The sequence below is a fragment of the Dipteris shenzhenensis genome, chromosome 20 (genome assembly GCF_047967505.1).
Source record: "Dipteris shenzhenensis isolate YYH24624 ecotype China chromosome 20, Dip_SZ_1.0, whole genome shotgun sequence".
Lineage (NCBI taxonomy): Eukaryota > Viridiplantae > Streptophyta > Polypodiopsida > Gleicheniales > Dipteridaceae > Dipteris > Dipteris shenzhenensis.
Window position 1 is genome coordinate 14,830,544 of NC_141615.1, and position 144,179 is coordinate 14,974,722.

The 144,179-nt window shown below is 40.8% G+C and overlaps 3 protein-coding genes across 3 annotated transcripts; 2 read left to right on the plus strand and 1 right to left on the minus strand.

The window, feature by feature from the left end:
• Positions 1 to 6,052: 6,052 nt before the first annotated feature.
• On the minus strand, positions 6,053 to 7,184 carry LOC147889331 (NADPH:quinone oxidoreductase-like). The gene is made up of 3 exons (XM_087391950.1): positions 7,083 to 7,184; positions 6,781 to 6,972; positions 6,053 to 6,672 (listed from the first exon to the last, which is right to left on the minus strand). The coding sequence occupies exons 1-3, from the start codon at positions 7,159 to 7,161 to the stop codon at positions 6,371 to 6,373; spliced, it is 573 nt and encodes a 190-aa protein (XP_087248076.1). The 5' UTR covers positions 7,162 to 7,184; the 3' UTR covers positions 6,053 to 6,370.
• Positions 7,185 to 48,557: 41,373 nt separating this feature from the next.
• Positions 48,558 to 119,425, plus strand: LOC147889332 (NADPH:quinone oxidoreductase-like). Its single transcript, XM_087391948.1, has 4 exons — positions 48,558 to 48,691; positions 48,802 to 48,993; positions 49,104 to 49,816; positions 119,341 to 119,425. Exons 1-3 carry the CDS (start codon positions 48,613 to 48,615, stop codon positions 49,646 to 49,648), a joined length of 816 nt encoding a protein of 271 aa, XP_087248074.1. The 5' UTR covers positions 48,558 to 48,612; the 3' UTR covers positions 49,649 to 49,816; positions 119,341 to 119,425.
• LOC147889333 (NADPH:quinone oxidoreductase-like) lies at positions 112,283 to 113,273 on the plus strand. Its single transcript, XM_087391933.1, has 3 exons — positions 112,283 to 112,417; positions 112,528 to 112,719; positions 112,830 to 113,273. The coding sequence occupies exons 1-3, from the start codon at positions 112,339 to 112,341 to the stop codon at positions 113,132 to 113,134; spliced, it is 576 nt and encodes a 191-aa protein (XP_087248059.1). The 5' UTR covers positions 112,283 to 112,338; the 3' UTR covers positions 113,135 to 113,273.
• Positions 119,426 to 144,179: the final 24,754 nt, after the last annotated feature.

Sequence of the window (144,179 nt, forward strand, 5' to 3'; positions counted from 1 at the left end):
TGCACTGCATGAAGGAGACCGAGGCATGCACTTTCCATATCTTCGTCACATATGACCAATTCTTGCTGTGCACCATGCTTTTGAAGTTGCAAGGAAAAACATAAACCAAAAAAATTAATTTGCATATGCAAAAGAAACATACCGCAATAAATATTATGTCGAAACCAACAAATATGATTTAAAAAGCACTTTCAAGAATGCAATATATTAATTGTCATTCATTCACATACCATTTTCAAAAAATAAGATTATTTTCATTCATCAATAATTAGATTTCATTCACATAAGATTATATCCTTACTGGATAATGATATTTCATTTTTTAACATTCTTTTAAAAGAATATAAAATATTCTTTCAAAAAAAAGTGCAAGAATGAGTAAATGCAAATATTATTTCATTCATTCACATTATTTTGAAAGAATATAAAGTATTCTTCAAAGAAAGTGTAAGAATGAGTAATGAAAAATGAGAGACATGGATTCATATTCTATTGAAAGAATATACTCAAATTGTGAATCTTTCATTGATATTCTATTGAAAGAATATGAAATATTCATTCAAAAGAAAGTATAAGAATGAGATAGGTGTTCTAATAAACTAAGACACAAAGCAACAAATTACTCCTATAAAACTCTAAAATCATAGACACAAAAAAAACTCTTTGTATTATTTCACATTCTATTGGAAGAATATTAAATATTATTTCAAAAGAAAGTGTGAGAACGAGACTCTAGTGTTTTAAAAAACTAAGACACAAAGCAACAAATTTACTCTAACAACATAGACAAACACAAATTAAAATCACATTTCTCACAAGAGATCTAAGGAAGTCAACAAAGAGAACCTAGAACTCCCACAAACAAATTCCATAGACACAAAAAAAGACCAAAAGCACATTTCTCACAGGAGATCTAAGGTACTCACAAAGAGAACCTAGAACTCCCACAAACAAATTTTATAGACACAAACAAAGATCAAAACCACATTTCTCACAAGAGATCTAAGGAAGCCAACAAAGAGAACCTAGAACTCCCATAAAAAAATTCCATCTTAGTTCAAACCTTCTAGATGGCTTTTGCAATCTCAGAGGGTCTTCCTTGTTTCTTTTTCTCGTTTGATCTCTTATGCTCAGCTAGGGAACCAAGCATGAGATAAGATAAACTGGCAAATTGTGAGCTTAAGTAAAGGGAAAGAGTCTCATAATCGCCCTAATAGTCGTACGAATAAGTTATTTGTACGAATAAGTTATTCATATGAATATTAATGAATGACATGTCGATTTATGAAAAACCGTGATGTGTCAGCATTTTTTTGCACGATTTTTTCCTTCCTTTGAATCATTCGTCTGGATTTCCCGCATTCTTCTACTTAGATCTCTTATAGTATACAAACCATCCATGAAGCACCACCATACAAAGCTTGAAACGGCCACCATCAACAAGCCATTATCCCCACCAATCCATAGATAGATCTAGCTAGTTGATGAGCACAACTAGCTGATGAATTCTCTAAGAGTTGCCTCCCAAAAACTACCAAGAGCTACGAGCTCCTAAGCTCAAGGAGGCATTCCTGGAAACATGGAGTGGAGGAGATGAGATGCTATCCTAGCTTATCCTAGAAGAATCACGTCTAACTTTGCATGCAATAGTGCCAAGTGGCACAATACACGTGATAATTGAACCTTAGGAGGTGATGCTCCCCCACAAGGTTTATTACACACTAACATTGCTAACACCCCCCCATAAACCAAGTGGGGGGTGAATATCACTATTATCAAACAAAGACTTCTATCAAGCCAAAATTGCAAATCAAAATTGAACCATGGCGCTGTGTGCTAAAAATCATATCACTGTCGGGATATCCATCATCCTCCAAGTCTATGACACCATCTTCATTCATGAACCCAGCCAAGTATTCAGTGTCTTTGTCTTCGATGATGCACACCTTGGAACTGTGTCTTCGATTATGCAGGCCTTGGAACTGCCCTATGTTTATCATCATAGGCCTTCTTGTAGCAGTGCTTTTCTTCATGGCCTTCTTTGCCATAGTAGTTGCAAATGCCTATTGTCTTCTTACCATTTGATTTCTTCCTCTCTTTTGTAGTTGATGCTTGCTCAGTGTTATTCATTTTCTGCATCTTTGATCGTCTCTCCTCACTCAACAAGATCGACACCACTTCTTGAAATGACAAATCATAAAAAATAAGTCATAGGATGGTTACCAACTCCGTATACCTGGAAGGAAGACTAGCAAGCAATAAGGCCTTTGCATAGTCATCATCCACCTGAACTGAAAGAGCTTGCAATAGCTGCTCGATGTTAAGCGCATCATGTTTTAGGTGTGTTGCCAGTGACTCTCCATCACCCATCTGTATGCCAAACAGTTCTTGTTTTAGCATGATTTTACAATTCTTGACTGTAGATCCAAAGACAGGGTCCAGTTCTGATGAGCTGTCTTCTATTGTGACATCGAAAATACTCTAAACCAAGGGCTCTCCCCCCATTAGTTGAGGAGCCTTCTCGTTTTCGGCATCCCATGCTTGCATCTTCTCATGACCTTGATTGTTGGCTGGCTTCTTTTGAGAGCCAGATACAACTCCACATAGGCCTTTTTCCATGAAAAAGAGTCGTACAAATAACCTCCAGGAGGGGAAGTTCCGACCGTTGAACTTAACTACTGAAGTATCGAGAAGTCCTCTAGTAGCCTTTGTAGATGTTTCCATTGCTTACTGTGATATCGGTTCCCCACACAAGCTTGCAAGTATATCTAGAGCAAAGACTCTCCTCCTACATGCATTTTGAGGTCAGCTGAGAGCATTAGGAACCCTAATGATTCCAAATTGTGGTGATCTCCTTCATACCTTTCTCTACAAGCCGAGTCCTCAAGGCATGAGCTCTCCACCTCCTCTTGACTAGACATCTCCTCTCTCAAACAAAACTCACAGACTCTCATAAACGTTGCTCTTAGACCAAATGTTGAAAACCTTAGGGTCGAAAGGTGATAATCAGGGAAATTGTATGAAAGATGGAGACCTTTATTCAATCACACATGACAACAATTCTCAACTTAGAGACGAGGGATGTTTTTATCGAAGCTATGCTTATATATTAATATAAAATCTTGGCAAAATTTTATCGAGCTAGTTTTTTAAGTTTCACAATATTTGTAGAACATATTACCATTTCGTATATTTTCTTTTGAATTTTAAAGAAAAAGATGTAAATTCTGGTGAAACCATGAATTTTTGCTCATAAAAGTTTCAAACCTTGGCGAATTTTCAAACTTTTATTTTTATCAAGGCATACAAACTTTTGACACCAATATAAAAGTTTCACTTCTTAACAGAACCAATAGGAAAAAATCATCCATGTTAGAGATCTAGACATCTCCATGCATCCCTATATGGCTTGTTGTGGAGCACTGCAACACATGCAGTGGACGAACTAGGAGAACCCATGAGCTCACGGCACCGATCAACACTAGCTAAGGCAATGTCTTATAGAAGACGAGTGTGAAGCACTGCCATACAAAGCTTAAAATGGTCGCCAGTAACAAGCCATTACCCTTGCCAATCCATAGATAGATCTAGCTAGTTGATGAGAATGACTAGCTAATGAATTATTCAAGAGTTGCCTTCAGGCAACTGCCGAGGACTGTGAGCTCCTAACTTCATGGAGGCATTCCTAGAAAATGGAATGGCGTAGATGAGATGCCGCCCTAGAAGAACCACATCTAAATTTGCATGCAATAGTTCCAAGTGGCACAATACACATGATAATTGAACCTTAGGAGGGTGATGCTCCCCCCCCAACAATGTTTACTACATGCTAATATTGCTAACAATAGGTGTGTTTATATATATTCATGTCTCTTCAAGACTCGTCTATCTAGCTATGAGATGCATGAATGGATAAAGGTATCACTGTATAGATGAAGAGTTGTGCAGTTGCAATTTCCAAGTATTCTATTTTATGTGTCCATATTGTCTCCTTATATGCTTCTAAAGTATTCAGCTAAGTTCATGATGAGTATTAAAGTTTGTATTGATAAATCTAAAAGTTAAAGTCTAAATACTTGATCAAAAGGTGCTTTCTCTGAGTTTTTCTTGATATTTCCTCAAGTCTTATAAAGGGTCTTAATACCGTTCAACACAAAGAGTTAAAAAATCCTCCAGCATTTAATAAGAGAAGAAAGAGGAGAGAAAATCAACTCAAGGATGGGGATAGGAGATGTGTGAAAAGAGAGGAGAGAAGAGAGGTAAAAGAAAGGGAGGCTCCCAATACTTAAAAAGAGGGAGTGGATCCCCTTCAACGCTAAACATGAAACCCTTAACTTCTTGGCTACATAATAAAGGGCCAATTAATAACCATTTAACCACTACTAATATGTCCTCCATTGACCACTAATATTCATTGAAATTCAACATTAAATCCTTTTGTGATATTATTGATTCACATGGTTGAACACATAATATTTCACTATGGTGCTTACCCAATATAATTGAAACTCCACAATTTCTAGAAGGTGACTTCATGAAACGTTATTAATGCTTAACTTGTGATGGAAAGATAGTAATCCAGTATGATGCTTACTGAATACAGTCATGGATTTCAAAATTTTCATATGTTTATACCCTTGCTGACATGATTTCACATAAGCATGAACACTTCAAACCATGGTCTTCAACTATGATATTTAACGAGTACAATTGTTCCAAAATTTACACACGTTTGCCCTTATCAATTTGACTTCACAAAGTTATTAATGCTTCAAACCATGGGGACTATGTACATATTAAGTATCTTAGCCAAAAGAAGGTCAAGTGTCAACCGTTAAGACTGAGGCAAAATAATGTGGACATCTCTAAACAATCCTTAACTTTGAATGAGGATATAAATTTTCAACATTAAATGAGCAAGATAAAAAGGAACCAAATATAGGGGGGGCATATGTAAAAAGGCTTAATGCAATCTAGACCAAATATATAGACATTATGGAATAACTCTAGGCGACATTTTCTAACATTGTACAAGTACAATTTGTTCGTCATTCACAATTCTTGGTCTTCATGGTTCCAATCGTTCAATGACACTCTTCTCTACACTTCAAATTCTTTGCACAAAGCACAATATGAGACAAGTTCAACATTTGGCCCTTCTCAACTTATGAGAACAATGCGTGTCAAATTTATGGTTCTATAAAGGAATGAGCTCTTTTTGCCCAATCATTGCTTCTTCTACTCAAGGATTTTCAAATGGATGGAGATTTCAAAATTTAGTTCCCCATAAGAGTTGTAACTATCACATCCTATTTTTACTTCTTTGTGAGGACTTATAACATGGAAGGTTAATTTTTTGAAAAAAAAACATGGAAGGTTAATTGTACTCCCCACGAGCCTTGATGGTCGGAAAAGGCTAAAAATCCACCTTCCACCACACAAAAACTTGCTTGGAACTACACCACCGTCCATCTTTCTTGTGGAAAAGGTATCCTCACTCATCAAGACCCTTTTTTTTGGCTTGCCCCTTGTGGGTTAAGATTCTCCTTTTGCAAAGGGAAAATTGGGGTTTCTTGTATTAAGTAATTTGAAAAATTTTGGCATTCTTCCACTCGTGCATGTGGGCGATTATTCTATGTGAAATTAACGGTTTTAGATGGCTTCAACATGCACCGCGATGGAAGGCCACCAAATTCTGTATTGCTTGGTTGTGTTTAGAGGCATTCTAATTAACATTGAAGTAACTCAACTTGTTCTTTAAAAAGGTAAAGCCTTTTTGAATTGGAAGTTGGTTAGAACTAAAAAATGACCTTGATTACAAAAAGGGGGATTTTAAATCCCAAAAAGCTGTGCATAGCAGAAACTACAACCTTGAGTACTTCTGCTAAAGAAATTCTGGCGAAATCTCCCTGCTTGCGTTCACAGGCCAAATCTACATACTTAGCAAAATTTTGAACATATCTCTGATTCAGTGCTTGCCTTCACAGGCCAAATCTACATACTTATCAAAATTATGAACATATCTCTGACTGAATGAGGAGTAGGACGACTCCTGAATACTCTGTTATTCTCACGGCCAAAACAGCAGAAGAACTGCCCCCTACCTACTGGCCATATCACGACCCCCATCCAAACGTTCAACTAATTCTTCAGACATTTTGCAATCGAGGAATTCTATTAAGTGTTTCGAGCAGCAGCAGCAGAAGAGAAGAAGAAGAAGAGAAGAAGAAGAGGACGAGGAGCATGAGAATGGAGCTGGGTATAGGAGCTCAAGTTCAGTGCTTACAGGCAACAACATTAAACGAAGGAAGCAGAGAGGAGGAGGAAGAATGGATATGGCGATGTCGATCGGACCTCGCCACTGTGGAACTTAATGGCTGCGTAGTCTGAGCGTCATTGCACGTAAGGTTGCCAGAAGATCCCTCACACGGCCCCGCAGCGTTGCGTCCACCAGATTGCCGTCCGAGTCGAACTTCGGAGGACCTTCGAAGATCTTGACGAAGACCTCTGGTTTGTTGATGAAATGCAAATCGATAAACACGCCGATGTCGCGCAAGTGCGTCTGGCCTCTCGCGCCTCCGAAGCCTCCGCCCGCGCTTATAATCGCCGCCGGTTTACCCGCCCAGGCGTTGGGTGGACGCGAAGCCCAGTCGATCGCGTTTTTGAGAATACCTGCGCGACAACAAGCCACAAGCACGGATGATCCACAGAAAACATATCCTAACACCATATCCAGCATCGGCAGACGAGATCCAGAGGGTATGAATCATGTGAGGATACCTGTGACGGAGTAATTGTACTCGGGCGATGCGAATAGGACGGCATCGGCTTCGAGCACCTTGCGACGGAAATCCGTGACGGAAGCGGGGACTCTGTTTTCGACTTCGAGATCCGTGTTCATGAAAGGGAGGTGGCCAATTTCGAGGAGTTCAATCTGCAGATCCGGGAACTCAAGGTGGGCGATATCAATGGCTACGGGGCAACAACAAAACCAACAGTAAAAACGAGCAAAAGGATTAGCGATGGAGCAAGGATAGCAAATGGGCTGATCTCGAAGACGATGGAGGGAGGGATCGAATTACCTGCTCGTAGGAGGCCAGTGTTGGTGGAGGATTTTCGGATGGAGCCGGAGATGGCGATGAATCGGAGGGGAGAGGCCATGGATAGATGCAACGCAACAACCACTATGATAACTGTTTTTTTATAGAGCTGCAACAAGAGCCCATGTATCACAAACCTTCCCAGGAGCGAGGCTTTTAAAGAGGACACGAGTCATGCTGACGAGGTTGCTTACACTATCACAAGAAGACCCTTCCATATAAATCAAACTCCATATAAATCAAACTCCATATATGTCTTGTCTTTTTCCGAGAAGAAAGGTGAACTGTATCAAACTCTCTCTATATATGTTTGTTTTGCCTTTCCCAATCAAACTCCATAAATGTGCTTGTTTTTTTCAAGAAGAAAGGTGAATTGTGCGTGCTACATTGACTCTTGGTATAGCCATGGAATTTTAGAAGCGAATTTAATAGGTTTGGGACAACTTGTAGTCACTAGTAGCTACCAAAAATTAACTTTTAGCAGCTAATGGCTAGGGAACACGTTTCGAACAACTTTCGTGCTTTCCTCCCAAGAGAGTTTTGCCTCAAAAAGTTAAAGACAACGGAGCTTCAGGTGAGTGTCTTTTGGAGAGCTACGAGAAGAGCCATACAAGAGTTATGGGATACAAATAATATTCAAATGGGGGAACAGGACAATGTTGTCACGCAAGACGATGATGTCACGTTGATGCGGTGCTTACACAACTCTATTTCCTGAGTCAAACTCCCTACATGTCTTGACTTCCATTGACTTTTAGTAGGCCACAACTTTCCTTTCACAAAAATTGTGTTAAATATCTTATGTCTTAGAGCCTACTTGCTCTTTATGAGAAACTTTCCGACTAGTAAGTTACTCCCAGGGCTGAAGCTTAGCCCTTGCTTTTACTAAATTGTGGTTTTTACTAGGTGGGCAAGAGGTAATGCACTATCCACTTGCTTTGCTTCATGATTTACAATGGGAAATTGGATGCCATTTCAATAGCTTTCACTAGCATTCAACTTGGACTACCAACACCAGTAGTGACATGCTCATGTTGGGGAGACATAATGGGGCTGCTCCAATCAAAACCCACATTTATTGAGTAAAGAGACATAAAGCTTAGCATTCAACCAAGACTATCAAGGCCAATTTGATAGGCAATGGCAATCATCCTATTGATGCAAATAATAACATTGTTAGATGGAGGTCAATTCAATTCCAAGTGGACGATCTTGCACCAAATGCACCACCAAGTAGTTTGTGCCCAATTTTCAGCATGCTTCTTGATGCTTTCATTGGATTTACATGACACCATTAAACCATCATTTTCATTGGTATGTCTTGTAAGATATTTATCTGATTGTTGTTTTTTTCCCATATATAATTTTGAATTTTCAAAATTATACATGTATATAAGCTAGGTGGGAAATGGTACATATACATTACGGTCTTTTCCTATCACCTCTTGGCTGATTGGTGAACCTTGTACTTGGATGCAACAAGTGCTACTACTTGGGTGGAAGATGCCCTCCTTGCCCACCAATGGTTACTTGGTGTGCAGGACCTACTTGATGCTTATGTGTAGAGTTAGACATCGAGAACAATTCCTAGGTTCGTAATATTGCATGGGTGAAAGTCATATGAATATAGGCGATGAGCGAACATAAGGGAAATACGAGACATTGTAACTAAGTTTATGGACAAACCCATTACCAAATCCAATACTTGTATCACCAAAATGTGTCAGCCTATTACAAAACGCTTTTAAAGCTACAATCGACTCATATAGAGCCTCGCATCAACTTGAGGCACTACACACACTCTTGAACACTAAAGCTCCACTTAAAATTGGACTAAAAGTCTCAGGGGGGGTCACTTGTCATATGTAACCCTATCACGTGAGTTCAACATATGGGTTTTTATTAATTCAATTACTTACAGATTTATATATGCATAAGGAAGTAATTTAATACCCAAAGGTTAATATATAGAAGGGCATTTTATATTAAAAATTATCTACAAGCTTGCAACATGTGACATCGATATTTGCGTAGAGTGGCTTATGTCATGGGACATTTTGAAATGCTAGTACTGGCATTTTCCTTTTGAAATGAGTAAGCGCTCCTCTTGCATTTTCTTGAATTCTAGAGAATTCTAAAAATCTTTTCTCTCTTTATTGCTCTTTTTGGCCTTTGCATTAGGATGAGATTAGGATACTATGCTTTCTTGAATTCTAGAGAATTCTAAAAACCTTTTCTCTCTTTATTGCTCTTTTTGGCCTTTGCATTAGGATGAGATTATGATGCTATAATTTTCTCTCTTTATTGCTCTTTTTTGACCTTTTCATTAGGATGAGATTAGAATGCTTGAATTTTTTTTTTGAAGTTTTTAAATCTTGTCACTCTCTTTTTTTTTCTTTCTATCCACAGAGGGATTGCATTGAATCAATGGTGGAGTATTTTTGAAGTTGATGCCTCTTATACTTGATTTTCTTTAGTTCTACTCAGTCTATTTAGCACTACCTTTGTAAAGATCCTTCTGGCTCTCAAACAATTGATCTATTATTTAAAAAAGGATAGATAGTGGAGAGCCACTCCTATAATTAAATCCATTGGATAAAACCTGTGAGAGTAAAGAAGTAAGGTATTTACTTTTAGATAGCCCTATTCAAAAGGATTCTCCCACTTGGGAAAATATAGTATCCATATAGCAACAAGGGATCAAAAGCAAAATTGTCATTGAGTAAGAATCCCATTATGCTTGAGGGTTTTTCATGCACTTGTGCCTAGAGTTGTAGATTAGCAAGTACCATGAGCATCACTACCAGTGATAGTTTGAACTAGAATAAGGTAAACATGATGAATTCAAAGTAAATGAAAGAATAAAACTATTTCTAGCTTAGGAGAACATAAGCCCTTGTGTTTGCTACATTGAGAGCTAAAGAAGGCTCTTATGTATGGTCTCTGTATGGTATCTTCAAAGATTAAAGAAGACCCTTTCTAGCTTCTTTAGACCATATCTTTTCTTGAGGTATTATATACGCTATACAATGCCTAGAAATGTCATCTTGTTGTTTGTAGCACATGCTACACAATGCCTAAAAATGCCTAGAAATGGCATCTTGTTGTTTGCGGCATCTAGTGGTGGATTAGTTATTAGAAGGACAATGCTAAAATCTCCCCAAGTTGTCATGGATGTGGTTGTACCTAGGTGTTAGCATGGCATTGGAGCATAGATCCTAAATGTAGTTATATTATAGCCATACATGCAGTGATGCAATAAGCTATGTACATAGATAATTTATATTATTGTCATGTATTAGATGTTGATTTTATGATGAAGGGATGTAGAAGACTGGAAGATGTGGCTACTTGATTGTTTTCTTTGTTGCAATCTATTATGAGTTGCATTCTTCTTGGGCAACTTATTTTCCATTACTTTTGGTCTAAACAATTGTGAAGAATTCTACATCTTCTTGACATAGGTGGAGTGTATAAGAGTGTGGTATGACATGAAGGCTGCATTTTTTGGTGGCTAATATCTTTGCAAGAGCGACTCATGGTATAACTTATAGAACGTATAGATGACTACAATTCATAACATGGCATGAAGAGAAATCTTGTTTCCAGATTTCAAAGTTCTAGAAATCTATTTAATGGGCCTAATTGTAGTTTTGCACTATTTTGCATAGTGTATCTCAGACATAATAAGCACCGTTTTGTGAGCGTTTTGTTGAGAATTTGTAACTCTTGTAATCTAGATGATATGAGAGTGATTCAAGCACCTATATTTTTCATTTTCTAAGTAGAAAATTCACATGCATAAAACCAATCCACATTAAATTTCATAAATTGGCATTAAGGTATTGGCACTTCTGCTTAATAGAAGCTAACATAAGCTATTCCGATTAGTTACACAATGTATAGTAATAATGAAACCTAGCATAATTTAACAAGAAGTAGCTAACCTAATGTACACAGGGTTGAAGGGGGCACAAGGAAACCCGTTGAGCCACCTCCCTTTCACCATAGCTAGGAATCTTGGTGGATAGCAGGGCAACCACATGGCTAAGCGAGTTAAAGCAATGGATGAGCAGAGGTCAGTGTAGGGCAAAGAGAAAATGCTCGCGAGAAGGGCTACTATTTCCATGAGGCAGGGGGAGGCACAAGGTGTTGCTAGCAGAACTAGGAGAGAGTGGGGCAAAAGAGGCCAAGGGGCATCCACCATGGTTATATGCCTATGAAAGGGAAAAATAATTCTCACAAATATTTAGTGTGCGTGGAAACTATGGAAAATATGCATTGGTGCACTATACTTTTGGCCATCAATCTACTATTGCCTTGTCAAGATTTTTAATTCTTGACATTGATTCCACCCATTATAAGCTATGGATCTTATGGGGTGGAATCTATATTTGCTAAATGCGTACATCTCCATCCTCTTCCCCATATTGTCTCTACACCAATGACAATGCAACTCTTGTGTTCAGAATCTATTTGGCATCATCGATCACGAAAATTCATTTCTTTGGCTATGCCCTAGCATCCATTGCTCTACAAGAGACCTTTGTCTCACCCTGCCCTACTCCTCCCTTTCCCCCTCTTTTGCAGTGTGCCTCATCCCCGCTGGCATAGAGCAATGAGAGAGAACTTGATCTGCTCTTGGCTAGAGAGGTAGCCACTGTTGTAAGGCTCATTGTTGGCTCAGTTGGAGCCTTGGTGCCTCCCTGATGGGCATCACAGCTTTGTCCACTAACTCAAATCATTAGTCATGCCTTCTAATAGAACACCATTGTGACACATATAATTAAGCATACTAACCAAAACATCCTAAATGACATGACAAAATCCCTTATAAAATTCAACCATGAGGCCATCTTGTTTTAGAACGTTCTCACAAGTCCTCTCCCATTCACTATCAACCATAGGGGAAGAATTGTCGGGGATGCAATCGCAAAATCAATCCACCCATGATGTCTAGGTTGTGCAATATTGTGAGAATATTCTTGAAATATGGAATAAAATGATATATGAATAACACGGTTACAAGCTCTCTACAAGCTATGAAGGTGATAGCTCATGCAATCTTATCTTAATCTTGCTAAATCTTGCTGCCAAAATTTAATGCCCCTTCTCTGCCCCTTTAATGGGCCGCTGCTTTTAAAATCCCCTCCTAATCCTCTTCCATCTTCCTCGCCATCTCCTTCTTCCCCATCCTCCACGATCCCCTCTTGCTAAATCAACACTCTCTCCACTTCTTCCTCTTCGAACGCTGATGTGGATCTATTAAAGGCTTCCCCTTCCCTGGATTCCTTGAGCAAGCAATGCTTTACATCGCTTGATTCAGGCTTCTCCTCAATTCGAGCTTCTCCTTGATTAGAGCACAGCAAAAGGAGCCTTTCCACCTCTGCCATAGCCAGCAGATCTCGAGCTCTCAGTCCAATCTATAGCAATTGGCCTCTGTGGGGATGAAGGAAGCTGAGCACTGAGTAGGTTCTCGATTTTCAGGTGGGAGATCACAGTACCTTCCTCTCCGCTTTTTCTATCCGACTATGGATGAAAGAGGGACTTCTAACCAAGAACCTGAACAGACAAAAAGGAGCTATGGTGAATTTTGGTACCAATACTTGGCGAGGGATTTCGTTGTTTCTTCTACTCTTGATCACATCCCCATTCCCTATAGTTGCGGATCGTGATGCAGTTCTTTCCTAGGCCGTCCTCAAGCTCACGGATTCCACCTTTGATGCTGCTATTTTTTTTCTTGTAGATAGGCAGGTCCTTCTTGGCGCCCATAATGTTGATCTCCTCAACATGGGCGTGACGGGCTTCTAGCTTCTCTCTGATTCAGGCGTGATGGTGGTGGAAGGGTGCTAGATGGATACGATCTCATTCCTCCTTATTCCATTTTGAAACCCCCTAGGATGAGCTAGGTGAGGCACTGCTACGCGCAGCTCCAATAAAGGTTTTCCGTCGTTGGCCTATTCTAATTCTTCTGATAACTCTGACTTTGATGCTTGTCTCATAAGACCAAAGCATCTGCGCTAGGCATACCATAGACAAAAAAGAGACAACATGAAAGAACATGAGAGCATAGTTGTAGAAATATTTCTTGCCGAACACACTGGGAAGGACTTCCTGTGGCCGCACTTCTTTGCTTCTACCGATAATCAAAAATTGTATACAAATTTCTACTGCTGCAAAGCTAGTCCTGATGCTTGTACATTGGCATCGTCTTCTTCTCCCTCATCTTCTTCAAGTTTTGGTTGATTAGCACAGCTCTAAAAGCGATGCTTCTACCTTGTGACTGCTAACTCCTTGTAACTACCTTGTAGCCCCCATCGGCAGCCAAGAAGTGGAAGAGCTTCAAGATAAAAGCTGCAAAAGGCGTGCTACCCTACATATGAAGCAAGGGGATTTCTAGGATATCGTCAGGCTAGGAGTGAGTACATAGTAATCATAGGTTGGGTTTATATGCAAGAGTGGCCAAATTGTGTCAACACTGAGTAGCAGGAGAACCAAGATGAATCACAATTCAGCTAGGAGAGGATTTACTGTTTATTGTGTTTTGCTATTCAGCCTCCTCTTTTGTTGTAGGGTGGGTTCATGCAGGCTCCACATTGCTCTAGGCTATTCAAAGCTCATGAGATCGTTGTTGAGTTCCATGCGGGGCCTGGCCTTTTGGTGTTCAAATTTTTGCCTCTGACTCGGGACAGAATGACACTCTTGAGAGTTGCAAGCATTGAACCACCCATCAAATGAAGACCTCATATATGAAGAAGCTGAGGAGCAGGAAGCTGCATTGGCCCTGGAAGTGCTCCAGCGACCTCCTGAACCCCATTCACCTCGAGCACCAGCTCTGTTGACCGTGCAACAATGATATGGTTTCTTGCTCCCCTTCAAATTCCATCCACCTCGAGCACCACCTCTGTTGACCATGCAACAATGATATGGTTTCTTGCTCCCCTTCTTGTCGATGGAGAACAATACCTCTTTCTCCATGACATAGAGGTTATGTTTGGTCTCGGGGAGGATGAACCTCTTCGTGTCCTATGTGGATACAAGGTGGACATGACTATGCAAGAACCTGGGTTTTGAAAGCAGATGATTCAATAGAAGAGGTTCTTGCTTTAACACTGGCCTAAATCAAAGATGCAGATACATCAATCTACTACGACCTACCTGATGTTCCAGAAGAAGCCTCCACATCTCACTCGAGATAGCAGGAGGCCTATGGATCCATCCTCATTGACAAAGAGGAAGGGATTGAGCATGATGACTCCATAGTGGTAAGAAACTATGAGCTTTGAATTTCTTCTCTCTTGGTATACTTTTGCTTTAATGGAATTCTAATGTAATGTTGGACTATTGCAGGAGGCATTTGAGGTCAACCTATTCTCATCTCGGCAACGCCTTGTTCGTAGTATCTTCGGCTGAGATCACTCACTGGCACATTACCTTGGCCAAGAAAAAGGGCGCTTTGTGGTTATCCACAAAAAGATTTCTCCACATGGCACTGATGACCTCCTGAAGTGCAAGTCCTTGTCATGAGTGATTGGTCATGCTGACATCAATCACAATGCTGACAAGGTCATTTTGGTGAACTGCATGGCTGCCCTCAATGCCTTTGGAACCAATTTTCAAGGTATGGCATTGATAGCAGCAGCCATGTCCTTGGCCAGCAACGACAATAGCGTTGACTCTCTATCGACTAGGTTTAGAGCTCGGAGTGTATTTGGGAATTCAAAGCCCAATGTTCTTAGTGTTTTAGAGAAGAGACAAAGGCTCTGAAGCCTTATTGTATAGAAATTATATTTTCTATGAATACATATATACTTTTTATACAGTGCCCCATTTTGTGTTCTTTTACAAAATTTATTTTATACTGTCATTCTATTTTGTGACTTTAATTGTTGTTGGCATTAATATTTTCATTTACTATTCTATTCAAAAGCATGCTATCAAATAAATATTTGTGCTATAATGGTCATTTCTGAGCAATCCAGTAAGAATCTCACCATGGCAAAAGGCAAATGTGTTCAGCATTGCGTGGGGAGCCCAGAAAAGAAAAAACACAGGGAGCATGATGCCGAACACATTTGCCTTTTGCGCCACAGTGAAAAAGTTACATCATTTGACCACTCAAATTTACACTGAACTTGCATAAACAGATGGAAAGCATCATGTAACATGTATAATAACATGGGAATAGTAATAGAACATAAAAATATATTTTATTCATTGGCCTCAAAGGGCAGAGATTTACAAAATGATTCAAGTTACACCAAATGAACCTAAACAACATCTAGGGCCTAAGGGAGGGATCGGAGTGATGGATGCGCAAGATCCTTGTCCATCACTGTTACTCTTTTGGCATGGATAGCACATAAGTTTGCGTCTTCAAAAAGACCTACTGTCATCTACTCCGTTGCCTCCTGAAGTGCTCCCATAGTGCCTGAAGTGAAATGCACACCATCCTTGTAATGCTGTCCTACTTCCCATAGAACACGCTGGAAGCGTGCATAGGGAATGAGATTGTCCACAGTGGTTTGGAACTTGCGAATCTCTTGAAGGGCCTTCACGCCTGATTTTTTGCACCTCTTAATCTTTGGGGGACCCTGCACTGGCCTCTGGACATGGCTTCATTGCCGCTTAACTGCTTTGAACTTCTTTTGCCTCTCCTCCCATGCAACCACCTCTTCAGGCTCCTCTTCCTGTGTCTGGTGGGTCCTTTGAGGTGGCTTGTCATGCCTAGGGGTTTGCTTTGTCCTTGGTCTCTTTTCCTTTTCATGAGGCTGTGAGATAGCAGGCTGAGGCTTTTGCTCAGCTTGTACTAGAGGCTCCTCATATTTGTAATTCCTCTTGTTGTGGCCCCTGTAATCTCTCTATCTCCTCTCTTTGCCTTTCTTGCTCCCCTTGTTGCTCTAGATGCTCCATGCCAGGACCCCACGGAGGAGGGAGGGGCACTTGATCAAGATTGACTGGACTATTTTGCCCCTCTTGGGAGACCTCTCTACTTCTATGGTTAGTTGTGTGGAAGGACTGAGAGGACCACTGATCGTGCTTGGATCCTTCCTCGTGCTAGGATTCCTCATGGTGCTGAGATCCCTGGGATCCTCCATGAGAGTCGAATGGTGGGGACTCGCGTTGCTTGGACTCTTGATGATGAGAACCGCCTTCAGATCCCTCTTGATCATTGCCCTCTTGGCCACTGGGGCTTACAGTTTGTTTGGAGGCCATGGAGTTGTGAGGATGACAACGGGTAGCATTTAAACGGCGTCCAGTGGGTCTAGTAGTTTGTTTAACTCATGCCATAGAAATGAGGGATTTTAGGGTTTTGAATTGCTTTATATAGTCTTTTTTAAAGCACTTTAGGGTTTTTCTTTTAAATTAGGGTTTTTTTGGTGCACCCCCTCCCCCCAGTCTTTTGTCGTCGCCAGTTCAGTAATACTTAATCTTCACTACCCTCCCTCCCAACCCACTCACCCCTCTGCCCTGCCATGTCGCACATGCAATTCGGCAATTCCCAAACAAATTTGTGAATTTTGGAATCTATAATTGACTCAAAATATGGTAACTTTATTCATCAAACATTTTATATTTGGGGCTCTCTTAGGACCCAACGCCTCCCTTGTCTGACTTTACATTGCAACCAAAGCGTAACCCCTTGGCTCCCTATTGAGGACTTCCAAGCAGCACATCTCCTTGTCTTCTTGACATGTTGAACTGCTTTTGTGAGACTTGAGACCTCTACGTTATCGCGCTTGAGAGTCCTGGCCTCGAGACATCTATAAAACTAATAGAATATGTCGTGTAGTGCATTGCATTGCACAATACCACCCCCATGCCTTGTATTCTTGAAGTATGCTGCCTTTGCTCTGTAGTGTGATTTCTCCATTCCTTGAGTATTCCAAATGGACAGAGGGGTCCATTGCTCCACAAACCATGGTACATGTGCGTAAAGAATATGCTATAAACAAAAACATTGTATTAGAAACATAAACTGACTCAAGTTCAAAGCACAAAATTTCAACCTAAGGAGGATTACGATGTAGTGTGTAATATGTGGCTCCCCCCATGCTTCTACCATCAATGATATGAATTCTCCCAATGCTGTCCTAAATCTCTCATAATAAAGCTCATTTGTGTGACCTTGTCTAAGCGAGGTCTAAGCAACTTTATAAATGCATCAAGCTTTGTCCACAATTTTGCTCTCAAAGTAGCAATTCACAGATGTGAAGTTTGATTTGTAGTGCACTCACACAAAGCTTTCCAGTACTCCCAGCCTAGGGTGCTTTAAGCCAATGTATGTTTTTCTTTATTAGCATTATGGTTGGACAAGAACCTCCTTGCCTTTCCTCCACCCATGGACACTTTAGGAGGAAGATTTTGTGTCTTTCTTAATTGTTTCTTGTCCTGCTTAAGCTTCACATTGCCTCCGTGAAGTCCCATTAGTGAGAGTAGTTCTTCAGCTTTTGAAATGCATTGTGCAGATACTTGCTATGGCCTCAAATTCCAAGCATAAACTAGATGGAGATAGAGTAACTTATCAAGTATACGCAGTTCAGCATGCAAAGTACACATCTGTACCCACTCCAATGGAATTGGTAGAATGGTGTCCCACTTAGGATCCTTTTTGTGATGATTAGGGGTTGCACTTTGGTTGCAAGAAAGGATGCCATTTTCCCACTGTAGGCTTCCCTTTTGCATCTTCTAAGAATGGGTGCAATACAAGCATGTCCATTTTGCATCTGCACCTGTATCACAACCATACAAGCATTTGAGGGTCTTCAAATCGCCAGCTAGATGCCATTCAACTTGAAACATTTCATGCCCATCCACTATTAATGTTTGCCTTGCCTCTTGTCTTCGAATAATCGACAGGATGCAAGTTCTCTCCAAAACCCACTTCAATGTCTCGTGGCACTCCTTTGGGGTTTCAAAGGCTGCAAGCCACCATATGTCCTTCTCACTAAGAAACCCTGCTCAACTTCCTCATCCCCTTGAGCAAAACGCAAGGCATCATTCATAATACAAATGCTCACCCTCTCTAGCTTGTGCATATGAATTGAATTTGCAACATAGCACTGTTGTAGGCATAGCAACACATTTGGCCCATCTACCGGTAGGTGCATAGGATGATCCCAACGACATCCTACCTCATCAAGGAGTACGTAAATAGTTTTCATTACGTAAATAGATTATAAGTCATATTGAATAGAATATTATTTTTATTACCCAAATAGAATATTAATTTCCATGTGTTTTTTTTGTGCATGCGCTAGCCACAGCGCACAGGTTCTGGAACCATTGTTTGTATGCAGATAGCGATTTTGAGAGCTGAGATGAGGGCACTGTAGGATGCTAGGGCACCCCTCACTTGGTTGCGAGTCTAGATTCAGTCATTGATGCTCTGGGTCGATTGGACACACTTGAGGATGTTGTGGATACCTTTCAGACACAGGCTGAGGTAGAGATCACTGGTCATGGCTTGGATTGGAGAGCCATTCGAGAGTTGTTTGAGCATGAGTCACCTCACAGGCAGGCCTTAGAGGATATGTTTTGGGATGGTCACACTGAGGCGATGCGACCACGACCAGGGCTGCCCTTTCATATTTAACGTTGTAGGCACCCCGTCATAGTAGCACACATTTATCTGAGATATCTCGCTGCGAATGGTGGCCGATTGCCTCACAATCGTCAGATAGCCAGGTCATTTGCCATGCGCACATCTCCATTGCATGTCCCGCCACATGGTGGCACGATCAGTGTGCCTTGTATGCTTTGCTAACATTGATGTGGCCACATACAGAGGACTAGGCATGGATGATCTGTATCAGGCTAATCATCGTCAGGCCATTGATCCATTTGCCTGCGTAGACTTGACAGAGCACTAAAGGGAGGAGGCACAGAGAGTTTGCTGCAACAGGAGGGTGCTGATACGTCAATGGTTGCAGCGTTCCACGAGCTTCTCATATGGTGATTTCATGCCAAGTGACGAGGCACAAGCAGAGGAGGCACACCGTATTGAGTGAGAGGCAGAGCTTCAGATATCATTGCAGTAGTGGGTGGAGCAGCAGCTTTGGCGGGGCTGAGACCAGCATCTTCTACATGTAGAGACGATTACTCGCGCTGGATTTGAGGCACGAGTATTCGCAGATGCATGACTTTGGGAACTAAGACGCGCATACATAGAGGAGGTGAGGGAGGCAGAGATGGCAACGGTGGCTCGTGCAGCATGCCCTCCTCTTCATCAGGATGAGGCTAGCCCATCTCATGTAGGAGATGAGGCTCGCCCATCTGATCCGGCTTTGCTTGAGGGCACACAACAGACGGTTGGGCAGCAGGTCATACAAGAGCCACGTCAGAGGATGACTAGAGAATCATATGTGGAGTTATCAGATTCTGATTCAAGATGATTGTTTAGGCTTCACACATATCTTGTTTAGGGATGCATTTCTGCATGATGATGATGATGATGTACACATTCATTTTGGTACTTTCATGATATTGTTCTTACTTTTATGATGTATGAGCATTTTCGTACTTTCATGATGTTCTTCTTACTTTGTTTATCTCAGTTTATAGTTTGTTCAAATCTAACATAAAAATTTAAAATTAGGAGTATGATTTTGAATTTCCAATATCTCAATTCACACATCTAATACATAAGGTATTTTAAAAATAATGCCATGTGAAGTAATTGTAAATATTAAGCATTGAAAAAGTGTTCAAGTATAAGGTCTCTCTCTCTCTCTCTCTCTCTCTCTCTCTCTCTCTCTCTCTCTCTTGCTATGAACTTTATCATTTTGAATATCATATTGAATTTTGTATATATTAATGCTTGCAATTATTACGCTAAACCTAAGAGTCGTGCGAAGTTTCATCCCCACGTGTATATTTAAAATTAGGAGTATCATTTTGAATTTCAAATATCTCAATTCACACATCTAATACATAAGGTATTTTAAAAATAATGCCGTGTGTCGCAATTATAAACATTAAGCATTGAAAAGGTGTTCAAGTATAAGGTCTCTCTCTCTCTCTCTCTCTCTCTCTCTCTTTCTAGAGCTCTCTTGTGCTATGAACTTTATCATTTTGAATATCATGTTGAATTTTGTATATATCAATGCTTGCCATTTTTCATATGTAGTCACTAGTAGGGATTATACCTTCCACGTGGCACATACGAAATCAGTTGGAGACCAAATTATACGCGGATGTATGCATTATACCTTCCACGTGGTGCATACCAAATCAGTTGGAGACCAAATCTTGCATGGATGTACGTCTAAGGTAGCCTAAGAGCCGTGCAAAGTTTAATCCCCAACAGATAAGTCCACATGCATATTTGGTTAGTACGTGCACCATTTTTCATAGGTAATCACTAGTAGGGAGTGCTTGCAAAAATGTATGCATTATACCTTCCACGTGGCACATACCAAATTAGTTGGAGACCAAATCTTGCGTGGATGTACGTCTAGGGAAGCCTAAGAGCCGTGCGAAGTTTCATCCCCAATAGGGTTTAGGGTTTTTTAGGGTTTAGGGTTTAGGGTTTTTTAGGGTTTAGGGTTTAGTCATGCTAGTAGGGATTGTAAAAATGTATGCATTATACCTTCCACATGGCGCATACCAAATCAGTTGGAGACCAAATCTTGTGTGGATATACGTCTAGGGTAGCCTAAGAGCCGTGCAAAGTTTAATCCCCAACAGATAAGTCCACACATGTATTTCATTAGTATGTGCGCCATTTTTCATACGTAGTCATGCTAGTAGGGTTTGTAAAAATGTATGCATTATACCTTCCACATGGTGCATACCAAATCAGTTGGAGACGAAATCTTGCGTGGATGTATATCTAGGGTAGCCTAAGAGCCGTGCAAAGTTTAATCCCCAACAGATAAGTCCACATGCCTATTTGGTTAGTACATGCACCATTTTTCATACGTAGTCGTGCTAGTAGGGATTGTAAAAATGTACGCATAATACCTTCCACGTGGCGCATACCAAATAAGTTGAAGACCAAATCTTGTGTGGATGTATGTCTAGGGTAGCCTAAGAGATATGCAAAGTTTTATCCCAAATAGATAAGTCCACATGTGTATTTGGTTAGTACATGCGCCATTTTTCATACGTAGTCGTGCTAGTAGGGATTGTAAAAATGTATGCATTATACCTTCCACGTGGCGCATACCAAATCAGTTGGAGATCAAATCTTGCATGGATGTATGTCTAGGGTAGCCTAAGAGCCGTGCGAAGTTTCATCCCCAATAGATAAGTCCACATGCCTATTTGGTTAGTACGTGCACCATTTTTCATACGTAGTCGTGCTAGTAGGGATTGTAAAAATGTACACATTATACCTTCCATGTGGCGCATAGCAAATCAGTTGGAGACCAAATCTTGCATGGATGTATGTCTAGGGTAGCCTAAGAGTCGTGCAAAGTTTAATCCCCAATAGATAAGTCCACATGCCTATTTGGTTAGTACGTTTGCCATTTTTCATACGTAGTCATGCTAGTAGGGATTGTAAAAATGTACGCATTATACCTTCCACGTGGCACATACCAAGTCAGTTGGAGACCAAATCTTGCATGGATGTATGTCTAGGTAGCCTAAGAGGTGTGCAAAGTTTCATCCCCAACAGATTAGTCCACACGCATATTTCGTTAGTACGTGCACCATTTTTCATATGTAGTCGTGCTAGTAGGGATTGTAAAAATGTACGCATTATACCTTCCATGTGGCGCATACCAAATTAGTTGAGGACCAAATCTTGCGTGAATGTATGTCTAGGGTAGCTTAAGAGCCGTGCAAAGTTTAATCCCCAACAGATAAGTCCACATGCGTATTTGGTTAGTACATGCGCCATTTTTCATACGTAGTCGTGCTAGTAGGGATTATAAAAATGTACGCATTATACCTTCCACTTGGCGCATACCAAATCAGTTGGAGACCAAATCTTGCATGGATGTATGTCTAGGGTGGCCTAAGGGCCGTGCGAAGTTTCATCCCCAATAGATAAGTCCATACGCGTATTTCATTAGTACATGTGCCATTTTTCATATGTAGTCGTGCTAGTAGGGATTGTAAAAATGTATGCATTATACCTTCCACATGGCACATACCAAATCAATTGGAGACCAAATCTTATGTGGATGTACATCTAGGGTAGCCTAAGAGCCGTGCAAAGCTTAATCCCCAACAGATAAGTCCACATGCATATTTGGTTAGTATGTGCGCCATTTTTCATACGTAGTCATGCTAGTAGGGATTTTAAAAATGTACGCATTATACCTTCCACGTGGCACATACCAAATCAGTTGGAGAACAAATCTTGCATGGATGTATGTCTAGGGTAGCCTAAGAGCCATGCAAAGTTTCATCCCCAACAGATAAGTCCACATGCGTATTTGGTTAGTATGTGCGCCATTTTTCATACGTAGTCATGCTAGTAGGGACCAACAGATATGTCCACACACGTATTTCGTTAGTACATGCGTGAATTTTCTTAGTCACGTTTTTCAAATGTCCTAAAGCACAAAATACAATTACAACATTACTACTAATAAACAATTTTTTGTTTTACAAAAACAACAAATCCCATTGAGAAGACAACGGACATCATGTATAAAATAGAATCTAATACAATGATGTATATGAACATGTATACAACCATCATAGTGAAATACAAAATATGAGTCCATGAAATTTACAATGATATGGTCACACAGTGAGCCTATACATATCAAATACAAAAATATGTAATCAACTAGTGATACCCAATAAAAATCAATCTGATCAACTGATGATCCCAAAAAATATGATATGTAATGTGCTTCTCCTTAGGATCGGCTCTCATGCCAATAGTTGCAAGTATGCTCTCGTGATCCACAGCTACAAGGCACCATCATGGAGTGGACGTCGCCTTGCGAGTGCGAACACGACTCAAAGTAATCTTGATCGCAACAACAAAATGAGAATACATGTATGCCTCCTGATCCGCCATGTACTCCTGGAACTCAATATAGCGACCACGCCTCTGTATCTGCTAAAAATAGTGGCCACCTACGATCATGCTATGAACATTGAAGTGCATCCCATGCCCATCCACTGTATCCTCATTCAGCACACTCTTCACCATAGAGCATTGCAACAAGTAATAATCCACACCCTCCTCATTGCCCTCCGAAGCAATAACCACGAAGATATCACCAATACGCAATGTAAGCTGGTCATAATCTCTAGAGGAACTGAATCCTGCATCTTGATCAGCATGTACCTCCTCCCAAGGCTGGAAGGGAGAAAGCACTCATTGTGCCCATGGATCGGCCCATGGTATCATGGAGCACCCTCCCTAATCATCATGAATGCATGCAGAGCAAAAACATGCAAACTGTCGAGAAAAGATCGCGGGGTGAGACTCACCTATGCTCTTGATGGAATGGAAATCAAGAGTGCCAGACACTGAATGACAATCAAAAGGCCTAGACCGATCAAGACTCCCAATGTCCACGCACCAAAAATACCGGCTCACCACCCTATCGTCATGCGACTAAAACGAGGAGATAGCACTAGTGGATAAGTGCTGGTTGCACCACCGCACCACACCATGTGCATCCTTGAAGCGATCGGCACTGTGACGCAATTGGTATCAACGCAAAGCACGCTTCACGCGAGCACTTGCATCATCGTTCTCTCCCTTACCGTGCTGGAATCCATCGAAGCCGTATGCTTGCTTGAGAAGCACTTTCCCTTGAGCATTATGACAACTCAAGTCCACTTGCTTGTGCACATAGTTGATGAGGTGGCTATTACAGGTACCGTTCATAGTCGGTGGATGTTTTTTCTCGAGCGGTTTATGAAAACTTTGAAGGGATTTGTAAGACAAAGAGCAAGACCAGAAGCAAGCATGGCAGAGCGATGGCTTGTGCAAGAGTCATTAGTATACATCACAGAGTTTCTTGCATTCACGGATCCCAATATGCCGCAAGCTTGGCATAACAAGGATAATGATCGCATCATTTGCAAGGTTCCCCAAGGAAAAGGGATTGAAAGAAAGATGAGTGAAGAGCAAATGAAGAAATTCAATAAGTTTTGTATCCTCAATAGCAAGGAGATGCAGAAGTGGATTGAGAGATATGAAGCGGCCAAAGCAGAAAGAATAAATGCAAGGATGAGATTCAAAGTAATGTATAGGCAATCACAACCATATCCACAGGATCTGGCTCTTCTCCCCACTCACATGTCACTTGATTGGCTACAACTGGCTCTACACAAAGCCAAACACAATGGAGAGATAATAAACGAACGTGAGAGCAAGAGTTATCATCTGGATGTATGATGCATGTAAGTTTAAGATTACCTCTTGACATAATTAAGTAATTATTTGTGGCAATATACGCTATAAAATAGATGCATCTTCATTGTTTTAATGATGCTCTTTTACAGTACAAAAAGTATAGTGCATTATGGTCATATGGATGACATTTTCATGTGGAACGCATCAATTAAAAGAGTCATGTATGATTGTGGAGTCATGGCTAACTGCACACAAGATAGCCAAGCAAATGCTTCGGATACCAATCTTCTCTCCTCACAGTTGGATTATTGTGGAACCATATGCGAAATCTATACATGAAGTTGATTTCAGACGATTTAGTATTTTCATTTTTTGATGTAAATTGGTTTAGAACTATTTACAATGGTCCCCATGCGATAGTGCTCAAGAAAAGATAGTAGCAGTTTCTTTGCAATGGACTCCACCAAACATTGGACCGATGAAAGTGACACTTTTGTTCTTCCCGAGCATTGTGAGCAGGTGCATACTAATGATTTAATTAATCGAAGCTTTTGTTTTTAAAGATCCATTGATACATGAACTTAAGCATAATTTCATATATATAATTGATGACATTTGGCACCCATCTTCAATATAGGTGGTTTTTCATCCGGATCATTTTGATCCAAGATGGTGGTACGTGATCCAAGTTGCACCACGAAGTAAGCAAATTTTTGAAGATAGAGATGTGGATATGGAGATGCCACTACCAATGCCGGATCCAATTGATGCACATGAATCTAGCGAAGAAGATGATCACCATATGAGCTAAGAGGAAGATGCACATAATGACATCGCACGAGAGGAAGATGGAGATCATGATATTGAGGAAGAAGACAACGATCATCAAGAATCACCACACTTTATTGAAGAAGATGATCAAGTACTTTTAGGTGAACGTACGATTCTAGAGTATGATACTGATATAGGAGATCAACTGATTGGTATAGAGTTAGAAATAGACTTGTTTGGCACGTTAGACTTAGCTCAAGATGAAACCGCTCTTCATTGATTTTGTTTATCTCAAACTTGGACATGAATATATGAGCTTCAAAGGCTTGATGTACATGCTCTCATACTTTTATTCTCTCAAAAGGTCAAACATGTATGAAAATTTAAAAAAAATTGCCATTGGAGAAAACTAACTTTTAGAGTCAATATGAGAAAAAAAGCTCTCTATAAGACGTCGCTATAAAAAAGTATCTCAGTGTTGCTATATAGCGACACTTACAATTCTGATAAATGTCGCTATATAGCGACTTTAGAAATCATCGCTATATAGCGACATTTGCCTAAAGTCACTATATAGTGACGCTTCATAAGACGCACTTCCAATATCGATGATTAGCGCCCCACACATGCTAAACATCGGTGCTTAAACGTCGCAATAGGATCCATGTGTAGTAGTGTAATCTCCAAGCCCTCAGTGGATTCTTGCACTTTGACTCTTTGGGGGTTGTTCTATCACCTTCTTGGCACCCTTGTGCTTCAACCTTCATTGGATTGGAGGCCATTGGTCATCTATCTAGAGGCTTTAGAATTTGGAGGCAGAGATGAGAGTTATGGAGGCGAGCACATAAATGTTTCTAAGAGCTTGAATATTGAGCCCAAAATTTTTGGACGTTTCTTCCTAGGGGGTCACCAAGAAATGTGTAAGATAGCATGTGCGATCGATAGAAGTGGTTTTATATATATATATACATACATAGGGGACATTTTAATTCAAACACTGAAAGTTTTCATACATAAGGAATACTTTAATCATCTCAAAATTTACAAAAGGAGTGTATATAGTCATTAAAATCTGTAGCTAGGGGGGTTTTTTAATACCCCTTAATCGCATGTGCTATATGGACTTTTTACATAGTGGCCCCCCTAGGGGTTTCTTATATAGTGGGGTATTTATGACTTCTCTCCACATCTTCTCATTGGCTCTGCCAACTAGCCACACCCATCATTTCTATCATTAGATCCTCCCTTGTCATTGATTCATAGCCATTTCATGTTGTATGATTTTGGAAATGGACTTGTGTGCAAAATGGAGCCCCCATCCGATAAGTACTTATTTGAATAACACACCTATGGCCGTGTTTTTATATGGTTGTGCATGTCGACACTAAGGCAAAAACAATGTTTTATGCTTGATCGACAATGCATAGCATATCAAATGGGCACAATACTTTTCACACACCTTCAACTAGGTGGAATTAACTTACATGCAAAGTGGCACGCCCATCGCATAAGTGCTTGATCGGATAACACACCTAGCAGCGTGTTTTTTTTACGGATGTGCATGACACTAGAGCAAAAATAGTATTTAATGCTCGATCGACCATGCAAAGCATATCCGATGGGCATAATACTTTTCTTACACCTCAACCTAGGTGGTATTGAAATGTTCTCAAAGAGGCACACCCATCCGATAAGTACTTGGTCAGATAACATACCTAAGGGCGTGTTTTTTTGCAGATGTGCATAGCACTAGGGAAAAAATGGTGTATAATGCGTGATTGACCATGCAAATCATATCTGATGGTGACAATACTTTGTACACACCTCAACATAGTTGAAACGGACATGCGTGCAAAGTGGAGCCTCCATCTGATAAGTACTTGTTTGAATAACACACCTAGGACTGTGTTTTTTCATGGTTGTGCATGGCACTAAGGCAAAAACGGTGTTTCATGCTTGATCGACAATGCAAAGCATATCCAATGGGCACAATACTTTGCACACACCTTTGACTAGGTGTAATTGACTTACATGTAGCACACACCTTTGACTAGGTGTAATTGACTTACATGCAAAGTGGCACGCCCATTCCATAAGTGCTTGATCGGATAACATACCTAGCAGCGTGTTTTTTTACGGATCTCCATGACACTAGAGCAAAAATAGTATTTAATGCTCGATCGACCATGTAAAGGATATCTGATGGGCACAACACTTTTCGTACACGTTAACCTGGGTGGTATTGAAATGTTCTCAATGAGGCACACCCATCCGATAAGTACTTGGTCAGATAACACACCTAATGGCGTGTTTTTTTGCGGAAGTCCATATCACTAGGGAAAAAATGGTGTGTAATGCGTGATCGACCATGCAAAGCATATACGATGGTGACAATACTTTGCACGCACCTCAAGGTAGTTGAAACGGACTTGCGTGGAAAGTGGAGCCCCCATCCGATAAGTACTTATTTGAATAACACACCTACGGCCGTGTTTTTATATGGTTGTGCATGACACAAAGGCAAAAACGGTGTTTTATGCTTGATCGACAATGCAAAGCATATACAATGGGCACAATACTTTGCACACACCTTCAACTAGGTGGAATTGACTTACATGCAAAGTGGCATTCCCATCGCATAAGTACTTGATCGGATAACACACCTAGCAGTGTGTTTTTTTACGGATGTGCATGACACTAAGGGAAAAATGGTATTTAATGCTCGATCGACCATGCAAAGCATATCCGATGGGCACAATACTTTTCCTACACCTTAACCTAGGTGGTATTGAAATGTTCTCAAAGAGGCACACCCATCCGATAAGTACTTGGTCAGATAACATACCTAAGGCTATGTTTTTTTGCGGATGTGCATATCACTACGGAAAAAACATTGTATAATGCGTAATCGACCATACAGAGCATATTCGATGGTGACAATACTTTGCACGCATCTCAACCTAGTTGAAACGGACTTGCGTGCAAAGTGGAGCCCCCATCCGATAAGTACTTGTTTGATTAACACACTTAGGACCGTGTTTTTTCATGGTTGTGCATGAAACTAAGGCAAAAACGGTATTTTATGCTTGATCGACAATGCAAAGCATATCCGATGGGCACAATACTTTGCACACAACTTCAACTAGGTGGAATTGACTTACATGCAAAGTGGCACTCCCATCCCATAAGTGCTTGATCGGATAACATACCTAGCAGCGTGTTTTTTTACGAATGTGCATGACACTAGAGCAAAAATAGTATTTATTGCTCGATCGATCATGCAAAGGATATCCGATGGGCACAACACTTTTCGTATGCCTCAACCTAGGTGGTATTGAAATGTTCTCAAAGAGGCACACCCATCCGATAATTACTTGGTCAGATAACACACCTAAGGGCGTGTTTTTTTGCGGATGTGCATATCGCTAGAGAAAAAATGGTGTATAAGGCGTGATCGACCATGCAAAGCATATCCAATGGTGACAATACTTTGCACGCACCTCAACGTAGTTGAAACAGACTTGCGTGCAAAGTGGAGCCCCCATCCGATAAGTACTTGTTTGAATAACACATTTAGGACCGTGTTTTTTCATGGTTGTGCATGACACCAAGGCAAAAACGGTGTTTTATGCTTGATCCACAATGCAAAGCATATCCGATGGGCACAATACTTTACACACACCTTTAACCAGGTGGAATTGACTTACATGCAAAGTGGCATTTCCATGATATAAGTACTTGATCGGATAACACACCTAGCAGCGTGTTTTTTTAACGGATGTGCATGACACTAGAGCAAAAATAGTATTTAATGCTCGATCGACCATGCAAAGCATATCCAATGGGAACAATACTTTTCCTACGCCTTAACCTAGGTGGTATTGAAATTTTGTCAAAGAGGCACACCCATCCGATAAGTAGTACTTGGTTAGATAACATACCTAAGGGTGTGTTTGTTTGCAGAATCTGTGCATATCACTACGGGAAGAACGTTGTATAATGCGTAATCGACCATGCAGAGCATATCCGATGGTGACAATACTTTGCATGCATCTCAACCTAGTTGAAACGGACTTGCGTGAAAAGGGGAGCCCCCATCCAATAAGTACTTGTTTGATTAACACACTTAGGACCGTGTTTTTTCATGGTTGTGCATGACACTAAGGAAAAAACAGTGTTTTATGCTTGATCGACAATGCAAAGCATATCTGATGGGCACAATACTTTGCACACACCTTCAACTAGGTGGAATTGACTTACATGCAAAGTGGCACACCCATCCCATAAGTGCTTGATTGGATAACATAGTTAGTAGGCTCGTGTTTTTTTACAAATGTGCATGACACTAGAGCAAAAATAGTATTTAATGCTATATTGACCATGCAAAGGATAACTTGGCATGTCCATCTGATGAGTACTTGATCGGATAACTTCTCCCACCAATAATTTAAGTACTAATTAAAAATTATAATAAATGAGTAGATTATTAAAAAGAGACTAATATTTATGTAATTGTTGCTACTGCATCTTGCTTGCGAAGGACTCTCACAAAGGAGATGGCTATAGATTTTGTTCCAAGGATGGATGTGATTTTATGTAGCAAAAGAGAAGTAGTTGCATTTGCTACAATCCATGATAGTGATCCCAATTCAGTTTGCCACTTTCGAAGACTTGGCAAAGATAAGGTGGCAGTTACTGTATCAAAGATTCTTAGCGCACATGTTGAGCTAAAGTATAAATGTGGAGATATGGAAACACTTGGAGATGTTATGCCCTACAATACATCCAACAAATCATTTATAGCATGGGACAAAGATGAGACTTATGCAACAGACATTATCAAGAATACAAAGTGCACCACCTTGGATTTTACTATAGGGGACATTTTACAAATGAGATCATTTGCAAATTAGATTGTAGCAGAAGGTGAAGTATTGGGATATGAACAAGTGGAGCAATGGTCATTTGCACACATGAGGATTCTAAAAGTCACTGATGATGGTATGGTTGATAACATAACATCCTTATGTGATCCCTACTATGAGGTAGGCAAGAATATGAGATGGAGCATGCAATTTTTAAACATGAGAAAGAGGCACGTGGTTTTCAATGATAAAGACAAGGTATACTACAATATCGTGTGCCCATGTGCTAGGCTCTATCACTTCAAATGTGGATGATTTCAATATACTCAATTATAGAAGTGACATCTTATCTGGAGTGGGTGAGTTCATTGGTTCCGAGAAACAAAATGATTTTAGAAGCGAAGCCTTATCTGGGGTGGATGAATTCTTGCACAGTGAGAAGGGCAAAGGTTTCAATAGCGATGTCTTGTCAAGTGTGGATGAGTTCATGCATATTAACAAACCTGGTGTCAATCAAGCTTGTGGATTTGTGAAAGCCATGCAAGATGTCCCAATGAGTGATGTTCTCTCAGGAGTGGAAGAGTTTCAAGGTTCTCAATACTCTCGTAGAATATTGAATTCATTGAATGGTCCTAAGAGTATGTTAAAAATGAGGATGAGATCAACAGAGGATTATTCAATATTTAACTTTGATTGTGATATGGACAAGGTTACAATGACCAATCATGGATGCTTGGTTAAAAACAAATGTGAGGAGAAGAAGTGCATAAATACAGATAACAACGTGCACGAGGAACGAAAACGGTCATACATATGCATGAAGAGAAAGCGAATCCAGGTAGATCCATAAAAGCAACCAAAGAGGAAGAGAGTAATGAAGGAGGAAAACATGTTAAATGCATTGGGATATCTATGTTGCAAGCGAAGAGGTATGCGCTTCATTGATCTTGTAGACATTAGGGAATGTAGAGGACACGTGTGGCAAAGAAGAGGAAGCGAAAGAAATGAATACCTTCTCACAAGTCTCTCTTGCTTTCTTCAGAATGGCAATAAAAGGTTAAGTTCAAGACAAAAGGTAAAACCTCTCGTAAATGGAAAAAGGATTTGCAATAAGGCATACCGCAATATTACTGGATTATCCCATGGTACATATTGGGATTTAGTCAGCAAGGCAAAGGGCGGCAACAAATTTAGCATTCACGGTAATAGAGGAAGGTCCAAATCAAGAATCTCAACTGTCAGGGCAGCAGCAATTTTGCAAGACTTCATACATGAAAATGCTTTACCTCAACCCCATATATCTACCAAACTCCCTAACGGTGACGCGATCACTGAAATGCACCTTCCAATGGGCTTGACAAAGCTCGAAGTATTTTACTCTATTGCAGAAAAGCAAAGGCAAAGAGGGGATGCCGTAGCTTCTTCTCATACTTTGTATACTCTTTGGAAGAACTTCTTTGGATATGTTAAAATCCCAAGGAGGCAAAAAATGTCAAAGTGCAATGTCTGTGATGATTTAAAGCGAGCGATTGAGAGTGCAACATGTCCAAATCAAAAGGAATTATACAAAAAAAACCGAAAATCTCATCATGACCTTATTCAACATTCTAGACAAAAATATGCATTTTGGAAGGAGCAAGCTATTTCGCATCTCGATGACTACATGTGCCTTATTGTAGATGGCATGGATCGGAATACAACAACATTGCCTCGTTTTGTTGCCACTCCATCTAAATTACAAGGAAAGCACTTTCTAAAGACACATCTATGTGGAGTGTTAGTGCATGGAATTAAGTTCTTTGCAGATATATGGATTGATTCCTTGCATCTACATGATAGCAATCAAGTTGTAACATCTATTATGAAGGCAATTCGCAATGTACATGCAGAAAAAGGTCGCCTACCACCGACTTTGAGAATACAAGCTGATAATTGTTGGCGAGAAAATAAGAATGTACTCATGTTTGCATTCTGCTCCATGCTAGTTGCTCATCGAATCTTCAATGAGGTCAAATGTGGATTTTTGTATGTTGGGCATACACATGAGGATATCGATCAGGTTTTTAGCACAGTCTCAAGGGAGCTTAAATGCAAGGATGTGGAGACAATAGATGACTTGGTAAGAAGATGTGGCAGGCAAGTTGGTGGTCGTAAGGAAAGTACAGTATGTGAGAGGCTCGAAAGAATGTATGATTGGAAGAGCTTCATTCTACCTTTCATACAAACGGGTGGTGATGCATTGACAGGTCATACCAATCCACACTACTTTCGTTTTTTTTTAAAAGATGAAAAACCCGTAATGCAATGGCAACAGTATTCTCATGATACAAAATGGGAACCTAAAGAACCTTACAGTCTCTTAACTTCAATTCCCAGCAAGGAAAGGTATCCAACATGGGCTCCTATACAAGCAATGAGAGGTCTAACTGTGAAATAGAAGGATTAAAAGCATTTATTACATACAAAGAGGAAATGCTCCGGAGATATCCTGATTCGAAGCCTACTTGGAGAGAACACACTACCACTGTAATTAACAAGACATGAAATTTAATAAAGGACCTTGAGAGAATGCGAGGCTCAAAGGATGTCAAGGAAGAATGCAATATGTTTTGGCCAAATGTTCATAACGATTTGCGCCCAGCTCCAGTCTTTGAAAATGAATTTGTATCATTACTCCCATGTCCATATTGTGGACCGAAGAAGAGAGAGTTTATGCCACAAGTAGATATAGAGGTCGATTCTTTTGTTGTGGTTCGGCCATCGGATGATGAATATGAGAATGTGAAGTTTTGGGTTGCAAAAGTAGTTGATGTGCAAAGAGATGACCAAGGGAGAGCTACAACATTTACAGTGGTATGGTATGAGCCAAAGGGCAGGAAGGAGAATATGGATAACAACACATTGTGTACTAATTGTATAATGAAGGAGTGGGTCCCAAATGATTAAAGCGGTCTCTTAAGTTTCGACAGAGACAATCATAGTGTCTTGGCATTCAAGGGCAAAGAAATCAAAGAAGCGCATGGGATATGAGGTAGAAGGAAAAATAAAAATACCACAGCGAACTATTTTGCATATACACGAATTTTTAAGGATGCTCACCATGGAGGAAGTAGAAGGAGATAGTGCAAATGAAGAATGTCCATGAATGCTTGGCAAGATAACTTGCGGGAGTTAATGTAGATGGCACCTGTATTTTGCACTAGATGTCACCCAAGGGTCAAGGCTTGGCAAGACAATAGGGAGTTAATGCAGATGGCACCTGGCAAGGGACTATCGCATTGAGCAATAAGACAATGGGGAGTCAATGCACCCAAGGGGCAAGGCATGCAGATGGCACCTGGCAAGGGACTGTCGTGACATTGAGCAATAAGACAATGGGGAGTCAAATTATGGAGATGGCACGAATTGAGGCTCTTTCAGAGCAACAATTTAAATTGTAAACATATGTTCAATCTATATCATTTTGGATATAAAGACTCTAGTTGAGAGCAACGTCTCTCAATGTAATCATATAATAATAGCTATAATTGCTATTATACCTCTTTGGTTCAATACAAAACTTGGGTCTTATGGCATCATGTCTTTTCTCTATTTATTAAAAGTTTTAAAAAATTTGTGTATATTGCGAGTGACAATGTTATTTTCATTAAATATTTAAGTCTCCTTTCATGGATTTATAAATTTATCACGTCAAGGGAAAACGTCAAGGAAAAATATTAAAAATAATTAAATTAACAAATAACTTAGATATAGCTAGAATTTCTAATATAGGATTATTTCAAATTCTTGTATGTTGGTGCAAAAGTATAGATTGAAAAAACAATATTTTTATGTGAATATGATAGTGCCACAAAGTGGGGAAGAATATTTTCAGAAAGTAAAATTTTGATTTGGGAAGGATATTTTCACAAAGTAAAGTTTTCATTTGGGAAGGATTTTTGGGCTTCGTCCAAAAACAACACAAAAAGTCCAAAATTAATGAAATAGGTGTTGTACATGGTATGCAGTAAAAGTGGAGAGATGGACAAGGAAAGGCGAAAATTCTTGTGATAGAGTGGAGGGAGAGGGGGGGGGGAGTGAATAGCATAAATAGGCGAGCTAGAGCCAAAAAACAGAGATTTGAAGCTAGGAAAGAATACGAATTGGCAGTAGCTCCAAGGATCCCTCTTGATGCTCAAGAGCTTGCTGTTGGAAAGCATGCAACCTTTAGTAGGTCTCATGCATTACCACTCTACTGCCAGCTCGATGCTCTCGAGCCTAGTCAAAATGGGAGATGACTTCTTCTCTCCAAATCAGGCAATCTACAACAGGGAGTGTCTCAAGCAGATTATGAGTTTCCTCGATTCTATCCGATGACCTGGCATAGTCTCCTACTTTGCAGTTTGATTCCGAAAGGACGTTGAACCTTGAATAATGCAGCAGGGGGACATGCGAGGTTGAGCAGCCTCTACAAGGCAAGCTCGTCCAGATAGAAGCTTGCAGCTACAATATGCGGGTCAGGATCACCAAACACAAGGGGCACATGAGTCATCTGAACCGGGAAATTCTATAGCCAAATCTTGCACAAGCAAGGAGAAGCAGAGGCGTGAACTTCTGCACCTGCAGCCTTGGAAGCAACCGGTATTCGTAAACCCAAAGACTCTCGGCAATCCTAGAGTACGAGGCTGAAAGCTTCTATGTAAATTCCCAAATTTTGCTCTCCTATGGGCAACAGAGATGTAGCATTGGCCTCACTATTGTAGTCGACAACCTCACCTCTGATTGTGGCACACGTAGTTACACCGCTCTGCCCGAGACTAAATCCAACCTTGTTCGCCATAGCAGCTCTCTTGCTGTAGGGCTCCTCTCTCAATTGTTTATTGAGGCTCATGTTGAAAATAGTGAGAGGCCTAATCCCTCCTTCTTGTATCCACAGATGTAGCCTCCCTCCAATTGTCAAGTCATGCGACAATGCGAAAGCTATGCAGATTCAAATAATGACATATCAGATGGCAATCACAACGCATCGCCTAGATGAACGAGCTTTCATACGGTGCATGAATATACATCCACAGTGTTATAAATTGAAAATAGCAGAGTTGATTTTTTTGGCGAAAAAGGATTCATGACTAGACAAACTATCTCAAAATGATGTGGACGAGAATTTGATTCCCAGGATAGACAAGTTCTCCCAAACTACATTGCAAGGCTCAGGAGCAGGCATCACAGTTCAGCAGTTGGCATACTTGCTATGCTTCATTTGTGTAGCACTGGTTGCAGCAAAGCGACTGTTGAAGAAGATGAGAGCTGATCCCTGCTGTGCGTTTGCCCACATGAGTCTCTCCTAAAAAAACTAGCTTCAATCGCTTCACATCGCCAAATTCTCGTATTTGCACACTCCTGTCTCTCATACTATATGAATTTGACTGGGCATCCCACCGAAATGACACTGATTTCACGCAACGCAAGAGAAACCTCTTTCGTTGGTTGCTAGGAATCTCTTGCCTTTGTGCCACTCTGGTGCTTGTGGAGGATTCCTAACGCCAAAATAACGGGGGGAAACACAACAGATTGTGACTGAGACTAAATAAATTTATGATTCTTCCATGCCTTTCCACCTCCTCTATGCCAATTTGGTGTTTGTAAAGGAAAGATTTCTCCCGAAAACAAAGAGATCTCTCTCCAAACGAAAGAGATTCCTCGCTCCACCTGATGATCATTGACACATGCTTCGCTTCAAGCTACACTTGATAATGTCTAATTGAAGGTTGCATTAGGCTGCGTCGTGCATTCTCCCACTGCTTCGCATATTTATGTAGTGCCAACATTGGGCCCTAAAAAACGTCAAAATCTAGGAGACAGGTTTAGTTAGAGAGTCTTTACTTCCTTTCCTTTAATTAAAAAAAAAAAAAAGCCTGCCTTTGCTTCCTTTCCTTGATTGGTAATGTATCTCATAGCTTATGGACTCTTGTAGAATATGAATGTCTTTGATAATTTTAAGAGAGAGAAAGAGAAAGAGAGAGAGAAAACTTTTCGCTTGCTACAAATCTTGGCATGGTAAACAATGTAGAGCATTGTTGCTTTTTAAGAAATATTAACTATTTACTTGAAATCCCAAAAAGAAAAGATTATAGATGCATGATTTCAAAGATAAGGTTTTAACACTTACTGTCAACTTTGTGCCTTGGAGTATTTTCGTAAGGTTTTGCTCGTCATGTACCAATATATAAATGTTTTCTCTAAAATGTCGTTTTACATTCTAAGACTACAGGTAGCAATTCATTTATGAAATCTCGTTATTACAAGCTAGACTAATAATTTATTGTTCAATGATACTATATTTTGACATTGTTTCTATTTCGAATGTATTGCAGATACATATGCTTGGTTCGTATAAGAACTTGGACGACGCTCGACTTGGAATACAAATGCGCTCATTGAGATTTAGGTAATATATTAGTCTCTTACATAGTCGCGATACTCAATCTCGGCTAATATTCTCGGCGATTCTAATCTCAGCGCACAGGGAAGGGCCCATTCCCTCGGATTATAACTCTTTGGGGAAGGAAGCGCGCCGCCTCCCCGCCCACACTAAGTGTGGTTATATAAATTATATATACATATATATAAAAATATGTTTTCCATTTGATGCTTTTTTTTTTTGCTTTTGCATATTCTAATTTCTTCTTTTTCAGTTTCTGTGTCGAGGTGTTCGCAAGAAGGGAACGCTCAAGCATACATGTCACTTTGGCAGACCTACTATTGTCAGCGTAGTTTAGAGTCAGGTATTTCTCTTTTTTCGATTTCCAAAAAAAAAAAGGATACTTTACAACGGAGGAAATCTTTAATAGTTCTGCAAATTTCATAAAGAACAAACTCGCTACTTCAAGTTTGTTCTTGATTAATGTTGGATTTTGATTGTTTATTGAATACGTAAATTAATTGTATACTTGCTTTTTTACAATAGATGCACGACACCTACATTTAGAATAATGGCAACAGATAGGATTATCGTTAATTTATAATCAACATATTATAGATTGCTCTCTTTCACCTTAGCTGGCCTACCGCACCCTAGTTTTTTTAATGACGGTGCATCCAAGGTTAGCTAGAGAGGGGTTGAACTCACGCACACTCACACCCACCAATCCCAAGGCCCACCAAAAAAAAAAAAAAAAAAATATATATATATATAAAATAAATTCACACCCAAGGAGATGTTGGTGATGGAATAGAGAGAGGTATGAAAGAAAGGGATGAAAGGGCTGAGAGAGAGACATAAAGGAGGGGGAGTGTGATGTGAGAAGTGTGCAAAATGCAAAAAATGAATGCAAAAAATGGCGATGGACTTGTACCTTCTTCTTCGCCTGCTTCTGCTTCGGCCGTCGACTCCACTTCTTGCGTCAACTCGAGCTCAGAATTCTTCAAACTCTCGCTCATCGACCGACAACGTCATCCTGCATCGCCGCAATGCCTGCAGGTAACATCAGCAGCAACACTGGCCCTGTCTCTGCTTGTTTGATCATTCCTTTTCCAGAGAAATCTTTGCTTGTTTCATCACGCAGCATGCGCCTTGTAATTTGTAGAGTTGGACGATTTTAAGTTCGCATGTCGACACTGTACATGTATCGTTTTCCCCCCCTTCTTTGCCGAGAGGATCCGTGTACTGCTTGGATATACTGCCGTTTCTAGCTGCGCTATGAGTAACGAAAGCAAGCAGCTTCTCCTTTACCTCGATTTGATGAGTAGAATTTTGAACATCATCGGTTGATTTCCGCCTACTGAAGTATGGTCACGCTTGGAGAATGGGACAACAAATGCCCTGCGTTTTTCTTGAAAACATGTTCATCAGCTTTTCGACAACAGTCGACTGCTTCCGTTGAACGACCTAGACATTACTTGTTAATCTTCGACTTTCGCTACCGACGATTCGATTGTGGGACAGCAACGAGGTTTGCTCGCTTTCCAAGAATTTACTCCATCTTCTTCAGTGGCAATAATATAGGGCGCCCGATCCTAAGAGTAAGTTTCAACTTAAGTACTTTTCAAGTCTATTTTCTACTCCGGCTTCATTAGACAATTGATCGTTAAGCATAAGCGTTGTTTGACGATTGTAATGGACATTTGCCCTCCATTGCGACACAATCTTCACCGTTAGATCGTCAAATAGTTCTATTAGCTGTTCCAGCTCTGTGCGATTTAAAGCATCTTTCGAATCCCTTTTGTCCTCTCAAAAGTGCATAACCTGCTTTAAACATCAAAGCCGTAATCTTGGATGCTAATGGAAATTTATACGCTTGCAATGTTCTGAAAACCCCTTGTTCCAGGGTCTTGGCATTTCATCGGTACGTCCAAGTTACGAACCAATTGACCGCAGTTATACGACTTGATCCATGTTTTGACATCTCCAAACAACCGTTGCATCTCATTATCTAGTGAAGGTCTGACGAACTGTTTCAGAATTAGAACTCTAAGATTGAGGATGGACTGTCTTTAATTCTATTCAGCATAAGCGTCAGATTTTCCATTCCTTTACTGTAATTGACAGAATTATGTTTTGCAGTGATCGGTCATGATTGTCAAAAGCAATTAAGTCCAGTACAAAACTTGACAATGTAAGTCTCATCATGTTTAAATCGTTAATATCATTGTCATCTGCCATATTGTCACACCAGACTAACTGTTACATTAAACATGCTCTTTGTTTACCATGCCTGCTTGTTATTATTATGGCTCAGGGGACTCTGCTTGTTATTATTATGGCTCAGGGAGTCCGCTGGACTAAAGTCTTCCAACCCCTGAAATCTCTATAGTGTCTTTGGCTGTTTTCTATGAATTACAATTACATATACTCAAACGTTAAGCCGAATGGAACCCTACCATAAAATGTATTGTGGACACAAATCTCAAACATATATGCATAAACTAAAACGTCTCCGTGACTAATTGGCTCATTATGTAAGTCATTATAGGATTTATACTAATTACTTCACCAAAGTGAACAACCATCTTTCTTAAGGAAGCAGTCTTTTAGGTTAGTGCTATGCACATATGATCACAAATTATATTGAGATGAATCCTCATTCCCTCAAGATCAACATCATGAAGTAGGCCATGATTCTAGGAAATCAAAGAAGGATTGATCATTACATTTCATCACACCCATTTAATCGGAGTGTCCTTCCTCTGCGTCAAACCAAGATCTTGTCGGTGCTTCTCGAAAAGTTCTTTGCCAAGTGATTTGGTAATGATGTTTACAACATTCTCTTTGCTGTCACAATGTTGTAGTGTGATGTCACTAAGTAACACTCTTTCTCTAATGAAGTGTGTGTGTGTGTATGTACATACACACACATACATACATATACATACATACATACGTACGTACATACATACATATACATACATAAATATACATACATACATACATACATACATACATACATATATATATATATATAACCAAGTAACACTCTTTCTCTAATGAAGTGTGTGTGTGTGTGTACATACACACATACATACATATACATACGCACGTACGTACATACATACATACATACATACATACATACATATATATATATATATATACCCAATAGCTTTATCTGGTGAACCTTAATGAACACCTTCATTCCTAGCACTGTGTTGTGTCCCTTCCACATTGGTATTTGCAACATCCAATGAATGATGGTATTTGTAGTGTACCTTGGGGGGTCGCTACCACTAAGTCTGCAAGTCTAGAGCATGCATCTGACAAAAGATATTTAGAAATATAGCATGCTCACAAATTTTACATTTATAGATCATGATGATTGGGCTTAGAAGTATATTTTATTGTACTTGAAAGGCTTGCTTTCAGATGACTACCATGAAGGGCTTTCCCACCCCACCCCCACATGGCCAACTGCGAGGGGCCAATAGCCTATGGCCTACATTGTTCACCATCCTTGGGGCTAGCTCTAGGTAGCTAAATGCCCACATCGTCTGAGGTGCCACTGTGTGTTCTAGGTAGCTCTTAGAGGGGGTATGGGTGATAGATGGGAAAACTATACATTGTCATATTTTTAAGGGGTGTTTGAAATTCCTATTGGTTGATCTCAACCTTGGGGGTTAGTATTTAATGACTATTGGGCACTCTAATTTAATTGCTTTGCAGGTTCTTGGATTTATTCTCTCCTAGTTCCATCCCCTTTGACTTCTTAGTCAACTTTCCCCGTGCACTCTTTTCAACTCTTTTGAGTCCCTCAACAATCTTCCTTCATAGCTTTCTTGTTTCCCTTCTGTTGGTTATTGTTCTTCAATTGCATCTCCCACCCACCTTATTTAGCATCTTTTGTGCATTTCATTTGGGTAGGCCTCATGAATTATGTATATCATTCACATTTTTTTCCGTTTAGTTGATCATTTTATATTGAGATTTAAGTTCTACAAAGTGTTTGTATTGACATCTATATTCGGTAGAGCTTGTTTGATCCATTCCCATAGATGCACCTAAGCTGCTCATCATCATTTTCTTCCTATTGTTGCTCCTACGGAAGATTCCATGGCTATGGAGTTTGTTCTATTGGTTTGATCAATGGTCATCCTATTTATAAGAATATACAATTTTTGCATTTGACTTCCATGGTGCAATTCTTTTGTCATCCTTCTCTCCTCATCAAGCCATAGAATTTTGCTCTTTATCATGAAGTTCTTTGTCAAATTTTGTAGTCAACAGTGAACACACACAAGCATTGGAGAATTTAGCAGTAAGAAAAGAGAGGGAGAGTGGGGGAAGAAGGTGATGGTGCCTCCTTACTCCTCTGAGGCTTCTCTAAATCTATTCAAGCTCCCTCAAGCTTGTCCTGCTATCACAAATTTGCATGCTACAAAGCAACACCTCACCTCCTTAATGAGATGTTTGTATAAAGGATCTTCTGTAAAATGGTGCCAAACCACAAGCGCTTTTCCTACTACAAAGGTACTGTGATAGTTGCACCCTTGATGTTGCAAATGGCTCCCTCATACTCTTTTCTGATCCTACTACTACTACAAATGTAGCTCACCCTCTTTTGTTGGGTGTCAAATGTAGCCCATCCTCTCCATATGCCTCAGTCCAAAGCTCTCTCTACATGCTTGCCATAGGCCCAATGCCTTGGTTCTCTAATACCAAATCAAGGCATGATGAGAGCTGCACAATACACAAGCAATGGGAGAGTCTATTAGTGAAGAGCAGTATCTTCACTATTAGCAGAGTTATAAAACTAAACCAATACAAACCAATACAACTAGATAAGAGGTTGGCTGGTTAGAAGGGTTATGCCAGTCATAAGTGTCCAAAGCATATTTGCTATACATATCTTCACAACTCAAGCATATGAACAAAGTAAGAGAACATTGTCATGGACACAATCATGGAAGCAACCAAGGTGGTCATGCACATTAATAGTCCCATGAAAACAATGGTAAAACCATGGGGATTAAAAATAGTGAAGGCACAAACATAACCATTGAATGCATGAAATAAATATTTGGTAATGAGCAATAGGGGGCTAAAAAAAAAAATAAACGATAGTCAAATGGGGAGGAAGGCACATATGTCACCATTGAATGCATGAAGTAAATATTTGGTAATGAGCAAACCCATGGTATGTTGGTAGTGGAGTAATCAGTGCATATGAAAACTCACAAAACAAAGGTCTAAATAATTATGACTTATACGATTGTCAACACATCAAATCTAATCCCAAAATTAAATCCAACCACATCAACCATCCAATGTTAAGAAGAATCACCAATTAAGAGCAAGGTAAAGTGCTACAGTTGTGGTAAGCTAGAACATCTTGTTAAACAATTCCATAGCAAGCCTAAAAGAGGGCAAGGCCATAAGGGCAATAAATCATACTAGGCATATGCAATAGATCTAGAATCTGATTTAAACAAACATGGGATATCACAGGGCCATGGGTAAATTTCCCACACCACCACCATACTGAGACATAAAGCACACCACCATACCGAGTCTCATAAAGCACCAAGTCTCAAACTATGCACAATAATGCTTGCACTAAGTGAGTATGGTAGCGACAGCTAATCCCAACGTGTGATGTAGGTAGGAATGATTCAAGATATTTACACTAGATAAAGGCTCTGGAGCCAAATGTTCATCTAAAAGGTAACTATTCACTATTAATCAAGGCAAGTGATAGATCAACTCCATATGTATATGATGCCTCAAAAGCATACCTATGTCCAATTCTTTCCTCATCTATTCTCTTATTTCTTAATACCACACCCCTCATGGCAACTAGTAGTTATATTAGTTTATATTGGCATAAGTAGCTCGTACCTCTCAAAAGGGTCCATATATGATGGTGAATTTCAATTGAAAAAGGGGGGGACTCTTGAATCATTATAATCAAAGTAGTAGATGGCATGTGTGGTAGGGCACGAGATATAGTAATGCTAGATGCAATAAATACAACCCTTCATCATTGTTTATATGAATGGATTAGGGGTACAAGGCTAGATGTCAATTCTCTACATCCATTATGGGGAGAGAGTGTCATGGGTGGCTAGATGGTTGGGTCCCAAATATCGTATTAGCACCATTTAAGGCACCGCGCTTCTAGGTTAGGCAATAGGTTGACTTACACACTACGGGATAAGATAGGCACAATGACATCATCAATTGGCTATCATGGGGGTGGTGGCTCATGGTGACTAATGCAATTCAATGCACATTGATTCTTGATTAGTCATAGGATGTGCCTTCTGTGTCTTCCTAGGGTATGAGACCCATGAAAAAGGTTGTAAGATGTCCGATTTGTTGTGGCATTTCACACTTTTAGTGGCACATGCAAATGCTACCATGCCACCACACCATTGCAAGCTCTCATCAATCCATGTGGCCCTATGAACCTTGAGATCAGTCCAAGAGACGAGGTCTAAGAGATTGATGGTGCACGCATGATTTCTCCTATGGTATACATAATTGGGAGATCTTAAAAGGACCCATATAATGGTGAATTTTTTGGCATAGAAAATGGGGATCTAACATAGATGATTTGGGGGGGCTTGAATAGTAATTGAATCTAGGTTAATGCATGATTACTTGGCTAGCACTAGAGCGATTTATGAAACTCTAAAGTCCTATGAAGCCATGTGACACATTCTAAGTTGTTAGATGAACTTGCCTATTATTAGCTACTTACAATATACTTAGAGTTGGCCAAGCATTCTAGTTAGGTGTAGCCATTTATTGGAAATTCAAGGAATATCTTGCATATGGGTAACTTGCTTGATTCGTGACATATGCGTTTCTCAATGGAATTTGACAAACTTGGCTTCTAAACTAATTGACACATTTTGAATATATATATATATATATATGTACATGTGTACGTACATATGCACATATATATATATATTACCACTATGGAATACACTAAGAAACCAAGGCCAAAACATGAATTGAATGATTTTGGTTAGGCTCTTCACTATGTGCATTCCAAAATGCTTATGCACATGTATGTTGCTAAAGAAGTTAAAGTGTCACATACACAATGAAGCACAAACACGAGATTACTCATTTTGCTTAATGTATTCCACACGATGTACAATAGGAAAGTGGAAGAAATCGTGTGGAATACATTAAGCAAAATGAGTAATCTCGTGTTTGTGCTTCATTGTGTATGTGACACTTTAACTTCTTTAGCAACATACATGTGCACAAGCATTTTGGAATGCACATAGTGAAGAGCCTAACCAAAATCATTCAATTCATGTTTTGGCCTTGGTTTCTCTTAGTGTATTCCATAGTGGTAATCTTGATGTGGCTTCTAAAATTTTCTTTCTTAGGACAATGTTCTCCATCCTTCCTACTCTTTGTATTGGCTTTCCTTGGCACCTAATTCCTAAGCTCTTCTCTTTTTACCCCAGCTTTGCATGACTCTGAAAAGACATTTTTCTTTTGCCTTTTGCATCATAAATGAAATTAAAAACTAGAGGGAATTCTATTGCATTATTTTAATAATATCTAATTTTATAAAAAATGACTTAGCATCCATAGAGATGTACACATTATCATCTATACCATTTCAAGGTTGAAAAAGTATGTACAAAGGTAGATGCAATGATAAAATTGCTTGGCCAGGTTCAAATCGATGAGATGTATTATGAAAGGTTCAGGATGGCTATGAAAGAGTTTATGCAATTAATGGTGGTGAAAGCATGGGGGGAGTCGCACATTACACATTACATGGCAATCTTGTTACCATTGTAATATTTAGCACTTGCTTTATTAAATTTTTTTGTTACTGAAATGATGCTCGTAATGTTGCAGCATATTCTCTATGCACACAGACCATGGGGTGTACAGAATTGGGGCCCTTTGTCCATTTGGAAGACACGAGGCATGGAGAAGTCACATTGTAGAGCCAAGTAAGCCTACTTCCAGAACTCAAGGCATGGTGGTGGTGTCACTCCTAGTAAGCCTACTTCCAGAACTCAAGGCATGGTGGTGGTGTCACTCCTAGCAATGCATTTCATGAGATGTTCGACTGGTCTTTTAGATGTTTACTAGGGAGGACTTTGAAGTCTGAAAAGGCAAAGGCATAAGAACTTGCAAAAGCAGTTCAAATTCTATCAAAGAATAGAAGGCATAGTGCTTGGAAAGCATCCATAGGGAGTCGCACGCGTTGGTTGCAAGCTAGAGTCAGAGATCAAATCTCTTGGCTTCCCTTTTTTGCTCCCTTGTTGCTAATTTCACTGTTGTTTCTAGTTTTGAATTTCTTAGGTTTTCCATCCTCTTCCTTCGCTTGGATTTCTTCATCAGCAAACATGACAAAATTTTGTAAGTTTTTTCATCCACGCTCGCCACCCAATCTTTTTAATGTTCCTTGGCTTGGAGTTCTTCATCATCTTCATGACAAACTCTCGCAAAATTTCTCATCCAGCAATGCCACCCACTATTCTCTTCTCTAATGATGCCTTTGAATATAAATGAGCTCTTCCATCCTCTTCTACTACACTGTACATTGATTTTTTGCTCATTTGGTTGCTTGCTAGACAATTTACTTAAAAGACAATACTTACACTTTACTTAAAAGCAAGTGTCAAGGTATTATAGATGTATGCATGGGATCAAAATGAATCAATGGTGCATGGGAAGTTAAGATAGATGGGTGCATGGAAGGAAGACAAAGCAAGAAGTACATTGAGTGCATCAATGCTTGCTTGTATTGCATCTTGTAGATGATTAAGCAATGAAAGAAATACTCTTATTCTTTGAATTTGATCTAAGCTTACTGAACATGTATGCAATGTGCACTTGCTAATAAATTCACATTCATTGTTGTGGTTTTTCCTTCTCTATGACAAACATGCAATCTTCAAAGGATATTGTAACTATGAAAAATACATCTTACAATAAACAACCCCTCTATTAGGCCACCTAACAATAGGCATATTTCCTTTTCCAATCCCAAAATGTGGGTGACTTGAATCATCATGTTTGAATGAAACAAAGCATTGGGAACAAATCATAGCCAAAAACTTGGATGATTTGTTATGGGGAGTTTCTGCACTAGTGGATGTGTTAAGGAAAATGATAGACTAGAGTCCGTAAGAATGGCAAAAAGTCTCCCGTGTTAATGAAAGAGAAACATGGGAGGTCGAAGTAATATGGAGATACTAAATACTTCTCATGACTTCTATAAGGGATGTAAGCCCAAATAAGTACCAACATGCCAAATGTAGCCACGCCAACAAACAATAGTTTATTAATTTAGTCGGATATATGTGTCCCTGCAAACAAATAATTTCTCATTGTTACTGTTCCATTGTACTCTATACCCTAGGAAGATCAAGTTTATGACATATTATTTTCATTTGTGGAAAGGAATCTACTTGCATTCCAATGAATTCATCGATTTGGCATTGATCCAAATCCCAAGAGATGATATATGGGTACATCAAGAAGACATCTTGGTGCTAGATATGCCAAATTTGAGTGGACAAAGCTAGAGATCATGGTTGTAACAAATCACATAGATTTGTTACAACCATATCATGAATTATATCTTTGTGGTGTGGTTTCCACCAAATTTACTATTGGGTACAAGAGAGAGTGATGATGGATGAGTAGTAATTAGCTTACTTAAATTTATAGAGATGATTCTTAACTACTGTAGAACTCCCAATGGAGTTGTTGTGATGAGATGACCCTTGAGGAGATGAGGAAAAGGTACTAGAAACTAGATGAAGTAGGGCCTTGGCATTTTACATATGACTAGCTACCAAATGGGTATGGGTAGAGGCCTTTTGCTACCAAATGGATAAAGATAGAGATATTTTACTACAATTGAATTTGATTATAGTATTTACTTCATGATTAAAACATGTGGCTTTAACCATCAAAATATAAGATTCATTTCTTAATGATGACAAATGTAGAGTTGAAGTGCAAAATATATTCATTAGGGGAGAAATGGGGTCTCAAAGGGCCTCATAGGGAATTGATTAAGAAATGGATTAGTCCTAATGAAAGGGCCATGTTAGGGCCCAAAAAGTCCTAACCCCCCCTCACGGGGGATTCACTAGTAGTAATAAGGAGACATCATCTGCTTGCAATACATATATGAAAATTCCCCTTATCTACCCCCTATTTACGAGACCTTACCTTATAAAATGTACCTTCCTTCCCTTATATAACCCCCCTCCCTTACACTCACGTGGTACCATACGATAAACCCTAGTGGACCCCTTGGGCCCCCCCTCACCTAGATGGGTTAAGCCCACAAGTGACCCCACCTCTTACACAACTCTTACTCCTAGGTGGGAACCAACAAATTCGAAAGTCAAATTTTGAATTTTGAATTCCCTCCCCCCTCATCACTCCCTCCCTCCCCCTACCCCTCCTCACTCCCTCCTACCCCTCCCTCCCCCTCCCCCTCCCTCCCTCCTCCACGCCTGCTCCTCCTCCCCCTCCCTCCCTCCTCCACGCTCTAGGGTCCCATGTGGACTCTTGCATTGGGTAGTTATCTCTATTATGTCACCTTTATTGATGACTACTCAAATTACACTTGGGTCTATGGTTTAAAGAAAAAATCAGATGTGTTTAAGAATTTTCGACAATTTGTGGCAAAGGTCGAGAATGAAACATGACTCAAGGTGCAGACATTACGCACAGACAGAGGGGGGGAGAATTCTGAGGAACTAAACAAAGACATCTACAATCATGGATGAAAGTTATGTTGGTGAACAAGTAAACAATAATTAAGATGTCATTCTCTTATATTAACTTGGAAAGAGAATAGGTTCCCTTGATTTCAAAAGAATTAAAAAATGTATTAATTTGTGAGAAAATGAGGGGAGGGGTGGAAAGGCAAGGGGAGGGCTAAAGAGGAGAGTGATTAATGAGTAATTCCCTCTGTTTATGATGGGAGGGGCCTCCTCACCTCTTATCATACCTATCCTCGACTTTTTTCCCAACAACTTAATAAAGCCTAGCCTTATGACCTTGAGAGTAGTGAATGTCTTGAGTTTAAAGTCCCCCCTTTACCCATGAGAATATTAGATCTTATAATTCCCAAAGAAGGACCCATTCCCTTAGCTTCTAAATATATGAAGAAGGAAATATGTCTCCTCTTTGTCCCACTTTGTGTTGTATTATGCTTAAAGTAAAATGTCTCCATGTGTGTGTGCATGCACGTGTTTATATGCATCTGCACGCGCGTGCATGTGTGTGTGTGTGTGTGTGTGTGAGTGGAGAAGGAAAAGTGTTGCTTCTTGTCCCACTTTTTTGTTTTCTTATTCTTATGTGAAATGTGCTTGTGTGCATGTGCATGCATACGTACTGTGTGTGTGTGTGTGTGCGTGCCCATTCAATCAAACTATAAATATATGGAGAAGGAAAAGTGTTACTTCTTGTCCCACTTTTTGTTTTCTTACGCTTATGCTAAATGTGCCTATATGTGCATGTGCATGCATATGTACTGTGTGTGTGTGTGTGTGTATAGAGAGTTTGACTCAGGAAATAGATCATCAGCGTGACACCATCGTCTTGTGTAATAACATTGTCCATCCCCCCATTTGAATATTCTTTGTATCCCATAAACCTTGTATGGCTCTTCTTGTAGGTCTCCAAAAGACACTAAACTAAAGCTCCCTCCTCTTTAACTTTTTGAGGCAAAACTCTCTTGGGAGGAAAGCACGAACGTTGTTCTAAACCTATTCCCTTACTAAAAGTTAATTTTTAGTAGCTATAAGTGACAAACTTGTCCCAAACCTATTCCAAAGCTACTAAAATACGCTTTTAAAATTCTGTGGCTACTACCAAAAGTCAATATAGAAGGCAAAACAAAACATAGATATTATAGAGTTTGATACAATTCAGCTTAAATCTTCTGGGAAAAAAAAAACAAGCACAGATATGGAGTTTGCGTGGGGAAGGGTCTTCTTGTGATAGTGTAAGCAACATGGAGTTTGCGTGGGGAAGGGTCTTCTTGTGATAGTGTAAGCAACATGAACGACTCTCATGTTAAAGGCCTCTCTCCTGGGAAAATTTTTGTGTGCTCTAAAAGAAAAGTTATAGTTTGCAAATTTGCCATTCTTATTGATTGTTGCGTTGCATCCATCCATGGCCTCTCCCCTCCGATTCATCGCCATCTCCGGCTCCATCCGAAAATCCTCCACCAACACTGGCCTCCTCCGAGCAGGTAATTTGATCCCTCCCTCCATCGTCTTCGAGATCAGTCCATTTGCTATGCTTGCTCCATCGCTAATCGTTTGGCTCGTTTTTACTGTCGGTTTTGTTGTTGCTGCGCAGCCATTGACATCGCCAACCTTGAGTTCCCGGACCTGCAGATCGAAATCCTCGAAATCGCCCACCTCCCCTTCATGAACACAGATCTCGAGGTCGAAAACAGAGTCCCCTACTCAGTCACGGAGTTCCGTCGCACGGTGCTTGAAGCCGATGCCGTCCTATTCGCATCGCCCGAGTACAATTACTCCGTCACAGGTATCCTCAGTGATCTGTATCTCGTCTGTCGCGGCCGATGCTGGCCGATATGCTGCTAGGATACGTTTTCTGTGGATCATTCGTTATGCTTATGGCATGTTTTTGCGCAGGTATTCTAAAAAATGCGATTGACTGGGCTTCGCGTCCACCAAACGCCTGGGCGGGTAAACCGGCGGCGATTATAAGCGCGAGCCGAGCTGGGTTCGGAGGTGCGAGAGGCCAGACGCACTTGCGCGACATCGGCGTGTTTATCGATTTGCATTTCATCAACAAACCAGAGGTCTTCGTCAAGATCTTCGAAGGTCCTCCGAAGTTCGACTCGGACGGCAATCTGGTGGACCAAACGCTGCGGGGCCGTGTGAGAGATCTTCTGGCTGCCTTGCGTGCAATGACGCTGAGGCTACGCAGCCATGAAGTTCCACAGTGGCGATCAGGTCCGATCGACGTCGCTATATCCATTCTTCCTCTTCCTCTCTGCTTCCTTCGTTTAATGTGGTTGCCTGTAAACACTGAATTTGAGCTGCTATATACCCATCTCCATTTCTTCTGCTGCTGCTCGGAACACTTAATAGAATTCATCGCTTGCAAACTGTCTGAAGAATTAGTTCAACGTTTGGATGATTTGGATGAGGGTGGTGACATGGCCAGCACGTAGAGGGGCAGCTCTTCTGCTGTTTTGGCCGTGAGAATAACAGAGTATTCAGGAGTCGTCCTACTCCTCATTCAGCCACAGACATGTTCAAAATTTTGCTAAGTACGTAGATTTGGCCTGTGAAGGCAAGCATGGAGATTTAGCTAGAATTTCTTAGCGGAATTACTCAAAGTTGTAGTTTTCTGCTATGGGATTAAAAATCCCCCAAGTTTGTTATCAAGGTCATTTTTTAAGTTCTAACCAACTTCCAATACAAAAAGGCTTTACCTTTTTTAAGAACAAGTTGAATTACATTCAATAGGCCTTCCCAAATGTGAAGTTCAGTGTTAATTAGAATGCCTCTAAACCAATACTACAGAACTCAACTCGGTGGCCTTCCATCGCGCTGCATTCTGAAGCCATCTAAAACTGTTAATTTCACCTAGAATAATCGCCCACATGCACCAATGGAAGAATGCAAAAAGTTATCAAATTACGTAATACAAGAAACCCCAATTTTCCTTTGTCAAAAGGAGAATCCTAACCCACAAGGGGCAAGCCAAAAAAAAGGGTCATGATGAGTGAGGGTGCCTTTTCCACATGAAAGATGGATGGTGGTGTCATTCCAAGAAAATTTTTGTGTGGTGGAAGGTGGATTTTTAGCCCTTTCCGATCGTCAATGCTCGTGGGGAGTACAATTAACCTTGCATGTTATAAGTTCTCGCAAAGAAATAAAAATAGGATGTGCTAGTGACAACTCTTATGGGCAACTACATTTTAAAATCTCCATCTATTTGAAAATTCTTGAGATGATTGGGCAAAAATAGCTGATTCCTCTATAGAACCATATAGAACCATAAATTTGACAGATTGTTCTCATAAGTTGAGATGGGCACACTGTTGAACTTGTCTTATATTGTGCTCTGCACAAAGAACATGAAGTGTAGAGAAGAGTGTCATTGAATGATAATTGGAATCATGAAGAGCAAGAATTGTGAATGATGAACAAATTGTATGCTAGAAAATGTCTCCTCGAGTTTTTCCATAATCTCTATATTTTTTGTCTAGATTGCATTAATCCTTTTTACATATTGCCCCCTCTATATTTAGTTCCTTTTTAGCTTGCTCATTTAATGTTGAATATTTATATTCTCATTCAAAATTAAGGATTGTTTAGAGATGTCCCCATTATTTTGCCTCAGTCTTAACGGTCCACACCTCACCTTTTTTGGGCTAAGAGATTTAATATCTATGTCGTCGCCATGGTTTGAAGCATTAATAACTTTGTGAAGTCACATTAAAAAGACAAACATGTGTACATTTTGGTGTACTCATTAAATATCATAGTGGAAGACTTTGCTCACCATGGTTTGAAGTGTTAATGCTTATGTGAAATCGTGTCAACAAGGGTTAACATATGAAAATTCTTGAGTCCATGACTATATTCGATAAGCATCATATTGAAATACTATATTTTCATTACAAGTTAAGCATTAATAATGTTTCATGAAGTCACCTTATGGAAATTGTGGAATTCAATTATATTGGGTAAGCATCGTAATGAAATATTATGTGATCAACCATGTGAATTAGTAATCTCACAAAAGGATTTAATGTGGACTTCTCATGAATGTTAGTGGTCAATGGCCTACATATTAGTAGTGGCCCAGATGGTTATTAATTGGCCCTTTATTATGTAGCCAAGAAGTTAAGGGTTTCATGTTTAGCATCGAAGGGGATCCACTCCCTCTCCTTAACTAACTATTGCATGCAAAGCTAGATGTGATTCTTCTAGGGTGACATCTCATCTCCTCCATTCCATGTTTCCAGGAATGCCTCTCGTGGGGGGGAGCATCAACCTCCTAAGGTTCAATTATCACCTATATTGTGCCAATTGGCACTATTGCATGCAAAGCTAGATGTGGTTCTTCTAGCATGGCATCTCATCCATGTTTCTAGCAATGCCTCCATGAAGTTAGGAGCTCATAGTTCCTGGTAGTTGCCCGAAGGCAACCCTTGAATAAATCATCAACTAGTTGTGCTCATCAAATAGCTGGATCTATCTGGGGATTAGCAAGTATAATGGCTTGTTGATGGTGACTGTTTCAATCTTTGTATGGCGGTGCTTCATGGTCGGCTCGTCAGCTACTATAAGAGATTGTCTTAGCTGGTGTTGATTAGTGTTTTGAGCTCGTGGGTTCTCCAATTTGTCCACTACATTTGTTGCAGTATAGTCCAGTTGTGTAGTCCAGTTGTGTATCGGTTCTATTGTCATTGAATGTGTGTCGATCCTTCTCAAATTACAATCGAGCTTTTGTGGCTTTGTGTTTAGTGCACCAAGCCTTGTAGCATGTGTGGAGCTCGGGGGGTGCACTGCTAAGAAATTATATGTATCACATGCGTTCAAGGGGTATTAAAAAACCCCTCAACTAAAAAATTTTCCCGAACAAAAACACCTCTCTTTACTTATGAACTAAGTGCTTTTTTTCTAATGTTATATTTAAAAAAACCCTCATAATCTTGCTAAAAAACCCTTATAATCCTGCTAAATTTTAAAAAAACCCTTATAATCCTGCTAAAATTTAAAAAAATTTTCAATTACAATACCCCTCCTTTTGAATCCACGTGGCACACTAATTCTTTTAAAGGTGAACCCCCCAAGGTCTGGAGGTGTCTACGTCTCTGAGTCCATTATTGTTGTTGCGTGTGATTGAATAAAGGTCTCCATCTTTCATACAAGTTCCTAATTATCACTTTTCAACCCTGCTCATGTGTAAATATTGATGCAATTATTTTTAAGATTTCCAACACCTATGACTCATGACCTTTCATATCTCTGTTACTAATGGCTTTCCATATCCTTATGTCTCATGACTTTCCATTTCCTTTTAAATAAAGCAACTCTAAGTGTAGGCATACTCGTCTTGAGAATTGTGGTGCCATAAGCACAAGAATAGAGGCAAGGTATGTTATGAAGCAAGAGCATGCTACCACATGGCAAGGATGCTAGGACTTATCCCTTGTATGGTCGGTTAGGACTTTAGTCAATGTTGAGGTTGATTTCCTTAGTCAACCCTTAGGTTAACTTAGGGGCCTAGATAGGCCTCCACGTTATCCAACTGTTAGAGGGTCAACGTTTGATTGGGTGTAGCCAATTGCAGAATTATTTTCGAGGCCATTTTGGGTCCACGATGTGATGTGCTCCTGGGTGAATATTTAAATTTTGCATGAAACTATGCTCTCGCCAAAAATTTTTCCGATGTCATGAAGGTGCACTGGCGTAATAATGAGACATAATCTATTCATTTTGAACACCACATAGCTTGACACATGGCATCTTTGCACTGCTTCGTGCAGTGTAGTCTCTAGCCTATGCCACTTGATCACTTATCATCATGTAGCCTTTTGCCACAGCTTTGCCATGTCATTGGGCATCGCACCCATGCAGATCATTCAAATTGAAGTTTGGCTTGGAGAGACCACCGTGCTGGTTCTTGGCATAATAATTAGGTGCAATCTATCATTCTAAACACAATTGCAGTGCAATCTTTGGCCTGACCACCTGTCATCGTGCAGCCTTTTACCGCATCTTTACCTGTAACCCATGCAAATCATAGGTTGGCTTGGAGAGACCACCGCGCTAGTTTTTGGCATAATAATGAGATGCAATCTATAATTCAGAGCATTGTCTCAGCGTAGTCTCTGGCCTACTGATGACCTGTCATCGCTTAGAATTCAAGGTTGTCTTAGAGAGACCACTGCATTGGTTCTTGAAGTTATATCTTTGTTACCTATTTTTACGTATTACAGAAAGAGGTCTATGACAACCAGCATGCTAGCAAATAGAAGGAGATCAATGAAAGCCACCACACTAGTTCTATGAGTTATATATTTATAAACCAAGGAAAATGTATTCCATTGTGCAATCAAGCAAAATGCAATTGACGATATGGCCCTTGAGGGGTCCCCTTTAAGGGCCAGGAGGGGGCAAGGGCCATATTGACATGCCATTTCTATCCAGTGGCATCCTGGATATTGTATAATGCATGTCGATATGGCCCTTGCCCCTAGAGGAAACCCCTCAAGGGCCGTATCGTCAATTGCATTTTTTGAAAGTTTAATTATATTTTTCTAGATGTATCTCCTGTCAAAGTGAGGGATCAAGGAGGATCAAAGCACCACAAGAGAGACATAGGGTAGCAAACACTCAATCTATTGTAATGTGTGTGCTCAACAATACATGATAGGCTTCTTATATAGAGAGAGCCACTACAAGGCATGGGCCATTTTCCGACGGAAATACCAACGCTTTTTACATTAAATTTTTTTTTTTTCACGGGCGCAAAGGTCGCTATAAAAGTCGTTAAAATCGTCGAAAAAGGAGCGTCGCTATAAACCGTCGCTATATAGCGATGCTGTTAATCGTCGCTATATAGCGACGATGCAAACGTCACTATATAGCGACGATGCAAACGTCGCTATATAGCGACTCTGTTAATCGTCGCTATATAGCGACACTGGTAAACGTCGCTATATAGCGACGATTAACAGAAGTAAAAAAAAAGGGTTAGTGGGGCTAAACAGGGCTTCCTTTTGGCCCTGTTTAGCCCCACTAATCCTTTTTTTTTTTTTGTAATTACAAAAGAAAGTTTTTTATAACAAAATTTTCCTTGCTTGCAGGGTGATACAAAATTGTTCTTGTGAACGATGAGGAAGAAATGCATATACATATACAACTGTGTTTGTAACAAAATTACCCTGTGAAAGGGCAATACAAAATTGCTCTAACGAGTGGATATACAAAATGCTACTACCACTACTAATCCGAATCCGAATCCGAATCGTCTTGTTGGCCTGTTCCTTGGTCCTCGGCACCTGCGTCTTCTCCCTCGTCCCCGACACCTGCGTCTTCTCCCTCGTCCTCGGCACCTGCGTCCGATCCTTGCCCCTGTTGATCGCTCGTCTCTGATGATGGGATGCTTGAGATTTGACCCTAAGAGTGAACAATATAAATCGAAAATTAGATTGGAACTTAAATTAAAAAGTGAGATTACAAGTAGGAGTAAACTTATACCGTGCGAGCAGCCACCTCAGCCCAATCGACTGTCGCTCCCATTGCCTCTTGCTCAATGAACCACGGCTTTATTCCTATCCGAAATGCGCGCCGCGTCTCTGCATCCGTAGGAAGACGACCCATCGCAGCTTGCTATGGATCCAATTTACGAGAGTTAGAGTTAGCTAAAGTGCATGTAATATGTAAGTAAAACAAATAGAACAATACATTAAATGGGAAGAAGTAGACTTACCACGGTTGCCTCAAACGCATACCGTCCGCCTGCACCAAAGTGCAAAGTACCTACGACGTCCAGCCATCTCTTCGCAGCCCTCCTCTGACCCTCGAACATTTCGGGATGGTCCCTATGTTGCTTCTTGAAGTACTTCCAATCAGCTTTGTCTGCCCAGCTGGGTTTAGCCAACCCCTTTGTAATGGAAGTACGCATGGTTGATCTACGATGCTTTAGGACCAAACCCATGCGCTCGAGCATATAATTGTTATTAAACTCCACATTTGGCGGATTAGGATATCTTTGTTTTAACTCATCGATCACCGCCTGCTTCTTTTGGGCATCTTGATACCACCAATCGATATTTATGCCGCTCTTGAAGTGATGACTCATCAACCGCCTCATGGCGGCCATCACTGCTTTGCCCTTTTTGTCTTCTATTATCTCTCCGGCAGATGTGATTTGATAGGAGAGATCCCCTGATGAGTAAGGGGGACTGACGGTAGCAGAGTCTGAAGGAGTGGAAGCTGCGCGACCGCTTCCGGATCGAGGAGTAGCTGTGGGAGTAGGAGAGGGAAAGGGACCTGACTGATACTGTGTCTCCGGACCAAGTGGAGACCTAAAGGAGCGTGAGTGTTCTGACTCGTCTACATCTCCTGAGTCAGCACAACATGAGCCGCCCATCCTACTCTTCCTTCCCTTGTGGGAGGCATGCGCAGGTGATGATCCCGCGGTCGAAGGGGCGTGAGGGGATGGCTGGGCAGTACGTCCACCCGTCGGTGTAGGGGAAGGAATTGTGGAGGTCCTCTGAGAGAGTAGAGAGAAGAATCTCGCTGCCTCCTCATCGCTCATCTGCACTACAAACTCGTCGGGAGTCCCGACAAAGCCATGCGCGGCTAGCAAAGGAGTCCCCTGAGGGGTAGTCGTAGTGCTACGTGGAAGAGGTAGTCACAGTGCTAGGACCGAGAGGAGTCGGGGTAGTCCTCGGGGTAGTCGCCTGAGAGGAATCAAAGTCCTCTGGAGCATATAGATCGTGAGCTCTCCTCCTGCGAGGCTGTCCATACTCGTCCGATGAGCGACGTGATCCCATGTCTAACATAGACACAAACACGAAAACAGAAAACAAAAAACAAACATGAGCATTCTCATAGGCATAGGCATAGGCAAGAAGAAAGAAGAGGGAAAGGAAAGAAGAGGGAAAGGAAAGAGGGAAAGAAGAGGGAAAGATGAGGGAAAGAAGATGTAAAGGAAAGAAAAGAATGAGAATGAGGAAATAGAGAATGAGAGAAGGGGGAAATAGAGAAGGGGAAAGAGATGAGGGAAAATAGAGAAGGAGAGAAGGGGGAAATGAGAGAAGGGGGAAATAGAGTGGGAAATAGAGAATGAGCTTATGCAGAAATAGAGAATGAGCTTATGCTTCTCTCATTCTCTATTTCTGCATAAGCTCACGCATAAGCATGAGCTTATGCGGAAACTTAAGCATAAGCTCATGCACATGCATGAGCATAAGCATGAGCTTATGCTTAAGCATAGGCATCGGAAATAGAGAAGGAGCTTATGCATAAAATAGAGAATGAGTTTCCGCATGCTTATGCTCATGTGGAAAAAGAGAAGGAGCTTATGTAGAAAAAGAGAAGGAGAGAAGCATAAGCTTCTCTCATTCTCTATTTCCGCATAAGCTCCTTCTCTAGGAGCTTATGCGGAAATAGAGAATGAGAGAAGCTTATGCTTCTCTCCTTCTCTTTTTCTACATAAGCTCCTTCTCTTTTTCCGCATGAGCTTATGCATATGCTCATGGGTGAGCATGAGCTTATGCTCATGTTTTCGCATATGCGGAAATAGAGAATGAGAGAAGCATAAGCTTCTCTCATTCTCTATTTCCGCATATGCTCACGCAAAAGAGAAAGAGAAAGAGCTTATGCGGAAAAAGAGAAAGAGCTTATGCGGAAACTCATTCTCTATTTCCGCATAAGCTCCTTCTCTTTTTCCGCATGAGCTTATGCTTATGCTCATGGGTGAGCATGAGCTTATGCTCATGTTTCCGCATATGCGAAAATAGAGAATGAGAGAAGCATAAGCTTCTCTCATTCTCTATTTCCGCATATGCTCACGCAAAAGAGAAAGAGAAGGAGCTTATGCGGAAAAAGAGAAGGAGCTTATGCGGAAACTCATTCTCTATTTCCGCATAAGCTCCTTCTCTTTTTCCGCATGAGCTTATGCTTATGCTCATGGGTGAGCATGAGCTTATGCTCATGTTTCCGCATGTGCGGAAATAGAGAATGAGAGAAGCATAAGCTTCTCTCATTCTCTATTTCCGCATATGCTCACGCATATGCGGAAACTTACGCATAAGCTCATGCTCATGCATGAGCATAAGCATGAGCTTATCCTTATGCTTATGCTTAAGCATAAGCATAAGCATAAGCTCATGCTTATGCTCATGCGGATATAGAGAAGGAGCTTATGCGGAAAGAGAGAAGGAGCTCATGCGAAAAAAGAGAAGGAGCTTATGCTCATGCGGAAATAGAGAAGGAGCTTATGTGGAAAGAGAGAAGGAGCTTATGTGGAAAAAGAGAATGAGAGAAGCATAAGCTTCTCTCATTCTCTATTTCCGCATAAGCTTATGCGGAAACTTACGCATAAGCTCATGCTCATGCATGAGCATAAGCATGAGCTTATGCTTATGCTTATGCTTAAGCATAAGCATAAGCATAGGTCATGCGGAAATAGAGAAGGAGCTTATGCGGAAAAAGAGAAGGAGCTTATGCGGAAAAAGAGAATGAGAGAAGCATAAGCTTCTCTCATTCTCTATTTCCGCATAAGCTTATGCGGAAACTTGCGCATAAGCTCATGCTCATGCATGAGCATAAGCATGAGCTTATGCTTATGCTTATGCTTAAGCATAAGCATAAGCATAAGCTCATGCGGAAATAGAGAAGGAGCTTATGCGGAAAGAGAGAAGGAGCTTATGCGGAAAAAGAGAATGAGAGAAGCTTATGCGGAAACTTACGCATAAGCTCATGCTCATGCATGAGCATAAGCATGAGCTTATGCTCATGCAGAAATAGAGAAGGAGCTTATGCGGAAAGAGAGAAGGAGCTCATGCGGAAAAAGAGAAGGAGCTTATGCTCATGCGGAAATAGAGAAGGAGGCTTATGCTTATGCTTAAGCATAAGCATAAGCATAAGCATAAGCTCATGCTTATGGTCATGCGGAAATAGAGAATGAGCTTATGGTCATGCGGAAATAGAGAAGAAGCTTATGCGAAAAAAGAGAAGGAGCTTATGTGGAAACTTGCGCATAAGCTCATGCTCATGCATGAGCATAAGCATGAGCTTATGCTCATGCAGAAATAGAGAAGGAGCTTATGCGGAAAGAGAGAAGGAGCTTATGCGGAAACTTACGCATAAGCTCATGCTCATGCATGAGCATAAGCATGAGCTTATGCTCATGCGGAAATAGAGAAGGAGCTTATGCGGAAAGAGAGAAGGAGCTTATGCGGAAAGAGAGAAGGAGCTTATGCGGAAAAAGAGAATAAGAGAAGCATAAGCTTCTCTCATTCTCTATTTCCGCATAAGCTTATGCGGAAACTTACGCATAAGCTCATGCTCATGCATGAGCATAAGCATGAGCTTATGCTTATGCTCATGCGGAAATAGAGAAGGAGCTTATGCGGAAAGAGAGAAGGAGCTTATGCGGAAAAAGAGAATGAGAGAAGCATAAGCTTCTCTCATTCTCTATTTTTGCATAAGCTTATGCGGAAACTTGCGCATAAGCTCATGCTCATGCATGAGCATAAGCATGAGCTTATGCGGATGCTCATGCTTATGCTCATGCGGAAATAGAGAAGGAGCTTATGTGGAAAGAGAGAAGGAGCTTATGCGGAAAAAGAGAATGAGAGAAGCATAAGCTTCTCTCATTCTCTATTTTCGCATGAGCTTATGCGGAAACTTACGCATAAGCTCATGCTTATGCTCATGCGGAAAAAGAGAAGGAGCTTATGCTCATGCAGAAATAGAGAAGGAGCTTATGCGGGAAAAGAGAACGAGCTTATGCAAAAAAAGAGAATGAGAGAAGCATAAGCTTCTCTCATTCTCTATTTCCGCATAAGCTTATGCGGAAACTTACGCATAAGCTCATGCTCATGCATGAGCATAAGCATGAGCTTATGCTTATGCTTATGCTTATGCATAAGCATAAGCATAAGCTCATGCTTATGCTCATGCGGAAAAAGAGAAGGAGCTTATGCTCATGCGGAAATAGAGAAGGAGCTTATGCGGGAAAAGAGAAGGAGCTTATGCGGAAACTTACGCATAAGCTCATGCATGAGCATAAGCATGAGTTTATGCTCATGCTTATGCTTAAGCATAAGCATAAGCATAAGCATAAGCTCATGCTTATGCTCATGCGGAAATAGAGAAGGAGCTTATGCTCATGCGGAAAAAGAGCTTATGCGAATGAGAGAAGGGGGAATGAGAGAAGCATAAGCATAAGAGAATAAGAGGGAAAGGAAATAGAGAATAAAAGGGAAAGGAAAGAGAGAAGGGAAAAGAGAGAGGGGGAAAGAGAGAAGGGGGAAAGAGAGAATAAGAGAAGAAGGAAAAAAGAGAAGGGGGAAAAATGAGAAAAAGAGAAGGGGGAAGAGAGGGTTCCTACGCCCATCACTGCAGCTAGCGCTTAAGGCGCCAGCTGCAGGCCAATGCAAATAACAAAAATATTAAATGGAAAGAAGAGAAAGCACTTACCTGTAAAAGTATGTCCCGCTCGTTGTAGTGGACTAGCCCCACAAAAGAGAGAGTATGTCCCGCTCGGTGTAGTGGACTGGCCCTACAAAAGAGAGAAAACAACCCATTTTTTCAAATAAGATGTTAGTGGAAAGAGGAGATCACAAAAGCAACTTCTTGAAAGGAGACAAGGAAAGAGAAGATTGAGGAGACAAGGAAAGGAGGAGATTGAGGAGACAAGGAGAAAGAGAAGGAAGAGAAATACAGGAAGAAGAGGTGAGTTTCTTTCTTTCTTTCTTGAAATTTCGTTTTTTGTTTCAATCCTTTCTAATCAAGCATGAAAACTAGTTTAAAACTTTAGCAATACAAGTAGAAACACTCACAAAACCAAAGCTAACAAACAAACAACCTACATTGTTGAAACAAACTCACCTCTTGAAGAACTTTCTTTCTGGAAACCAAAGAGGGAAAAAGGAGAGAGAGGGAGTACAAGAGGTAGGAGAAGGTTGAGGAGTGGGAAATAGAGTAGGAGGTTGCTTGGAATAGATGGGAGGTCAGTGAAAATAGGTGGGAGGAGATTTTGGGTTGCTTACTTGAGAGATTAGGAATGGTTTGAGCAAAATGCCGCGCGTTTCGGCGTTTCGGGTTTTAACCCACAGCGTCGCTATATAGCGACGCTCTTTCGTCGCTATATAGCGACGCTCTATTCCGTCGCTATATAGCGACGCGACGTTTTTAATTTAAAACGTCGCTATATAGCGACGTTTTTAATTTAAAACGTCGCGTCGCTATATAGCGACGGAATAGAGCGTCGCTATATAGCGACGCTTACTGTTTGTTTTTTTGTGTGGCCTCTTGTGAAGCTCAAACATGCTATGCCTATAATTGTCAATATCTCCTCTTACTATATAGCCTTACTATATAGGATTTTTTGTTTCAATCCTTACTATATAGCGACGTCATTCTTTTTATATAGCCTCAAGAGAAGCTCAAATTAAACATGCTATGCTCATAATTGTGTACATCTCCTCTTCATGCTTATGTTTTGGTTTTATAAGTGTAGATGGAAGGGACGAGTGGAAGCTCATCCGATGATGCACCAACGCCCGGGAGCACGAAGTGGCTTACGGAGAGGTTATATTGTCATTGCACTCATTGCAAGCGAGAAGTACGACATCAACGTCGTATTATCATGCGCCACTTGCGGATGTATGGGGAGGAGCCGGAACCAGTACCCCCCATTGGTGTTGCACATGTTGATGGATCATCGGTAAGTCAAAGCTATTTAAGTTCGCAAAGCTTGGAAGCACATAGATAATCAGTGGCCGGACTTTGCGAGAGAGCCACGCAACTTACATCTTGGGCTAGCCATGGACGGCGTGAATCCTTTCGGGTTACGCTCGACATCTTGGTCGACATGGCCCATAGTCATGGTGAATTACAATATCCCACCATGGCTAACAATAAAAAAGGGACACCTCATGCTTGCACTACTTGTGCCAGGAAAGTACAAGGCAAAAAACATGGACGTGTACATGGCACCTTTGATAGAGGAGTTACAGATATTATGGAGAGGAGTGCAGGTCTTTGATATTTCCAGAGCTCCTAGGCATACCAATGATATTTTGGTCAGGGGTATCTTGATGTGGACCATGCATGACTACCCAGGATATGGAGAGTGCGCAGGTACGTGGTTATGTCTTTACATGTACAATAAGGGATTATGCTTTTTTTACTCTCTTTTGCACGCATGTCTTGTACTAACATATTCATGCACGCGTGCAGGACTTGTTACAAGTGGGTACCATGCTCGTCCTGTTTGTGGACCCGCTCTGAAATCGCTTGCACGCTACTCCAAACACATGAGGAAAAATGTCTATGAAGGTCATGCTCGATACCTTCCGCTCAACCATCTCGCACGTGGAGGTCAGCTTGATCCACCACCATCATATTTGAAAGCAAGTGATTGGATTCAAGCTTGGAGGGAGAATGGAGAGGAACCTCCTCCTGGTATGAAGAGGCTATCGATCTTTCACGAGCTTCCTTATTGGGGTCAGTTACAAATCAATCATCTCTTGGATCCCATGCATATCTTTAAGAATGTGGGGGCTACCATTTGGGCACACTTGGTTGGTTCCAAGGACTCGAGAGGAGTGCGAGAAGACTTGCGTACTATGAATAGGATGTCTCGTTTGTGGCCCCAAGTGCATGCTTCAGGAAAAGTTGTCCTCCCGAAAGCAACGTGGATCCTCTCTACGAGGGAGGAGGCAGCGATCAAGGCAGACATTGCCTCTTTTCAAACACCGACGGGGTACATGCGTTGCTTGAAAGGAGCATTTTCAAAGGACAATAAGCTTAGTGGCCTCAAGTCCCATGATTGGCACAAGGTCTTACAGGTATTCTAAGTAGAATTAGTGTACCGATAATAGTGATGCATTAGCGTAATTATTATTATGTTATATTGTTGACATGATTTCATTGTTGCTTTGATAGTTCATCCTTCCAATTACAATAAAAGGGTGCTTACAAGAAGATGTTAGAAATGCTATATTCAAGATCTGTGGTATTGTGAGGTATGCTTACTATCAATTCGCATTATGTATTTTCTTCATGGACATGTGAAATAGGTGGATATCTCAAATATCTTACATATGCATGGACATGTGAAATAGGTGGATATCTCAAAAAGAGATCTCTATATCGAGCATCGAGAAGGCTAGGGTGGAATCCATCGAAGCCGTATGCTTGCTTGAGAAGCACTTTCCCTCAAGCATTATGACAACTCAAGTCCACTTGCTTGTGCACATAGTTGATGAGGTGGCTATAGCAGGTACCGTTCATAATCGATGGATGTTTTTTCTCGAGCGGTTTATGAAAACTTTAAAGGGGTTTGTAAGACAAAGAGCAAGACCAGAAGCAAGCATGGCAGAGGGATGGCTTGTGCAAGAGTCATTAGTATATATCACAGAGTTTCTTGCATCCACGGATCCTGATATGCCGCAAGCTTGGCACAACAAGGATGATGATCGCATCATTGGCGAGGTCCCCCAAGGAAAAGGGATTGAAAGAAAGATGAGCGAAGAGCAAATGGAGAAATTCAATAAGTTTTGTATCCTCAATAGCCCTGAGATGCAGAAGTGTATTGAGAGATATGAAGTGGCCAAAGCAGAAAGAATAAATGCAAGGACAAGATTCAGAGTAATGTACAGGCGATCACAACCATATCCATGAGATCTGGCTCTTCTCCCTACTCACATGTCACTTGATTGGCTACAACTAGCTATACGTAAAGCCGAACGTGATGGAGAGACAATAAATGAGCGCGAGCGGGAGTTATCATCTGGATGTATGGTGCATGTAAGTTTCTTATCTCTTGACGTAATTAAGTAATTATTTGTGGCAATATATGCTATAAAATAGGTGCATCTTCATTGTTTTAATGATGCTCTTTTATAGTACAAAAAGTACAGTGCATTATCGTCATATGGACGACATTTTCATGTGGAACGCATCGATTCAAAGAGAGTCACGTATGATTGTGGAGTCATGGCTAACTTCACACAAGATAGCCAAGCAAGTGCTTCGGATACCAATCTTCTCTCCTCACAGTTGGATTATTGTGGAACCATACATGTGGAACCATACACGACATCTATGAAATTGATTTCAGACGATTTACTATTTTCATTCTTAATGTAAAATGGTTTAGAACTACTTACAATGGTCCCCATGCGACTGTGAGAAAAGATAGTAGCGGTCTCTTTGCAATAGACTCCACCAAACATTGGACCGATGAAAGTGATACTTTTGTTCTTCCCGAGCACTGTGAGCAGGTGCATACTAATGATTTAATTAGTCGAAGCTTTCGTTTTTTAAGTCCATTGATATATATATAATTGACGACATTTGGCACGTGATTTTTCATCTTCAATATAGGTGGTTTGTCATCCGGATCGTTCTGATCCAAGATGGTGGTACGTGATCCAAGTTGCACCACGAAGTAAGCAGATTTTTGAAGATCGAGATGTGGATATGGAGATGCCACTACCAATGCCAGATCCAATTGATGAATCTAGCGAAGAAGATGTAGATCACCATATGAGGCAAGAGGAAGATGCACATAATGACATCGCACGGGAGGAGGATGGAGATCACGATATTGACGAGGAAGACAACAATCATCAAGATCAATCACCACACTTAAGCTTAATTGAAGAAGATGATCAAATACTTTTAGGTGAACGTACGATACTAGAGTACGATGATGATATAGGAGATCAACTCGGTATAGAGTTGGAGATAGACTTGCTTGGTGCCTTAGACTTGGCTCAAGATGAAACAGTTGATGTAAATGCTCTTATTTAATTTGATTTTTCTCATCTCAAACTTGGACATGAATATATGAGCTTCAAAGGCTTGATGTACATGCTCTCATTTTTTAATTCTCTATGAGCTCAAACATGTATGAAAATTTAAAAAATTTTGTCATTGGAAGAAAATAATTTTTAAGGCTAAAAAAAAAAAAACCTCTCTGTAGAACGTCGCTATAATATATTGTCTCAGTGTCGCTATATAGCGACCTTTAAAAGTCGCTATATAGCGACTTTTACTAACGTCGCTATATAGTGACGATTTACGACACCCGATTTTTATACCGACGATTAACGCTAAGCTAATCGTCGGTACGTAAACATCACAATAGGATGCGTGTGTAGTAGTGAGCCTTTAGAATAGTCAAACCATGTGGGATCCTCTCATCCACATCTCTCCTTGTGGATATCCTCAATCCACATCTCCACATCATGTAGTCCACATCTTACGGTGGCTACTTTAATACATTCCTTATCCCATACCTTTGCCCTTTAATCTATGTGCTCATGGCACCATATCTCAACACCTCCCCCTGGTGCCATAACCCTTTGGCTACTGCAAGGTGGTCAGATGTGAGTTACATTCCATCACCTCCCCTTAGTGCATGCATTGCTACTTAAGGTGGTTAAGTGTGGTTTTTACATGTCAATACCTCCCCTGGGTGCTTTCATAGCTACTCTCAGGTGGTCAGGCTTGATTACAAACATATAGGCAAGGTTGGCAAGGTTTTTGTTTCTCAATACATTCCATTGATGTCACCTTTTGGCTCATGGCTTGATGACGACTCCACGTAGTTGACTTGTTGGTTCTTCAATCTGCAATCTTCTTCCTTGTGTCCCAACTTCTTGCAATGGTGACACTTTGGTTTGTTCTTCAATCTACAGTCACTTTGATAGTGACCCATCCTTCCGCAATGGTAGCACTTCGTTGATGTTTTACTGAATAGTGCTTGTTCTTCATTATAGCTATTGCATTATAGCTGTTGCGTGTTGATGTTGATGTTGATGTCGATGTCAATGCCTTCAACTCTCTTTCTTTTTCGAGAAGAGAGGATACACATTCTTCAAACTTTGGATCTGGCAAATTCTTCAAAGTGGTTGTCAATGCACTATACTCTGCAGGCATGCTTTTAAGGAGAATTGCAAGTGCATCTTTCTCTCCTACTTTTGCATTTATGCCCTCTAGTTGAGTCATAATGCTTTTGATTTTGTTGACAAATTGTGCCATGGATTCATTGAAGCCCATGTGCATACCATAGAATTCAATTTTAAGATGGATTTCTTGGTTTTTGGCTTTTGCACCAAACACTGTGTTCAACTCATCCCATGCATCCTTGGCATGATCTTTAGAGTCTATATGATGAATTATGTTTGGACCTAAGTGCAATCCAATGAGTGATAGTGCTGCTTCATCTTTTTCCTTCCAAGCATCATTTTGTGCAGTGGGTATGTCTTCTTTTACAATCTTCCAATTTAGCTTTTGGTGCATTAGGAGATATCTCATTTGTGTAGACCATGTGTGAAATCCTTCCCCGGTGAACTTCTCAACAGTTGGTGTGCGGATTGCCATAGCAAAGGTCTTACCAGTTGATGATGCTTTCAAATCTGGTAGTGTCTAATTGCATACAATGATTCTGATCTAACAGGTGGGTAGAGCTCGAAAAGATGATCACTTTTCCGTTTTGGAGCATGTGCAAATTCCTCCTAGATTGCAAGTTACGCCTTGTCGAAGTTTCTATGAAGAAGAGGGCCTTGATGATGTGGCACAAGAGTTCATATGCTGCTTACAAATTGTGCTTGGCAGGGGCTATGTGCTTATGTGGCACTGTAGGTGATGTGGCATATTAACCAATCCTAACCCTAAACCCAACCATGGTTAGTCTTTACCACAGTTACTTGAGCAAAACTTAACCATGGTGCATCTTAACTATAGTTACTTGACAGTTACCTTATCTGCCACGTGGCATTTCCATGTGGCCTAAGGTAGGCCTTGGAGAAAAAGAGAGAGCTTCTCTGCAACGACAATTCCTGCGACGACGGTCTGTGGAGAGCAGAGGCGATGACTATCTCGGAATAGTGGATGTGAATTGCTTGTGAAGTGTTGAACGGTGTGGCTGGAAGCAGGTGCTAGAAGTCGTGAAGTAGAGACACTTGTGATGCTGCAAGCCGTCGCTCACGTATGCTACAAAAGGTGGCTTTGTTGCAGAAGGTTATGAGCCGGCGCTGAGAGGCTGGAGGCGACACTGTTGTAGCAGTTTTTCTGGGCCGAGAGCTTGTGGAGTGGCAACAGTGCAGAGCAGCTTCTTTGCAGACGGTTGGCCAGGCTTATGGCACTACTGGTCACTGGCAGAGTAGCCGCTGAAGGTGTTGAGGGATTGTAGAAGGACTCGATGGAGTTGGTACAGTCCGTGATTGGAGGCTTGGATGACCATAGCTTGGAAGCTGCTCAGGCGGGTCACTGAAGACACCAAGTCTCCTAGGCTTCGGCCATCCCTACCTTCTCCAACTTAGTTTTTCTCCATCCAACCAGCCCGTGCACAGACTATGGTGGGCTGGGGGCTCCGTGAAGCATGCATATGTAGTCGTTTGCACGAAGTCGTTTGGGGTCTCTCCTCAGAGGTCACGATGAAGGAGTCAAGAGTAAAAAGGCCGAGCCAGAGCTTGTTGTAGTAGGGCCTTTGTTGCCTGAGTCAAGATGTAGTTAGAGCTTCAATTGCATGGAGCAGTGAGCCGATAGGCAGCTTCCAGTCGGTTGCAATAGGAGCTGCTTCACAAAGCGCTTCAATGATACTCTCTCCCTCTCTCAAGCAGCATGAATGAAAGCCCTCTCTCTCACATGATCTCTCAACCAAATACCTCTTTTCTCTCACTCGAATAAGGAAGAGTTATCTCATCAGAAGAGATAGAATGAATGGAAACATCTTTCAATAATATGGACGGAAATGAACTCTCACGGAGAACACTCAAGAGAACTCTCAAACTCTTGATCACTCTCACTCTCTCAAGAATCGCGATGCCTCAACGGAAGGCAAGGGAGCTCTGATACCATGTCAAAGTGAGGGATCAAGGAGGATCAAAGCACCACAAGAGAGACATAGGGTAGCAAACACTCAATCTATTGTAATGTGTGTGCTCAACAATACATGATAGGCTTCTTATATAGAGAGAGCCTTTAGAATAGTCAAACCATGTGGGATCCTCTCATCCACATCTCTCCTTGTGGATATCCTCAATCCACATCTCCACATCATGTAGTCCACATCTTAGGGTGGCTACTTTAATACATTCCTTATCCCATACCTTTGCCCTTTAATCTATGTGCTCATGGCACCATATCTCAACACCTCCCCTTGGTGCCATAACCCTTTGGCTACTGCAAGGTGGTCAGATGTGAGTTACATTCCATCATCTCCATGCAACCACAACGGTGGGGTCGTTGGAGTTATTTTAGCACTATTTTGGTCATAAACCAAGGAAATTGTAGTCCTTCTTTCCTGGTATTTTAGTCCTTATTGCAGTAAATATAAATAAGGGAAAAAGTATAATTTATCAAGTGAAAATTGAGCAAAAGAGATTACAATGTACATCTATGTCCAATAACAAATTAAATAAAAATTATCAACTTATACCGAGCAAAAATTGAATAGAGGATCTTACATTTATAAAAACTCGGCAATTGCTAAGAGCCTTAGAGGCCAAAAGATTACAGGTAGTGGCCATAACCATTTAAATATAAAAGTTAACAATAGTGCATACTGAGATCCTCAAATTGGACAAAAAGAGATTACATAAACGAGACCAAAACATTACATCTAGTGAGCCAAAAGATCATTGAGAACCCAAAAGATTATATCTAGCCATTGTTGAGAGCCTCGTCTAAGCAAGAGGGAATTTGTACAACTCAAATTTTGCCAGTCTAGCTTGTTGCATTTAAATTTTTTAGGGAGCCAAAGGAGGATATGATGGAGAGGCTGAAGACCATGCACATTGCCAAGACTCAGATCACGCCCTCCCCCAACAAGTCAAGAGTACTCTACTCTAAAAATACTCAGGTTTTCATCAACATCTAGGGGGAACCCGTACAGCACAGCCATAAAGAGGCCCTCTGTGAGCATGTCATCTAAGGTAGTGACATGCAGATGTGTGGGTAATCGACTGTGGGAATGAAGGGTCTCCACTAGTGCTAGCATTTCTACTCTAGGTGAGTGCAACACAATCACCTTGTATGAGAAGGCAAATAACATTGGGATCACAAAGCATCGAGGGGGGATGGTAGTAGGCATGCTGAAGATGAGTGGGTGAGCAGCAGATGAGCAGGGGAGCAGATAAGTGATGAGAGTTGGAGGAGGGAGCGTGGAGCAGGGGCATAAAAGAGCTAGAGGAGGGGTATGAAGAGAAGTAGTAGAGCATGTGGAGCAAAGTAGCAGATCAGAGGCGGCTAAGAGCAATGTAGTAAAATGCCAAATGCCACAGATCTTATATATATTATAAAGTTCGAGCCACTGTGGTGGTGGTTGGAACCCGAGTTTCCATCCATATTAATTGCAGGCCACTGCGGTGGAATCTTAGGCGCCACCCCAGACAGACTAGTAATCATGAACGTGGCTGATGAGAGCCACCACCACTGGGAAGGAATTCTCATAAAGGTAAATCATGAAGTTCTAGTCACTCATTACCATGCACTCTAGTTCTCTACTGAGCATGCGAGCCCGATGACTGGTAATTTTTACTGCACTCATAGTGATCATGCATGCTTAAGCCCGGTGGTGGTAGGGTAAGTGGTGGCTGGTAATTTTAACTGCTAGCCCGATGGAATCATAGCCACGAGAGACGTGGCTATAATCACTTGTTATTACCATGCACTCTAGTACTCTACTGAGCATGCGAGTCTGGTGACAGGTAATTGTTACTGCACTCGTAGTGATCATGCATGCTTAAGCGTGGTGGTGGGTGAGTGGTGGGACAGTGGAATCATAGCCACAATGATAGACGTGGCTGATGACAACCACCACCATTGAGGAGTAATTTCCACAAAAGTAAATCATGAAGCCTAATCACCTCTAATCCCTCATTACCATGCACTCTAGTACTCTCCTGTGCATGCAAGCTCGATGACTGGTAATTTACTCCACTTGTAGTAATCATGCATGCAAGCCTCATGGTGGTAACTAGAAGCTGAGTAATTGCGGGCCACAGTGGTGGCTGGTAATTAACTGCCAGCTCGGTGGGTCTTAGCCACCACCACAGATGTGGTTGGGAATCTTAGATGCCACCACCTCTAATCATTCATTACCATGCAAGTCAGTATTACCATCTTGAATTAATCAAAATTTGGGCCAACCACCATGGTGGTTCTCACCTTGACAGTAGTTGGGCTACAACCACCACGGTGGCTCTCACCTTGATAGTGTAGTCGGGCTACAAACTACTATTCCATTCCCTTAACCATTTTGTCTTCTATTCCTCTCGACCGTTTCATTCTCCCTTGCAATCTCAAGACTCCACTATTCCATTTCCTTCACTGCTTCATCTTCTATCCCTCTCGACCATTTCTTTCTCCCTTGCAATTAGATTGCAAACTCAAGCCTCCACTATTCCATTTCCTTCACTATTTCATCTTCTATCCCTCTCGACCATTTCTATCTCCCTTGCACTCTTTCTGCAACCTATATCCCCTCTCATAATGGACCCTACATAGTCTAGGAGCTCCTCACACAATCTTTCCTCCCCCTCTGCAGCACAGTGTGAGAGCCGCTCCTCCCCTGATCTTGAAATCATGACATATGGGAGCTCCTCTCTCGCTCTTCAAAAGCCCAATTTGGATGCTCTCCAAAACTTCACAAGGTTGGTATAGGAGATGAACATGAAGGAGGGGCAACTAGTCTATCAAGGTCAAAAGATTACCATCAATGAAAGCATGACTGAAAATGCTCTAGGAATTTCTGGAGGTAGTTTGCAAGCACACTTTTTTGAGAAGTAGTGGAAGAGATAGGATATTCTAGACGTATACCCCGATGCTCAGATTAGTAAAGATGGTGGAGTCAAGATTTTGAGCTTGCAAACAGACCTCCAAGATGTGCTGAAGAAGACCGAGGGATGTGCTTATTCAAAAGAAGCAGATTAAACCCTTGGCAAGGATGTGAGCTAAGCATGTAGATATGTCTGAGGATGATTGGAATGAGTTGGATGCATTAGCAAAGTCTACTATTAGACTGAAGTCATCTTGTAGACTACAGAAGATTCCTCTTATGTTCATTGCCATCCTCATCGGATACCTTATGTACAACTATTAGTAACTCGACTTGTATAAAAGGCCAAAAGTTTGACTTTGGTCTTCATTGTTGTTTACACAAGTTTGAATACAAGCTCCCTCTTCTCTTCCAAGAGAGCGTTTTGGGTGTTCTCTTGTTTCCATTGTAGTGCCTTTGTGGTTGTCACTCTATCCCCCTTCACTCCCTTCTCCTTCTTCCCTTCCTCCTTCTCTCTCTCTCCTCCCCTCGTCCTCTTCCCTCTTCCTTGTGTGAAACCACATTGCAACAATCTGGAGGCCGCTTGAGTGACAGTTGCGGACGGCTCGTGCTATGCATTTCTCCCACAAGGAGTAGCGAGGAGTGGAAGCTCCGTTAGCATATCTTCAACTACCTCATGACACATGAGTCACTGCTGAGACCACACTACATTTTTGGCACCGCTTCTAGGGAGAAAAGGTATGCTTTTGCATTTTCGCTTGTCTCCCTTCGTTATATTCCCATTGCACAAGTTCTCAAGCTTAGCTTGGAGCTTGTTAGTGGAGTTGTAGGAGAAAAGAGAGGTGGAAAGAGAGAGAAAGAGAGAGAGAGAGAGAGAGAGAGAGAGAGAGAGAGAGAGAGAGAGAGAGAGGACAGAAATCTATTTTTTCATGTAGGAATGCCATTTGTGAGCTTGGGAAGCTTGTTTTGGTTGCTTTTTGGTGTTTCAAGTTGATAGGAACTTAGTAGGCTTGATTGCTAAGGTGTGTGTGTAGTCTAATCACCTCAAAAAACAATAAACTAAGGATTTTTGTCAAGTTTTGAAGTAGTTTCATGTTCTAGAATTCCCTTTTCTGAGTTTTTGCATTTTGACCTTCAAAAAGTGTTTGTTTTCAAGTTTTTTTTCATAGAGTAGGTAGAATAGGTAGTGTAGCACCCCCCCATCACAAAAAATCATGAACAAAAATTGCAAAATTCTTAGAAATCACCAAATCTCAGTCGGACAAAACTGTCTGACTATCCCGTCGAGTCGACGTTGTAGCCGTATCGCACCCACCAATTTCCCCATTGATCGGCATGTTAGCTGGATCCCGTCGGTCAAACTCCGATGATGCAATGCTGTAACACTTCCCCGTCGACCTAACCTCTGACTACGGTTTACCCTATGGCTCGGAGTTAATGCTTGTCAGAGTTACTTCCTCACCGATTTGATAGGTCATTGACCGTTGCTGTAGTGGGTCCCCACCGACCATTGCTACTTACTATCCTGTTGCCAGTGCAGTGAACCTACCCCTCCATCCATAGTCGTAATCGTTCCCCTCTGCCATCACGTTACTCCATCGCACCGCCCGTCGTTGTGAAATCCTACCGTTTGGTGTTGTTCACTTACCTTGCCATCATTGTTGCTATACCATCCCACCGAGTCATTATCCCACCGACCGATGTCATACCGTACTCCTATGCTCATGGGGATATCTCGTCTGACTAATCGCACTGACCACATGGCAATTACTTCCACGATTGTCGTGATACATCCATCACACCAACTGGTGCTATTTCCTTATTCTGTCAGTCATCGCTCGCCACCAAAACTATACTACATCACCCGTTGCTATACCCATAGCATACCGACCGATGCTGCAGAGTGATCCCGCTAACCGGTGCAATACCTCTAGGGTAGCTAAGGATTTAACAGAAAATTCCAAAACCTCAGTTCACTTTGGGTGTCCCTAGCCAGAGGCATCTCACATGCACTTTAGGTTCAGAAGGATTTTGCCAAAAGGTCCAGTGCCAGAAGAAAGCGCTTCGAACTACGCACTTAGCCCACCCTCCAACCCAATTGGGGGTCTGGCAACTCGATTCTGAGCCTCCACTCATTCATAGGACCCCGACCAGAAACTCCATCTAGTTTAGACGAAACAGAGAGTCTTGAAGGAGTGATACAAGACCCCACATGTCCAAGGGCATCGGAAGCCCCCTTCATGAGTGTATCCTCTCTGAAGTCTCCTGCACCTTTGGTTGCTTCCATGCTTAGAGGTACATTCTCTAACATGTTCAGCCGCTTAGGAAGAACAGAGTTGGTGTACATGGAGAACCCCTTTGTCGGCATGTCCGTAGGAAGGTAAGGCCAACAACATACAGTCCTCGAGCCACAGACTAGGACAGAAACCACTTTCGCCAATCCAAGTTCCTCCGCCTATGCCAGACCCCCCCAGTGGGAGAACATGGATGATGAAGATCCGTGGATGAGGGAACTCCGTAGACAAGACCCAAGTCAAGGGGATACGAGGAACTTCCAAGGTGGAATGCCTTACGACCCTCTAACAACCTCGGCCCCACCAGCCTTCGTCAACTTTGGGGCATCACAGTTCCCACCCTACCGCATGCAACATGGGACCAATGTTACCATGCCCCAGGACCCCCCACCTCCGGGAGTTCATCCCTTCCTGTGTATACCAATTGCACCAATGAACGCAGGCATGGGTACTTCTGTCCCAATGCCAACACTAGCAACTACATGGACACCACCACCTGGGCAACGCCTAAGGCCAGCCCTGTGACCCATCAAGCCCACAGCAACACCACATCCACTAGTTGCTCAAACGGTGTTGACTGATGAGGCTATGTGCATTTTAGTGAATGCCTTGGTAAGGGGGGCAACACCACCACCACCCGCCCTAGTGTTCCCTATAGGGATGGCAAATCCCTCGAGGAGCCATCCCATAGCCATTTCCAAGCTAATGACCAAGTTCCTCAAAGAAGGAGACGGTCTCTCACATGGAAAGGTTCGAGCAGATTTGTGAAGCCTTTGGTGCACCAGGTGACCTTGAAATGGCCAATGCATTTGGCCTTAGCTTGCTAGATGGTAAGGCAGGTCAATGGCATAGAGCTCTCACCCCAGAGAAAAAGTTCAACTAGGAGACATTGAGAAAGGCTTTTATTGTGGGGTTCGCTCCCAACAGCCATAAATGGAGCCCGATCAACTAGTTGTATGGGGTAAAACAAAATGACAAGGAATCCCTGAGGGATTACATTGCAAGGATTAAGCACCTCAATGCCTACTGTGAACCCTATGAGCGAATGAGTGATGAACGATTGTTGCCACACTTCCTTATCAGGTTAGTAGTCCCGAAGCTACACGATCACCTCATGATGATGAATCCCACCTCCTTTGATCTATGCAATAAAGTGGCCATTCGTATATGTGACAATATGATGGACAAAGTGGATTTGGACAAGGCCTTGGCCCCCACTCCGAAGTAGCCCCATTAGTTAGGTCCTCGAGTGTAGAGTTAAGCAATAAGGAGGCTATCGAAGGCTAAAAGCTTGGATGTGAGTGAGCTAGCATCCAATTTGTTGGAGTAGCTAGGTCAGCAATGGAGAGCAGGAACCTCTAAAGAGGTGCCGAGCAACCCCCACTTGTTTCCATGAAGAGACAATGTCTGATGTGGGGTATGTAATGGCAACCACCCCTCCAATGAGCGCCTATGCCTAAGAGCAAGGCCACCACTCTACTGTGCACATTGCCATAGGTAGGGAAACCATGACACCTCCCAATGTCGCTTTTCGAGGTACCTTCCCCAACCCACGTATCAAATGTGACCCCATTAGACCTAACAGCCCCACCTAACCCCCAGATCCTGCAAGGTGGTCCTCTAGCTAGCTCTAGCCAGTACCATGCTCAGCCAGCTCCATTGCCTCCACCCATACTAGGTCCTCAACCCCTGCTAGAGTCACATCGCCCAAGTCAATCAAGTGTTGGTTGAAGAGTTGCCCAATGATTGGGAGGAAATGGACCCTGATCATGGACCTCATGATTATTCCCCTTACGAGGAAGGGAGTGGAGCCTTAGCTCACTACCTCCTACTAGAGGATCAACAAGTCCTGGTATTCTAGAGTGCCCCTGTAAACGCAAGGGCGAGAGATCTAAACTCAATTGATCGAAGGCCCCTGTTCCAATGTTATACCTGCCAAGGTCCCCATAGAGCAAGTGAATGCCCCTACTGAGGCACTTCAAACCCGCTGGTGTCCTGTTTTAAATGCTAGGGCCCACACTTCTTGAAGGACTGTCCATATACGCCCATTGCCCCACCCATTGCCCCAACCAACTAACCCCACTCCCTTGTGCATGGGATGTGGCATGGAGCATCTATTCTAGGACTGTCCCATGAGAAGACCAACCACTCCACTCACCCCACCAAAGGGCACTAGCCTCAATCTGCTTAGCATCGACGAACAAGGCCATGTGGCCATAGTGCCACTACAAGTCATTACAAGGATGCAGGCCAAGGCACTAGGCAAGGCCATGAAGAAGCTCACCAAGAAGGGTAAGGTATCCCTGTTGCCCGGATATCCCTCCATAGCCTCTAACTCATTCCAAGAAAGCCATTCGAGTAGGTGATGATCCCGATTAGTTGTTCATCCAAAATGGTTTTGATGAGGAGATGGCTACCCTTGCCACCTCCTCTGCTTCCAAACAGTCTTCCATTTAGGGTGACCCTGAGGGAACTCTGATTCTAGAAGTAAACACACTAGTGCAGGCTCAGGGCTTGTTGGCATCAGCTCCCACCTATAAAGAGACCTACCTTAACCCGGTCTTAAAAAAGCAATACATAAAGGATGCCCAAAACTTGGTGCATGAATGCTAGGATAAGTTCGAGCATTGATTAAAGGCCAGTAGGGGATCAGATACTATCCATCCAGCCCACCTGATGGGGCATCGAGGAGCAAAATCTCTCAAGATCCTAGAAAGAGTGGAGGAAGAGGAACATCTCTACGTGGAGTAGTCGGAATCTCTGAATCTGATGCAGAAGATGTTCCAAGAAGACCCAGTGCTACAAAACCTCCAAGACGAAGGAGACCTATATGGCTTAGATGACATGTTGTCCATGGAGGAAGAAGCTTCACCAGAACCCTGCGACAGTGCCGGGTTGGCTGCCTTCCTATCTACACAAGTAAAAATGCCGATCGTGTCTCTGCTAGAAGAAATCCCATCCTATCGTGTGATCTGCCCAATTGGATGAATAGGCTGTTCCTACCTCCAGGCCCAACCAATCAATGCTAGATAAGGGGCAAAACCTACCCAAGATTCCCATCAACAAGCTAGGCCAGTATTTTGAGGGTGATGACACAAACGCCTCGATTGTATAGTCTACCAAAGCTAGAAGTTGGAAACCATCCTAGATGGGGAGAGGAGTGAGTGTCTACACCAAGGAATGCTGGGAAAAATTGGGAAAACCTGCACTCTAGCAAACTCATATGGTAGTAAAACTAGCCGATGGAGGAACCACTGAACCTCTAGGAGTATTGACTGGCATAAACATTCATGTTTTTGGATTCACGTACCCTGTCAGGTTCGTGGTCATGGACTTCACTCGATAGCTTGGATATGAAGCTATCCTAGGTAGACCCTTTTTACGAATGTCCAGACTCGTGCATGACTGGCGTAATGATAATATCTACTTGCATCACAAGGAGCAAACCATGAGAGTGGACCTGCATACCTACAAGGCCCGCCCATTGTCAGGATACCTCTTTGCTACAGAGTCCAACACCACCGCCCAAACCACCTCCGTGAAGCTATTCCAAACCTCTGACAAGGAAGAGGATGAGAAAGATTCTGACGACTTCTGGTATGCACCTCTCCCTGAGCCAGAATTCTTGCAAAACTAGATGCACATCTTAGCCAACATAGATGTCCCATAAAGAGTAGGGTTTTAGATCACCACCCCATAACTCGCGGGTCTAACCCCGGTGGTTCCCCTAAGGATGTTCAATATGCTCAAACCACAAGAGGTAAGAAAGGGAACAATAAGGGTAAAATTAAATCTTCAGTGGTTGGCTGACCTACGTAGGCGCCACGACCGCCCACCACGAGTTCTCCTCTAACTAGGGAAACAAGGTAAGTAAGGTAACCGCCCCCATCGGCTCTATAAGTACAAGGGAAGAGCCCCCTTTAGGTCCCAAATCCCGTGCATCCAAAGGCAAGGCAAAGGCCAAAATGTCCACTGCCCCTGCAGAAAATGAGAAGGAGATTGAGGTTAATGAATACCTACGGCAGGTGCCAGCCCACTACAAGGCCTATACTATTTAGGGTCGCAAGATCTTATACCAACAGGCCAAAAGAACCCGAGAGGACAGTTGTTCTCAAGGATATGATGGACCGTCCCTGGTCAAGGAAGTAAACTTAGCCCCACAAGGCTAGGACCCACAACCTGTATTTGTCGCCGATGACCTCACTCCCAGTGAGGAGAATTCCTTAATAACTCTCCTACGAGAATATAAGGACTGCATGGCCTAGAAGTACATGGACATGAAAGGAGTACCTACCATAGTAGTGCAGCATACAATCCCCATGATGGATGATGCCAGGCCAGTATGGCAACACACCTATCCTATGAATCCTAAATATGCACTCATAGTGAGGGAAGAAATCCAAAAACTCATAGATGCAGGATTCATCTATGAGATCGAGCATACACACTGGGTGTCACCCATTGTGATAGTCCTAAAGAAGAATGGAAAAATTAGAGTATGCATGGGTTTGAAGAAGGTTAACGTGGCCACAAGAGGTGACCACTACCCCTTGCCATTCACGGAACATGTTCTAGAAAGGGTAGCTGGAAAGGAAGCCTATAGCTTCTTAGATGGATTTTTAGGTTACAACAAAGTCTCAATCGCCCCCCAAGATCAATATAAGACCGCCTTCACAACCGAATGGGGAGTATATCCAGCCAAGGTTATGATATTTGGTTTAACCAATGCCCCAGCTACTTTCCAATGTATTATGATCACGGTATTCAAGGAATACCTGAGGGACTTTGTGGAAGTCTTCTTGGACACTATCTAGTGAACTCAAAATGGGATGACCACTTGAAGTATCTCAAGCTCATCCTCGAGAAGTGCCGCTTATATTGCATATCCTTCAATCCCCTTAAGTGCTACAAACATGGTGTCATCCTGGATCACACAGTGTCCCGGAATGGAATCTCTACAGACCACAATAAAATCAAACTCATTTTGGAGTTACCGTCCCCCACCAATGCTAATGGAGTCCAATGATTTACTGGCCATATGAGCTATTACTGGAGATTTATTTTATTCTATGCCAACATAGCTTGCCTGTTATACAAGCTACTAGTATCCTTTGAGTGGACCGAAGAATGCCAAACATCTTTTGAAACCCTCAAGCTAGCTCTAGCCACCACCCCAGTACTGAGGTCCCCCAATTGGAATTTAATATTCCACGTCCACATTGATGCCTCTAACTTTTCCATTGGTCTCCACCTACGTTGCCAATAACCCAGGGTCAACATAGGTTAGGATAAGTCAGTCCCTGTTAGTCTCTTGTCCAACTCCTTGCACCTGTTACATTTGAGTTGATGTGTGTTCTATGTTTTCATTAGTTGAATGCACTCTGAACACATTTGGCGATCCTCACAACATTCATTCCTAGAGTCTTTGGTTCACACTACTTCACATTGATAACAATAGCAGAGATAGCAAAGCGACAACTCCACAAAAACAAAAGCAAGTCGAAACAGAAACAATTTTACTAGATAATCTTCCTCTGCAAGTATGACACTCATACAAACTCACAACCCAACCGAATACGGCAACCAAGCTGGAGCGGTGAACAATCATTCATAGTTCACACACCAAATCTACATAGTTCGCATTACTAACAAAAGCCATGTACAATTCATTCACATCGAATAGCTAGGTGCAAATGACCATTGAGGCGAGCTACAACCAAACAAGCTAGGGTGCACCAATACATAATTCCTCAGATAGCAATAGTTGGATTACCAACGGAAAGAAGACCAACAACAGACGATAACAAATCAAGATAACAACAGTCGGATTACCAGCACAAAGAAGACCAACAACAGATGACAACAAATCAAGACAACAATAGTCGGATTATCAACAAAAAAACGACAGGCAACAGGTGACATAAAAAACAATGACAAGCAACTACAACAAATACAATCCAACATCAACATGGAGTCGCAATAGGCAAAGTAGCATTTGAGGCTTCAAACTCAAGAACAATCAATCGATTGAAATCCAGTGAGTAAAACTTTCTCCATTTATTTCATGGAAAGCACAGTCCATGTCAAATAGGTCTAAGGAAGATATCTCTCCACGTCACATTGGTATTGCATAGTTCACACAAAATAGAAGTTGGGCAAAGACTTCATCACAAATGGAAGATCCAGACGACATTCTAGTTCACACAATCATTCATAGTTCACACACCAAATCTATGTAGTTCGTATTACTAACAAAAGCCGCATACAATTCATTCACATCGAATAGCTAGGTGCAAATGACCATTGAGGCGAGCTACAGCCAAACAAGCTAGGGTGCACCAATATAGAATTCCTCAGATAGCAAGAGTTGGATTACCGATAGAAAGAAGACCAACAACAGATGATAACAAATCAAGACAACAACAGTCGGATTACCAGCAAAAAGAAGACCAACAATAGACGACAACAAATCAAGACAACAATAGTCGGATTACTGACAAAAAAATGACGGGCAACAGGCGACATAAAAAACAATGACAAGCAACTACAACAAATACAATCCAACATCAACATGGAGTCGCAATAGGCAAAGCGGCATTCGAGGCTTCAAACTCAAGAACAATCAATCGACTGAAATCCAGTGAGTAAAACTTTCTCCATTTATTTCATGGAAAGCACAGTCCATGTTAAATAGGTCTAAGGAAGATATCTCTCCACATCACGTTGGTATTGCATACTTCACACGAAATAGAAGTTGGGCAAAGACTGCATCACAAATGGAAGATCCAGACGACATTCTACATGACTCTGATTATATTCCAAGTGGCACAAGTTCCTCAGATAATTCATTACATAGTAGGGTGACTGCATGAAGCACAAGCTGATTTACAAAAACTAATGTTGCCCAATTCTACACAAGAACTCCTACAAAGAGCAGTTGTAGCAAATATTGCAACTAATGTATTTGTGAGTGCAAGATAGAGGCTGAATTTCAATCCCCTCCCCAAACCTCCTAAAAAGAAGACCTCCCAAGTGCAAGCTAGTGCACCAATACAACCAAAGATGTAGAACCCACACTAGTCAAAGCAACCAATTTATTGGCAAAGATAAAGAAGACTCTGACAATCATGTTGGACAGTTTGAGACAAGATGGACAGCTAGTGGATTTGGACAATTGCCAGATGCTACCAAGAAAGAACAATTTTCAGCTACCTTCAATGGTAAAGCAATGAACTGGTTTATGCAGTATGGTGTTGCTCATTTTGCTGACTATGACACATTAAAAGTAGCATTCTTGAGTCGTTTTAGAAAAGAGAAAACTCTAGAGGATATCCTCAAGAAATTGAGAACTATGAAACAAAAGATCTTATGGTTGAAGATTATTCTCAAATGTTTCAAAACCTCAACAGAAGACTAACAGCAAACCAACAATCCACCCAGGAGCACCTGGGGGATTATTTTTGCAAAGGATTAAACAAAGAACTGAGAACTGTAGTAGCTGGCCGGGACCAACTTGGAGAAGCCAATGACTTTAATAATATGGTAGAACAGCCCCACAGGAAGAAATGAGACTTAGTACAGTATCACAGTCCAAGAAGACAAAGAGGAAAAAGCATTCAATTCACAATCAGATTCAGATACGAACATTGATAGAGTGAAGCAGAAGAAGACATTGAAGAAGAAGAATCTACCTCATCACAAGAAGATGAGGATGATGAAGAATATTCCAAGAAGAAAAAGAAAGAGAAGAAGTAAAAAAACAAAGAAAAATCCATAGTAAAAAAGACTCCAAGATGGAGAAAATGATCAAGGAGCAACTTCAAAGCTTGAAGCCACCACCTCAAGCACCACAGCCCCAAAAGATTCCATGTGAATTTTGCAAGAAAGATAACCATGACAAAGAAAGATGTTGGTACAACCCAAACTATAGAGGGAGGGTACCACCTTATGTACAACAACAACACAATCAAGAGCCAGCTGTACCTGCCAATCAAGTAGCAGTAGCAAGGCCAGCCCAACAAAGATATCTAAATGCAGCCCCTAGAAGGCAATTTTAGCAACAATGGGGAAATTAACAATAGCAGCAAGGACAAACTCAGTCATGCACTTATTGTGGCATGGATGGCCATAGGCAAGGCCCACAATGTGAACTTTGGTGTAAACACCGTGGGGAAAGAGGTATGCAAATCATCCATTATGATGGAAGAAACAATCAAAATGGTCAACAACAACAACCTCCAGGAGTGAATATGGTATATATTGCTCCTCATAATCCAGATAACAGTTACAACAATCAGCAAAGTCCAAATACTACTCATGCATTAGCAAGTACAAGATCACAAAATACAAAGCCTCTACAAGGATTGGGAGAAACACAAAGAGACAATGCCAAGGCAATGAATTGGCCTAATCAAAATGAGACAAGAAACAAAGCATTGCAACAAGTACTTGCCAACAATGCTTCCCAGGATGTCAGGAAAGAGCATCACATTAACAAAGGCAAGGGAATCAGTCAATATAAACAGATCCGATAGTAGTATATTTGCACAACAAAACAAAGATGGTAACCAGGCTAAAGCTCCTCAAAGCAGTTAGAAGACATCAGAACAGATTGCAATAGATAGAAACTACACACAAAAAGCTTCCTCAGAACAAGACACATCTAGAAAACAACATATGCATTTTGCAGATAGCAGAATAGGGTCAAAAACACCAGAAAGGCAAAACAAAGATATAACAACAGAACCGCAAGATGTGCTACATTCCATCACAGCAGAAAAAATTCAGATGCTTGTGATGACTGACAATGAGCAGAAAGAAGGCATCAATACAAAACAAGAAGACCATACACTCTTTTACCAAAAGCTTATGGAGTTACAAGTTCAAATCACTCTTGACCAATTATTGAACTTGATTCTAGCCTTCAAACATCAAATTTGCAAGGGATTGCTAACACGAGTTAGATACATGCAAAGACTATAAAGCAAGTGATGATGAAGAAGAGACTCCAGACATTTATACATCTTTAATTGAAGATGTGGACTATCAAGTGCCACTCATTGATGTCATATACAAAAGGCAAAAAATTCCAGAAGTTTTAAATGATGGAGGTTCAGGTGTGTGAATAGCCTATCAGAGGATATATTTAAAAAAATTTGCTATAATGAGCTGATTCCAACACCATTCCAAGTGAGGATGGTTGACCAAAGAAGAATCCAACCTCTTGGAATCTTGAGAGGGCAAGAAATTACAATCATGGGTATGACCTTCATAGTTACATTTGTGGTACTCAAAATGGAGGAAAAAGATTATGCTTACAACATGCTCTTAGGTAGGCCATGGTTGAGAGCTGCCAAAGTCAAGCAAGATTGGGGCTCAGAGAGAATCACTATCAGGAAGGGAATGTAAGAAAACAAGACAACGTCCATGCTCAACAGATAAAAGGATCTCGTATGCAAGAGAGAAAAGCAGATAGTATGGAGAATCCAAAATTTGATTACTATAAAACTGATACAATAGATGGCGCTGCCTCCCAGCCGTGCGCTCCTGTGTGACAAGCTTCAATGGCATGCTGAAAATAGTAGAGGACGGAGGCTGGATGCTAAGGAATCAGGGTTGCTATAGCTAGTAATGATGATGGGCTTCATGGGCTTGCTCTTATATAGCCATTAGTCATAGTCAGTTAGACCCAATTGGGAGACCGACCCAGTTAGCCCAAAACCGCCGACTGGGTCTCGAAATAGGCCACCGACCACACGTTAGAACCGTGGCATAGAATAGAGCAACTAACATACGGTTTTAGTTCGGCCCAGAGCCATTCAGGATGATCTGGGGCTCCAAACGGGCCCCGCAACCCGAGAGCTCAATGGGCTACCCTAGGAAATGCTCTGTCTACCCTCTGTGCGGTCAGTCATGGGATGCTTTTCTGCACTTGCATGTAGCATAGTTGGCAGTGTGCCAACTCTATCTGAAGCCATCCAGCCATCAGGCCACACATGGCCCCCATCTGGTGTCCAAACCAGGACCTACCGGATAACCGAGCTACTCAAATTCCTTCTCATCATATGGGGGGCTTACAAGTAGAGTTAGCTGGTTCCTGCGTAGTTACACGACGAGAGTGGAGCATTGATATCCAACACCCCCCCCTCAATGTCCACCTGCAAGTGAACTTACTTTTTTAGTGCCCCAATGCCAAGTCGATGAAGATGCCTCTCCAGCAAGTCTCTTCCAAGAGCCTTCATAAAGATGTCTGCAGCATTATCTGTAGTCGGACAGTACACCAAGTCGACCTCTCCATCCATGATGAGCTCACATAGAAAGTGATATTGAATCTCAATGTGTTTTGTGCGAGCATGGAACACAGTTCTTTGCAATTGCCATGCAACTTTGATTGTCACATGATAACTGTGTAGGTTTGTTCTGCACTGCACCCATGTCCCCTAAAATCCTCCTCAACCACACTGCCTCACAAGAAGCAAAACATGCTGATTTGTACTCAGCCTCGGTAGAAGAAAGAGCAACTATGGGTTGCTTCTTGCTAACCCATGACACACCTCCAGATCCAAGTGAGAAACAGTAACCTGTCACTAATATCTTGCTCTCCACGTCTCCTGCCCAATCCAAATCACAGAATTCGGTCAAGGTGTTGCCCTTGGTATAGGTGATGCCATAATCAAGTGTGCCTTTGATGTATTTCAGCACCCGCATCCCTGCCCTCCAATGGTTCTCCCGGGGCTTATTGGAAAACCTGCTTAGTACGCCAATCGCAAAGCTGATGTCTAGCCGTGTGTTGCATAAGTAAATCAAACTGCCTACAAGCCTTCTGTACTTTGCTTCATCCACCAGTGGTGATGAATCCTCGTTTGAGAGCTTCACATCAACCTCCATAGGGGTGCCAACTGTCTTGCACTCAGCCATGCCAAATGCCTTCAGTATCTCTCCAGCATACTTTAGCTGTGAAATGAAGATCTGTTTTGGCTCTTGCCAAACTTCAATCCCCAAAAAAAATGCATTAGTCCGAGGTCTGTCATTTCAAACTCTCTTCCTAGCAACTGCTTTGTCTACGAGATCTTTTCTTCATGGTTCCTTGTTATGACAAGGTCGTCCACATAAAGGACCACGATCATACACTTGCCTCCTTCTCTGTAGATATACAAATTTGCATCAGATGGGCTCCTCCTGAACTGTTTTGCAGAAAGTAGGCATCAATCCACTAGTACCACGCACATGGGGCTTCTTTCAGCCCGTAAAGTGCCTTCTTCAGTTTACAGACTTTACCTTTTGAACCGGGGATCACAAAACCTGGTGGTTGTTCCATGTATACCTCCTCCTTGAGATCTCCATTCAGAAAGGTGGATTTTACATCCATCTGAAACACGGGCCAACTTTCCTATGCTGCTAAAGCCAAAACACTATGAATTGTGGTTAGTCGAGCTGTGGGAGCAAAAGTATCTTGATAATCAAAACCATGTACCTGTGCAAATCCTTTTGCCATGAGCCGAGCCTTGTACTCATCCAACATGCCGTCAGACTTGTACTTGGTCTTGTACACCCACTTGGTGCCAATTACCTTGCATTTTGGTGGTCGATCCACAAGGTCCCAAGTGTTGTTCTTCATTATGGAGCCATACTCTGACTACATAGCCTCCATCCACCTATCATCACCCTGTGCCTCTTCAAGACACTTGGGTTATTCAGCACGGATCACCTCTGTCATCAAAGCGTAGTTGACCAAGTGTTCCTGCGCCCTTCTTTGCTCCTCTAATCTCTTGGACTGGCGGTGTTCGGATGGTTCCTCCTCAATGGCTGGAGGTTCTCTGCCATCCAAAAGCTGCTTTACCCACTTCGGGAATGGCCATTGCCATTGTGGTTCTGCAGCCTCTTCTTCCTCTTCTTTATCTTGAATCCTCCCAAGCACCATTAGGGGAGTTCGGTCTGCTGTTGGTGGTTATACAGGATGGATATCCTAGTCTTGGTTGTCTGGGAAGGAAGCATCCTCCTCCAATTGATGTGGCTGTTCTGAGAAGACCACATCATGACTTACTATTACCTTCTTGGTAATAGGATTATAGAGACAGTAACCCTTCGCCTCTTCACTGTAGCCCAAGAAAATACACTTCCATCTCTTTGGTTCCCATTTGGTCCTATTAGCATCAGGGACATGCACAAAGCAGTCACATCCAAAAACTTTGAAATGTGCAGCTGAAGGTTTCTTACCAGAAAAGGCTTGCAGTGCAGTCATCCCATTCACAATCTTTGTGTAGCTATGATTCAGAATGTAAACTGCCGTGTTACATGCTTCAGCCCAGAAAGACTTTGGCAAATCTTTCCCTTTCATCATACTCCTGCCCATTTTGTAGATGATGTGCATCTTGCGCTTTGCTACTCCATTTTGCTGTGATGTATGTGGTGGGTGTTTCTGCCTCTTGATCCTGTGACTTTTGCAGTAACTTTCGAATTCACTTGATGTGAACTCTCCACCTCTGTCTAATCTCAAATTCTTCACCTTCCTCCCCGTTTCTTTCTCGACCATTACATGCCATTCTTTGAACTTACTAAAAGCCTCATCTTTAGTCTTGAGTAAGTTTATCCATATCCTTCTACTGTAGTCATTGATCAGCATCATGAAGTAGTAGGAAACACCCAAAGCTTTCGTCTCCATCTTTTCACAGAGGTCCTCATGAACAAGCTCTAGAGGAGCCTTTGCCCTTCTGGCCTCCTTAGGAAAGGGCTACCGATGCTGCTTGCCCATCATGCAAGCTTCACGTACATCGGGCAGATATGTAATTTCTGGTAGGTCTGCAATCATTCCACTTTTATGCATCTCCTTTAAAGAACTAAGGTTTAGATGACCAAACCTCTCATGCCACAGCTTAGTGTTGCTCACATCGGCTTGAGCACTGAAAGCTAAGAGTTCATAGATGTTGTTGCGTCGTGTACCTTTACCAATGACCTTCCCTTGAAGATCCAAAATCTGTGTGCCATTCTTATTAAATTGAACTTTGAGGTCCCCATCCATGATCGCAAAAACGAACAACAATTTCCTCTTGATATCTGGCACATAAAGAACATCGGACAACTAATTTACAACTCCATCTGACTTGAGAGCAATCGTACCTTTTCCTTTTGTTGAACATTTTGCATCATTGCTGACTGCTACCAGGATGTCATTACCTACCAGATGTAGAGAGGTATACCAATCCTTCCGACTGGTCATGTGGCACGATGCACCACTAATAATAATCCAAGGTTCTGTAGGTACATGAACTGCCTCCGTGCAAATCTCCTCAATTGCTACGAACAGCTCTACTAGTACTGCCTGCGCGCTGTTGTTGGACTCTTTCTTTACTCCGTTCTTCTCATCTGCAATCTTCTTCCAGCACTCATTCTGCTTGTGCCCTACCTTGTTGCAATAGAAGCACTTGATCTTCTTCTTTCTCTTTTTATCATCAGAAGAAGATGGGTTACCAGAGCCCTTACCTTTCTTTGATCCAGTCGAGAAAAGCCAAATCTTCTCCAGTCCTCATCTTTTGATGCATCTCTTCCTCCAGAAGCATTGCGCTGAAATCCTCAAAGTTGAGGGGCGGATTTCTGTTCTACGTATTCAGCGCCATATTAAGATTGTCATACTTTGGTGGGAGAATCCGTATGCACCTTCGTGCTAGATTCTCGCTGGTGATGGTGATGCCAATCGCAATCATCTGATCGCGCAGATTCTTCACCTTGGTGATGAACTTTTCTGCTGTTTCAGACTCCGATAGTTTCTCATTCGCGAGTTGAGTCTCCAGATTCTGAATCCGCATCTGATTCGTGGTCTCGTACTGATTTTTCAAGACCGTCCATGCCTCCTCCACTGTGGTGACATGTTGAATTAATGCCATGATAGAATCACTTACACTGCAGATAATAGAACACAGCGCATCTGCATTTCTTCTTGTCCACACGAGAATCTCATCCGCAGTTGGTACTATTTGTTGTCCTGCATTGGCTGGATTCAGTCTCACAACCGGCTTCATGTCCACCCCCGTAGCAGTATCCCAAAGCTCATATGTGCTTAGGATGGTCTTCATCTTGAACTTCTAGAGTGGATAGTTAGTGTCGTCCAATTTTCCACTTTCATTGAACGATGGGATTCACAATCTTGTGGGCTAGGCCATCTCTCACAATCTACTTGCAAACAGAAACACACTACCAAATCTTCTTGCTAGAGCCCAAGCTTTGATACCATGTAAGAAAACAATACAACGTCTGTGCTCAACAGATAACAGGATCTCGTATGCAAGAGAGAGAAGCAGATAGTATGGAGAATCAAAAATTTGATGATTGTAAAACTGATACAATAGATGGATGCCTCCCAGCCGTGCGCTCCTGTGTGAGAAGCTTTGATGGCATGCTGGAAATAGTAGAGGATAGAGGTTGGATGCTAAGGAATTAGGGTTGCTGTAGCTAGTGATGATGATGGGCTTCACGGGCTTGCTCTTATATAGCCACCAATCGTATCGGTTAGACCCAATTGGGAGACTGACCCAGTTGGCCCAAAACGACCGACTGGAGGTCGGTCTTGAAATAGGCCACTGACCACACGTTAGAACCGTGGCATAGAATAGAGCAACTAACATATGGTTTTCGTTCGGCCCAGAGCCATCCGGGATCATCTGGGGCTCCAAACGGGCCCCGCAACCCAAGAGTGGGCTACCCCGGGAAATGCTCCATCTACCCTCAGTGCAGTCAGTCATGGGATGCCTTCCCACACTTGCATGTAGCCTAGTTGGTAGTGTGTCAAATCTATCTGAAGCTGTCCAGCCATCAAGCCACACATGGCCCCCATCTGGTGTCCAAACTAGGACCTATCAGATAACCGAGCTACTCAAATGCCTTCTCCTCATATGGGGGGCTTACAAGTAGAGTTAGCTGGTTCCCACGTAGTTACACGAGAGTGGAGCATTGATATCGAACAGGGAAAAAAGAAAATCAAAGTTAATTTATCTTCTACAAAACGTTTTCCCAGAAAAACACAGCCACTGGAAGCAGAGGGCATCAATCTGATTTTCGATATTGATGAAGATGACAAAGAAATTTTTCTCAAAAGGAACCCCACTCTCTTCCCTATTTTTGAAATTGATGTTATGAAGATTATTGATCAATATGTTGACCCGGATGAACAAAAACAGCAGTCCGACACACTTCTAGACAACTGCTACAAGAGAGAACAGAATTGAAACATAGTCAAAAAGCTTCTGACAAGAGAATCTACAAAAAAGGATATAAATGTAGACAACAGTGATGCAGAAAGATCTCTTGCTTCTACATCACCAGAACAAGCAATTCAAGAGGCAGAAATTTAGTTTGAAGAGCAAATGAAAGGAGTGCCCGGGTAAGACAAGATGACTTGGAAGAAATGAATTTGGGAGATGATGATAACCCACAAACAGTCATGGTAAGTACAAATCTTCCCCCACCATTCAAAGTGGCTCTCAAAAAGTTATTAGAATAGTATAAGGACATTTTTTCATGGCATTACCTTGATATGAAGGGGGTAGATCCATCATTCTGTCAACATAGAATAAATCTAAAAACGGATGCAGTACCAATCATTCAAGGAAGATATAGAATGAATCCAAATTATGCCAAGTTGGTAAAGGAGGAAATTGACAAGATGAGGGTTGGTTTTATATATTCCCTAACCCATGTGACATGGTTATCTCCAATTGTTATTGTTCCAAAGAAAAATGGGAAACTGAGAATATGTGTTGATTACAAAAAGTTGAATGCAACAACCATCACTGATCCATTCCTTCTTCCATTTTGTGATCATTGCTTGATGCTGTGGCTGGACATGAGATTTACAGTTTTTTAGATGGTCTTAGTGGGTATAACCAAATCAGAATGGCTCCAGAAGATAGAGATAAAACTGCATTTGTAATAGAATGGGGTGTATTTGCATCCAATGTCATGACCTTTGGATTGAAAAATGCACCACCCACTTTCCAAAAATATATACAAGAGGTATTTGTAGAGTAACTGACCTCATTCATGAAGGTATTTCTGGATGACTTCTCAGTATTTGGAAAAAGGATAGATCATTTGCATCACTTGTCATTATGCTTTGCTAAATGCAGATTTGTAAAACCCAGCAAAATATGCTTTTGCTCTGCTACTATCTCAGTAGAGGTATTCTACTGGGACATATTATCTCACAAGAAGGCATGGAGATTGACCCTAACAAGGTCTCAGCAATCTAGAATGCTAAAGCTCCAAAAAATGTCAAGCAACTACAGAGATTCATTGGCCAAATAAAATGGCACTGCAAATTTCTGAGATACCTTGCTGATATCTATTACTCTCTTACTAAACTCACAAGGGATACTAAACCATTCATCTGGGACACTCCTCAAGAACAAACTTTCAACATTATTGAATAAATACTGATGGTTGCTCCTGTATTATAGCCTCCTGATTGGTCTCTTCCTTTCGAAGTCTTTGTGGATGCATCAAATTCAGCAATGGGAGCAATCCTCATGCAATAACAATCACCTAAGTGGTTTAGACCTATATATTATGCTAGCAGAGTCCTGACAAAACATGAAAAGAACTATGCAACAATAAAAAAAGAAGCGCTTGGTATGGTGTATGCTTTGAATAAATTTAGACATTATCTTTTGGCTAACAAAGTACATTTTCATGTTGACCACCAGGCTTTAATTTACTTGGTCAACAAACAGCACCTAATAGGAAGATTAGCAAGATGGATGCTATTGTTGCAAGAGTTTGACTACACAATTGTCCATAGACTAGGGAAACAACATGCAATTGCAGATTATCTGAGTAGGAGAGCCTCCGACAAGTATACCAAATGAACTTCTTGATGCAAATTTGTTCATGGTACAAATTGATGAGCAGCCAAACTGGTATGACAAAATGTTACTTTTTCCACTGATGGACTAATCCCATAAACAATGAATCAAGATCAAAGAAAGAAGTTAGTGTTGCAAAGTAGACCTTTTCTTATCATTGCTTGAGTGTTGTACAGAAGGGGCATTGAGTTCTCTAGAGATGTGTCCAAGACCGTGAACAAAAAGCTGTATTAATAGAAGCACATGGAGGTACAGCAGGAGGTCACTTCTCAGGAGATATCACAGGCAAGAAAATCTTGCAAGCTGGATTATGGTGGCCCACAGTGTTAAAGGATGCCCACAAATATACAAAATCATGCCTACCTTGCCAAAGAGATGATAGACTAATGGATAGTGATAGGATGCCACACCAACCCATCCTTCCATTGGGTCCATTTCAAAAGTGGGGATTGGACTTTATTGGACCAATCAAGCCTCTAGCAAAATATTCCGGTAATAAATATATACTTGGTGCTACTGATTATTGCACAAAATGGGTAGAGGCTGTTGCACTCAAAACATGTAAAGCTAGAACATTTGCACATTTTCTATACCATAATATCGTTACCAGATTTGGTGTTCCAATTGAGATTGTATATGATAGAGGGACCCATTTCATAAACAAAACAATCAGAAAGATGACAAAAATGCACATGATGTTGCACAAAAATTCTATAGCATATTACCCACAAGAAATGGTTTGGCTGAGAGTACAAACAAGTTAATGAAAAATGTTTATAGAAGAACCATTGCTGATCATCCAGAGGATTGGGATTAGCATTTAGACTCAGTACTTTGGGCACTAAGGACAGCTCATAAGGTAGCCATAGGATTGACACCTTTCCGGCTAGTGTATGGATGTGAGGTAGTACTACCCATGGAATTTATTGCAGGAAGTCTCAGAGTAGCAATTGACAACAAACTTTCCCCAGAAGACTCCATCAATGCAAGATTAGGGCAGCTTTTACAATTAAATGAGGATAGATTGACAAGCTCTCACATAGTTGACATTATTCAAAGAAGAAAAGCAGCATGCACCAAACTGCAAAAAATGCGAGGAAAATATAAGCTCAGATATGATGGTCCATTCAGGGTACTTGAGGCATATGAACAAGGGACATTTCTTCTCTCAGATCTCCATGGTAATCCATTTGACAAACCAGTCAATGGCTTCAAACGGAAACCATACATTGAAGATCCTACAACAGAGGCAAAAATTAATACAGTTTCTCTCCATGATTATGTAAATACATCATAATATTTTCACTTTGTTTCAACATTTCAGGTTACCATTGACTGAAACAGTTTTAGAAAGGGTAGCAGGATTTGAAGTGTATAGCTTCTTGGATAGGTTCAGCAGGTACAACGAAGTACAAATTACACCTCAAGATCAGGCAAAGACAACATTTGCCATAGAATGGGGTATTTTTGCATACAGAGTCATGCCATTTGGATTATTCAATGCCCCATCTACTTTTCAAAGGGTAATGTACACTGCCTTCAAGGAATTTCTCAACAAGTTCCTACAAGTCTTCTTCGACGACTTGTGCATACACTCAGGAAAAAAGGATCACTTGAAATGCCTTGAAGAAGTGCTTAAAAACTGCAAGGAGTATGGAATCTCTTTGAATTCTCTAAAATGCCAATTCTTAGTCACACACGGAGTAGTCTTGGGACACATAGTCTCTCGACATGGGATTGCAATTGACATCATGGACAAAATAAAGATCATCATGGAACTCCCCCCCCCCCCCCCGCTAAATGCCAAGGGAATTCAAGTCTTCATGGGACATGCTAGATACTATAGAAGATTCATACTGAGGTATGCCATGATTGTTGCAAGGCCCTATACGAGCTCCTAGTCAAATTCATGTGGACAGATGAATGCGAACAAGCATTAAAAACCCTCAAGTAGAGATTGATCATAGCCCCTATTCTAATGGCACCAAATTGGGACATAGACTTTCATGTACATACTGATGGTTCCAATTATGCAGTAGGGACTATGTTATGTCAACCTGGCAAACACAACAAAGACTACCCAGTATACTTTGCAAGCAGACAACCAAATGATGCGAAGGTGAATTACACCATAATAGATAGAGAAGCCTTGGCAATGATCTACAACGTGAAGAAATTTTGACACTATCTATTGGCTACTAACTTTATCTTCTACAGAGATCATCAAGCCTTATTATATCTTGTGAATCGGCCATGTACCATAGGCCAGATCACTCGATGGCTTCTATCACTACAAGAATTCAATTTCCAAATTGTGGTGAGAAAGGGAGCTCAACATTTCATTGCCGATCACATGTCAGGATTGAGGACAGGAGAAGAGCCGAAAGGAATAGAAGATGACCTACTAGATGCTGCATTATTTCAAATACACACTATGCCTGATTGGTGTGCAGACATCATTAGGTATTTAACGGCAGGAAGAACACCTCCTAAAATGAAAGTAGTGGATGCTAGGAAACTAATTCTAAAAGCTGCACCCTATCAACTCATTGTAGGACAACTATACAAGATGGGCAAGGACCAGGTTTTAAGGAGATGTGTGATGCCACATGAGATCATGCCAATCCTTAGTGAAGCACATGAAGGCATTGCAAGTGGACATTTCCAAGGGGAAGCAACAACAAGAAAAGTTCTTCTTGCAAGATACTGGTGGCCAACACTTTGGTCAAATGCCTATGAATATGTCAAAAGCTGTGATGTATGCCAATGAACTTCTAAATCACAACACAAACATTTCAATCCCCTAACAACAGTCGTTGCACAAAAACCCTTTGAGAAATGGGGGATTGATTTTGTGGGTCCCATCCATCCAACAGCAAAAGGAACACATGCATGCTACATCATTGTGGCCACAGATTACTTCACTAAGTGGGCTGAAGCTAAAGCCATCAGAAAGGTAGATGCCAAAAGCACAGGAAGGTTCTTGTAAGAGAATGTGATCACCCGATTTGGATGTCCCATTGAAATTGTGTTAGATAGAGGCACACATTTTGTTAATGAGGTCATCCAAGAACTCTTGTCTGGCTTTATGGTGATCCATAGAAAGAGCACACCTTACTACCCCCAAGGGAATGGACAAGCCAAATTCACCAACAAAATTCTATGTATTGTCCTTACCAAGGTAGTAGAACCCAAGCGTTCTGATTGGGAAAAGAAACTAAATGCAACCTTATGGGCATATAGAAACACACTCAAGGTCAATACAGGAAATACACCTTTTCAATTGGTGTACATCCTTGAAGCTATGGTCCCACTGGAATTTATAATACCTAGTCTATGCATAGCAGTACAAGAACGCATGGGAGATCATAAATCGTTGAAAGAAAGACTCTACAAATTGGAGAAGCATACAAAGACCAGATTAGTTTCCTACCATGCCATGACAATAGAAAAACGAAGAAGGAAGGTGACCTGTTTCTGCTATACAATACCAAAGTCCATAAGGGCAACCTCAAATTTCTAGGTCAAGGACCCTATAGAGTCAAAAAAATGAATCCCATCAGAGCTGTGCTACTAGAAACATTGGATGGAGTCTAGTTCACAACAACAATAAACGGGAGCTGGCTGAAGCGCTACTACATTAACATGCAAGCCATCCCTGACAATAATGAAGATTTGGGGGTCCCAAGTCTTCCATAATTAGGACTAGATTGTTTCATGAGCACTCACTAGCATATGTACACCTTCGCACATATAGGTAGTTTCAATCGATTTAAACCTAGGGCTCAAAGGTGATGACTGAGTCCTAGCTACCCTATGATTCCCTCAGCAAATTAAGCATATAGGAGGAATGCCTACCTCACTAGTCATGCATAGCGCACCCACACGTTTCGAGCACCATGAGTAAATTGCACAAATAAAAGCCCCAAGAGATACTTGTTTTAAATCCACACACACATAGCACCCTCATCACAAAAAGAGTAAAATGCATTAGCCACTCACAAAAGAAACATGCACTCTTAGCACATGGCACTATATTGGCACTGTCAAACTGATTCATGTGTGCAATGCCAGGGTAAAGATAGTCTAATAAGATGGGAAAAAGGTCTACAATGCCATCGGCAAAGTGACATGACTTGGACATGTCAAGTCATGTCCAAGTCATGTCCAAGTCATGTCAAGTCATGCACCCATCCGATAAGTACTTGGTCGCATAACATACCTAAGGGCGTGTTTTTTTACCGATGTGCATATCACTACCGGAAAAACGTTCTATAATGCATAATCGACCATGCAGAGCATATCCGATGTTGAAAATCCTTTGCACACATCTCAACCTAGTTGAAACGGACTTGCGTGCAAACTGGAGCCCCCATCCGATAAGTACTTGTTTGAACAACACACCTAGGACCGTGTTTTTATATGGTTGTGCATGACACTAAGGCAAAAACGGTGTTTTATGCTTGATCCATTATGCAAAACATATCTGATGGGCACAATACTTTGCACACACCTTCAACTAGGTGAAATTGAAGTACATGCAAGGTGGCATTCCCATTGTGCAAGTACTTGATCAGATAACACACCTAGGAGCGTGTTTTTTTACGGATGTGCATCACACTAAGGCAAAAATGGAATTTAATGCTCGATCGACCATGCAAAGCATATCCGATGGGCACAATACTTTTCCTATGCCTTAACCTAGGTGGTATTGAAATGTTCGCAAAGAGACACACCCATCCGATAAACTTACTTGGTCAGATAACATACTAAGGGCGTGTTTTTTTGCGGATGTGCATATCACTACCGGAAAAACGTTGTAGAATGCGTAATCGACCATGCAGAGCATATCCGATGATGGCAATACCTTGCACACATCTCAAACTAGTTGAAACGGACTTGCGTGCAAAGTGGAGACCCCATCCGATAAGTACTTGTTTGATTAACACACCTAGGACCGTGTTTTTTTATGGTTGTGCATGACACTAAGGCAAAAACGGTGTTTTATGCTTGATTGAGAATGCAAAGCATATCCGATGGGCACAATACTTTGCACACACCTTCAACTAGGTGAAATTGACTTACATGCAAAGTGGCACGCCCATCCCATAAGTGCTTGATCAGATAACATACCTAGCAGCGTGTTTTTTTTTTATGTGTATGACACTAGAGCAAAAATAGTATTTAATGGTCGATCGACCATGCAAAGGATATCCGATGGGCACAACACTTTTCCTACACCTCAACCTAGGTGGTATTGAAATGTTCTCAAAGAGGCAAACCCATCCGATAAGTACTTGGTCAGATAACACACCTAAGGGTGTGTTTTTTTACGGATGTGCATATCACTAGGGGAAAAACGGTGTATAATGTGTGATCGGCCATGAAAAGCATATCTGATGGTGACAATACTTTGCACGCATCTCAACCTAGTTTAAATAGACTTGCGTCCCCACACCTAGGACCGTGTTTTTATATGGTTGTGCATGACACTAAGGCAAAAACGGTGTTTTATGCTTGATCAACAATGTAAAGCATATCCGATGGGCACAATACTTTGCAGACACCTTCAACTAGGTGGAATTTGACTTACATGCAAAGTGGCATTCCCATCCCATAAGTGCTTGATCGGATAACATACCTAGCAGCGTGTTTTTTTACGGATGTGCATGACACTACAGCAAAAATAGTATTTAATGCTCGATCGACCATGCAAACGATATCCGATGGGCACAACACTTTTCCTACACCTCAACCTAGGTGGTATTGAAATGTTCTCAAAGAGGCACAACCATCCAATAAGTACTCAAGTGGTCAGATAACACACCTAAGGGCATGCTTTTTTGCGGATGTGCATATCACTAGGGGAAAAACGGTGTATAATGCGTGATTGGCCATGCAAAGCATCTCCGATGGTGACAATACTTTGCACGCACCTCAACCTAGTTGAAAGGGACTTGTGTGCAAAGTGGATCCCCCATCCGATAAGTACTTGTTTGAATAACACACCTAGGACCGTGTTTTTCTATGGTTGTGCATGACACAAAGGCAAAAACGGTGTTTTATGCTTGATCGACAATGCAAGCATATCTGATGGGTACAATACTTTGCACACACCTTCAACTAGGTGGAATTGCATTACATGCAAAGTGGCGTTCCCATCGCATAAGTACTTGATCGGATAACACACCTAGCAGCGTGTTTTTTTATGGATGTGCATGACACTAAGGCAAAAATGGTATTTAATGCTCGATCAACCATGCAAAGCATATCCGATGGGCCTAGGTGGTAATTAAATGTTCCAAAAGAGGCACACCCATCCGATAAGTACTTGGTCAGATAACATATGTAAGGGCGTGTTTTTTTGGGAATGTGCATATCACTACCGAAAAAACATTGTATAATGTGTGATCGACCATGAAAAGCATATCCGATGGTGACAATACTTTGCACGCATCTCAATCTAGTTGAAACAGACTTGCGTGCAAACTGGAGCCCCCATCCGATAAGTACTTGTGTGATTAACACACCTAGGACCATGTTTTTATATGGTTGTGCATGGCACTAAGGCAAAAACAGTGTTTTATGCTTGATCGACAATGCAAGCATATCTGATGGGCACAATACTTTGCACACACCTTCAACTAGGTGGAATTGCATTACATGCAAAGTGGCGTTCCCATCGCATAAGTACTTGATCAGATAACACACCTAGCAGCGTGTTTTTTTATGGATGTGCATGACACTAAGGCATAAATGGTATTTAATGCTCGATCGACCATGCAAAGCATATCCAATGGGCACAATACTTTTCCTACGCCTTAAAATAAGTGGTATTGAAATGTTCTCAAAGAGGCACACCCATCCAATAAGTACTTGGTCAGATAACATTCCTAAGGGCATGTTTTTTTGCCGATGTGCATATCACTACCGAAAAAACGATGTATAATGTGTAATCGACCATGCAGAGCATATCCGATGGTGACAATACTTTGCATGCATCTCAAACTAGTTGAAACGGACTTGCGTGCAAACTGGAGCCCCCATCCGATAAGTACTTGTTTGATTAACACACCTAGGACCGTGTTTTTTCATGGTTGTGCATGACACTAGGGCAAAAACGGTGTTTTATGCTTGATCGACAATGCAAGAATATCTGATGGGCACAATACCTTGCACACACCTTCAACTAGGTGGAATTGACTTACATGTAAAGTGGCATTCCCATCATATAAGTACTTGATCGGATAACACACCTAGCAACGTGTTTTTTTACGGATGTGCATGACAGTAAGGCAAAAATGGTATTTAACGCTCGATCGACCATGCAAAGCATATCTGATGGGCACAATACTTTTCCTACGCCTTAACCTAGGTGCTATTGAAATGTTCCAAAAGAGCCATACCCATCCGATAAGTACTTGGTCAGATAACATACATAAGGGCGTGTTTTTTTACGGATGTGCATATCACTACCGGAAAAACGTTGTATAATGCATGATCGACCATGCAAAGCATATCCGATGATAACAATACTTTGCACGCATCTCAACTAGTTGAAACGGACTTGCGTGCAAAGTGGAGCCCGCATCCGATAAGTACTTGTTTGAATAACACACCTAGGACTGTGTTTTTTTATGGTTGTGCATGACACAAAGGCAAAAACGGTGTTTTATGCTTGATCGACAAAGCAAGGCATATCCGATGGGCACAATACTTTGCACACACCTTCAACTAGGTGGAATTGACTTACAGGCAAAGTGGCATTCCTATTGCATGAGTACTTGATCGGGTAGCACACCTAGCAGCGTGTTTTTTTACGGATGTGCATGACACTAACGCCAAAATGGTATTTAATGCTCGATTGACCATGCAAAGGATATCTGATGGGCACAGCAAGTTTCCTACCCCTCAACCCAAGTGGTATTGAAATTTTCTCAAAGAGGCACACCCATCCGATAAGTACTTGGTCAGATAACACACCTAAGGGCGTGTTTTTTTGCGGATGTGCATATCACTAGGGGAAAAACGGTGTATAATGCGTGATCGGCAATGCAAAGCATATCCGATGGTCACAATACTTTGCATGCACCTCAACCTAGTTGAAATATACTTGCGTGCAAAGTGGAGCCCCCATCTGATAAGTACTTGATTGAATAACACACCTAGGACCGTGTTTCTTTATGGTTGTGCATTACACTAAGGCAAAAACGGTGTTTTATGCTTGATCCACAATGCAAAGCATATCCCATCGGCAGATTACTTTCCACACACCTTCAACTAGGTTGAATTGAATTACATGCAAAGTGGCATTCCCATCGCATAAGTCCTTGATCGAATAACACACCTAGCAGCGGTATTTTTACGGATGTGCATGACACTAAGGCAAAAATGGTATTTAATGCTCGATCGACCATGCAAAGCATATCCAATGGACACAATACTTTTCCTACGCCTTAAAATAGGTGGTATTGAAATTTTCTCAAAGTGGCACACCCATCCGATAAGTACTTGTTCCGATAACATACCTAAGGGCGTGTTTTTTTGCCGATGTGCATATCACTACAGGAAAAACATTGTATAATGCGTAATCGACCATGCAGAGCATATCCGATGGTGACAATACTTTGCACGCATCTCAAACTAGTTGAAACAGACTTGCGTGCAAACTGGAGCCCCCATCCGATAAGTACTTGTTCGATTAACACACCTAGGACCGTGTTTTTTCATGGTTGTGCATGATACTAAGGCAAAAACGGTGTTTTATGCTTGATCGACAATGCAAGCATATCTGATGGGCACAATACCTTCCACACACCTTCAACTAGGTGGAATTGAATTACATGCAAAGTGGCATTCCCATCACGTAAGTACTTGATCGGATAACACACCTAGTAGCGTGTTTTTTTACGGATGTGCATGACACTAAGGCAAAAATGGTATTTAACGCTCGATCGACCATGCAAAGCATACCGATGGGCACAATACTTTTCCTATGCCTTAACCTAGGTGCTATTGAAATGTTCCAAAAGATCCACAACCATCCGATAAGTACCTGGTCAAATAACATACGTAAGGGCGTGTTTTTTTGTGGATGTGCATATCACTACCGGAAAAACGTTGTATAATGCGTGATCGACCATGCAAAGCATATCCGATGGTAACAATACTTTGCACGCATCTCAAACTAGTTGAAACGGACATGCGTACAAAGTCGAGCCCCCATCCGATAAGTAGTTGTTTGAATAACACACCTAGGACCGTGTTTTTTTATGGTTGTGCATGACACAAGCAAAAACGGTGTTTTATGCTTGATCGACAATGCAAAGCATATCCGATGGGCACAATACTTTGCATACACCTTCAACTAGGTGGAATTCACTTACAGGCAAAGTGGCATTCCGATCGCATAAGTACTTGATCAGATAACACACCTAGTAGCGTGTTTTTTTACGGATGTGCATGACACTAAGGCCAAAATGGTATTTAATGCTTGATCAACCATGCAAAGGATATCCGATGGGCACAAAAATTTTCCTATGCCTCAGCCTAGGTGGTATTGAAATTTTCTCAAAAAGGCACACCCATACGATAAGTACTTGGTCAGATAACGCACCTAAGGGCGTGTTTTTTTGCGGATGTGCATATCACTAGGGGAAAAATGGTGTATAATGCATGATCGGCCATGCAAAGCATATCCGATGGTCACAATACTTTGCACCCACCTCAACCTAGTTGAAAGATACTTGCGTGCATAGTGGAGCCCCCATCTAATAAGTACTTGTTTAAATAACACACCTAGAACCATGTTTTTTTATGGTTGTGCATTACAATAAGGCAAAAACGGTGTTTTATGCTTGATCCACAATGCAAAGCATATCCGATCAGCACAATAATTTGCACACACCTTCAACTAGGTGGAATTGAACTACATGCAAAGTGGCATTCCCATCGCATAAGTACTTGACTGGATAACACACCTAGCAGCGTGTTTTTTTACGGATGTATATCACACTAAGGCAAAAATGGTATTTAATGCTCGATCCACCATGCAAAGCATATCCAATGGGCACAATACTTTTCCTACACCTTAAACTAGGTGGCATTGAAATGTTCTCAAAGAGGCACACCCATCCGATAAGTACTTGGTTGGATAACATACCTAAGGATGTGTTTTTTTGCCGATGTGCATATCACTATCGGAAAAACGTTGTATAATGCGTAATCGACCATGCAGAGCATATCCGATGGTGACAATACTTTTCATGCAAACTAGTTGAAACAGACTTGCATGCAAATAGGAGCCCCCATCCGATAAGTACTTGTTTGATTAACACACCTAGGACTGTGTTTTTTTTATGGTTGTGCATGACACTAAGGCAAAAACGGTGTTTTATGCTTTATCGACAATGCAAATCATATCCGATGGGCACAATACTTTGCACACACCTTCAACTAGGTGGAATTGACTTACATGCAAAGTGGCATGCCCATCCCATAACTGCTTGATCGGATAACATACCTAGCAGCGTGTTTTTTTATGGATGTGCATGACACTAGAGCATAAATAGTATTTAATGCTCGATCGACCATGCAAAGGATATCCGATGGGCACAACACTTTTCCTACACCTCAACCTAGGTGGTATTGAATTGTTCTCAAAGAGGCACACCCATCCGATAAGTACTTGGTCTGATAACACCTCTAAGGGCGTGTTTTTTTGCTCGGGGGGGTCACTCATCATATGTAACCCTATCACGTGAGTTCAACATAAGGATATTTTTTATTTCTAAAATTTGCAGAAATAAATATACATAAGGGACTATTTAAAAAAGTTTTGGAAAAAAATTACAGATTTGTATAGAAAAGGGGTACATTTTATTAATGAAAAAATTTACAGATAAGGGATTTTAAATATAGGCCTTGAACGCACGTGATATATAGGGTTTATACATAGTGACCCCCCCGAGTTTTTTTGCGGATGTGCATATCACTACGGGAAAAACGGTGTATAATGCGTGACCGGCCATGCAAAGCATATCCGATGGTGACATTACTTTGCACGCACCTCAACCTAGTTGAAAGGGACTTGCGTGCAAAGTGGAGCCCCCATCCAATAAGTACTTGTTTGAATAACACACCTAGGACCGTGTTTTTATATGGTTGTGCATGACACTAAGGCAGAAACGGTGTTTTATGCTTGATCAACAATGCCAGCATATCTGATGGGCACAATACCTTTCACACACCTTCAGCTAGGTGGAATTGCCTTACATGCAAAGTGGCATTCCCATCGCATAAGTACTTGATCGGATAACACACCTAGCAGCGTGTTTTTTTACGGATGTGCATGACACTCAGGCAAAAATGGTATTTAATGCTCGATCGACCATGAAAAGCATATCCGATGGGCACAATACTTTTCCTACAACTTAACCTAGGTGGTATTGAAATTTTCCAAAAGAGGCACACCCATCTGATAAGTACTTGGTCAGATAACATACGTAAGGGCGTGTTTTTTTGGGGATGTGCATATCACTACCGGAGAAACGTTGTATAATGCATGATCGACCATGCAAAGCATATCTGATGGTGACAATATTTTGCACGCATCTCAACCTAGTTGAAACGGACTTGCATGCAAAGTGGAGCGCCCATCCGATAAGTACTTGTTTGAATAACACACCTAGGACCGTGTTTTTTTATGGTTGTGCATGACACTAAGGCGAAAACGGTGTTTTATGCTTGATCGACAATGAAAAGCATATCCGATGGGCACAATACTTTGCACACACATTAAAATAGGTGGAATCGACTTACATGCAAAGTGGCACGCCCATCCCATAAGTGCTTGATCGGATAACATACCTAGCAGCGTGTTTTTTTACGGATGTGCATGACACTAAGGCAAAAATGGTATTTAATGCTCGATCGACCATGCAAAGGATATCCGATGGGCACAAAAATTTACCTACACCTCAACCTAGGTGATATTGAAATTTTCTCAAAGAGGCACACCCATCCGATAAGTACTTGGTCAGATAACGCACCTAAGGGTGTGTTTTTTTGCGGATGTGCATATCACTAAGGGAAAAACGGTGTATAATGCGTGATCGACCATGCAAAGCACATCCGATGGTCACAATACTTTGAATGAACCTCAACCTAGTTGAAACCGACTTGCGTGCAAAGTGGAGCCCCCATCTGAGAAGTACTTGTTTGAATAACACACCTAGGACGTGTTTTTTTATGGTTGTGCATGACACTAAAGCAAAAACGGTGTTTTATGCTTGATCGACAATGCAAAGCATATCCGATGGGCACAATACTTTGCACACACCTTGAACTAGATGGAATTGACTTACATGCAAAGTGGCGCGCCCATCCCATAAGTACTTGATCGGATAACATACCTAGCATCGTGTTTTTTTACGGATGTGCATGACACTAAGGCAAAAATGGTATTTTATGCTCGATCGACCATGCAAAGCATATCCGATGGGCACAATACTTTTCCTATGCCTTAACCTAGATGGTATTGAAATGTTTTCAAAGAGGCACACCCATCCGATAAGTAGTTGGTTAGATAACATACCTAAGGGCATGTTTTTTTGCGGATGTGCATATCACTACGGGAAAAACGTTATATAATGCATAATCAACCATGCAGAGCATATCCGATGGTGAAAATACTTTGCACTTATCTCAACCTAGTTTAAACAGACTTGCGTGCAAAGTGGAGCCCCCATCCGATAACTTCTTGTTTGATTAACACACCTAGGACCGTGTTTTTTTATGGTTGTGCATGACACTAAGGCAAAAACGGTGTTTTATGCTTGATCGACAATGCAAAGCATATCTGATGGGCACAATACTTTGCACACACCTTCAACTAGGTGGAATTAACTTACAGGCAAAGTGGCATTCCCATCGCATAAGTACTTGTTCGGATAACACACCTAGCAACATGTTTTTTTACGCATGTGCATGACACTAAGGCAAAAATGGTATTTAATGCTCGATCGACCATGCAAAGCATATCCGATGGGCACAATACTTTTCCTACACCTTAACCTAGATGGTATTGAAATGTTCTCAAAGAGGCACACCTATCCAATAAGTACTTGGTCAGATAACATACTTAAGGGCATGTTTTTTTACGGATGTGCATATCACTACGGGAAAAACGTTGTATAATGCGTAATCGACCATGCAGAGCATATCCGATGGTGACAATACTTTGCACGCATCTCAACCTAGTTGAAGGATACTTGTGTGCAAAATGGAGCCCCCATGCGATAAGTACTCAAGTGTTTGAATAACACACCTAGGGTCGTGTTTTTTTATGGTTGTGCATTACACTAGAGCAAAAATGGTGTTTTATGCTTCATCGACAATGCAAAGCATATCCGATGGGCATAATACTTTGCACACACCTTAAATGAGGTGGAATTGACTTACATGCAAAGTGGCATGCCCATCCCATATGTACTTGATCAGAGAACCTACCTAGCAGCGTGTTTTTTTACGGATGTACATGACACCAAGGCAAAAATGGTATTTAATGCTCGATCAACCATGCAAAGCATATCTGATGGGCACAATACTTTTCCTACACCTCAACCTAGGTGGCATTGACATGTTTTCAAATAGGCACACCCATTTGATAAGTACTTGGTCAGATAACACACCTAAGGGCGTGTTTTTTTGCGGATGTGCATATCACTAGGGAAAAAATGGTGTATAATGCGTGATCGGCCATGAAAAGCATATCCGATGGTCACAATACTTTGAATGAACCTCAACCTAGTTGAAACCGACTTGCGTGCAAAGTGGAGCCCCCATCTAAGAAGTACTTGTTTGAATAACACACCTAGGACGTGTTTTTTATGGTTGTGCATGACACTAAGGCAAAAACGGTGTTTTATGCTTGATCGACAATTCAAAGCATATCCGATGGGCACAATAATTTTACATACTCCTTCAACTAGGTGGAATTGACTTACATGCAAAGTGGCGTGCCCATCCCATAAGTACTTGATCGGATAACATACCTAGCATCGTGTCTTTTTACGGATGTGCATGACACATTCAAAAATGGTATCTAATGCTTGATCAACCATGCAAAGCATATCCGATGGGCACAATACTTTTCCTACGCCTTAACCTAGGTGGTATTGAAATCTTCTCAAAGAGGCACATCCATCCGATAAGTACTTGGTCAGATAACATACCTAAAGGCGTGTTTTTTCGCGGATGTGCATATCACTACCGAGAAAACGTTGTATAATGCGTGATCAACCTTGCAAAGCATATCGGATGGTGACAATACTTTGCACGCACCTCAACCTAGTTGAAATGGACTTGCGTGCAAAGTGGAGCCCCCATCCGATAAGTACTTGTTTGAATAACACACCTAGGACCGTGTTCTTTTATGATTGTGCATGACACTAAGGCAAAAACGGTGTTTTATGCTTGATCGACAATGCAAAGCATATCGGATGGGCACAATACTTTGCACACACCTTCAACTAGGTGGAATTGACTTACATGCAAAGTGGCATTCCCATCACATAAGTACTTAATCGGATAACACACCTAGCAGCGTGTTTTTTTACGGATGTGCATGACACTAAGGCAAAAATGGTATTTAATGCTCGATCGACCATGCAAAGAACCTTCAACTAGGTGGAATTGACTTACATGCAAAGCGGTGCGCCCATCCCATAAGTACTTGATCGGATAGCATACCTAGCATCGTGTTTTTTTACGGATGTGCATGACACGAGCAAAAATAGTATTTAATGCTTGATCGACCATGCAAAGGATAACTTGGCATGTCCATCTGATGAGTACTTGATCGGATAACTTCTCCTACCAATAAATTAAGTACGAATTAAAAATTATAATAAATGAGTAGATTATTAAAAAGAGACTAATATTTATGTAATTGTTGCTATTGCAGCTTGCTTGCAAAGGACTCTGACAAAGGAGATGGCTATAGATTTTGTTTCAGGGATGGATGTGATTTTATGTAGCAAAAGAGAAGTAGTTGCATTTGCTACAATCCATGATAGTGATCCCAATTTAGTTTGCCACTTTCGAAGACTTAGCGAAGATAAGGTGGCAGTTACTGTATCAAAGATTCCTAGTGCACATGTTGAGCTAAAGTATAAATGTGGAGATATGGAAACACTTGGAGATGTTATGCCCTACAATACATCCAACAAATCATTTATAGCATGGGACAAAGATGAGACTTATGCAACAGACATTATCAAGAATACAAAGTGCACCACCTTGGATTTTACTATAGGGGACATTTTACAAATGAGATCATTTGCATATAAGACTGTAGCAGAAGGTGAAGTATTGGGATTTGAACATGGAGCAATGGTCATATGCACAGATGAGGATTCTAAAAGTCACTGATGATGGTATGGTTGATAACATAACATCCTTATGTGATCCCTACTATGAGGTAGGCAAGAATATGAGATGGAGTATGCAATTTTTAAACATGAGAAAGAGGCACGTGGTTTTCAATGATAAAGACAAGGTATACTACAATATCGCGTGCCCATGTGCCAGGCTCTATCACTTCAAATGTGGATGATTTCAATGTACTCAATTATAGAAGTGACATCTTATCTGGAGTGGATGAGTTCATTGGTTCCGAGAAACAAAATGATTTTAGAAGCGAAGCCTTATCTGGGGTGGATGAATTCTTGCACAGTGAGAAGGGCAAAGGTTTCAATAGCGATGTCTTGTCAAGTGTGGATGAGTTCATGCATATTAACAAACCTGGCCCTCAATCAAGCTTGTGGATTTGTGAAAGCCATGCAAGATGTCCCAATGAATGATGTTCTCTCAGGAGTGGAAGAGTTTCAAGGTTCTCAATACTCTCGTAGAATATTGAATTCATTGAATGGTCCTAAGAGTATGTTAAAAACGAGGATGAGATCAACAGAGGATTATTCAATATTTAACTTTGATTGTGATATGGCCAAGGATGCAACGACCAATCATGGATGCTTGGTTACAAACAAATGTGAGGAGAAGAAGTGCATAAATACAGATAACAACGTGCACGAGGAACGAAAACAGTCATACATATGCATGAAGAGAAAGCGAATCCACGCAGATCCACAAAAGCAACCAAAGAGGAAGAGAGTAATGAAGGAGGAGAACATGTTAAATGCATTGGGATATCTATGTTGCAAGCGAAGATGTATGCGCTTCATTGATCTTGCAAACATCAGGGGATGTAGAGGACACGTGTGGCAAAGAAGAGGAAGCGAAAGAAATGAATACCTTCTCACAAGTCTCTCTTGCTTTCTTCGGAATGGCAATAAAAGGCTAAGTTCAAGACAAAAGGTAAAACCTCTCGTAAATGGAAAAAAGATTTGCAATAAGGCGTATCGCAATATTACTGGATTATCCCATGGTACATATTAGGATTTAGTCACCAAGGCAAAGGGCGGCAACAAATTTAGCATTCACGGTAATAGAGGAAGGTCCAAATCAAGAATCTCAACTGTCAGGGCAGCAGCAATTTTGCAAGACTTCATACATGAAAATGCTTTACCTCAACCCCATATATCTACCAAACTCCCTAACGGTGACGCGATCACTGAAATGCACCTTCCAATGGGCTTGACAAAGCTCAAAGTATTTGACTCTATTGCAGAAAAGCAAAGGCAAAGAGGGGATGCCGTAGCTTCTTCTCATACTTTGTATACTCTTTGGAAGAAGAACTTTGGATATGTTAAAATCCCAAGGAGGCAAAAAATGTCAAAGTGCAATGTCTGTGATGATTTAAAGCGAGCGATTGAGAGTGCAACATGTCCAAATCAAAGGGAATTATACTAAAAAAACTAAAAATCTCATCATGACCTTATTTGACATTCCAGACAAAAATATGCATTTTGGAAGGAGCAAGCTGTTTCACATCCCGATGACTACATGTGCCTTATTGTAGATGGCATGGATCAAAATACAACAACATTGCCTCGTTTTGCTGCCACTCCACCTAAATTACCAGGAAAGAACTTTCTAAAGACACATCTATGTGGAGTGTTAGTGCATGGAATTAAGTTCTTTGCAGATATATGGATTGATTCCTTGCATCTATATGATAGCAATCAAGTTGTAACATCTATTATGAAGGCAATTCGCAATGTACATGTAGAAAAAGGTCGCCTACCACCGACTTTGTGAATACAAGCTGATAATTGCTGGCGAGAAAATAAGAATGTACTCATGTTTGCATTCTGCTCCATGCTAGTTGCTCATCGAATCTTCAATGAGGTCGAATGTGGATTTTTGTATGTTGGGCATACACATGAAGATATCGATCAGGTTTTTAGCACAATCTCAAGGGAGCTTAAATGCAAGGATGTGGAGACAATAGATGACTTGGTAAGAGGATGTGGTAGGGAAGTTGGTGGTCGTAAGGAAAGTACAGTATTTGAAATTCAAATTTCAAAAAGTGGCCCCCTCCCCTCATTGATGGGGGGAGAGGTCGGCTCAAATGTGGGCTTAACCCACCTAGGTTGGGCTGTTAGGCCTCTTTGGAACCCTCCAAGCCCCTTGCATTGGCCCACTAAGCATTCCCTAATCCATTCCTTATGAGACCCTTTTGAGGGTGTGATTTTTTGGTGAGCTTTTTGTCATGAGCTTTTTTTCAATTTTCATGAATATTGCGAGCTTTTCATTCACCTGAGAGAGAGAGAGAGGGGGGGGGGAGTCCATGGAGTCGGGTGGGTTGAAAGTTTGGGTTGTGGTTGTAGTTAAGAAGAGAGAGGGGGGGGAGGGGAGATAAAGGAAAGGGGGAGGGATGGGCACATGGGTAAGGTGGCATGGAGAAGGGAGGGGAGGGGAGTTGGAACATATATTCGTTATCATAATGGAGAACGTAGAGGGGGAACTTATAAGGTATGCAAAGAGGAGTGCAAGGAGGAGAGAGAGGATGAGGAATGTGAAAGTTATGTTCATCTACTAAATGTAAAGGGGAAGGGAGAGCATGTGGGAAATTTGTTTATTTTCAAAGTGTATAATTTGACAGATTTGACCTCATATTTGGATTCCTCGTCGAATTCCGGTCATTTTGAGTACCAACATGACCATATTCCGATAAAATTTGAAAAAAATGGTATTTTTGTTATTTTGGCCTGTTTTGGGCCTATTTTGAGTTTGCGCTAGATGACAAAAATACCATTTTTTCAATTTTTATCGGAATATGGTCATGTTGGTACTCAAAATGACCGGAATTCAACGAGGAATCCAAATATGAGGTCAAAAGTTTCAAATTATACAGTTTTAAAATGTACATATCTCCCATAGTTCCTCCCTTCTACTTTGAATATGGACATATCTTCCATAATTTTTTGCCTCTTACTTCCACTCATATCCGCCCCCCCCTTGTGCATAGTATATACTCTTCCACCCCTCCCACATGCTATGAAAATGAACATATCCTATATTCTCTCCCCCTCTTTCTAACCTCCCCATCTTTCTTATAACAAAAACATGTATGGATTTCTAAAAAAAGCTCGCAAAAACAAAGGAAATTGTAAAAAAGCTCACATTAAAAAGCTCGCCAAAAGATTTCCCCCCCCTTTTGAGACCCCAATTCTTCCCTAATGTTGAGGCAGAGTTCATCACTTGCTCTGCTACAAGGTAGCCCAACACATGCTGAGTCATTCCAGCTCGAAATTCGGTGTTGTCCTCCTGCGTGGCAATCAAACGGTCTAGGAGCATGGCCGCTCGATCCACATATTGATGCGTCTCACCTTCTGAGGTTTGCCACTGCAGAGGTACACATTCTCCAGCTCCTCTTCTTTGCCGAAATACTTGATCATAGCTACTGTCAACCTCGACCAACTTTGGCGAACATCTTTGGCCTGCTTCTCATACCACACTTGAGCCAAACCCTCTAGAACTGTGGGAAGAACCAACAACCATCTATCTTCAGTAAGAAAGTTGAGTGAAACACAACGGTGCTTGAAGGCCACAAGATACTCATTTGGATTTTCTTCAACCCGACCATAGAACACAGGAATGTCAGCCATGCTTGGAAAATGGAAAAGAGAGAGGCGAAATGAGGCTTATCTATTGGCAAACGATGGAAAGAGGTAGCTTGAACTGAAAATCAGGTGAAGATACATCCACAAAGCACACATAAGCAGGGTAGGGTGTGACTGGTGTATTGTGAAACGCTATACGGGAAGAATTTTTAACATAGAATAGCTCATAGACAATCTTAAAAGGGCCAATCCTTATTGATAGAGGCATGATATTGCATCCATCTTTACAGGCGAGGGTTAGAGACACGGTGTTGCATGAGGTTGTTCATCAAGGCAAACAAGAATGCCATGACAAATGTTAACAGTTGGAGAGCTTGCACATCACCTTCAGCTTCTTCTAGTTCTTGTAGTCGCCATGCTATTTCTTCAAGGGGTGTGCAATTTGGCATCCTTCTTTTGAGCAATGTCCTTAAAGACCTTGATGATGTTCCAAAGTCGGTAAACTCATATCAAATATGCACAACACTTAGTTTCATGATGACCACAACCTTTGCATTCTTTACAAATGATCACCCAATCAGCAACTAAATTTTGAGCTCAAGGGATATGCTGAATTTTTACCTCTTCAAATTGTTTGCAAAGTTCCAATGCTTGTTGATATCGTGGAACCAAGCCTTTGCTCTGCACCTTCCACCTTCCACTAACTTGTTCACACACGAGTTGAGAAGCTCCTCGCACCTCAAGTTGCTTGATGTGATGTTCTTGTGCCTTTTGTAGCCCAAAAATGAGTGCCGAGTACTTAGCTTGGTTGCAAGTACTTGCAGGTGCAGACTTGCTATAACAATATACCTCACCCCCTGATGAAGTGAGCATCACACGCACACCAGCAGCCTTGGTTGAAGGTTTGTATGCTCTGTCAAATTAAACGATCCAAGATGTCATTACACCAAAACTAAAATCCGGACATCCCAGGTTTCTTGGTAGTCCAAGATAGGTAGAAGGAGAGGGTGGGGAGCATTCAATACTTGAGCAAGACTTTCAGCACCAACAAACTTACTATCTTTTGTTGATGGTTTATCTTTCAACCAAAAAGAATTACAATATGAAGCTCAAAATGTGGTGCAAAGGGTTGATTAGGTACAAAGGGATTTCTTGGTTGAAACATCACCAACCATAGCCGAGCCCTAGAAACCTTTGTAGTGAGGTCGAGAAGAAATCATTCAAGATGAGCTTATCCATAGGAATTAACAAGCAGATGCACCAAATCTCACCCCAAGCTTGTGGATCATCCCACCCTTGGAAGAATGACCCCCTTTAATTACCTCTGATGCAGCAAGTAGCTCGATCACCGCACAATGAGTAGAATTGGAATCAAAGCCCTCCCAGTGTATCACTAGTTCTTCATCTTGAACCATCCATGGTGTATCATCCCACTTGTCGTCTCCTCAAGCAATGCATTATACAATCAGTTATTGAAGATCGACATGAAGATCAAGAAAGAGATCCCGCTAATTGGTAATTGTAATGAGCAGAGGACCAAGCACCAAATCCTTGAACCTGTCGAGAAGTGACATAAATATCCACCCTCCTCATGTGGCGTGCGTACTTGAAGCACATGAAGTGAAGTAGTTTTGCTTTTTACAGCAAGAGGAAACTCCCCATGGTTAGAGAGTTACAGTTCATGAGATTTCAACATATAAGCAATATCATTACATTTTAATCACTTCCTATTTGCTAGCCCATTGGTAAGTCTTCCTTTTGTGAATGGGGAGGTCTTGGGTCCAATTCCCACTCTTTAATAAAAGGAGAGGAGAGGAGAAAAGAAAGAGAAGGAGAAGAACAAGAAGAGTATAGGTGGACGCGAGGTCTATTATAGATTTTTTTTGAAAACATGCAGAGATCGCCAAGACGCACGGCATGCACAGGAATCCAGAAGATATGCCCGCGACTAGAAGACGCACGAGAACCCAGAAGACAAGAACTGCAAGCAGAAGACACGCAAACTAGAGGCATAGAAATAGAGAAGTTCTGCAACCGCAGGGATGAGCAGATGTCACAGATTGGAAGCGTGTAAACAGAGAACTGCGCGTAGAAGATGCCGTAGAATTGCACATAGTTGTAGGAGTAACAGGCTGTCGACGGACGGATTGTATGCCACTAGCCGTGGAGACTTAGGCTCAAATCCCAGCAGCCACACCAATTCTATTAACTAGAAAAGAAATCAAGGCATGAGGCTTGACGCTAGGTATGGTAACGATCGAGGGCCATAGAGGAAAAGGGAACATGAGGGGAGAAGCGTTAACATGGGTGGGGAAAAGGGATTAAGAGGGGTGGGAAAGCTTTATTTGAAAGGAAGGATGGGAGGGAAAATCAAAGTACTAGAGCTAGGTGGCTTTACAAGAATGAGTGTGTCCCATCAAGGAATAGCCCCCTCCTTTTATAGCCAAGAGAGGGGTCTCTCCCAATAAATGCATCTTCCCACATGCATGGTGTGTGTGGAAAAATCTCGCATGTGGGCTAGGTGGGTACTCACTCTCAATTGTGTGCGACAACCCTTTGCCTCATTTTTCCACATAAATCAAACCCCATATCCCAAGTCTAAGATACTCCCTTGGTCTCTTCCCAATTTTATAATAAGTTCAAACATCTAGGAGGACAAGTGGAGGGTTGGCACAAGGAGTCTTGCCACCTCATCCTACTTTTCCCATTATTTAACTTGCATTCTTAGACTATCTACACCCCCCCCACATGGGCCTATCCTACATGGAGGGAATAATCCAATATAATATCCATCTCCACCTATTTTATATTACTTCTCCCATGGTCCTTGGGCCATGTCTCACTAAATGGAGGCATGGGACCGCCTAGGTGGAGGGGTAGCACATGGAGAAACCATGCCACCTTAACATTTTATAATATTACTACCATGGATTATGTACAACACACCTTATGGGTCCGCTTACGTGGAAGGGTGGCATATGGTCATGCCCTACCACCTCAACCCTGGGCCCTATGCACACCATATTTTACTCGGGGGGGTCACTATGTATAAACCCTCTATACCACGTGCGTTCAAGGCCTATTTCTAAAATCCCTTATCTGTAAATTTTTCATTAATAAAATGTACCCCTTTTCTATACAAATCTGTAAATTTTTCCCAAAACTATTTTAAATAGTCCCTTATGTATATTAATTTCTGTAAATTTTAGAAATAAAAAATATCCTTCTGTTGAACTCACGTGATAGGGTTACATATGATGAGTGACCCCCCCGAGATATTTTATAATACTATTGCCACACATACAAGCACACACACATATTTATGCCTTTTACCTTGGTCAAATTTATCCATAATTGTGTGTGTGTGTGTGTGTGGAACAGGAAAAGTGTTGCTTCTTGTCCCACTTTTTTGTTTTCTTATTCTTATGTGAAATGTGCTTGTGTGCATGTGCATGCATACGTACTATGTGTGTGTGTGCCCATTCAATTGAACTATAAAATATATGGAGAAGGAAAAGTGTTACTTCTTGTCCCACTTTTTATTTTCTTATGCTTATGTTAAATGTGCCTATGTGTACATGTGCATGCATATGTCCTGTATGTGTGTGTAGAGAGAGTTTGACTCAAGAAACAAATCATCACCATGACACCATCATCTTGTGTAACAACATTGTCCAGCCCCCCATTTGAATATTCTTTGTATCCCATAAACCTTGTATGGCTCTTCTTGTAGGTCTCCAAAAGACACTAAACTAAAGCTCCCTACTCTTTAACTTTTTGAGGCAAAACTCTCTTCGGAGGAAAACACGAAAGTTGTTCGAAACCTATTCCCTTACTAAAAGTTAATTTTTAGTAGCTATGAGTGACTAAAACTTGTCCCAAAGCTATTCCAAAGCTACTAAAATACGCTTTTAAAATTCCATGGCTACTGCCAAAAGTCAATATAGAAGGCAAAACAAAACATAGATATTATAGAGTTTGATACACTTCAGCTTAAATCTTCTCGGGAAAAAAAAAAACAAGCAGTGATATGGAGTTTGCGTGGGGAAGGGTCTTCTTGTGATAGTGTAAGCAACATGCACGACTCTCATATTAAAAGCCTCTCTCCTGGGAATATTTTTGTGTGCTCTAAAAGAAAAGTTATAGTTTGCAAATTTGCCATTCTTATTGATTGTTGCGTTGCATCCATCCATGGCCTCTCCCCTCCGATTCATCGCCATCTCCGGCTCCATCCGAAAATCCTCCACCAACACTGGCCTCCTCCGAGCAGGTAATTTGATCCCTCCCTCCATCGTCTTCGAGATCAGTCCATTTGCTATCCTTGCTCCATCGCTAATCGTTTTGCTCGTTTTTACTGTCGGTTTTGTTGTTGCTGCGCAGCCATTGACATTGCCAACCTTGAGTTCCCGGACCTGCAGATCGAAATCCTCGAAATCGCCCACCTCCCCTTCATGAACACGGATCTCGAGGTCGAAAACAGAGTCCCCGACTCAGTCACGGAGTTCCGTCGCTCGGTGCTCGAAGCCGATGCCGTCCTATTCGCATCGCCCGAGTACAATTACTCCGTCACAGGTATCCTAAGTGATCTGTATCTCCTCTGCCGCGGCCGATGCTGGCCGATATGCTGGTAGGATACGTTTTCTGTGGATCATTCGTTATGCTTATGGCATGCTTTTGCGCAGGTATTCTAAAAAATGCGATCGACTGGGCTTCGCGTCCACCAAACGCCTGGGCGGGTAAACCGGCGGCGATTATAAGCGCCAGCCGAGCTGGGTTCGGAGGTGCGAGAGGCCAGACGCACTTGCGCGACATCGGCGTGTTTATCGATTTGCATTTCATCAACAAACCAGAGGTCTTCGTCAAGATCTTCGAAGGTCCTCCGAAGTTCGACTCGGACGGCAATCTGGAGGACGAAACGCTGCGGGGCCGTGTGAGAGATCTTCTGGCTGCCTTGCGTGCAATGACGCTGAGGCTACGCAGCCATTAAGTTTCACAGTCGCGAGGTCCGATCGACGTCACTATATCCATTCTTCCTCTTCCTCTCTGCTTCCTTCGTTTAATGTGGTTGCCTGTAAACACTGAATTTGAGCTGCTATATACCCATCTCCATTTCTTCTGCTGCTGCTCGGAACACTTAATAGAATTCATCGCTTGCAAACTGTCACAAGGAACTTTTGACTAATGTCTATATAGGAATTTGGTGTTGAACTAGGAAAGTTGAGCATATTTCCTAGTAGAAAGATGGATTTTCTCCTCTTAATCTAGGAAATTCTTTATCCTATATAGACAACCAATGCTATCTAGGAAATTTGACTTGTAATATGGAGAATCAAGTGGATTCTATGTTCTCTATCTAGGAAATGAGGTCCTTTTTTCATAGCAAATTATATTTCCTATATAGATCAGTCAATGCTATCTAGGAAATGTGACATCCTATATGGAGACTCAAATGAATTTTCTATTTTCTATATAGGAAATATGGTTTCTTCTAGGAAATATGTAATTTAATATGAAAAATTAAGTGTTTCCTATATTGGAAATTATAAAGAATGTATCTTTTGTATGTGGTGATTGCAATTAACTACATAGGAGGAGTTTTTTGTGTACTAAGCAAGAATGTTAAATATGCCATATATAAGAATATTATGCTTATGCATGAGCATACGAGAAGGGGGAAAGAGAGAAGAAGAGGTAAAGGAAAGAGGGAAAATGTGAGGTAAAGCAACAAGTGAGGAAAGAAGGTATGTAGAGCAAAATTTTCAATTCAGGATTGAGAGAGTAACAGAATATAAGAAAATTATGTTTAAGGGTGAGGTTTATAAGATTGAAGATAAGGTTATCGTAAAGTCTGAAGAGGATGCAACATTAGTCTCTAGCGTGGGACACTGGAAAGCGTGTATAGCATCGTTTTTTTCCTTTCAGCATAATGGTGACATGCAACTATTCTTTGGAGCACACTACTATAGGCAACGCATTGTTGTTGAAAGAGGATATGAACGATTAGATGTTGATGGCACCACTGGCATGAGTGTCCTACAAAATGCATATTTGCCATACACTTGGAATTGTATAAGGCCAATTAGTTCTTTATTGCATAAGTTTATTCCTCTACAGCATGGAGGTGGTATCATTGCATATGAGACAAAAGATTTAGGGCTGAGAACACGTTTAATCTAGCTTGGTTGCATTGGATGTATTTCTCCTTGGCTAGAGGAGAATGATATTGTTTTATTGAAGCCTTATCTTGCAGATACAATATGTTCATCAAATGATCTCAAGTATGCCGTTGTCAGAGATGTGGATCACATGCTAAATCAAGTTAAAATAGCATGGCTAAAGCTGGTTCACGTTGAGGAAAAGAGATGGAAGGTCTCGATGGAGGATAATGAATGGAAGGATTGGTGGTTTTGTGTGTCTGTCAATGAGACATGGAAAGTTATCAAGACAAAGAACATGGTAGTTCAGGGCAAAGCCAAGATAGTTCCTATCATGTGGCAATCTTAGGCATGTAGCTAGGATACATGAAGTTAACATCATTCAAGGAATTAGAAAACGGATTTGGTACGTATTTGTATTTGATTTCCTTTTACATCTATTTATATTTTGTGTGTTTTTATTTGATACTAACAATAACTAAACTCTTTTATGCTTATGTTGTGCATGATCAAGATGGCTAGCAACAACATGGACATGGCGGTGCTACTAAAGAAAACGATGAGTGAAGATGCAAGTTTCCTTGGACTCATGGATTCCATGGTTAGTTCAATTAAAGGTATGTCATTTTTTTGTTGGATTTATGTTATGCATTTGGAGAAAGAAGGGGTTGAACATATAGAGAAGGTGCTACGTGGTTGATGAATGCATGGCTGCATTTAGAGAAAGAATGGGCTGATTTTGTAAGCATGTATGTTATGCATTTGGAGAAAAAAGGTGGCTGAATTTATAGCATGTATGTTTTTGCCTTTGGATGTAAGGGAGGGGGTTGAATATATGGGAGAAGGGGGCTGAATATATGGGAGAAGGAGGCTGAATTTACAGCATGTATGTTTATGCTTTTGGATGTAAGGGAGGGGGCTGAATTTATGCATTTGGATTTAAGGGAGACGGCTGAATTTACGCATTTGGCTTTAAGGGAGAAGGCTGAATTTTTGGGTGAAGAGAACTATTTTATGAATTTATGGGCTGTATACTGCATTTAGAGAAAGAAAAGGCTACTGCCTTTGGATGTAAGGGAGGGGGCTGAATTTATGGGAGCAAGAGGCTGAATTTATGGCATGTATGTTTATGCATTTGGATGTAAGGGAGGGTGCTGAATTTATGGGAGAAGGGGGTTTAATTTATGGCATGTGTGTAGATCCATTTGGAGAATGCATGTGGCTGACTTTATGGCACTTATGTTATGCACTTAGAGAAAGAAGATGGCTGAATTTCTGGCATTTATGTTTTTGCATTTGGATGTAAGAGAGGGGGCTGAATTTATGGCATGTATGTTTTTGCATTTAGATATGAGAGAGGGGGCTGAATATATGGCATGTATGTTTTTTATATAGGGAAAATGCCTATGGGAGATGAATCAAAGGATGTGTCCTTCAAAGAGAACAAGGAGCATCTCTCTTTGCAAGATAAATCTCAAGTTTTAGGGGCAAGTTTTACACCTACATATGATGAGGTGTTTAAACCACCCAAAATGATCTGTAGGGATAAGAACAAGCTATATGGGAAAGAGCTCATCCTCCACTATTGTCTACACTGATAGCTAGAGTGCTTTGGCCATTGCGCGTAACCCAGTGTTTCAAGTGCTTTAGAGACCGGCATTCTCTATTGTTAGAAAACTACCATCATGTACGAAGGTGGTTCGAGGGAATAGAGACTGTTATAGATCTACGACATAAAAAGAAAGAACAACAGCATATTAAAGGCATCATCCATGAGCGTCATCATGAGATAGTGCCTCTAAAGTTTAGTGGAGTTGAATATAGCTGGAGAGAGGAAGACATATACAGGTGGTGGATCTCCTCAAAGCAGTCTAGCAGGGAATACTCGAAGAAGAGAACCCTTGTAAATAATGTGAGTTGGCCTTTCAATTATGTGATATTTTATAAAACTGTATATTTGTAATATAGATATGATCTAGTCAATGTATTCTATTGTGTTTCAAAGGACGAAATGAGCAAAGTTCAAAGAAATCTGGAGCTTGAAGCAACTAGTCCTTGTATTGACAAGTCTCCACATAATTCAATTTCAAAGAAGGTATGTCCAATACATTTAATGGTTCTCTAGCATGAAGTAAAAATTTGTATTTATTTGCATAATTTGTGCCACTTCTTACTTGGATTATTTAACTCTTTAGTAGTTTATTGGAGATTCTATTTCTATTAGAGAGGAATTTCATGAACAAGGATATTCAACATCTCAGGTTGTTGACGCATTTGAAAGATATGTTTTTTCAAGAAAAAGTAAGAATATCGTATACCAATTGAACTAAGTTCTCATTCCTTTGGATTTCAAAATGATATATAAGAGTCTCGGGGGGGTCACTCATCATATGTAACCCTATCACGTGAGTTCAAAAGAAGGATATTTTTTATTCCTAAAATTTACAGAAATAAATATACATAAGGGACTATTTAAAATAGTTTTGGAAAAAATTTACAGATTTGTATAGAAAAGGGGTACATTTTATTAATGAAAAAATTTACAGATAAGGGATTTGAAATATAGGCCTTGAACGCACGTGATATAGAGGGTTTATACATAGTGACCCCCCCGAGATAAGAGTTTAATAAAATTTTGTATGTCTTTTTGAAACTTTTTAGAGATATATGGAGCCTCAAGCAACTACTCCTTGTATTGACGAGTCTCCACGTAATCCAATTTCAGAGAAGGTATGTTTATATTAATACCTTGAATGGTTTAGTAAAAAATTATACTTTTTCATGTAATTTATGTGAAATCTTACTTGGATTATTTAATTCATTGGCAGTCTATTGGAAATTCAATTTCTATTGGAGGAGAATTTTATGGACAAGGATGTCCAACATCTGAGGTTGTTGAAGCATTTCCAATAAAAGATATGTTTTTAATTTTATAAAGAGTATAAAATGTTTTCTTTAATAAAATCATATGTTCTTTTGTGTAGATAGATAAGTTCATGGCAAAGAGATTCGAAGGGTTTGAGTATTATCACTTTGATCAGGTGTGTAAGTTTCAATCATGAGTTGTCTTCTATTTTGAAAAAGTATTATTAACCATTGAGTTATTCACAATTCATCTAACTTGAATATTTATATCAGGATTCTTATGGTGAAGCGAATGCTGATATGAATGAGATGACATTTTCTAAGATGCTTCATGGTGACATCACTACAAATGAAGATAAGGTATGAATTGCCTTTATCTTTTAGATATGGTTATGGTTGAAGCTATTTTCTTTGATTCAATTGTGATCAGCATCTTCTTTTTAGACAAGTTTTAATTTAATTTTGTCATATTTTTAGGATTCAATATCAAATGTGATTGATTCTACGAATGAAATGTCTAGAAAAAGTGAACGAAAGAGAAAGGTAAAAGTTTTCGTTTATGCAATACCCTTTAAAAGTAAAGCAAGTACTTTGTATGCTTGTATTCTTTACATAATTCTTTCCAATGGCATTAACACTACTTGTTGTTTATCATTCATAGGTGTGAAAAAATGAGAGATCACTTAGAACAGAAGACCATGCAAAGAAGTGATAAATCCCAAGGAAAGAGATGCAAGGTATTCTTATATTTAGAATTTATTTTCTATGATTTGAAGTCTTTATACCTTGATTTTAATCTCAATTTTTTATTTGAATTAGAACTTAAAAGATATTAAAGGTACATAGATGGAGGTGACTACGATTTCAAGCGAGTATAAAAGAGTATGTAACAATCTTTTACATTAGGCTTGATTATTTAAATCATTTGATATTGTCACTTGTTTTGTTATTATGCCCTCAGGTGGATGACATTTCAGAAGAAAATATGGAGACGATACTTTTGAAATACATGGGAGTCCACACAATTCATGATATGTACTTTTCCTTAAAAAGTACATATGTGAAGCTTAAAAAGATGGAGAGTAGCTTCAAACAGTACTCTACAGACATCAAGAAACTAGCCAGTAACATTATGATACGGGACATTGTGCATTGGCTTATTGAAAGTCAAAAAGTTAGATTCATGGAAAAATCTGATGTGCTTAGTTTAGAAGATATAGAGATTTTGATATGACATTTAGCTTGATTCAAATAAGTCTTCAAAGATATTATGTACAACTCTTTTAGCCCTCTTTGATTGTCTTATATTTCTTATAGTAGAAGTTTTTTGCTTTTTCTTTTGAATATTGTAATAACGACTGGACTTTTTATCTTCTTATTATTTGTAGAAATATTAAAGAGAACTCCATAATCTTTTTGATGATTTTGTTGAATCTTAGTGTAGATAATGTGAGTTAAGGTAATTATAGTAACAATTGCTTATTGCTCTAGGTACTTTAAAAGTTCAAATTGCTACATATAAAAATGTGAAACATGAGTGCTTCATTTCTTAAATGATATAACTTAGACAAAATCACTTATTTCGCATTCTCCCTATATAGGGAAATAGAAGATTCTCAATATTGTTTACTAGTTCATAACCAGAAAGTTTGCAAACTATGAAAAATGGGGCATTTCCTAGTTTGTCTTACAAAGAAAAGAGGATTCTCTATATCATTTACTAGACTATAACTAGGAAGTGTGCAAACTAGGGAAAATGGAACATTTCCTAGTTAGACTATGTAGGGAATTACTAATGAATTCACTATCTAGGAAAATTTTCCTATATGGTGAAATTCTCTAATGATTCCCTGCATTGACTTGCATAGGGAATTTTTTGATTGATTCCCTAGATAAGGTAACTAGGAAGTGTTCCATTTTCTCTAGTGGCATTGTTCGAAGCCTCAAAATTGCCTATGGCAGACGTGCTGGCCATAGGTGGAGCGAATGATGCATGCAAGCTCTTCAAGCTGTTCATTTCAAACTAGTAAATGATGTAGAGAATCCTCTTCTTTTCCTATACAGAGAATGTCTCAAAGTACGTAGATTTGGAAAATTTTGCTAAGTACATAGATTTGGCCTGTGAAGGCAAGCATGGAGATCTAGCTAGAATTTCTTAGCAGAATTACTCAAGGTTGTAGTTTTCTGCTATGCGCAGCTTTTTGGGATTAAAAGTCCCCCAAGTTTGTAATCAAGGTCATTTTTTAAGTTCTAACCAACTTCCAATACAAAAAGGCTTTACCTTTTTTACAAACAAGTTGAATTACATTCAATAGGCCTTCCCAAATGTGAAGTTCAATGTTAATTAGAATGCCTCTAAACCAATACTACAGAACTCGGTGGCCTTCCATCACGCTGCATTCTGAAGCCATCTAAAACTATTAATTTCACCTAGAATAATCACCCACATGCACCAATGGAAGAATGCAAAAAATTTTCAAATTACGTAATACAAGAAACCCCAATTTTCCTTTGTCAAAAGGAGAATCCTAACCCACAAGGGGCAAGCCAAAAAAAAGGGTCATGATGAGTGAGGGTGCCTTTTCCACATGAAAGATGGATGGTGGTGTCATTCCAAGAAAATTTTTGTGTGGTGGAAGGTGGATTTTTAGCCCTTTCCGATCATCAACGCTCGTGGGGAGTACAATTAACCTTGCATGTTATAAGTTCTCGCAAAGAAATAAAAATAGGATGTGCTAGTGACAACTCTTATGGGCAGCTACATTTTAAAATCTCCATCTATTTAAAAATTCTTGATATGATTGGGCAAAAACAGCTGATTCCTCTACAGAACCATATAGAACCATAAATTTGACACATTGTTCTCATAAGTTGAGATGGGCACACTATTGAACTTGTCTTATATTGTGCTCTGCACAAAGAACATGAAGTGTAGAGAAGAGTGCCATTGAATGATAATTGGAATCATGAAGAGCAAGAATTGTGAATGATGAACAATTTGTATGCTAGAAAATATCTCCTCGATTTTTCCATAATCTCTATATTTTTTGTCTAGATTGCATTAATCCTTTTTACATATTGCCCCCTCTATATTTAGTTCCTTTTTAGCTTGCTCATTTAATGCTGAATATTTATATTCTCATTCAAAATTAAGGATTGTTTAGAGATGTCCACATTATTTTGCCTCAGTCTTAACGGTCCACACCTAACCTTTTTTGGGCTAAGAGATTTAATATCTATGTCATCACCATGGTTTGAAGCATTAATAACTTTGTGAAGTCACATTAAAAAGACAAACATGTGTACATTTTGGTGTACTCATTAAACATCATAGTGGAAGACTTTGCTCACCATGGTTTGAAGTGTTAATGCTTATGTGAAATCATGTCATCAAGGGTTAACATATGAAAATTCTTGAGTCCATGACTATATTTGATAAGCATCATATTGAAATACTATCTTTTCATCACAAGTTAAGCATAAATAACGTTTCATGAAGTCACCTTATGGAAATTGTGGAATTCAATTATATTGCGTAAGCACCATAATGAAATATTATGTGATCAACCATGTGAATTAGTAATCTCACAAAAGGATTTAATGTGGACTTCTCATGAATATTAGTGGTCAATGGCCTACATATTAGTAGTGGTCAAATGGTTATTAATTGGCCCTTTATTATGTAGCCAAGAAGTTAAGGGTTTCATGTTTAGCATCGAAGGGGATCCACTCCCTCTCCTTAACTAACTATTGCATGCAAAGCTAGATGTGATTCTTCTAGGGTGGCATCTCATCTCCTCCATTCCATGTTTCCAGGAATGCATCCATGAAGCTATGAGCTCATAAGTCCTGGCAGTTGCCTGGCGCAACTCTTGAATAATTCATCAGCTAGTCATGCTCATCAACTAGATGGATCTATCTGTGGATCATCGACAAGGATAATGGCTCATTGTTGGTGGCCATTTCAAGCTTTGTATGGCGGTGTTTCATGATCGGCTCGTCAGCGGGCCATAAGAGATTGCCTCAGCTAGTGTTGATTGGCATTGTGAGCTCGTGGGTTCTCCAGTTCATCCATGATGCATGTGCTATAGAATAGTCTGGTTGTGTATGGGTTTTGTTGTCATCGTTGTCATCAATTGTGTGTCGATCCTTCCCACATTATAGTCAAGCCTTTGTGGCTTTGTGTTTAGTGTCATACTCTTTGTGGACCTCCACAACAAGCCCTATAGGATGCGTGGAGGTGTCTAGGTCTTGGAGTCGAGTATTTTTGTCATGTGTGATTGAATAGAGGTCTCCATCTTTCATACAAGCTCCCTGATTACCACTTTTTGACCCTGCTCATGTGAAAATATTGCATGCAATTATATTTAATAGTTGCAACAATTGGTATGAGAGAAACTTTTCTAAGAGTCTGTGAGTTTTGGTTGAGAGAGCAGATGTCTAGTCAAGAGGTGGAGAGCTCATGCACTTGAGAGCTCGAGGACTCGGCTTGCAGAGAAAGGTATGAATGATATCACCATGATTTGGAATCATTAAGTTTCCTAGTTCTCTCAGCTGACCTCAAAGTGCATGTAGGAGGAGAGTCTTTGCTCTAGACACCCTTGCAAGCTTGTTTAGGAAACTAATATCAAAGTAAACAATGGATATGTCCACAAAGGCTACCAGAGGACTTCTCAATACTTCAGTAGTGAAGTTCAGTGGTCGGAACTTCCCCTCCTAGAAGTTATTTGTATGACTCTTTTTCACAGAAAAAGGCCTATGGGGAGTTCTATCTGGCTCTAAAAAGAAGCCAGCCAACAATCAGGGTCATAAGAAGATGCAAGCATGGGATGCCAAAAACAAGAAGGCTCTTGGTTTGATGGGAGAGCCCTTGGATTAGAGTATTTCCACCATGTGGATGTCACGAAGACAACTCATTAGAACTAGACCCTGTTGGAGACACTTGTTGGATCTAGAGTCACGAACTGGACCCTATTGGAGACACTCTTTGGATCTAGAGCCAAGAAATGGATGTTGTTGGAGACATCATTAGAACTAGACCCTATTGGAGACACTCCTTGGATCTAGAGTCAAGAACTCTAAGAAATCATGCTCAAACAAGAACTCTTCAGCCTACAAATGGGTGATGGAGAGTCACTGGCAACACAGCTCAATAGGATGCATTCAATCACCAAACAGCTACAAGTTTGGTTTGGGTGGATGATGATGATGCAATGGACTTAGTACTTGCAAGTATTCCTTCCCAGTATACAGAGACGATGGTAACCATCATAAGACTTAATTCTAATGATTTTTCATTTCAAGAAGTGGTGTTGATCTTGTTGAGTGAGGAGAGATGATCAAAGATGCAGCAAATGAATAACACTGAGTAAGCATTCACTACAAAATAGAGGAAGAAATCAAATGGTAAGAAGCCAATGGTTGTCTGCAACTATTGTGGCAAACAAGGCCATGAAAATAAGCATTGCTACAAGAAGGCGTATGATGATAAGCATAGGAGCGGTTCCAAGGCATGCATAATCAAAGACAAAGACTCTGAAGACTTGGCCAAGTTCGTGAATGAAGATGGTGTCATAGACTTGGAGGATGGTGGGGCTATCCCGGCACGTGATTATGCTTTTTAGCACACAACATTATGGTTCAGTTTTGATTTGCAATTTTGGCTTGTTAGAAGTTTTGGTTGATAGTAGTGATATTTAACCCCACTTATTTTATGGGGGAGTGTTAACAATATTAGTCTATAGTAAACCTTGTGGGGGGAGCATCAACCTCCTAAGGTTCAATTATCACCTATATTGTGCCAATTGGCACTATTGCATGCAAAGCTAGATGTGGTTCTTCTAGTGCGGCATCTCATCCATGTTTCTAGCAGTGCCTCCATGAAGCTAGGAGCTCATAGTTCCTGGTAGTTGCCGAAGGCAACTCTTGAATAATTCATCAACTAATTGTGCTCACCAAATAGCTGGATCTATCTGTGGATCAGCAAGTATAATGGCTTGTTGATGGTGACTGTTTTAATCTTTGTATGGCGGTGCTTCATGGTCGGCTCGTCAGCTACTATAAGAGATTGTCTTAGCTGGTGTTGATCAGTGTTTTGAGCTCGTGGGTTCTCCAATTTGTCCACTACATGTGTTGCAGTAGTCCGGTTGTGTATCAGTTCTATTGTCATTGAATGTGTCGATCCTTCTCAAATTACAATCGAGCTTTTGTGGCTTTGTGTTTAGTGCACCAAGCCTTGTAGCATTTGTGGAGCTCGGGGGGTGCACTATTAAGAAATTATATGTATCACATGCGTTCAAGGGGTATTAAAAAACCCCTCAACTAAAAATTTTTCCCGAACAAAAACACCCCTCTTTACTTATGAACTAAGTGCTTTTTTTCTAATGTTATCTTAAAAAAAACCCTCATAATCCTACTGAAAAACCCTTATAATCTTGCTGAAATTAAAAAAAACCCTTATAATCTTGCTAAATTTTTAAAAAATGTTCAATTACAATACCCCTCCTTTTGAATCCACATGGCACACTAATTTTTTTAAAGGTGAACCCCTCAAGATCTGGAGGTGTCTAGGTCTCTGAGTCCATTATTGTTGTTGCGTGTGATTGAATAAAGGTCTCCATCTTTCATACAAGTTCCTAATTATCACTTTTCAACCTTGCTCACATGTAAATATTGATGCAATTATTTTTAAGATTTCCAACACCTATGACTCATGACCTTTCATATCTCTGTTACTAATGGCTTTCCATATCCTTATGTCTCATGACTTTCCATTTCCTTTTAAATAAAGCAACTCTAAGTGTAGGCATACTCGTCTTGAGAATTGTGGTGCCATAAGCACAAGAATAGAGGCAAGGTAGGTTATGAAGCAAGAGCATGCTACCACATGGCAAGGATGCTAGGACTTATCCCTTGTATGGCCGGTTAGGAAATTAGTCAATGTTGAGGTTGATTTCCTTAGTCAACCCTTAGGTTAACTTAGGGGCCTAAATAGGCCTCCACGTTATCTAGCTGTTAGAGGGTCAACATTTGCTTGGGTGTTGCCAATTGCAGAACTATTTTCAAGGCCATTTTGGGTCCACGATGCGATGTGCTCCTAGGTGAATATTTGAATTTTACGTTGAAACTATGCTTTCGCCAGAAATTTTACCGATGTCATGAAGGTGCATTGGCGTAATAATGAGACACAATCTATTCATTTTGAACACCACATAGCTTAACACATGGCATCTCTGCACTATTTCGTGCAGCGTAGTCTCTAGCCTATGCCACCTGATCACTTATCATGTAGCCTTTTGCCACAGCTTTGCCACTTGTCATTGGGCATCGCACCCATGTAGATCATTAAAATTGAAGGTTGGCTGGGAGAGACCACCGTGTTGGTTCTTGGCATCATAATTAGATGCAATCTAGGGAGGTAGCAGGCAAAGGATGTCCACTTTTGGGTGAGTGTGACACCCACTCGAGCGAAAATACAAAGGTTTTGCTTCGGTGTGCAATACCTCGATCGAGGTATTATCTCCAATGAAACTCACACACGAGGACAACCGAGCCAAGCCAATACCTCGATCAAGATCCTAGATTTTTTTCACTGAACCGAGCCTATAGCTCGATCGAGGTCTCGTGGCATGCCACCTATACCTCGATCGAGGTATCGTGGCAAGCCAGCTATACCTCGATCGAGGTATCGTGGCAAGTCAACATACCTCAATCGAGGTATCGTGGATAGATGACTTCGATCATGTCAAATACCTCGATCGAGGTATGTGCCATCCGACAGGGCAGATGACATACCTCAATCGAGGTACCGTGGCAAGTCCAGGAACCTCGATCCCAGTATGCTGGACCGATGACTTGGCCGCATGTCCGATACCACGATCAAGGTATGTGGCATCTGACTGGCAGCTAATATACCTCGATCGAAGTATCGTGGCAGGTCCATACCTCGATCGAGGTAGATGGACTGATGTGTATAGGGCATGTCGAATACCTCGATCGAGGTATCGAGGTATGATGGAGCGATGTATATGTGGCATGTAAAAGACCTCGATCGAGGTATCGTGGCATGTCTATACCTCGATCGAGCTAGTGAAACCCTAAATTTTCGTATATAAAGAGAGGGACCCCCCTCATTCTTCATACCTCGATCGAGCTCCTCCTCATCGAAATCGATGGATTTGCAGGAGCTCGATGGAATTGTGGCAGTGACGGAGAACGACCGACGAACGACGACGGAGATGGACGGAGCAGGAGATTCCAGGTAAGGTTTTTTTAATGTAGCATTTTTTTTGGGTGAAAATTTATTTAAATTTTAGTTTATATGAATATCTAATTTAATTATAAAATATTTCTAAATTTTAAATGCATTTTAAAGTTTTTTTAAATTATTTTTTGAATTATGTAATTTTTTATTTAAAATGTGAAAATGTATATATTTTGTTTTTTAAAATCATCTATTAAAAAAAAAAAGAGATTAAAGTTATTTTTTAAATTAGTGCTATTTTTATTTAAATCAAAAAATGTTTAAATTTTATTTTTAAAAATCATCTTTTAAAAAAAAAGAAAATAAGAGTTTAAGGTAGCTTTTATGTTATTTAAGTTAGTGAATTTTTTATTTAAATGTCAAAAAGTATGTATTTTATTTTTTAAGATCATCTATTAAAAAAAAAAGAGATTAAAGTAGTTTTTATTTTAATTTTTAAATTACTGAAGTTTTGAATTAAATATAACGTTTCAATTTTGTTTTTAAAAATCATCTATTAAAAAAAAGAAAATAAGAGTTTAAAGTAGCTTTTATATTATTTTAGTTTATAGGAATATCTAATTTAATTATATAATATTTCAAATTTTCAAATGCATTTTAAAGCTTTTTTTAATAATTTTTTTAATTACATAATTTTTTATTTAAAATGTGAAAATGTATATATTTTGTTTTTAAAATCATCTATTTAAAAAAAGAGACATTAAAGTAGTTTTTATGTTATTTTTCAAATTAATGCTATTTTTATTTAAATAAAAAAACATTTAAATTTTAGTTTTAAAAATCATCTTTTAAAAAAAAAGAAAATAAGAGTTTAAGGTAGCTTTTATGTTATTTAAGTTAGTGAAGCTTTTATTTAAATGTCAAAAAGTATATATTTTGTTTTTTAAAATCATCTATTAAAAAAAAAAAGAGATTAAAGTAGTTTGTATGTTACTTTTGAATTAGTGAAGTTTTGAATTAAATATAATGTTTAAATTTTCTTTTTAGAAATCATCTATTAAAAAAAAGAAAATAAGAGTTTAAAGTAGCTTTTATATTATTTTAGTTTATAGGAATATCTAATTTAATTATATAATATTTTAAAATTTTAAATGCATTTTAAAGTTTTTTTAAATTATTTTTTTTTATTACATAATTTTTTATTAAAATGTAAAAATGTATATATTTTGCTTTTTAAAATCATCTATTTAAAAAAAGAGAGATTAAAGTAGTTTTTATGTTATTTTTCAAATTAGTGCTATTTTTATTTAAATAAAAAAACATTTAAATTTTAGTTTTAAAAATCATCTTTTAAAAAAAAGAAAATAAGAGTTTAAGGTAGCCTTTATGTTATTTAAGTTAGTGAAGTTTTTATTTAAATGTCAAAAAGATATATTTTATTTTTTAAAATCATCTATTAAAAAAAAAAGAGATTAAAGTAGTTTGCATGTTATTTTTTAAATTAGTGAAGTTTTGAATTAAATATAACGTTTAAATTTTGTTTTTAGAAATCATTTATTAAAAAAAAAATTTTATTGCAGTGTGTTTATCTATCTTTATGTGGAATATTATAGATTATATAGTTGGTTAAGAGTTGTTTCATAATTTAGGTAGAGTAAGTAGGCTGATTTAACAAGCTAGAGCAAGATGATCTAGTTAAGGCCTAGTCAAAAAGTTGTTTAGGGCTAGCTATTCCCAACTAGCTAGGAGCCAGTCATGCCAACCAATCATTGAATAGATGCTCCAAGTCAAGCAGTATAACCAGGGTTATCTCAATGACCATAACCTATCTCTATCCTATAATTATTGTCATTTCCTATATATTCTATACATTTAAAGAAGCTATTCTACTTTAGTTTGGCATATGTTTAGAGGTGCAATTTGACTTCCACTTGCAATTATTGAGAGGTGCATTTGTCTACCTTCATGTGGAATATTCTAGGATGCAAGTCTTGCCTTGGGTTATATCTTTCAAGCTAGCATCTATTCCTTGTAGTCCATTTTATTGTATTGTACATAACATTTTCTTTCTATCACTCAGTATCTTTACATCTCTCTTCCAAAAATACACCTCTACTACATACTTTGACATGCTAGTAGAGCCCATGGTAGTCTAGAGCCTCGAAAAATGGAGGGAGCATCTAGAACAAAAGCTATTTGCTATTAATTACAGCAAGGGTGGGTAGTATAGACAAGGAGAATGAGCTTGAAGAAACCGACTTTCTAAAGTAAACAACTTGTAAATAATTGTAAATACGAATTGAATTTGCAACATAGCACTGTTATAGGCATAGCCACACATTTGGCCCATCTACCGGTAGGTGCATAGGATGATCCCAATGACATCCTACCTCATCAAGGAGTACGTAAATAGATTTCATTACGTAAAAAGAATTTTCATTACCCAAATAGAATATTAATTTCCATGTGTTTTTTTTGTGCATGCGCTAGCCCAGCGCACAGGTTCTGGCACCACTATTCGTATGCAGATAGCGATTTTGAGAGCTGAGATGAGGGCACTGCAGGATACTAGGGCACCCCCTCACTTGGTTGCGAGTCTAGATTCAGTCATTGATGCTCTAGGTCGATTGGACACAGTTGACGACGTTGTTCATACCTTTTAGGCATAGGCTGAGGCAGAGATCACTGGTCATGGCTTGGATTGGAGAGCCATTCGAGAGTTGTTTGAGCATGAGTCACCTCACAGGCAGGCCTTAGAGGATATGTTTTGGGATGGTCATACTGAGGCGATGTGACCATGACCAGGGTTGCCCTTTCATATTTTATGTTGTAGGCACCCCGTCATAGCAGCACACATTTATCCAAGATATCTCATTGCGAATGGTGGTCGATTGCCTCACAACCGTCAAATAGCCAGGTCATTTGCCATGTAGCTATACACCAAGTTTGTGCTTGGTCATCGGGTAGACTACCTTAGTACCCGAGAGGAGTGGGACATGGTAGGATGGGGCATCAGGAGCGTCAGACTATAGGTGTTCAACGTCGACGCGAGAGGCACCAAAGCTGCACACTATCCCTGCACCAGCATTATGAGCTGTTGGAGGACGGATTAGGGGGGATGTTCATTCAGTTGCATCATCCTTGCACGACATGGTCTCTACCCTATCGAGATCACTTTCGATTCCACCTCCCCCACCTCCCACATCTATGGAGCCTCCCACATCTACACTGCCTCAGCATGAGTTGGAGACTCGAGACACATGGATTGTAGAGTTAGAGGCATTGTTGGCCGAGTCTAGGGATGAGGTTAGTTATTCTGATTATTTTAGTTTATTTTTTTGTTGCATGTTTTGAACTGAAGTTTTTTGGTTAATTCTCACCATGTACGCGACAGTTTGCATCTCGGGGGGGTCACTCATCATATGTAACCCTATCACGTGAGTTCAACAGAAGGATATTTTTTTTTTTCTAAAATTTACAGAAATAAATATACATAAGGGACTATTTAAAATAGTTTTGGGAAAAATTTACAGATTTGTATAGAAAAGGGTTACATTTTATTAATCAAATCTTTTACAGATAAGGGATTTTAAATATAGGCCTTGAACGCACGTGATATAGAGGGTTTATACATAGTGACCCCCCTGAGGTTTGCATTGTAGGCACATCTATTGCGACAGGATATAGAGTCTCGTGTATGACTGTTGGAGGAGCAGAGGTTTTGAACATGCATAGCGTACCATCAAGCGGAGCACTATATTTTGCAGTTGAGACATATAAGTCGTGATCCATCTCGCCATACTAGGATCGACCCCAGCGTGGCCCTGTACCCCGCTCCTCCTATAGATGTACCGACTAGGACACCCATAGACGCACGAGTCATAGCCAAGCTTCCTACCACCACTTGCGTCCTTTGCCATGAGGAGTTTGACACTGTAGGGTGGCTTGGACCAGGGTGTGGCCACATCGCACATCTCCATTGCATGACCCGCCACATGGTGGCACGTATGCTTTGCTGACATTGATGTGGCCACATACAGAGGACTAGGCATGGATGATGTCTGTATCCTAGTCATCGTCAGGCCATTGATCCATTTGCCCACGTGGTCTTGATAGAGCACTAGAGGGAGGAGGCACAGAGAGCTTTGCTGCAGCAGGAGGGTGCTGATACATCAGTGGTTGCAGCGTGTGTTCTGCGACGCTTCTCATATGGTGATTTCATGCCAGTTGAAGAGTCACAAGCAGAGGAGGCACACCGTATTGAGCGAGAGGCAGAGCTTCAGATATCATTGCAGCAGTGAGTGGAGCAGCAGCTTGGGCAAGGCTGAGACCAGCGTCTTCTAGATGTAGAGACGATTACTCACGCTGGATTTGAGGCACGAGTATTCACAGATGCACGACTTTGGGAGCTGAGATGCGCATACATAGAGGAGGCGAGGGAGGCAGAGATGGTAGCGGTGGCTCCTGCAGCATGCCCTCCTCTTCATTAGGATGAGGCTGGCCCATCTCATGCAGGAGATGAGGCTGGCCCATCTGATCCGTCTTTGCCTGAGGGCACACAGCAGACGGTTGGGTAGCGGGTCATATAGGAGCCATGTCATAGGATGACTAGAGGATCATATGTGGAGTTATCAGATTCTGATTCAGGATGATTTTTTAGGCTTCACACATATCTTGTTTAGGGATGCACTTTTGCATGATGATGAGGATGATGTACACATTCATTTTGGTACTTTCATGATATTGTTCTTACTTTTATGATGTATGAGCATTTTCGTACTTTCATGATGTTCTTCTTACTTTGTTTATCTCAGTTTATAGTTTGTTCAAATCCAACATAAACATCTAAAATTAGGAGTATGATTTTGAATTTCAAATATCTCAATTCACACATCTAATACATAAGGTATTTTAAAAATAATGCCATGTGAAGTAATTGTAAACATTAAGCATTGAAAAAGTGTTCAAATATAAGCTCTCTCTCTCTCTCTCTCTCTCTCTCTCTCTCTCTCTCGTGCTATGAACTTTATCATTTTGAATATCATATTGAATTTCGTATATATCAATGCTTGCAATTATTACACTAAACCTAAGAGCCGTATGAAGTTTCATGCCCACGTGTGTATTTAAAATTAGGAGTATGATTTTGAATTTCAGATATCTCAATTCACACATCTAATACATAAGGTATTTTAAAAATAATGCTGTGTGTCGTAATTGTAAACATTAAGCATTGAAAAGGTGTTCAAGTATAAGGTCTCTCTCTCTCTCTCTCTCTCTCTCTCTCTCTCTCTTTCTCTATCTCTCTTTCTAGAGCTCTCTCATGTATGAACTTTATCATTTTGAATATCATGTTGAATTTCGTATATATCAATGCTTGCCATTTCTCATACGTAGTCACTAGTAGGGATTATACCTTCCACGTGGCACATACGAAATCAGTTGGAGACCAAATCTTGTGTGGATGTATGCATTATACCTTCCACGTGGTGCATACCAAATTAGTTGGAGACCAAATCTTGCATGGATGTACGTCTAAGGTAGCCTAAGAGCCATGCAAAGTTTAATCCCCAACAAATAAGTCCACATGCATATTTGGTTAGTACGTGTGCCATTTTTCATACATAGTCACTACGAGGGAGTGCTTGCAAAAATGTACACATTATACCTTCCACGTGGCATATACCAAATCAGTTGGAGACTAAATCTTGCATGGATGTACATCTAGGGTAGCCTAAGAGCTGTGCGAAGTTTCATTCCCAACAGGATTTAGGGTTTTTTAGGGTTTAGGGTTCTTTAGGGTTTCTTAGGGTTTAGAGTTTAGTCGTGCTAGTAGGGCTTGTAAAAGTGTACGCATTATACCTTCCACGTGGCGCATACCAAATCAGTTGGAGACCAAATCTTGCATGGATGTATGTCTAGGGTAGCCTAAGAGGTGTGCAAAGTTTAATCCCCAACAGATAAGTCCACACACATATTTTGTTAGTACGTGCGCCATTTTTCATATCTAGTCATGCTAGTAGGGATTGTAAAAATATATGCATTATACCTTCGACGTGGCGCATACCAAATCAGTTGGAGACCAAATCTTGCGTGGATGTACGTCTAGGGTAGCCTAATAGCGGTGCAAAGTTTAATCCTCAACAAATAAGTCCACATGCCTATTTGGTTAGTATGTGCACCATTTTTCATACGTAGTCGTGCTAGTAGGGATTGTAAAAATGTACACATTATACCTTCCACGTGGCACATACCAAATCAATTGGAGACCAAATCTTGCGTGGATGTATGTCTAGGGTAGCCTAAGAGCCGTGCGAAGTTTCATCCCCAACAGATAAGTCCACATGCGTATTTGGTTAGTACGTGTGCCATTTTTCATACATAGTCATGCTAGTAGGGATTGTAAAAATGTACGCATTATACCTTCCATGTGGCGCATACCAAATCAGTTGGAGACCAAATCTTGTGTGGATGTATGTCTAGGGTAGCCTAAGAGCCGCGCAAAGTTTCATCCCCAACAGATAAGTCCACATGCATATTTGGTTACTACGTGCACCATTTTTCATACGTAGTTGTGCTAGTAGGGATTGTAAAAATGTACGCATTATACCTTCCACGTGAGGCATACCAAATCAGTTGGAGACCAATTCCTGCATGGATGTACCTCTAGGGTAGCCTAAGAGCCGTGCAAAGTTGAATCCCCAATAGATAAGTCCACATGCATATTTGGTTAGTACGTGCACCATTTTTCATACGTAGTCATGCTAGTAGGGATTGTAAAAATGTATGCATTATACCTTCCATGTGGTGCGTATCAAATCAGTTGGAGACCAAATCTTGCGTGGATGTATGTATAGGGTAGCCTAAGAGTAGTGCAAAGTTTCATCCCCAACAAATAAGTCCACATGCATATTTCGTTAGTACGTGCGCCATTTTTCATACGTAGTCATGCTAGTAGGGATTGTAAAAATGTACGCATTATACCTTCCACGTGGCACATACCAAATCAGTTAGAGACCAAATCTTGCATGGATGTACGTCTAGGGTAGCCTAAGAGCCGTGCAAAGTTTAATCCCCAACAAATAAGTCCACATGTGTATTTGGTTAATACATGGGCCATTTTTCATACGTAGTCGTGCTAGTAGGGATTGTAAAAATGTACACATTATACCTTCCACGTGGTGTATACCAAATCAGTTGGAGACCAAATCTTGCGTGGATGTATGTCTAGGGTGGCCTAAGATCTGTGCAAAGTTTCATCCCCAACAGATAAGTCCACACGCATATTTCGTTAGTATATGCGCCATTTTTCATATGTAGTCGTGCTAATAGGGATTGTAAAAATGTATGCATTATACCTTCCACGTGGCGTGTTCCTGCTGGTCGGGGTCCTATGAATGAGTGGAGGCTCAGAATTGAGTTGTCGGACCCCCAACTGGGTCAGAGGGTGGGCTAAGCGCATAGCTCGAAGCGCTTTCTTCTGGCACTGGACCTTTTGGCAAAATCCTTCCAGACCTCAAGTGCATGTGGGATGCCTCTGGCTGGGGACACCCAAAGTGAACTGAGGTTTTGGAATTTTCTGTTAAATCCTTACCTACCCCAAAGGTATCGCACCAGTCGGCGAGATCACTCTGCAGCATCGGTCGGTGTGCTATGGGTATAATAGCAACAGGCGATGTAGTATAGTTTTCGTGGTGAGTGATGACGTAACCTTTCAACGATGATTGACAGAATAAGGAAATAGCACCAGTTGGTGTGATGGATGTATCACGACGATCATAGAAGTAATTGCCATGTGGTCAGTGCGATTGGTCAGACGAGATATCCCCACGGGCATAGGAATACGGTATGACATCGGTTGGTGGGATAATGACTCGGCAGGATGGTATAGCAATAATGACAGCAGGGTAAGTGAAAAACATCGGACGGTAGGATTTCACAACGAAGGGTAGTGCGATGGAGTAAGGCGATGGTGGAGGGGAACGATTACGACTACGGATGGAGGGGTAGGTTCACTGCACCGGCAGCGGTATAGTAAAATAGCAACGGTCAGTGGGGACCCACTATAGCAACGGTCAATGACTTGTCAGATCGGTGCAGAAGTAACTCTGACAAGCATTAACTCCGAGCGACATGGTAAATCGTAGTCAGAGGCTAGGTCGACAAGGAAGTGTTACGGCATCGGGTCAACGGAGTTTGATGGACTGGATCTAGCTGACGTGTTGATCGATGGGGAAATTGGTGGGTGCGATACGGCTACAATGCCAACTCGACAAGATAGTCAGACAGTTTTGTCCGATTGAGATTTGGTGATTTCTAAGGATTTTGCAATTTTTGTTCATGATTTTTTGTGATGGGGGGGTGCTACACTACCTATTCTACCTACTCTATGAAAAAAAACTTGAAAACAAATACTTTTTGAAGGTCAAAATGCAAAAACTCAAAAAAGGGAAGTTCTAGAACATGAAACTACTTCAAAACTTGACAAAAATCCTTAGTTTATTGTTTTTTGAGGTGATTAGATGACACACACACCTTAGCAATCAAGCCTACTAAGTTCCTATCAACTTGAAACACCAAAAAGCAACCAAAACAAGCTTCCCAAGCTCACAAATGGCATTCCTACATGAAAAAACAGATTTCTATCCTCTCTCTCTCTCTTTCTCTCTCTTTCCACCTCTCTTTTCTCCTAAAACTCCACTAACAAGCTCCAAGCTAAGCTTGAGACTCGCTTGAGAACTTGTGCAATGGGAATATAACGAAGGGAGATAAGTGAAAATGCAAAAGCATACCTTTTCTCCCTAGAAGCAGTGCCAAAAATGTAGTGTGGTCTCAGCAGTGACTCATGTGTCATGGGGTAGTTGAAGATATGCTAACGGAGCTTCCACTCCCCACTACTCCTTTTGGGAGCAATGCATAGCATGAGCCATCCGCAACTGTCACTCAAGCGGCCTCCAGATTGTTGCAATGTGGTTTCACGCGAGGAAGGGAAGAAGGAGAAGGAAGTGAAGGGGTATAAAGTGACAACCACAAAGGCACTACAATGGAAACAAGAGAACACCCAAAACACTCTCTTGGAAGAGAAGAGGGAGCTTGTATTCAAACTTGTGCAAACAACAATGAAGACCAAAGTCAAACTTTTGGCCTTTTATACAAGTCGAGTTACTAACAGTTGTACATAAGGTAAGGATGGCAATGAACATAAGAGGAATCTTTTGTAGTCTACAAGATGACTTCATTCTAATAGTAGAATTTTCTAATGCATCCAACTCATTCCAATCATCCTCAGACATATCTACATTCTTAGCTCACATCCTTGCCAAGGGTTTAATTTGCTTTTTTTGAATAAGCACATCCCTCGGTCTTCTTCAGCACATCCTGGAGGTCTGTTTGCAAGCTCAAAATCTTGACTCCACCATCTTTACTAATCTGAGCATCAGGGTATATGTTTAGAATATCCTGTCTCTTCCACTACTTCTCAAAAAAGTGTGCTTGCAAACTACCTCCAGAAATTCCTAGAGCATTTTCAGTCATGCTTTCATTGATGGTAATCTTTTGACCTTGATAGACTAGCTGCCCCTCCATGTTCATCTCCTAAGGAGGAAAAGAGGAGAAGGAGAAGGAGACATATGCTCATGATTATGCTTATGCTTATGCATGAGCATAATATGCTCATGCTCATGCTTATGCATGAGCATAAGAGAAGGAGACATATGCTTATGCTTATGCATAAGAGGAAGAAGAGGAAAAGGAAACAAAGCATATGCTTATGCTTATGCATGAGCATATAAGCATAAAAGAAAAAGAGAGAAAGCTTAAGCATAAAAGAAAAAGAGAGAAAAAGAGATTGAAAGAGAGGAAAGGGGGGGGGGAAGAGAGAGGAAAAGAGGAAAAGAGATTGAAAGAGGGAAGAAAGAAGAGGGGAAAAGAGCATAAACATAAGAAGGAGAAGGAGAACGAGACATATGCTCATGCATAAGCATAAGCATAAGAGAAGAAGACATATGCTTATGCTTATGCTTATGCTTAATAAACATGAGCATAAGAGAAGGAGACATATGCTTATGCTTATGCATAGGCAAATACATATGCTTATAAAAAGAGATTGAAAGAGGGAAAAGGGGAGGGAAAGTGAGAGGAAAGAAGTAAAGTGAGACATACGATCATGCTTATGCATGAGCATATAAGCATAAAAGAAAAAGAGAGAAAGCTTAAGCATAAAAGAAAAAGAGAGAAAAAGAGATTGAAAGAGAGGAAAGAGAGGGGGAAAGAGAGAAAGAGGAAAAGAGATTGAAAGAGGGAGACATATGCTCATGCATAAGCATAAGCATAAGAGAAGGAGACATATGCTCATGCTTATGCTTATGCATGAGCATAAGGGAAGGTGACATATGCTCATCCTTATGCTTATGCTTATGCATGAGCATAAGAGAAGGAGATATATGCTTACGCTTATGCTTATGCATGAGCATAGGAGAAGGAGACATATGCTTATGCTTATGCATAAGAGGAAGAAGAGGGAAAGGAAACAAAGCATATGCTTATGCTTATGCATGAGCATATAGGTATAAAAGAAAAAGAGAGAAAGCTTAAGCATAAAAGAAAAATAGAGAAAAAGAGATTGAAAGAGAGGAAAGAGGGGGGGAAAGAGAGAGGAAAAGAGGAAAAGAGATTGAAAGAGGAAGACATATGCTCATGCATAAGCATAAGCATAAGAGAAGGAGACATATGCTCTTGCTTATGCTTATGCTTATGCATGAGCATAAGAGATGGAGACATATGCTCATGCTTATGCTTATGCATGAGCATAAGAGAAGGAGACATATGCTTATGCTTATGCATAAGAGGAAGAAGAGGGAAAGGAAACAAAGCATATGATTATGCTTATGCATGAGCATATAAGCATAAAAGAAAAAGAGAGAAAAAGAGATTGAAAGATGGAAAAGAGGGGGGGAAAGAGAGAGGAAAGGAGGAAAAGAGGAGAAGGAGAAGAAGAACGAGACATATGCTCATGCTTATGCTTATGCACGAACATAAGAGAAGGAGACATATGCTTACGCTTATGCATAAGAGGAAGAAGAGGGAAAGGAAACAAAGCATATGCTTATGCTTATGCATGAGCATATAAGCATAAAAGAAAAAGAGAGAAAAAGAGATTGAAAGATGGAAAAGAGGGAGAGAAGGAGAGAGGAAAGGAGGAAAAGAGGAGAAGGAGAAGGAGAAGGAGAAGGAGACATATGCTCATGTTTATGCTTATGCATGAGCATAAGAGAAGGAGACATATGCTTATGCTTATGCATAAGAGGAAGAAGAGGAGATTGTAAGAGAGGAAAGAGGGGGGAAAAGAGAGAGGAAAAGAGGAAAAGAGATTGAAAGAGGGGGGGAAAGAGAGAGGAAAAGAGGAAAAGAGAAGGAAAAGGAGAAAAGAGGGAAAGAAGAGGGAAGAGAGGGGAAGAGAGGGGAAAAGAGGGTTCCTATGCCCATCACTACAGCTAGCGCCTTACAGGCCAATGCAAATAACAAAAATAACAAAAGGAAAAAAGAGGAACCACTTTCTTACATGTAATAGTCCCACTCAGTGTTTTGTGGACTGGCCCTACAAAAGAGAGGAAACATACAATTTTTCAAATAACTAGTTAGAGGAAGGAGGAGTTTAAAGAAGCAACTTCTCAAAGGGATTGGATTGAGGAGACAAGGAGAAAGAGGAGGAAGAGAAATACAAAAAAGACTAGAAGAGGTGAGTCTTCTTTCTTTCACAAAATCTCATTTTTTGTCTTTAACCCTTGAAAATCAAGCGTGAAAACTAGCACATAGCCTTAGCAATAAAAGGAGAAACATGCTTCAACACTGACAAAATGAAATCTCACAAAAAACAAACCTACATTTCTCAAAGAGACTCACCTTCTTGAAAAACTTCTTTTCACACAAGCAAAGAGGGAGAAGGGTGGACAGGGAGCACAAGTGTTAGGAGAGGGGTGAGTAGTAGTGAGGAGTGGAGAATAGAGAGGAGGAAAGTGAGGTCGTCGGATATAGGTGGGAGGAGAAATTGCTTTTCTCAAAATAGAGATTGCTAAAGAAAGCACCGCATTGCGGGGTTTCGGGTTTTAGCCCATAGCGTCACTATATAGCGACGCTGGTCAATCGCTATATAGCGATGCTTATATTTAAAAGCGTCACTATATAGCGATGGAATAGAGAAAATCATCACTATATAGCAACGGAACAGAGCAAAACGTCGCTATATAGCGATGCTTCAAGACACTTATTGTTTAAAGTTAAAAAAGAAGCCCATAGATGCTATTTTATTAATGTTAATATATTTCCTTGCAACTTATGTTTTGATTTTATAAGTGTGCACATGGAAGGGACGAGTGGAAGCTCATCAAATGATGCGCCAATGCCCGGGAGCACAAAGTGGCTTACGGAGAGGTTGTATTATCATTGCACTCATTGTAAGTGAGAAGTACAACATCGCCCGAGAGCACAAAGTAGCTTACAGAGAGGTTGTATTGTCATTGCACTCATTGCAAGCGAGAAGTACGACATCAACATCGTATTATCATGTGCCACTTGTGGATGTATGGGGAGGAGCCCGAACCAGTACCCACCGTTGGTGTTGAATGTGTTGATGGATTATCGGTAAGTCAAAGCTATTTAAGTTCGTGGTTAATATTGGATACCATATGATACAAAACCTTGAGACAAGATCTTATATTTACACGAAATCTTAAAACATGATAAGGAGACTGACGAGGGTATGCATATACCTTCACACTTTGAGCAAGAGTATAGTCTCCCAGATGATGACGAGGGTATGGTCGACATGATGGATTCTATTTTTAGGGGTACTACATCCCATGTACACGTCGAGGACGTAGCACTAGTGGATAAGTGCTGGCTGCACCACCGCACCACATCATGTGCATCCTTGAAGCGATCGGTAGTCGGTGGATGTTTTTTCTCGAGCGGTTTATGAAAACTTTGAAGGGATTTGTAAGACAAAGAGCAAGACCAGAAGCAAGCATGGTAGAGCGATGGCTTGTGCAAGAGTCATTAGTATATATCACAAAGTTTCTTGCATCCACGGATCCCGATATGCTGCAAGCTTGGCATAACAAGGATGATGATCGCATTGTTGGCGAGGTTCCCTAAGGAAAAGGGATTGAAAGAAAGATGAGTGAAGAGAAAATGGAGAAATTCAATAAGTTTTGTATCCTCAATAGCAAGGAGATGCAGAAGTGGATTGAGAGATATGAAGCGGCCAAAGCAGAAAGAATAAATGTAAGGATGAGATTCAAAGTAATGTATAAGCGATCGCAACCATATCCATGGGATCTGGCTCTTCTCCCCACTCACATGTCACTTGATTGGCTACAACTGGCTCTACACAAAGCCAAACGCGATGGAGAGACAATAAACGAGCACGAGTGAGAGTTATCATTTGGATGTATGATGCATGTAAGTTTCTTACCTCTTGACGTAATTAAGTAATTATTTGTGGCAATATACGCTATAAAATAGATGCATCTTCATTGTTTTAATGATGCTCTTTTACAGTACAAAAAGTATAGTGCATTATGGTCATATCGATGACATTTTCATGTGGAACGCATCGATTCAAAGAGTCATGTATGATTGTGGAGTCATGGCTAACTTCACACAAGATACCGAGCAAGTGCTTCGGATACCAATCTTCTCTCCTCACAGTTGGATTATTGTGGAACCATACGCAAAATCTATATATGAAGTTGATTTCAGACGATTTAGTATTTTCATTCTTGATGTAAATTGGTTTAGAACTATTTACAATGATCCCCATGCGACAGTGAGAAAAGATAGTAGCAGTTTCTTTGCAATGGACTCCACCAAACATTGGACCGATGAAAGTGATTCTTTTGTTCTTCTCGAGCACTATGAGCAGATGCATACTAATGATTTAATTAATCGAAGCTTTCGTTTTGAAAGATCCATTGATACATGAACTTAAGCATAATTTCATATATATAATTGACGACATTTGGCACCCATCTTCAATATAGGTGGTTTTTCATCCGGATCGTTTTGATCCAAGATGATGGTACGTGATCCAAGTTGCACCACGAAGTAAGCAAATTTTTGAAGATAGAGATGTGGATATGGAGATGCCACTACCAATGCCAGATCCAATTGATCCACATGAATCTAGCGAAGAAGATGAATATCACAATATGAGCCAAGAGGAAGATGTGCATAATGATATTGCACGGGAGGAAGATGGAGATCACGATATTGAGGAAGAAGCCAACGATCATCAAGAATCACCATACTTTATTGAAGAATATGATCAAGTACTTTTAGGTGAACGTACGATTCTAGAGTATGATGATGATATAGGAGATCAACTGATCGGTATAGAGTTAGAGATAGACTTGTTTGGCGCATTAGACTTGGCTCAAGGTGAAACCGTTGATGTAAATGCTCTTCATTGATTTTTTTCATCTCAAACTTGGACATGAATATATGAGCTTCAAAGGCTTGATGTACATGCTCTCATACTTTTATTCTCTCAAAAGATCAAACATGTATGAAAATTTTAAAAAAATTGTCATTGGAGAAAACTAACTTTTATAGTCAATATGAGAAAAAAAGCTCTCTGTAAGACGTCGCTATAAAAAAGTATCTCAGTGTTGCTATATAGCGACACTTACAATTCTGATAAACATCGCTATATAGAGACTTTAGAAATCATCGCTATATAGTGACGTTTGCCTAAAGTCACTATATAGCGATGCTTCATGAGACGCACTTCCAATATCAATGATTAGCGCCCCACGCATGGTAAACATCGGTACTTAAACGTCGCAATAGTATCCATGTGTAGTAGTGTAATCTCCAAGCCCTCAGTGGATTCTTACACTTTGACTCTTTGGGGGTTGTTCTATCACCTTCTTGGCACCCTTGTGCTTCAACCTTCATTGGATTGGAGGCCATTGGTCGTCTATCTAGAGGCTTTAGAATTTGGAGGCAAAGATGAGAGTTATGGAGGCAAGCACATAAATGTTTCTAAGAGCTTGAATATTGAGCCCAAAATTTTTGGACGTTTCTTCCCAGGGGGTCACCAAGAAATGTGTAAGATAGCACGTGCGATTGATAGAAGTGGTTTTATATATACATACATAGGGGACATTTTAATTCAAACACTGAAAGTTTTCATAATAAGGAATACTTTAATCATCTCAAAATTTACAAAAGGAGTGTATATAGTCATTAAAATCTGTAGGTAGGGGGGTTTTTTAATACCCCTTAATCACACGTGCTATATGGGCTTTTTACATAGTGTCCCCCCTGGGGGTTTCTTCTATAGTGGGGTGTTTATGACTTCTCTCCACATCTTCTCATTAGCTCTGCCAACTAGCCACACCCATCGTTTCTATCATTAGACCCTCCCTTGTCATTGATTCATAGCCATTTCATGTTGCATGATATTGCAAATTCAAATCTTGGATAATTTTTCTAGTCATCTTTGGAGTGCTTCCTCTTACAGGCCATTCATACGTTATCCATGACACAACACAAAGCACCCATAGACGTGCACATAGATGTGTTTCTTTAACTTTAAAAAAACTTCCGAGTGCATCTATTCATGCATCTACAGACCCGCATCTATAGGTGCATATATATAATAGACAGACGTGCTTTTAGACGCTCTGTAGAAATTTGAAAAAAACAGAAAGATGCATACATAGGCATGCTTATAGACACTCTACAAAATCTTTTTTTTTAATAAAAGTAGAATTTTGTGTGGTTGAATAGAATGCTATGTATGTTGTGTATGCTATGTGGTTATAAGAATCCCATTTCCATGTGCAATTCAATTCTTACAGCCAACTGCATTTTAACTAGCACGATTCCAAGCACGTCTATAGCCAACCATTACAATTTCAAATAAAACATAACAACTCCAAAACGTTTAGTTCACAAGGCATTCATTTATAGAACGTTGCACAAGGAAATTGAAAGCCAAAAAAATAAAAGGAGTGTATATTAATTCATAACCCAAAAAGTGCTTGTATGGACATATAGCACGAAGCCAAGCCACGTCCTATGGCTTCAAGTACAAAAAATAAGAGGAGTGTATATACAAGAGAGGCATGAAGCCAAGCGAATGGCTTCAAGTACAAAAAAGAGTAGCTAGCACTACTTCTACGACTAATCTAAGTTCTCCACATCCTCGCTCCCTTCTTTGTCATCTTCTTCCTCCTGATCAGCCCTAGGGCCCTGTAAATGAGGGACAACATGTATCAATGTATGAAAAATCAAATCTTTATTTACAATATTAACATTATTCAATTACTTTTAAATACCTAGGGGGCGCTCCATTAGCCCATATATACTGCTCCTCAGTAATCAACGCATCATCATAGAAGTGCCTCCATGTATCTCCTCTGCGATGGTGGTGATGGTAGGCTATCTCGACAGGAGTAGGGTACCCGCCCATGATATCAAGCTGCAAGATGACACAATTTGCGGAGGGGTTAGAACAAAGAAACAACCTCCTAATAATAAACCACATAAACACAATATAATTTGAGATCGATACTTGCAAATTGGGCCTCCCATGATTCAACACCCCTTTCACTAAAATGCACGTTTCCAGATTGCTCCATTTGGATCCTTCGTGCCTCCACATGCTGCAGACTATTGTTCGCCTTCACTGGCTTCATTGCTTTCTTCCACTCATGCTTGTGAGTGGTGTGGGGCTGGCCCCTTGGTGGTTGACCTCCCTCTCTCCTGGCAATATCAGTTATTGCCTACCTCTTAAGCAAATATCTTTTATTGGAAAGTATCATAACAATCTTTGACTTGGCCCATTTATCTATGAATTGAACATTAGGGAGATTGGGATACCTACAGCAAACATCAGGGAGGGTCTCATCAACCAACTTTTCTGGCTAGTCTTTGTAGTGAATAAGGCAATCTCTGTTGTTGTTAGCAATTACAAAGTGCATGAAGGCCATGATGTCCTTCCCCCGTGCATCCATTAAGATGCCTCGTGTCTGAGTGATGTCATAAAAGATCGTACCATCACCCTCTGGCATGTCTACATCATCTAAATCACCCTCGCCCCCACCATTACCCCCCCAAACCACTGTGCCATGCACCCCCACCGCTCTCCCTACTACTACGCTTGCTTCCCTGTCATGTCGAGCTAGTAGGCTGGCCACTCATAGCTAGAGAAGCGACTCTCGACTACACAGGAGTATGCTGGCCACTTGTAGCTAGAGAAGCGACTCTCGACTATATGGGAGTACGCTGGCAGCTCTGTGAGGCAAAAGGGCCTCCTAAGTGCAGGGGGGGAGAAAGGGCTTGGCGCTATAGCCTACTGGGTTGTGTCGATGCCACTGGGGTAATCTCAAGTGGTGTGGGATTGGGGTGGTTTGGAGTCTATACTGCCAACTCCTGGGGGTGTTTAGAGTACCCGTCATGTATGTGTATACCTTCCCATGAGTGGGAGGGTGCCCCAAAATGTTATATAACTCTAGAAAGATGGCATCCCGAAGATTAGGTAAGGTTGAAGAGCTTCCTGTCCACATGATGAAGTGAAGAAAAGAAAAGAAGAAGATTACCATCGAGCATGCTCTCTTTCCATCATGCAAAAGAAAAAATAGAGTGACAGCCTGACATTGAGCAAGCATTTACAGACTCCTCCATTCTTTGAATTAGAGTGACAAAAGTTTGTATCTGCTTGCTCAATGTCAGGCTATTCAAGCTTCACATGGGAAAAATGAGAGAACAAAAGAGAGGAGAAAAGAGAGGGAAAGAGAGGGGAAAAGAGAAGGAAAGAGAGGAGAAAAGAGAGGAAAAGATAGGAAAATAGAGAGGAGAAAAAAGCGAGAAAAAGAGGAGATAAGAGAGAGAAAGAGAGGAGAAAAGAGAGGAAAAGAGACAAAAAGAGAGAAGGAAAGACGGGATAAAAGAGAGAAGGAAAAAGAGAGAAAAAGTGAGGATAAAAGAGAGAAAAAGAGAAAGAGATGAGAAAAGAGAGGAAAATAGAGGAAAAGAGAGGAGATAAGAGAGAAAAAGGGAGGAGAAAAGAGGTGGAAAGAGAGGAGAAAAGAGAGGAAAAGAGATGAGAAAAAAGAGACAAAAAGCTCAGAGGAGATAAGAGGAGAAAAGAGAGGAGAAAAAAGAGAGAAAAAGAGAGGAGATAAGAAAGAAACAGAGAGCAAAAAAGAGGAGGAAAGAGAGGTGAAAATAGAGGAAAGGCGAGGGGAAAAAGAGGGGTAAAGAGAGGAACAAAGAGGAGAAAAAAGACTGAAAAAGAATGCTCCATCATGCATGCACTCTTTCTTTATCCGGCCCTCATGCAATCACTTGTTTCCATCATTCATGCAATCCCTTATTTCCTCACAAATGCTTAAGGTAAAGAGAAGGGGAAGGGGAAGGGGAAGGGAAAGAGAAGGAAAGGGAGGGGAAGAGGAAGGGGGAAGGGAAGAACACACAGGAAAGACTATCGTAGCGTGTCTATAGACGCGTCTAATAGGGCATCTATAGGCGCGGCTATCTATTTTTTCAAAATTTAGACGCGCTGTTTCGCACATCTATGGATGCGCTCTAACAGATGCCTTTTTAAAAGAGGATGAAAAGGACATGCGCCTGACCCCATAAAGAACAACACTAGTACCAAAAACATCCCTTCCCTACATACGACAAAGGATGAATCCAAAGAGAGAAACTTCCAAAGAAGACCAATTGCCAAGAGACTTACCTTAGATAGAGGTATGGAAGCTTCTTGTCCTTCTTCAAAGCTGCTTCTCTTTCTTCTCTTC

Bases quoted from the DNA above. Each gene is read 5' to 3' on its own strand.
- LOC147889331 (XM_087391950.1), bottom strand. From the start codon at position 7,161: ATGGCCTCTCCCCTCCGATTCATCGCCATCTCCGGCTCCATCCGAAAA. The intron at 6,973-7,082 runs GTAATTCGATCC...GTTGCCCCGTAG, and splicing joins CACTGGCCTCCTACGAGCAG to CCATTGATATCGCCCACCTT. The intron at 6,673-6,780 runs GTATCCTCACAT...GTTGTCGCGCAG, and splicing joins GTACAATTACTCCGTCACAG to GTATTCTCAAAAACGCGATC.
- LOC147889332 (XM_087391948.1), top strand. From the start codon at position 48,613: ATGGCCTCTCCCCTCCGATTCATCGCCATCTCCGGCTCCATCCGAAAA. The intron at 48,692-48,801 runs GTAATTTGATCC...GTTGCTGCGCAG, and splicing joins CACTGGCCTCCTCCGAGCAG to CCATTGACATCGCCAACCTT. The intron at 48,994-49,103 runs GTATCCTCAGTG...GTTTTTGCGCAG, and splicing joins GTACAATTACTCCGTCACAG to GTATTCTAAAAAATGCGATT.
- LOC147889333 (XM_087391933.1), top strand. From the start codon at position 112,339: ATGGCCTCTCCCCTCCGATTCATCGCCATCTCCGGCTCCATCCGAAAA. The intron at 112,418-112,527 runs GTAATTTGATCC...GTTGCTGCGCAG, and splicing joins CACTGGCCTCCTCCGAGCAG to CCATTGACATTGCCAACCTT. The intron at 112,720-112,829 runs GTATCCTAAGTG...GCTTTTGCGCAG, and splicing joins GTACAATTACTCCGTCACAG to GTATTCTAAAAAATGCGATC.